Source organism: Rhipicephalus microplus, chromosome 5, assembly GCF_043290135.1.
Source record: "Rhipicephalus microplus isolate Deutch F79 chromosome 5, USDA_Rmic, whole genome shotgun sequence".
Classification (NCBI taxonomy): domain Eukaryota; kingdom Metazoa; phylum Arthropoda; class Arachnida; order Ixodida; family Ixodidae; genus Rhipicephalus; species Rhipicephalus microplus.
In genome coordinates, this window is record NC_134704.1 from 166416824 (window position 1) to 166561002 (window position 144179).

General features: G+C 45.1%; 1 protein-coding gene across 2 annotated transcripts; it reads right to left on the reverse strand.

Annotated features, from left to right (window-relative positions):
* Window positions 1-6279: 6279 nt before the first annotated feature.
* Window positions 6280-95713, reverse strand: LOC119173328 (uncharacterized). Of its 2 annotated transcripts, XM_037424195.2 has the most exons (5): window positions 95469-95711; window positions 69175-69326; window positions 68263-68330; window positions 36198-36278; window positions 6398-6536 (listed from the first exon to the last, which is right to left on the reverse strand). In XM_037424195.2, exons 1-4 carry the CDS (start codon window positions 95586-95588, stop codon window positions 36229-36231), a joined length of 390 nt encoding a protein of 129 aa, XP_037280092.2. In that variant the 5' UTR covers window positions 95589-95711; the 3' UTR covers window positions 6398-6536; window positions 36198-36228. The 2 variants fall into 2 exon arrangements, with proteins under 2 accessions (XP_037280093.2, XP_037280092.2); XM_037424196.2 differs by lacking the exon at window positions 36198-36278 and having other exon boundaries at window positions 6280-6536; window positions 95469-95713.
* Window positions 95714-144179: the final 48466 nt, after the last annotated feature.

Here is a 144179-nt window from a genome sequence, read left to right on the forward strand (position 1 = left end):
ACACTGTAATGATGTGAATAATTCGATAAGATGAAACGCGCTGCGTGACTCTGAGTGGCTTCGAGAGATTGAATGATAACGGCATGAGTTGGGTCCCATATGGCGCACGGATATTCTAATTTGGATTTGGCCAATGTTTGATACAATGTTAGCTTGAGTGACGATGGAACAAAGGAAAAATTATGGCGCAGATAACCAAGCATGCGGTTAGCGTTGTTAATCACACATTCCATGTGTTTATTCCAAAAAAGATTAGAGGATTCGTGAACACCAAGGTATTTTTAAGTGTGCACAGATGGTAATGGACTGTTTTTAAGTGAATAAGTACGCAGACAGCAGATGGTAGTGTGACGTAAAACTTGCATGCTCTTGCATTTCGATATATTAAGTGCCATAAACCATAATGATATGTCATAATAATATGTCATTAAGTTTCATATTCCTATGTTGGTTCTGAGACGTTCAACGCCATCTATGATTATTATCGATCCAGAGACAAACAGTTGGGCGATCGGGTTTTTCATTGGCTATACAATAACAAGAGCTCGCCCCGCAACTGACACATGAGACATGTGAGCAGCGGGGCTGGGCAGACACCACCGCCATCCGTGATCGAGCGCAAGCTAGTCTAGGGCGCTTAAATTTCCGCATATATATATATATATATATATATATATATATATATATATATATATATATATATCCAAAGCGAACTTCTCGGATTTCAAATTCTGCATAACTGAAAGCCTTAATTGTGACTCAAGTAACGTAATATACATGCTACATTGCAACATCTGCGGACAAGAATATATCGGCCAAACAGACACGCCATTTCGGCTGCGGTTCAATAATCACCGGTACCACGCCACTTCACTGCCGAAGCTACCTTTATCTAGACATCTGCGCCTGCCAAACCACAGTTTTGATAATATTAGCGTAACTCTTTTGCAATCCGGTTTTTCAAACAGACGCGAGCGCGAACAACGTGAGGCATATTTTATTTTCAAATTTCGTACATTAGTAGCCGGTATCAATGAGGACCCCGGAAAACTCAACTGCCTCCGAGAAGTAAGCTAGGAGAAAATTGGTGTCAAAGATTGATAGCTGGAGACCATGCTTTTTTCTGACTGACTCGTACGTGTACACTGTCCTTACTTTTTTTTTTTCACATGCACATACAAAGTGTTTACGTCCGCCTACCACTTCATGACCGTTGAAGGGAAACGGACGAAGATTAAAGGTAAATAGCCGACCGACCCATTAACGAGAAACCTTTCCTTTACACACACCGCCCGCCGCCCGCCGAACGACCAATTACGGGGAAACCCCTTTCTTTAGGCACGCCGTCCCGGACCCTCCCGGCACCGCGGCGACAATCTTGGGTGGCCCGACACACGCCAAGAACTGAACAGCACGTGATATGAACCGTGGGTGGATGTAGACGGACAGTTGGCTTCGTTGACAGTGGTTCTTCCTCTTTTTTACTTTCTTTCTTTTCTTTCTTTTTTCGTCTTTCCCCCCCCTTTTTTTGTTTTCTTCCTTTTTTTTTCCTTTTTTTCATTTTTTTTCCTTTTTTCCAGTTCCCTCTCACTCTCGCAAACGTCTTTCAAGGCGAGAGGGACGCGGCAGCAAGGAAGTTTGGAAGCCATGTCAGTATAACTCATCCCCTGATGAAGGGAGGTCCCCTCCCAAAACTGTTGGGAAATAAATATATTTATCCTTGTTGACGACGCTCCCGTTGTGCCATATCCCATACCTTCACGAAGACTAACTGGCCCATTGAATTATTACTCCCACTGACTATATATATATATATATATATATATATATATATATATATATATATATATATATATATATATATAGATATATATATATATGAATGTGTGTGTGTGTGTATTCCGGTCGTATTCCGGTCTGTGTATTCCGGTCTTAGTTACTCCAAAACATTAGTATGACGATTGAAGCAAAGTAAACCGTTTGTGCGAGATGGCCTGCAGTGTCGCATGTTTACCTGCGAAATGCGCAAGCACCGTGGTTCCCGATCTCACTCGTAGCTTGTAAGCCGGCGCTGTTTTGATTATGTGACATAGTGGAGCACATTTTTATTGGGTTAAGCACTAGTTTGTGTAATAAACAATTCTAACCCATCTTCGCTGGCATGAAACCGGTACCCTCGGTCAAAACAATTTGAGTGGTAAAGGAACGACCGGTAGTACAATCTGCCCTACGTCAACTGTCTCCTGTATTGTTTACCATTGTGGATATATGGCCACGCGATCGCCGGACCGAGTGGATTACAAACATTTGCCGAGTTTGACACACGCTAGATACCCGATCCGGCAAGGCAGTGTGACGGAACGCCACCGAACCGGCTGCTACACGAGCGCGTCGGACGTCGAGTCCGGTGAAAGGTCATAGTGCGTGTCCCACACTTTATGCACTCCAGCATGAGCTGCTTCCATCGTGGGAATTCAAACGCCACGGAAAATTATCCTAGCCGACAGTAGCGGCAACCACGCAGAGAGAAAACCTGCTACAAAGGCTCCGCGCAAACAGAGGATCACTGCATCGATAGCCATCTCGGTTATCTTGTGGCGCGCCCTATAGTCACTGAAAGTTGTGAATAGCAAGTCTGGAATCTTGTATTTGTCGCTCTTGTGGTGATGCGCATCCGTCCACTCAACGCACGTGCCCATCACTCGTACATCTAGTATGTGTGAGCTATTCCTCTTGGTAATCAATAATTATGAAATTTCGTTCCTTGGGACGTTTTAAAGTGCCGTTGCTGCTGCACATGCCACCCAAGATCCGTCAACCGACGTGACGAATACCTAAGAATGTTGTTGTGCCTCTTTATTCGCACGTGGATAGTCTTGTGGCATTTCTGGAGTATGTGCCCCAAAGATTCTTCTATTTTGGGCACCCCGCTCAGCATTGCATGGGTAGGTCATGACCTGTACGCAAACAAATAAAGTTGGAAACTGCGCCAGCGTGGAACTTCACGAGGTGAATTAACCCCAAAAGATAGTGGTTCCATTCACTAACCGCGAGGTCCACCTGCAGCCTCTTTGCATTGTTGTAGGTGTCTGGCATCAAAGGTCGGTGCAGTTCCTGAGCCCAGTTTTCCTCAACTATCTGCTGCTACCTATTCGTGAGCCTTTTAAAAAGTGAACTTTTCTGCTTGCTTTTTCAGGTTCACTGTGGTTGGTTTAGTAGTTGTAAACGCGCATGCCGGATTGTAGGACTCAGCTACTGCATTGAAGCGGCGTCAGAGCCTCATTGCCGGGACAACGGTCTTGAAGCACGGTACTCCTAGTCCTCCCTCCTCCACCGCTTCGTAGAAGAAACCAAACAGTCAGTCCATGGGCAGTGCGAGCCATCTTCATAATATAAATCGGACAACCCTGTCGATTGTCTGGAGCGCTTTAGCAGAAATGGGGCCCAGTACTAAGCGATAGTAAAGATGTGGTATTAGGTAAAGTAGAAGTACATTGAGACGCTCCTGCGTTTCCAGAGGCGCTTTCGATACCCGCTCAAGTAGTGTAGTAGCTCAAGTAGGATGCCTGGCGGCCATCTTTTCAGCCCGCCTCCCCATCTAATATCGGCCTTGCACACTGTGTCCTGTTACGCCACAAAAGTTGTTGCGTTAACGCCGATTCCCTTTTCTTTTTTCGGCGGCTCACTTCGTTTAGCAGACATGGCGGTAGACGTTATGGACAGAGGTCCACAGCAAACACATCTCCTAGGTGGGCATTGAGGGCAGGAGTTATGTCTTGTGTGCTCAGAAATCTTTTCATGGGCCCCCATAGATTAAACGCTTCATATGCCCTTGGCGGTGCTTTTGTTTTAAGTCATCTAATCTGAGCCTCGATCGCCTCTCGGTGGTTGACTTTGAGAGTGTCGAGGGCGTCATTTTCCGTTGCGTGTTTCTCGATGTCAGTAAGTGTCCTTTGAGTGTTACTTTGGAAATCCTATAATGCAAATCATCCACTAATTTCTTATAATTGTCTGCTATTCTGTGGGATTTGATGATATCCAGCGCACGATGCGTAAAAACTCTCAGCAACTGATCATTATTATCTCGGACATTTTGGGTGTGAAGCTGTACCTATTTAGTGGCTAGCAGGTACTCTCCTTCTTTCCTTTAGCGTGACTTAATTCTTGCGAGGTTCACATCCTCATCACAATTCTTCAAATGTCGATGCCGCTGCATCTGACTGAGGTAGATTTTGCTACCGAAAATAAAAGGGCATTCAGGGAATTTAATTGTCGGCGTCGTCCTAAGGATTATATCGTATTCAGCACGTTTGCCGGGGTGGCATTTTTGGAACAGCGGTTTGCTGTTTCTAAAATAAAAGGCTTTTCGGAATGGTCCCTAATGAGCTTGTCACTGGAAAGCACCGGCATGTTGCTTATTTGAGAGGCTTGTCTGGGAGGCAGCGCGCAGAACGCAGATCCGTCCTCCTCGTCATCATCGTCGGACGAGCGTTGGTCGTGTGCAAGTCTTAACTCCCTCCTGACCCCTGGTCTTCACCCCGTAGACACCAAGGCTGAACCTATATGAACACTGTCAGTGGAACCACGCGCATTCGATCTATCAGTGCTAAGGGAAGCCGGGTGACCGCGGGGGACCACAGAGGCTAAACCAAGAACTGATCCTCCTGAGTCAATTGAGGGAGCCACATGTAAGGGCAGAGGCTTCAGCTCATGTCCATTCTTAGGCCTTGCCCCTTTTACCACACAGGCTGACACCCCGTGGCTGTCGGATCACGCGCACGCCTTCATCGACACATCTACATGGGGAGCTGGGAAAGTAGAGACGACCATGTGAGAGTCGCATACTGAGCTGTCCATGCGTTTGACGAGTATTTCAGTCCTACTTGTTTGGCTTCATAGCATTGGACAGTGCTTTGACACGTTCACCTCCACGACCTGCACCATCATTGCCCTCGGATTCTCATTCCATCAATCACATCCGAGTTTCAGATCGCTCACTTCTCTGATTATTTGTATCGTTGCCTTCAAATCATTTGTCCACAACGAACTTTTTGTTATATACGCCGATGACACGAACATTTTTTTTAGAAATAGAGATGCAAAGAAATGGCTGAGGAATGCTAATAAAATGCTTCACATTCTAGAACGTTGGTCAAAGCTCAACGCTTTGCAAATAATGCAACTAAAACAAAAGTGATATTTTTTTCTGCACAAGGTAAAACAGCGCCAAGTACTCGATCCTCAGCTATAGGTCCTGAAGCATAAAAATTGTTCAAGCTTTCAAAGCAATTTCAAAGCAAAGTTTATTGAGAAGTTCCTGTGGGATCTTTATGTTGAGCACGTATCTGCTTTACGCTTTAGTGGTCATTTCTACTGCAATAATAGTGTCCTCTATACGAAAATCAAACTGCTGCTTTTATATCTCTCTTTATGTGCCAGAATAAATAATACAGAATCATCGGAGTCCGTCAATTACGCGTCATTACTTTCGTACGAGGTTTCTTGTCATTTGCCGCTCTCTCGAACTAGAAATATTTCGCTCCTTACCTTTGTATCCACTATTCTAGATTACTAGGCTAGGCGTAAGTTTAATGACAAGTATGTATATCTGAGTCCAAAATGCCAAGTTAATAGAATAGAGCCTTAAAGGCAGCGTCACTTCCTTTTTCAGTAGTTAGAAACTTTCCCGTTCATAATTCATGCACACCAACCGCTGGCGACGTGAACGCTTAGTAGCTCGCAGGTGACCGAAATGCTGGGGCTTTTGATGTGGCTGAAAATAAAATCCTATTACTACTGATACTACAACCCCACATGCATTTTCAGTGTAATGCTCATGTTCGTAATCACTTCATCAACGCTGTGATCACGTTCTCTGCAAGAATAAAAAAAAACTGCATACAGATGATGAGCTGTTCGTGGTCACCGCACTGCTTCGAAGTGCGGTATTTTTGGCGTTACTGACTGTAGCAGTATTTCTATTCTTGTTTTCTTTTGGATAATTATCTATATTGGTGGCAATATACCAAGCTTCATGCATTTTGCAGAGGGTAGATCAGCTATACTTGTCCACAAAGTACAGTATTCTACAAATACATAGAAGACGGCAAACCATTCGAACGACAGAACAAGAACACAAATGCGGAGTTTGTGTTAATTTTCCACCTATGTGCCGTTGCGTATTTTACAGTGTCACTTGTTTTTTCGCGTACATGTGGCAATCGGCCCATATAACCACTACACTATAAATAGAACTAACTCGAAGCACCAGCAACATTCTTCATACAAAACTGGCTTGTTTAATTCTCGCTTACAAACTCCACGTTGTTCATCAGAAGTTTCCCGGAAGTTTCACTTCATTGCTGCCCTTTGGGAATGGTAAATGAATTGTTCGTGTGGTTACTTTTTAATACCCTCGTCACCACAGTGTATTCTGCGGTTCTCAGGAACCACCACACCACAGGTGTCCTCAAACTGGCCGATGCATTCTTTCGACAGGGACTTGATGACGTCTCTCCGTACCCAGAGTGCGCATTCTAAAAAATGTCAAACCAAAAAGAAAGAACATGTTACCAGTGGTAAAAAGGAAGGCATCTTACCTTTAGGACTAATAATCGTGCATTGGGCACAAGATAGTTTTGTTAAAAAAGCACAGGAGCTATCACACGCTCATATATTGCGCATAAAACCACTCCGTTTCTCTCTGTCTGCACACACCAGAATGATTCTTCCTTCGATGCTCAACAAAATGCACTAATTAATTTGAGCCTTAGCAACCAGAACACGTGTGTCATAAAAAAACTGTGTTAAGCAGCTTAAGCAAAGTAAACAGCAACACAGTGGGTAGAAAAAGCCAGGCCTGCACGAAACACGCAGCACTATCATAGCGAGAGCTCGACGAGCGGCCTTTCAGAGACGTTTCTTAACACTCTTTCAGTAACTGCTACAAGCACACTTTCTGGCTACCCCCTCTACTTTCAATATTGATCATTTTTCTCTGGTAGGCTGGCACTCATTGTGCTATTTTGCATCCTTCTTCGCAGAAGCGTGGTTTCCGCTAAACACTTGCTGGGAATATTGTGCAATAGCTCTATGCGGTGGCTGACGACCATGAAGAATTATGTCTGAAGTGGGTATGCGCCACAGTTAATAGGTGAACTAGAACAAGCTTCTTTAATGCGTGGGATCATTGGACGACCCACATTTCAGGCAATTCGCATTGTGTGACACCTGGTTGTTCCGTTTAGGTTCTAAAACGCTTTATTACAGATATGGGCGCGATTCCCTTCCAGACATTGAGCCTGCCTAACACCAGATGTAGTTTTGAAATGAGATTCAAGCGCCGGCGTGGCTCAGTGGTAGAATACTAGGCTGGCACGCAACCAACTCGGGTGTCAAACACATTATGTCTTTGGGTTGTTTATCTTTTTTATTTATTGCAGTATTATGGTTCGAACAGCGAGGGTGTCAATGGAGAACTATGGCGGCACACGTGACCTGTGTTTTGATCTCATAACAGCTTTCGCTGTATTAAACGTTGCGTAGCAGTGTTTCAATATATCTGCTTCATTTGTGTTGTCAATATTCTCACCAATCAGCATAGCTTAAGCCTAACAATGAGACTGCATCGCTGGCACATGTTCTTTACCGCATGTGTATATTGTTAACGCAGACATCGCCTAAAGCGAAGTCGAAGTCAAACCATCGAAGTTGTGACTTAGAACAAAAAACTTGCATTGCTCCATCGATGCCTCAAAGTTATTTATTTATTTATTTGCACGAACAAAACTGCAGCGCTAATTGCACCATGGCAGCAGTGAATATAAAAGAATATACAGTGTATTTAATCTAAATAGGTTATGAGAGAGCTTGGGCAAAGCAAAATTTTCTTAGTGTTGTGAACACAAGCACTTGTACGTGAGCACCAGTACCAAGTAAAACGACCGAGTTTAAAAAAAGGACCATTAATGACCTTACAGGGTGCTCTTATTTTAGCCTGAAATATACGTGACTGGTTAAAGCACGCAAAAGGAGACAAAGGGTCAGTAAAAGAAAGAACGAAATCATTCTTCAGTGGAACGTGCCACCTGCTTGCCAATCTGAAAAAAACATACGAATTACAAATCAATGGACTTTGATTTCAATAAGCAATGCTAAATTTCATTAGATGAAAGCTGGAGTGCCTGAAACATGCTAGGTACGATGTAAAATTGCTTTTTTCTGCCCCAGAAAAGCTCGCTAGGATGTGCAAAGCCATGAATTCTGGTTCCAGGAGAGAGTGAGGCTGCAAAATGAAGCATCGGAACAAGGACGTTCCATGCATCGAACGGGTGATGTATTTTCTACCCATGCATTGTGACAAGTGGTACATCAGCCAAACAAGCTGGTGTTTAAACTAGCGGCTGAGAGAGCATGCTCACAATGTCTCTCCTACAGTATTGGGTCACCTTGGCATTCACTGCCGGGACTGCGATTGTGTCCCTAGCTTTCAGCGTTGTACGGTCATTAGGCGTCATCGGGATTAGATGATACGCGAAATTTATGAGGCCGCCAAAATGGAAAGGCTGGGCGATCTATGTGTCGGCAGGCCTTTGATTGCTCTATCGCAAAAAGGAATAGATTTTCTTCAGAGTGTTGGCTCACGTGATGTTCATGGCAATTTATCACGATCATTACTTGGTTGTTAGGTGAATTCTGTTTTTTTGTGGCTTGTAATTCTTCTTATTTGTCATATACTGCTCAAGTATATATTGCGCGGTTCCAGCAAAAAAAAAAATGTTGTAAGTCAGTGCTTCTGTCTGTGTCCTTTTTTCCTTGCCCCTGATTATTGGTGATTTTTTATGTGAATACTGTCATACCAACTCACCCGAGCAACCACATTATGCTAGTTTCACAACATGAGCGCTGAATTACAGGTTCCTATATATATTGCTACGCTGAAGCGGCAAGGCATCGACGAAGGAAGAGGAAAACAAAGTGGTCTGTCTGCCTTGGAGCTAACTCGGTGTCGGCGTGGCTAGCGTTTGCTACTCATTCCTAAATATCGCACCTTATTGTAACAGTTTAGATGAGTGTGCTGCGTTCATTAACAGAAAGTAAATGTGTTGATTCACACTTTCTGCTCTATCGAACCACAAGGAAGTTGCGGTAATGCTTGGCCTTACTGCGAGTAGTCGATGCGAATCACAGTTTGGCCGCAACCGAAGCTAATAACTCCTTCAACGTGGCCAGATTAATTATGCTCTGACTCATAACTATGTGAGAGATTTCATTAGTGTTTTAACAGGGAAAACTTCGGTTCCTGAAAGAACACATTGGGAAGCCCTTAATAATAACACCTAACTTTGTGACCACGTAAAATGAAATGATTGCTAATTTGTAAAAGAAAATATTACTAATAAGGCCATGTGATTACACAGAGCACTATGGCAATAACAAAATACGCAAGCGCTCATTTCTTCTTCATTTCAATTCATCGTAATCTCCCCTTTTGTTTATTTAGACCAAGGCTTTGTTGCCGGTGACATGAAAAAGAATGAACACATCGTTTCTGAATCTTTCACTCTGCAATATCGTCTATCTCGGGTGATGTTGTCGGGCATTGACCAGGTAATAATTTTTTCAGAAAGTAGGTTGCTTAGATTTATTAATCAATACTCAGCTCATGGTACTGGGTACCGGGTCCCTGCGCAACTATACATAGCCTTCATAGATTACGAGAAGGCGTTTGATTAAGTAGAAATATCAGCCGTCATGCAGACACTGTGGAATCAGGGCGTCGATGAAGTATATATAAACACCCTGGAAGAAATCTACAGGGGATCAACTGCTACCATAGCGATTCATAAAGAAAGCAACAGAATACCAATCAAGGAGGGTGTAAGGCAGAAAACACAATCTCCTCAATGCTATTTACCGCGTGCTTACAGGAGGTTTTCAGAAGCCTAGAATGGGAACAGTTAAGGATAAGAGCTAATGGATATTACCTTAGTAGCCTGCGCTTCGCCGATGACATTGCTTTGCTGAGTAACTCAGGGGACGAATTGCAACTCTTGATTGCGGAGTAAGACAAGGAGAACAGAAGGGTGGATCTTAAAATTAATCTGCAGAAAACGAAAGTAATGTACACCAACTTCGGAAAAGAGCAGCGCTTCGAGATAGGTAATAGTGCACTTCAAGCTGTAAAAGACTATGTCTACTTAGGGCAGGTAATAACAGCGGAGCTGAACCACGAGAGTGAAGTAACTAGAAAAATAAGAATTGAGTGGACCACATTTGGAAAGCACTCTCAACTTATGACAAGTAGATTGCCACTATGCCTCAAGAGGAAGATATATAACAGCTGTATCTTGCCGGTACTTAGCTACCGAGCAAAAACCTGGAGACTTACAAAGAGGTTTCAGCTTAAAATGAGGACGACGCCACGAGAAATGAAAAAAAAATGGTAGGTGTAACCTTAAGAGACAAAAAGAGAGCAGAGTGGATTAAGGAACAAACAGGGGTTAAGCATATTATAGCTGAAATCAAAAAGAAGAAATGGACATGGGCCGGGCATGTAGCGCGTAGACAGGATAACCGCTGGTCATTAAGGGTAACTAACTGCATTCCCAGAGAAGACAAGCGGGTTAGGAGGAGAGAAAAGCTTAGGTGGGCAGAAGAGATTAAGAAGTTTGCGGGTATAAATTGGCAGCAGCAAGCACAGGGCCGGGTTAACTGGTGGAACACGGGAGAGGCCTTTGTCCTGCAGTGGACGTAGTCATGCTGATGATGATGATTGAGCTCACTAGTTTGCCAACATTCACTTATGATCAATCACGTGTTGGAAAACTCGCACCCTCATCTAAGCCACCTGAAGAGATAACAATAATAATGATCTTATGTGGCACTTGATGCGCCAGAAGATTGTGAGGCACACACGAGTGCCGGGGCTTCGGCACCACGTGTTCGAAAGGGTTCGGTAATCGTTGACCATCTAGTGATCTCAAACCTGAGTATGAGTCAGTGTCATTATTCCAGACGTGCATCAAGAACACATTAGTGAGAAGCAGAGAAAAAATAAACGCGACTGATTCATTTTTTAAGGAATCGCTAAACCACGAAAATGAAACACATCTTCACTCAGGTACTTGAGGATTCCTTGAGCAATGTTTTGCCGCAACGGCGACAGAAATATTGCCACAACAATAAATTTAAATTTCATGCGAAAAACAGAAGGCAGCTCAAAACTTGCAGCGTGCACTTCAAACAGAAATCTCGCATAACATGAGCATACAAATTACGAGTGTGGAGAAACAAGCGTGACAGCTCGACACCTGAAGCACGCCCCGTCTTTGTGGTCTCGTGGCTAAGGTACTCGGCTGCTGACCAGGAGGTCGCGGGATCAAATACCGACTGCAGCGGCTGTATTTTCAATGGAGACAAAAATGCTATTGGCTCGTGTGCTCAGATTTTCGTTCACGTTAAAAAACTCCAGCTGGTCAAAATTTCCGCAGGCCTCCACTACGGCGTCTCTCATATTCATGTGGCAGTTTCGGGACGTTAAACCCCACATATTAATCACCTTAATCACGCTGCTCAAACAAAAGGACGTCGCATGAAACGAACGCACATGTATAGGCAGGATGAGTGGGAACAACAGTCACAATTCTTCGCGTGTGAGCAGCGCACTTTATTCGTAAACGCCACCGCAGCAGCGAGAGAAGTTACCTTCGTGCTTCCTTCGATGCGAAGCTCTTTAGGTTTGAGCTCAAATCGCTGTCCTGCCTGACCGCGCTTACTGCAACATTACTAAAATAAACTTTGTTTCAAGGCGCTATAGCTCCGCCAGCGGCGGAGAATGGGCCGAACGGTGGTCGCAAGAACTAGCGGCGCTGCAGTCTGATCTTGTGCTACTCTCGGCGCATCGTCTGCTACGGTGACGTACCGCAGCAATTCGCTGCGCTGATCCTCGCGCCTGCTTTCCTGTTGTACTGTTATCAAGCTTAACCATTAATCATGCGCTTCCAGTCGGCATTCTCGCGTCGCATTTGTGTACTGGACAAGGTTTCCTCAAAAGATTGACCCGGAAGTTTAGCTCATTGCAATTTGGGCAAGGATCGACGTCCCGCCCATATTTGCGCTTTCTGCATTCGGTTAACCATACAACTACGGAAATTGCTTTGGGAGTGACCATGTTTAGCGTAAACATTTTATGCCGACTGTTAGCATTTTAACCACAGTCGTCTTGCCTAGACGAAAAACGGCCCTATACGGTTGTAAAAGCCTCCATCAAGTTGACTTACTGAAATACAAAAATGCTCTTTAAAAATATCACTCATGCTTACTGGGAAGCAGAAAAAGCTGCGTGGTGGCTGTGCTGCTTCTTTCGTATTCGTGTAGTTTTTCTTATTTTATGTGCCCCGCTGCGCTTCCTCTTACACACTGAACTTCTGAGCGACGAACATCAACCCAGCAAGGGGTGCGGTGCCCCAAGGACCGCATCCGCCTGAGCCTCCTGAGCTTCAGCCTGGTACCACGCCGGACCAAGCGCATCAAATGGAAATGGCGGCAGCCAGCATCGGGACAACCCCTGGCGCAGGGCAGCAGCCTCTAATGGCTACAGGTCAGAGATAAATCCTTATTCTACAAATCTCTCTCTAAAACCTGGCCAAGGCCCTCCCGTAAAATGCGTCTCCTGCCTCAACATCAATCGGCCTGAGGGTCCAGATAATGACTTTTCTTATATGTATGAATCCTCTGCCACTATAACGTACATGAATGCTACCGCGCCTTTTTGCAGCGGCTCAGAAAAAAAAAACACGTCAATGTACCATTTACAAACGCTGCCGCGGATCAAAGAGGTCGCACATGACGCCTATCTCTGTGCCAGCAGAAAACACCCCTAAGCCGAACTTGACCATTATATTCAGACCAAAAAACCCGAGCATGTTATCACGCAATTAAATCCACTTGCGATGAAAGCAGCCTTCAAGCAGCTCCGGATGGAGTACTACAAGTACGGCCAAATGAACGTCTGAATCTTCTGGCTGTAGATACCAGTAATGCAAACGCCTCCGAAAGTCTACTGAAAATCTCAAGCATTGCAGAAGTACTTGTACAAGCCTATGAGCCACGAACGAACAACTGCGCAGTAGGCGTCATCAAGGGAGTCCCAGTACACCTTGATCAAGCAGACATCCTCTCTGCCCTTCTTCAAAGCGCTCCCGTCAGGTCTGTAAGGCGGCTAGGAGCGTCAGAAAACGTCCGCATTGTGTTTGTCATAAAACCACTCCTGAACACGTGATCTTAGGCTATACACGGTACCGAGTGTACAAGTACATTCAGCCTCTGAGACAGCGCACCAAGAGTCAGCGTTTCGGTCATGTTGCTGGTGCCTGCAAGTTACAGGCACAGTGTTCTCGCTGCCCTGGCAACCACAATCGATCTTCATGCGAAATGAAGAGCCACAGTGTCCTGACTGCAAAAATATCATCAATTTACGTTCATTCACTGCCCCATTCTGTGCAAAGGGAAGCGCATCCACAACTACAAAGTGAAAAACAACGTTGGGTACCTAACGGCAGACGATGCGGTACTCCATCGACAGAAACCTCGAAGTGATGGCCAAGCAATGATACCCACAGACAATTGAACAGCAGCAAATGCGCCACGGATCGACGACACAACTGAGCTCCCGTCTCTACCAACACGTCAATCAGATCCACCTCCTTCCACACGAAGTGCTCAGAAGCGTACGTCTAGCCAGTCGAACGAGTCACGGGCCCCAACTGCTTGGGGTGGACCACGCGAGTACAGCGCTCGACAAGACAATGGAAGCATATACTCATTGCATGCTATCTGCACTTGTTGGCGCTGTACGCAGCTTCCGCGCTCCGATGTCCTCCCCGGTAGCTAAGTCTATATTGGCACTGCTTGATTTTTTGTCTCCTGTTCTGGCACAATGCCGTTAACGGCCCAGCCACCCAGTCTAAAGAACATTGGAGAAAAGGCAACCATATTTAAATAAAATGCCTGAAGTCTCCGCCGTCGCCTTTCCCACTTCAGACAATTTGTATACAAGCACCGCTTTCCGGTGATCGCCATCTCACAGTCCCGAGTGCGCACCGGCATACGTCTTTCAGGATATAGCATCACAGCCTGATCGACAGGAACGGATGTCAGTAGAGTTACTTTAGCTTTCAGAATACACCATCACAGTCTGATTGACACGAACGGACGTCAGTAGAGTTATTTTAGCTGTTAGCAACAATTTAACTTTCAATGTTCACCACATATCAGCTGACGCATTTAATGAATATGCTGCAGTGACAGTGAAGAAGGACACTTTGATATTTACGGTTATTGCGGCATACATACCACCTCGAATCACATTCGATGTGTACAGGCTCTAGGACATAGTAGATGGAACACCTGGAGCTCACATACTAACCGGGGATTTCAATGCACATCACCTAGCCTGGAGTGGCAGGAGGACTTCAGTGCATGGTAGACGTCTTTTTGGCATCGCTCATCGAAACAAACTGGTGATTATTAATTATAGGCAGCCAACCTTCTTTAGGAACGACCGATAGAGCATGCTGGACGTCACCGTAATCTCCACCTGCTTCTTCCCTACGGCAATCTGGTTTGCTGATATCAAAAGACATAGGAGTGACCATGTGCCCACCTACATCTTATTGGGCTATCCTACGCCAAACACAAAGAGAAGGATGATTCGGTGCATTGACTGGAAAGAATATAACGTTGCATTCAGGGACGTTGCATTCATCTGAAATGACGTATGAGGGATTTGTGGCTGCTCTGAATCGAGCAAACCAAAGCATCACCAAGGATCTAGAACCACCTCAAACTCACTCAATGGTCAACGTGGAGTATGAAAGGCTGCGGGCTATTCGTCGCCGATTGGAAAGACGTGCTCGTAGGACATTGTCTTCAGATGACGTTCGGGAGGCCAGGCAAATACAAAAGAGATTTCAATGCCACTTGGACAAGTTAAATAAAAGGCAATGGCAGCTAATCTCTTCAAAACTAGACCCAAGAAAGCCACTGTCAAGAGTACGGAGTATTGTTTGTAGTTTGGAAATCCCACCGACGCAACTGCATCCGTTCAGCTCAGTTGCTTTGTCTCGTAACAGCAGCGAGTTGGACATGGTGGAGGCTTTCTGCTCTAAGATAACTGCAGCGGCTCTAGCAACGTTACCTTGTGCATTACGATAAGTTTCAACGCCGCCAAGCACTATTGAGGTAGATGAACCTTTTACTAACATGGAACTTCTTGGTGCTCTGGCACTGATGAACAAGACGTCATCTCCTGGACCTGATTGCGTCAGCCACGCTGAGTTAACTCATTTAGGCGACAAGGCAAAGATGCGTCGAATTGCCATATTCAATGCCAGCTGGGAGAGTGGCCACCTTACACCTTCCTGGAAACGAGCCCGCGTTATTCTTATTCTGAAGCCAGGCAAGCCTCCCACGAAACTCAACTCCTATCACCCCATTGCTATTCTCAGCAGCGTATTAAAGCTGATGGAGATATATGGTGTCAATATGCGTTGAGTGGTTGCTTATAAACAAGAATGCATACACCCAAGTAATGTCTGGACTTAGAAAAGGACGCAGCAGCATTGAAAACGTAATCAATTTAATGATGATGATGTTTGGTGTTTTGTGGCGCAAGGGCCATTTGATGACCAAAGAGTGCCAGTTCACGGAGCAAGAGATTTGAACAATGATTGTGATTAGCGGCTGTATAAGAGATTTAAAATTCCTCGCCCGAAAGCGGGCAAAAACATACACGTAATAAAATCATGAGCATGCCATGAAAAGTGTGTGGTGTTAATGAATGACGAAAGTTTGTGACAATAAAAACCATGGTGGGCACCTATGGCATAGGCACTAGTGCCTCCATCGTTCACACCCTTGCGTCCAAGGTCGGTGAGGCAAGTGCTTTGTTGAGTGGAGCCACAGCAGCAGAGACCTCTCTGGAGAGGTCGTGCTACGGAATGCCCAGGTATATGATATGAAAATACGAATTTATTTTAAAAACGCTAACACTGATTTATAACTAATAAGTGGTTCCCCACCGACGAAAATTGCAGGATGTAGTGGTATCTGTTGTTGGTAGGGTAACGAAAATTGTTGTCCTCTTAGCTTGCCTAATTTTTTGCACTGTCTTAAAATGTGAAGTAGGGTGAGTGCATCTCCACATCTGTCACACAAAGGTGGATCGCCCCCAGATAAAAGAAATGAATGTGTTGTGTGTGAATGGCCTGTTCTTAAGCTTGTAAGGATTACTTCTGTGTGACGTGATTTTGATACTGGCGGCCAATGACCAAGTTGCGGCTTGATGACAAGCAATTTATTCCTTGTGTCCAATGTGCTCTGCCAATGAACCCTGAGCCTTCACTTTAGAACAGCTTTCAAGTCGAGTGCAGGAATTGGTATCGAAGTGTTGATAGCGGTTTTGTTGGCGGATCCAGCTAGCTGGCCCACAAGAACATTGCCTTATTTTAAGCGGTGTCATAGTACCCAGCAGACTGTGACATGCCGCTTTGATGAGTAGGCTGTGCATAAAAGGTAATAAAGTGAAACAAGGACAGGGTTTTTGCCCTTTTTAGGTGTTTTCAGAGCTTTTACTATGCCAAGGAAATCTGTATACATTATTTCCTTCTGTAGTTTTCTTGTTTAATGTGTTTAACAACCAGAAGTATCGCATAAGCTTCGCTAGTAAAAATGCTTGTATCAGAGTGCAGAACGCCGGCTTCCGAAAAGGATGGACCGACAGCTGCGCACGAGACAGAAGTGTTAGTCTTTGAAGCATCCGTTAAGAACTCAGAACATGTGTATGTATGTTGTAGTTGAAGGAAGTATGTCTGGATGTGTGCAATTGGTGCATGCTTCGTAACCTCTAAGAAAGACAAGTCGCAATCTATCGCCTGCCACTGCCATGGCATACTGCGAGAGCCATTAAACGGTGTTCGAGTGGCACACCGGTTTCATTCGCTAGGCCCCTTATATGGAGTGAGTAGGGCTGTCTCATGGAAGGCCGTTTTTCAAACACAGCAAGGCTTGACATGTCATGAATTGTGGAATGTGATGGGTGATCCTTGCCTGCGTTTACTATAAAATAATATTTAAAAGACATGTAACATCTCTGTAGGTGGAGCGACCATTCGTTCGATTCCACGTACAGGCTCTCTACGGGGCTAGTGTGAAAACCACTCATAGAGAGGCGGATGCCTATATGATGAACAGGATCAAGCATTTTGAGGAAAGTAGGTGCCGCAGACTGATATGCCATTGCCCCATAGTCTAGGTGGGTACGTACGAGGCTTTTATACAAATTCATTAAACCCTTCTTGTCGCTTCCTCTGATAGTGCGAGACAACACTTTTAGAACGTTCATAGCTTTTATGCACTTGTTTTTTAAATATTTGATGTGTAGTATGAAGGTTAGCTTGGTGTCTAAGATTAGGCCTAAGAATTTGTGTTCGGTATGAACGGAAAGAAGTTGACCACGCAGTTGAATATCGGGTTCGGGATGAATGCCTCTTTCTTGGAGAACAAGACACACGTTCTTTCTGTGCATTTAGACGAAACCCTTTTTTTCAACCCAATTGGAGACTTTGTTTAAACCAAGCTGAACCTGGCGCTCACACACCGCAAGATTGCAAGATCTAAATCCAAGGTGGACGTCATCGACATATGTACAATAAAAGATATTGCGAGGGATGTACAAGCGGAAGGAATTCACTTTGATGAAAAAAGTGAGCAGCTATGTACACCACCTTGTGGTACGTCTGTTTCCTAGACGAATGTTTTGGAATGAACGCTGCCCACTCAGACACGGAATGTCCAGTTTGACAGATAACTCTCGATTATGTTGAACATTCTTCCGCGCACGCCAAGGTGGGACATTTCTTAGTATTCCAAAGCGCCATGTTGTATCGTAAGCCTTTTCGATATCAAGGAACACAGATAAAAAATATTGTGTATGGACGAAAGCGTCTATGATTTGTGCCTCGATACAAACAAGGTGGTCTGTGGTAGCTCTACCCTCTCGAAACCCAAATTTAAATAGGTCAAATAAATTGTTTGTTTCAAGGAAATGTACAAGTTGGCAATTTAGGTTTTTTCGATGACTTTGCACAAGCAGCTTGTAAGTGCAATATGCCTATAGTTCGGAGCTGTAGAAGGGTCCTTGCCCTCTTTCAAAATGGGAATAATAATAGCCTCTTTCCAGGAAGTAGGGATAGCGCTAAAAACCAGATAGCACTGGACAAACAAAGTAAGTTTTTTTTTTCGATTGGTAGGTTTTTAACATTTTATACACCACACCATCAGAACCTGGGGCAGATGTACTGCAGGAGTTTCATGATGTTTGGAGCTCAGCTAAACTGAAAGCTTGGCAACATGCATCGTATCTAGTGCTTTTGTGTTCGTGTTTCTCCTTTTCTATTCTTGTTCTGTATTTTTGGAAAGTGTCAATGTAGTGTGACAAGCTGGACACCCGTTCGAAGTGTGCACCGAAGAAGCTCGCCTGATCTTCCTGTGTGTTTACAAGTGGAAGTGTGTGTACTTGTTTTCCTGCTACCCTACCAACCATGTTCCAGACTTTAGCCTCCTGTGTGTATGAATCGATCCCAGACAGAAATTTCTGCCAACTTTCTCTTCTTGCCTGCCGACATGTTTTGCTGCCTTGAGATATTATTTTCTTGAAGGTGTCAAGATTTCGGCTGTCGGTGAGTTCCGAAGCAACCTCCAGGCTCTGTTTTGCTGTTTGCGCTCGTTTCGGCATTCAGAGTTCCACCATGGCACACGCTGTTTTCCAGGGTGTCCATTTGTTTGTGGAAAGCATTTTGTTGCAGCATCAATCAAAAAATCTGTGAAGTAGTTAACAGCAACATCAATGTTCAAAGTACATATGTCACTCTAACCTTATCGAGTGATGGTATAAAACTGTTCCCAGTCGGCTCTCTTTATGATCCTTTGGGAACACGTGGAAACACTTAGTTGCTGTGGTTGCGCTCAAAACTATGGGGAAGTGGTCACTTCCATATGGATTACTGATGACTTTTCACAGGAGTAGAGGCACAAGAGATGGAGATACTGTGCTTAGGGCTATGAAGGAAGAGGCATTATTAGCGAGATTAAAATAGGTTGCTTCTTTTCGGCTTCAAAGACACGTGCTTGAGGAGAGAACAAACTGTTCAATCAGTCGCTCTGTTCAGTCGAACTGTTCAATCAGTCATCCCATAGCCTGCTCATCGCATTAAAGTCTCCTAGGGGAACATAAGGCTCCGGCAGTTCGTCAATTAAAGAGTATAAATCACGTTTTTGCAGCTGATAGCTAGGAGGAAATTAAATAGTGCAAATTGTGATCAGTTTATCAAAAAGAACTGCTCGAACAGCTACTCCCTCAAGGGATGTTTGGAGTTGTAAGTGTGTGCATGCAATTCCTTGATTCACTATAATGGCAACACCTCCGGATGATGTCATGGCATCATCAAGGTCCTTTCGGAAAATAACATATTTACGGAGAAAGTTGGTGTGTTTTCAATTAAGGTGTGTTTCTCGTACGCCTAGTAATTTTGGTGGGTGGATGCGTAAAAGTTCTTGGATGTCATCGAGGTTTCTGAAAAGGCCCCTGACGTTTCATTGTATAATTTGAGCGTTCATGGTGAATGTAAAGTGTTGCTGTGTGTACGAAAAGGGAGTGGCCGTTTAGGCAGAGAGTTTGAGCTCACGTAACAGGGCCGTCACCAGGCCCTGTTATTGGCTTTTTTTGTTTTCTTGGCCCGCTCCAAGGAGCCACGCCACTCTTTCGGCACCAAGGGTACCGCCATATTCATTGCCTCCACGGAGGCACTGGATGCCCGCACGTGCGAGCTGTTAGTTCGAATGTTGGGCCTCACCTGGTGAGGTGAGGCCTTGAGACGTGGGGACTCTGGAGTCTCCGGTCTCTGTTTGGGAGTAGGCGGTGTAGCCTGTACTACAGCCGCTTTGGGGGCAGGTGCCACAACCGCCAGCTCGCTATGCGCGGGCCGAAAGAGTGATGAGGGCTGGTGTGGTGGTGCCCCTGATGCGCCGCATGAGCGTATGTAGGCCCGCAGAACGGTGCGACTTTTTGCCGTGCTTCCTTAAATTAAATGTTCTCCTTCACCTTTATTGTACTTATATCTTTTGCTTTTTTTCAGTATGTGCAGGAGCGTGAATATGTGGCATGGTTTTTTCACAGTTTACACAGTGTGGCGGTTGTTTGCAGTTCTCAGACACGTGGCCTAGGACTCCTCATTGTGCACAAGTCTGGCGACCATGACAGCTTTTAGAGCTATAGCCATATAGCCATACTTCTCGCATTGAAAGCAACGACGAGGGTTTGGTACGTACAGCCTAATAGATGTCTTCGTGTACCCTGTTTTAATAGATTTTGGTACACTGACAGCAAACGTGAGTATTAAGTCTTTTGTAGGTGTTTCCTTGTTATCTCTTTTGATAATGATTCTCTGTACATTAGTCAAATTTTGGCTCTTCCACCCCTCCAAAAGTTCAGTTTCAATCAGGTCAAGTAGGTCTACGTCAGATACTACTCCACGAGTTATGTTCATTGATCTGTGTGGTGTTATGGTGATTTGTACGTCACAAAAAGATGAGAGGCTGCCTAGCTTTTCAAATTGTTCTTTGTCGCGAATTTCCAGGAGGAGGTCTCCGCTAGCCATTTTGGTTACCTTGTATCCAGCCCCGAGAGTTTCTGTAAGGCACCTGGCAACCACGAAATGAAATACGGTCCTGGCTTGTTTTCCAGTTTTCTCACAGTGAATGGTGTGGAAGTGAGGAAATGTTTCTGTTGGATGGTTGAAAAAATTGATGTCGTCGGTGCGTACCCGCTTTAAGCTGGTACGATCAGTGAGTAGGGGAAATGCTCTATGCATGCCAGTCTTATATTGTTCAGCAGCGTTGGTGGCCAGTCACCACAGAGACCAACAAGGAGACGCTTCAAGTTTGCGGGTGCTGAACGCTTGCAGACGTCAGCCGTACAACAATGCCATAGCCCAATGCACCTAGGCCAAGGTAGGCTGTTTGCACAGGATTAACAATTGCCACCAGGAAAATGTGAAGTAAAGAGAAGAGAGAAGTAGACAGGACAGGCTAAAAGTGAGAGGTAAAGACGATGTTGTAGGAGAGAGAGAGGAAAAGGCGACAGCCAATTTCCCTTGGGTGGGTCAGCCCAGGGGTGCCATCTACGTGAAGCCGGGGCCAAAGAGGCGTGTTGCCTCTGCCGGGGGGCCTTAAAGGTCCAATCAACAAGCGTCGGCTCAACCCCCCAGGATCCCCTTTTCACCGGACCCGGCAAAGCCATGCACAGCTAGGCGTGGGAGGGAGTCGAAACTCCCCCATTAGGTCGGGTCTGTGGTGTCGCTACACGCCAAACGCCTACTTGCGCAGGTGCCCCTGCGGGGAATCAATCTAATCAACTGCATAATGTTGAAAAAAAAAACAACCGGCAACATCACTATCAATGTATTCTTCAACGTCGAAGGAGCGTTTAATAACCTGACATATGAGTCTATCTTTCACGCCCTGAGGTCATTAGGTGTAGAAGGTCGTATGTACCACTGGATCTCGGACTACCTCAGAGGCAAGACAGGCTACATGTCCACAAAAGAAGGTGACAAAACTCCGCACACAGTGCATCAAGGAGTTCCGTATGGCGGTGTCCTCAGGCCGACCTTATTTTACATCTTTCTCACGACCTTGTTTTACATCTTTCTCAATGGACTAATGAAGTGCATCCCAGCATCAGTAGAAATATCATTTTACGCAGACGACATTTGTATATGTAGCAGCGGTCGCAACAGACTTGTTCTACAAGCAAAATAGCAGAAAGCTCTCAATTATATCGAAAAACTCTGGCTTGAACGAGGTCTAACGATGCCACCAGAAAAGAGTCACGCCATTGCTTTTATGAGGCGTGATGTCTCACGCTACACTATAAAGATAGCCCATTCTACCATTCGGTACGTGACAAATCATTAGTTTCTGGGAGTGAAATTCGACCGGCTAATGCCCTGGACTCTCCACGTTTGGATAACAAAGGAAAAGGTAGCGTCATACTCGAGCATCTTTCGCTTACTAACAAGCGATGCTGGTGGCTGTGCTGTTAATGCTATGTTACTAATGTATACGGCTCTCTGCGAAGGTCTTCTACGTTTTCTCGAACGAACATACATTTCTCGAACGAACATACAGGCACTGACTGGAGTCCAGGCGCAAGCCCTGAGGGTGTGCCTTGGCCTACCAAAGAACACATCAAGCATCGGAACCCTCGATGAAAGTAGGCGCCTCTGAGCTCCTGTTCTTTTGCAGCAGGAGTTTCTTCGAGTCCAACTGCGTTATGCCACCAGAGCGCCGTATCATCCTCTTGCTTCAGGCAGTAGCCCTGCGCGGAGCCTCCTCCCGTTACATTATCAGAGAGCATCAATGCATGCAGAACCTTCGTGGAAGTCTCCTTCGTGGTCCATAGTCAACATTGTGCCTGGGTTCAAGAGCAAAAGACGCCCACCCAAACCAGCACTCAGACATTTCACTCCAGAGCATTTGGAAAACTGCTACAGAGCTACCCGTCATATATACACTGACGGCTCTGTTACGTCTACATCCTTCGCTATTGGCATCTGGATACCATCTGAAAATGTCACCATCTCTCTGTCACTGCACCTCATCTACAGCCACTGAAGAGGCTGAACTGCGGGCTGCCAATAATTACACAACATTGAGCAGACAGCCGAGTCCTGGGTCATCTTTACAGACTCAAGAGCCGCGCTGCAGTCGCTGAGCTTTTCATGCACATAGAACCAGCTCGTCATGGACATAAAACGCCTATGCAAGAAAGCCTGTGACCTTCATTATCACATTGTTCTGCAGTGGATACCTGCCCACTGCGGAACACAAGGCAACGTCCGGGCAAATGACGTTGCAAAAGCTGGACATGGCACTTCCGCGTAAATCGTCGAGACACCTTTCTCGAGGCCAGACGCAGCAACGCTAGTGTCCGTACACGCCTGGCGCTTCCTGCGATCCCTCTGGACAGACCCTAGCCAACAGTATGAGCCTCTGTACAAGATGGATTTATCGTGTGACTTCAGGATGCCGCGAAATCTCAACAGGCAAGATTATATATCTGCACGGGACCCGTTATATATCTGCACGGGACCCGTTATATATCTGCACCCTTGGAAGTAGCGCTGGTGAGAGATTTCTCGTGTGCGTTGTTGAAAAATGAAAATTCGCAGCCTGCGCATTAACTAAAAGCGGACTGCTGGTCTCTGGGTCCAATCTGAGGTTTCATTCTCTCAATTCCCGTTGGCAGCGATTGCCCTGTTTCAGCAGGAAAGACCGATTTAGCAATGCATGCTTTGCACCTCCCCAGGTTTCTCTCCTGCGAAGCGCCGCAATGAGCGTCAGCGTCAACGCCACCGCCAGTGTACGAGAACAGGGGCATGTTACACTTCGAAAGAGAAAAGAACACTTGATAAACAAATACGACAGCAAAACTTTCAGAATTAAGACAACTATACAAAAAAAGATTACATATGAACCCCATCAATAAAAACAACGAAGCAGTAGCGATAATTCCGGTAGTACATGTTCATGAACCAAACAAGAACAGTAACAAACCGAAAAAAAAGAAAGAAGACACGACATGAATACACATATATACCACGACGCATAAATCACGCAGTGCCAAACATGTTGTGTAAGATAACCTGCACTGAGGATAGTGATAACTCATTGTGGGAATGGATCATATTGCGATGCATTCTTTAGAATGAAAGAATGCGAATGAGTTGAGGTTCTGCAGTGAAAAACATGAACTCTTTGTTTATGGTCGATTCTGGGTGACCTGAATGAGGGGGGGGGCGTATCTAAATGTTCGCGAAGGTTATTGTTATAATAGTGAAGCTCATGAAAAAGACTGAGTCAGAATATTCTACACTGAGAGGCGAGTTCAGACAGGTTGATCTGAGACTTCATTAGTGTAACACAGGCCGTGCGGTTATAACTGGACGAAATGAAACGAACTAAACGATTCTGGACTGCTTCCAGTTCATGTATTAGTGCTGTGGTACCTAGATCGCAAACGAATTATGCGTATTTGGGTGTTGAACAAGTGTAGGTACTGTAAAAAAGCTTTTTTAAGGGATGAAAGTGCCATGAGCAAGGTTCTGCGAAAATACCTAACTAGATGGTTGGCCTTGGCGATGATGTATGTACTTCAGATCCAGGTTTCATGAGATGTTATAGCAAACATCAACACCTAGATAAATGCAAGATGAAACAGCCTCGAGGTAGCTGCCGTTAAGATAATACTGCGAATAAACAAGCAATGTTTGGCAGACAAGCATTGCTTCGACTTTCGTATTCCCTTTCATGTTCTATAATCGGCGCCAGATAAATATGCTATATATGTCATTCTGAAGCGAGGTAACATCGCCTTGGTTTGTTGTTTTCTGATAAACTGTGCAGTGATCTGCTGATATGCATACCTTTGATGAGATGTTAGTTGGCAAGTCATTCATGAAAGTGAAGAACAGCAGGGGTCCCAACACAGAGCCCTGGGGATCACCCGAGAGCACCAGTTGAACGGAGGAAATAACATCGTTATCAGAAAGAAACTGTGTTCAGTTAGAAAGAAAAGCTCGAATCTAGTTAAGCATGTTGGGATCTAGATTTGAATGTTTCAGCTGAAGAAGTAGTAACTGATCACTGACCTTGTCGAATGCCTTGGAATATTTTAAAAAATAGTCTATAGTAAATCCAGAATCGAGTAGAATCAACATGCAGGTCGTCAGCTAAGAAAAAATGCTATGCTTCGCAGAACAAACTTTTGCGAAACTGCTGGTAGTGAGGCGCGAAAAATTGGCTAGACTCGAGAGAGTTAACAAGGCGAGTGAAAATGGTATGCTCAAGTGTTTTGCATGAGACAGATGTGAGCAATACCAGACGGAAATTTAGTATACTGTGTGTTGCCCCTGACTTGTGAACTCGTATTACTTTGCCGGACAACCAGTTTTTCGGAAGGCTAGAGTGCTGCAAAGACTGTGAAAAACTGCAAAAGAGGACAATATAGCTGAGTGAAACAGCGTTTTTCAAGATTTTACTATTGATCCCGTCACCTTCGCATGATGATGAGTTTCCAAGTTTTTATTGATCACACGAATACCTTCGAAGGTAACGAAAATGTCCATCGGTACGTATATTGGGGGGATGGCAAAGCGGTTTGGTTACTGATGGTCACCTGGTGTAAGAAAGCTCTTATGACTGTGCTCTTTAGTATATATGCACATTCTACGTTGGGCATGGGATGCCCATCATCCGTCGGCAAGGCTACAGCGCGGGTCTCGGTGCCATGGTAGAAATTTCGCGAAGTAATTAATGGACTACCTAGCTAGCTAGCTAGCCTACAACATCGTGTTTTCGTGACTTTATATTTACCGCTGCTGAAATGGCCTGACAAGAGGGCATAACAAATATAACTGACTGGTTCTAACGTGCAAATGATGTCGTGTATGTCATATAGAACATTTTTTATATTTTTGTTTATTTATTCACCAATACTGTCAATCTCATCAGTCAATCTCATCTCACCAATACTGTCAATCTCATTATAGCAGGGAAGGCATATGAAAACGTATATTTGTTTGCACAGATTCAGAAAGCACAAAAAAAAGCCGGAATTACAGAACGACATGCAAATCCAAGGTTATACATTGCCACTAAACAACACGCAATCAAACAATTTTAGTAATAGCAAAATCATGAGCCAGGTTATCATTAAAACGACAACGAAAATATAATGCATGCATTTGTAATATGGGGTAGGGACAACAAGTAGGTATTATTACTGAACAACTTATTCGAAGAATTTCATGAACAATAAGCTAATCGAAAAACATGTCACTTGAAAATAACGATCATAAAAAACAAAACATTTGTATTAGTAATATGACACTGACTCGTTTATTGGGTTTATTGATGATGTGATGTTGTTAGTGCGATTTTCGAGGCAACCAATTAGCTTTCAATCGCAGCTGTAAACGAGTTTATGAATGATTCAATGCTTAAGGTGGGTTTCAGCGAGTTCCAATCTTTAATGAATAGAGGGAAAAATGAGCATTTGAAGCAATTCTTGTTAAAAGAGTATTTTACAAGAGTATGGGAATGATTATGACGGGTTGGTCTGCCGTGAAAAAGATAGATACGTTGAGGCATCTATTTTTATTATGTTGTGGAGTAGTGGAAACATTAGTTTCAGTCTTGTTAGCTTTATTCGGTTTTGTAGTGTTAAAATGCCAGCGTTATTGAGTAGGTGCGTCGGTGAGTCTGTCAGTATATACTTGCTAAAAATAAACCTTATTGCTTTTCTTTGAACCGCTTCTATTTAAGGTTGTTTGTAATCGTTATTCCTAGATATTTGTGGCTAGAGACTGTGGCTAAGGGACAGTTGTCAATAGTGTAAGAAAAGTTGGACCTGTGTTTTTGGCGAGTTATTGTCATGGAGACACATTTACCTATAATAAAAGACATTTGCCATTTTCGCACCACGTGTGTACATCTTCTAGTGCTCGGTTAAGAATTAGGTGAGCCGTAGCAGAATTAATTTCCTGGTAAAGTACGCAGTCATTTGCAAAAAAGCCTTAGTTTTACTTAAGTTGAGAGGGACAGATCAATAATGAATATGGTGAATAATATTGGTGCTAAGACGCTGCCCTGTGGCACGCCTGACGTGACTGATGCTATTATAGAGGTGCTGTCTTGTAACTGTACAATTTGGGAGCGATTGGCTAAGTTATCCTTATTCCAGTGAACAATCGTGGTATCGCCAAGAGTAGCTTTTAATTTACTAATTATTTTTAATGAGAAACACGATCAAATTTATTTGAATAGTCTAAGAAGATGAGGTCAATTTGTTTATGGTTATCAATGGACTTGGCTGCATCGTGCATTATTATAAATGTTGAGTAACCGTTGAATGACGTATTCTCGGATTTGTCGCGTTCATTAAATGAGATAAATATGTACCAAAATGAATGTGAAATGAGAAAATGATAGGTGGTACGATCAAATTTATTATTTGCATGTCATGTACGGCATCATTGACTTACATATTTCGCCGCGCAAGGCTTGCTGGCGTCTGGTCTACTGGCGCTATAGAAAAATTGCGTGACGCGACCACACGGCGAATAAAAATTACAGGTGTTCACGTCAAATCATATCATGTATTGCATGTACCGTATGATCTTAACGCCGCGCTCATAGTAAACCCGCAGCCAGTTCACTATCTGGATATTCACCGAAAATAGTACTCTGTCACGTGACTGTATGATGAACATTAAAACAGGTGGTAATATGAAAATAATAGCATGCATCACGTCTCTTGCATGGCCTAAATGCTACGCTCATAGTACGAAGCTGCCGTTTCGCCAACATGGTATGCACCGAGATTGGTTTATAGGGAGGTATTTGTATGACGAACATGAATGAGAGATTGGGACAAGAAACATGTCATATTTTCTTGTTAAAAGCTGTCATATATATTTATCATTTAGTAACGTTTCATCATACTGATTCTGGTCCTTATTATAACAGCAAACCGGACGTGATTGCACCGTAAGCGCGGCATGCAAATCATGAGTTACACAAGATGCATGCCATATTTTCTTCCAAAGACTGTCATTTATGTTGGTAATACAGTCACGTGATACATTGCCAATGCAATTGTATTTAAAGCTAACGAATTGGCCGCGAACCCGGCATGATTGTGGCATAAATCACGTCAAAACTCACCTGCTAGTAATAACTTTCATGTTAATAGTTGTCATTTGGATTAATCAAGCAGTCAACTAACGCAATACCAATTCTGGTGAATTTCAAGCAGGCCGAAAGGTTGTGAATAAACAATGACTGTGGCAGAAAAATCACCTGGTAATTTTATGCTTTCACTTTGCATTCATTATCGTCATGAAGTGAGGCAAACAGCCTTGAGCCCACCATAAGCGCGACATATAAATAATGCTGTACATGAAATATATACTACAATTTTCATGTTATCTCCAGTCATTGAAAGTCGTCTCCCATTTATATCTACTGGGAGAATTGTTTTCATATATCTATTCAACCAAACAGCCGTGAGTGCGCGGAGACACTACCAGCGAGGCCAGCGAGCGGGATCCTCCATAAGGCAAAGCCTACGAAGAGCGCGTGGTGGCGAGAGAGAACGAACGCGGTACATTGCCCATTTCAGTAACTTTAAGATGACGTTTGTTCGACACCTTACTACGGGTCTTTTTGTAATATTTTCTTTGAGATCTGTTATTATATAATTCACGAAGTCATATTCATGACGGGAATAGGCCAGAGGAGCAATGGTGAAATTCGGCATAAAACATTTTCGTGTTAAAGAAAGCAACTCAATCGCAGCTGCCCTGAAATCGCGCAGTACACTGGCCTATACCGTTGCGTTTCTATGAAAAATGACCACTGTAGATGTAACAGAGTGTACAGCCATCGGTCCATGCCCGAGCTCGCAACCACTGTTCCAATTCGAAGCACCAAGCAATTGCGCAATGATCAGTCTCTTCATGTCGTAAAAGAAATAAAAAGTCTGTTCAACGTGGATTTTGATGTTTGACAAAGACGATGACGCATCATTTTGGCACCAGTATTTATACACCTTCTCAAACATTCCTTCTAGCTTGGTGAAGGCTACAGGACTTCTGAGTCAATAGAAACGGCTATTAGCCCATCCACGCGTATTCATTCATGTCTCCCTGGCTTCTTTCTACTCGCGCGAACTCTCCCAAATATTGGTTTATCCCATGTTAAGGAGGTGACCACTATAAGAACCTGGCATAGGCAACTAGCTAGCTAGCTAGCTAGCTAGCTAGATAGATAGATAGATAGATAGATAGATAGATAGATAGATAGATAGATAGATAGATAAATAGATAGATAGACAGATAGATTTACAGACAGACAGCCAAACAGACAGTTGTACAGACAGACAGACAGACAGACAGACAGACAGACAGACAGGCAGACAGACAGACAGACAGACAGACAGACAGACAGACAGACGGACGGACTCTGCCTGGCTGTTCCTGATGTGCCTATCCGCCCAGCTGCTGGCTCACTCTACCCATACACGTACACTTCGCTTCACCAAAGACTTGAACACCAGTGCGCAGCTGCAACGCTATCGACAGTGCCTCTGACGGAACTGATAAATGCCGGCGCTGCAAAGTCACTCGTCAGGGGGCATGAAAGCATGTACGGAATGATGGGCTTACGCACTTTTCCGCTCTTCGTGCAGGTCGGTGGCCATTGTGGTATTGCCTACTCTAGTTTTAAGACTAATAATGTCTTCATTGTAGTGATTCCATGCCCAGAAGCCGTCATTACACCGTTTCGTTCATTATTGCTGATGAGTGGCAATGTTGAAAGTAACCCTGGCCCGACTAAAGAACAACCAGCAACCTTAAGTGAAATTCTAAGAACAATTGAGGATCCGAAGCAGCGGTCTATTAGAATAGAAGACGTAGAAAAAAGATTACTGACACAATTGAAGAACTTAAATTTAAACACAAAACAGTCGCTACTGTGATTTCTGACATGAGTGAAGGCTTAAAAAAGTTTAAATTCAAACGGTTAATACTGATCATTGGCAAAGCGCCGTGAATGAGATACGGAAAACAACGCAAAACTTTGCAAAAATTTCAAGTGATTTGCGTGTAAGGCTTGATAATGCGGAAGACCGCTCCCAACGCGATAATCTCGTCTTTTACGAAATACAAGATGATACCTCTGAGAATTCCCAGAAGTCTGAAAATAAAAGAATTGGAAATCATGACACGTTAATTCTTGACCTTACTAGCGAAAACGTTGCAAGAGCTCACAGGATCGGGTGTTTTTGCGCTGGAAAAAAGCGCCCGTTGATTGTTAAGTTGACCGCCTAGAAAAATAAAGAACAAATCCTTTGGATACGCTCAGAGTTGAAACAGTCAATGAGTGATTTCTGCCCTGTAACACGATTTGCTAGAAAGAAACTGACAGAGTTCGGCAAGAACCTTCATGTTCTTTATCAAGTACGACATAAAAAGCTTCTTGCAGGTGGTAAATCTTATTTATTTAGTGAAAATACCTTACAGGCCAGAAGGCATTGAGTAAGGGGGGTTACAGTGAAAAATCGCATGTAAATTTTAAAATAAAAACGGTACAATGTCGGTTAGTAATAACAAAAAAAATTAACAAAGCAATAAGTCAGCAATACGTAAACATGGCGATGAAGTATATAAGAACACTCCGTAACATAAAAACCCTCGGAAAAGAAGTAAAAGAACGTCAAGATGAAATATTAAGGAAATGCGTCTGAACTTTTTGCCGAAACGTGTTGGGGTTGCTATCAGAGGCGATATCGTCGGGAAGATCATTCCACATGCGGATGGCTTGTGGTAGTGCGGATGTGTTGAACGCGTTCGTGTTACCAAAAATGCGAGTGAAGCTGAGATGGTTATGTAATCTGCGTGACGTGTAGAGCGGGCGTTGAAGGTGCAACGACGATGTTTTGTTACTGTAGACGTACTTATGAAATAGGCATAACAAGGACACGTGACGACGAACATTTAATGCTTGGAGGGAATGATGGAGTTTAAGCTGAGTCACACTGGAATTGATGTCATAGTTTCTAGAAATGTAACGGGTGGCTCTGTTCTGGATTGTTTCCAGCATGTTAATTTGATACTGAGCGGAGGGGGACCAAACAGATGAGGCATATTCAGTTGCGGGCGGACGAAAGTTAGGTATGACATTTTGCGAATGTTAGTGGGACAACGACGAAGGTTTCGGCGTAAATAACCCAATGTTTTGGAGGCTTTTGCACAAACGTTAGTGATGTGATCAAACCAGGAAAGCCCTGGTGTAAGGTGGATGCCAAGATACTTGTAAGAAGTCGCCGTGGAGAGCCTGTCACATTGCATATGGTAAGTGAAGTTAGATATGACCTGTTTACGTCCAAAAGAAACAACTTTACACTTATTAGTATTCAACCTCATAAGCCAAGTGCTGCACCAGTTAGAAATAGTGTTCAGATCATCTTGAAGGATGGAGTGATCGTTAGGACAGTTTATAGGTCTGTAGAGCATGCAGTCATCAGCGAAGATTCTGATATGCGATGATATGTTAGTTGGGAGGTCGTTGATGTAGATAAGAAAAAGTAATGGGCCAAGAACGCTCCCCTGTGGGACGCCAGAAGAGACATACGAAGAGGGAGAGGAAGAATTATTAACGATTGTGAACTGCTTGCGAAGTGACAGAAAATTGCGTAGCCAAGATAAAGTGAGGGAGTCTAATCGGAGGGCAGATAATTTTGAAATAAGGCGACAATGGGCAACACGATCGAATGCTTTGGCGAAATCAAGAAATATGCAATCAGTCTGTAGGCCATTATTTATGTTGTAATGAATGTCTGTAGTGAATTCTAGTAACTGTGTTTCGCATGACATGCCCTTTCTGAATCCGTGCTGGTTTGAAAAGAAGAATTTGTTAGTCTCGAGGTGACTGTATACGTGGGAGGCGATTATGTGTTCGAGGAGTTTGCAACATATGCATGTGAGCGAGATTGGGCGATAATTTTTAGGTGAGTTCTTATCTCCGGATTTAAAAATGGGTACTACTTTGGCTATTTTCCAGTCGTCTGGAAGTTTCCCAGACGATAGCGACTGTCGAAAAATGTGGTATAATGTAATGCTAGATATGGAAACAGTTTTTTTAATTACCTTAGAGTTGATATCATCTATACCAGCTGATGAGGATGCCTTAATCTGTTTAATTCGACACGCGATACCCTCCACCGTAATTTCAATAGGCTGCATGTATTGGAAGTTGTAATCAGGGATATGTGGTACGTCAGAAGAATCTTCTTGGCTAAATACAGATGAAAAAAAGGTATTAAAAGTAGTGGAGCACTCGTAGTCTGAAAGCGGAATGTTGTTTTCATTAAGTAATGACAACTGGTTGGAACCGTGGTTAGGGGATATGAGGCGCCAGAATTTTTTTGGATTATTTTGCAGAAGAGAAGGTAGGTCGTTGTGAAAATATTTTTCTTTGGCGTTGCGTATTGCTTTACAGTAGTCAGTCAAGTACTGCTTGTATTTTTCCCAAGCGGAGGGCGTAGCACTGCGTTTGGCATTGCAGTACAGGCGTTTTTTTCTTGTTTCTTTGCTTACGGAGGGATTTAGTGAACCAGGGATTAGATAGATCATTAGAAACAGTGATAACAGGGATATATTGGTTTATCAATGAAGACATCTTGTCTCTAAAAAGCACCCAGTTTTCATTTACAGACCTGTTGTAGAATGACGGAAAGAGGACATTGCTAAAAAATTCTTCGAGCTGTGCACTTATTTTGTCAAACTCTGCTTTGCTGTAGTCCCGAATTTTCTTTTTGGATATTCCTGCAAATGGTACAGGTAAGTCCAACGTTACCTCGATTAAATTGTGATCACTGAAGCCCTTTAGGCAAGAGACTGTCCTCACTGAATCAGGAGCATTAGTTAGTAATAGGTCTAACGTATTTAAACCACGGGTTGGTTGATCAATGACTTGCGAGAGGTTAAAGTCCAAGACTAAGTTAATGAATTCTGTGGAAAGGCAGCATGGTGATGAGAAGTTTGTCCAATCAATCAGCGGGAGGTTGAAGTCACCGAATAGGGGATATGAGGCATCATTACAATGCGGACGACGATTACGTCCTTGAAAATGGTCTTACGAATAACCACGAAAGTGAAGACCCTACTCCTTCCTTTAGACCGAAACGAGTGGCGCAGAAAAAAAAGCGATATAGAAACTAGAGGGGTTGCGGCTCATAGAGTGCTGGGTGGACTAACTTAGCGGTGCTGTTTACAAATATACGTAGGCGTATGCAAAAAGAAATGAATTATGTAGCCTAATCGATGATTGCGACGCTGACATAGTAGCCAGTACTGAAACATGGTTATCCGCTAATGTACGCAACGCTGACATGCTGTACTGCAATAAAAAATATTAAATCTATCGCAATGACCGCACTGTATCTGTTGGTGGTGGTGTGCTACTTGCAATTACTGAAATCCTTAGCAGATTTGTAGTTCCCATTACTAGCGATATAAAATAAGTGCGGTGTTGTTTAACTACAAACTTTAAGAAAATGATTATTGGTGTTTGTTACCGCTCACGGACAACCAGAGCATCATTCATTGAAAACCTTCACGACTGTTAAAATCGAAATACTGTACAACATACTGGTGCTGAAATACTTCTTATGGGTGATTTTAACTTTCCCAACATTGTCTGGTCTGCCATATGCCCATTTTGAAGTCCATCATTATCCGAGTTCAACGATTTTATCTCGGTTTGTGCTGATTTATACTTAATGCAGTTAATTGTTTTGGCTACTTGTATCACACAAAATTCACCGTCACTTTTACACCTTATTCTAATGTCAGTTAAAGATGTCGCTTCTTCGATCACCCATTTGCCGGGCCTAAGCGACCATGACACTTTGACTTTCAGCCTAGTTACAACACATTCAAAAACATGCAAATGGTTCAAAACTGATAAAGATTACGGGAAAGGTAACTACTACGCTAATAATGAAGAACTTACATTATTTCTGGACGTTTTTCTACCTGGTGTATTCAAGCGTTCAGCACAGAGTAAATGGAATATGTTTAAATCCGTTGTTTCAAGAAGATGTACCTAGTCGTCGTATATTTCCAACAGTAAGCCACCCTGGTTCATTAGGTACCTCAACAGACTTGCCAATAAAAAGAAACGTTACTTCCGTAGAGCAAAACTTTCTTGAAAAGCGTCTCATTGGTTATCATATAGAACTACCACCTCGTCATACATTTCCACTTTGTAGTGCAGCAAATTTTTGTTCTTCAGTATTATTCTTCCAAAATTCTTCAAAATAGCCCACAAGGCTTTTGGAATGTACTGAAGGACAAAAATGACCATAAGTTTACGCTATCGTATCCACCTGGTGACGCCGTGCCGACAATGCTTACTGCCCATGTGTTGAATGACACCTTTTTTCGATCATTTTCATCTGCGAAAACCAAAGATATGCCCAACTTTCCACGATACAACGATCTTCCTATGGAGCCAATTGTTCTTGATTCTGTAGGAATTGCAAAGATAAATGACAAACTAAAACTAAGTTCCACTAGTGGTACAGATAAGATCAACTCGAAATTCCTCGAAAACACGAAAGAATGCTATTCAATTATTCTAAAGTGTATTTTTTAGCAATATTATGACTCCGGTTTTTTACCTGAAGACCGGAAAACAGATACAATTGTCCCATTTTCGAAATCCAGAAATTCGGAAAGAGGAGTTATTCCTGAAACATTCGTCCTATCTCACTTACGTCAGTTCCATGTAAAATATTTGATCACATAATCTTCACGCATATTGTCAACTATCTAAAGAATAACAGTTTCTTTTCAACCTCGCAACATGGTTTCCGGAAATCTTTCTCGTGTGAGTCTCAGCTAATCACATTCGCAAACAACCTACATGTATATGTTGAATCTGGCTTTATCGTAGATTGTATGTTTTAGACTTCGCGAAAGCTTTCGACAAAGTTAACCACTCCTTACTGTTCCATACACTAAGTGCTCTTAATATTGATCCCCAAGTACTCACTTGCATTTGAGAAGTCCTTTCCGGCCGTGTACAGTACGTCACAGCCAACGGCTTTGACTCTCTATTAGCAACAGTCAGTTCCGGTGTACCTCAAGGGTAAGTGCTTGGTCCGCTGTTATTTCTAATATACATTAATGACCTACCTACTATCATTTCATCACAAGCTTGTTTGTTTGCAGACGACTGTGTCATTTACCAGAAAATAACCAGCGATGCAGACGTGGAATCGCTACAAAATGAATTCGATACCGTATCACAGTGGTGTGGCATATGGAACTGAACGTCGCTAAATGCAAAAGCATGCGTGTAACTAGCCGCTACGTCACCTCTTCGACCTATTCTCTTAAGAATTCACCCCTGTAAACCACAGCTTTTTATCACTGCCTTGGCATTCGCATACCTAATAACTTGCCATAAAATTACCACGTCTTTTACATCTTATTCAAAGCAAACCAAACTTTAGGTTACTTGAAAAGAAAGTTCTATCTTGACCCACCGTCGCTAAAATTATTGCTTTATACCACCTACGTTCGCCCTCAACTAGAATACGCCTCATCTGTCTGGGACACGCACAGCTCTACATTATCACAAGGAATGGAGGCAGTAAAAAAATCGCTCGGTTCGCTTTATTTCATCTAAGATCGCAATACCAGTGTCACAAACATGAAAGCTGCTCTTGATCTACCATCCTTAGCAACACGTAGAAAACAATCACACATTTGTCTTTCTCATAAAATGTACTACCATAAACCTGCTCTTCGTTCCTTGTTCATACACCCAGCTCCATTTTGCTCACATCGACTTGATTATCATCACAAGGTAGACATACCCTATTTTTTATCTTCTGCAGGCTCGCAATCATTTGTCCCAAGAACAGTAGTTGATCGGAATCACTTACCAGACTACATAACCAATATAACTAATAGAACTGCATTTAAAAATGTCTTATGCAGCATACTGTAGCTCTACATGTTTATTTTTCCAACGTATTGCACTCTACTAGATTTCTGGGATTCTTTTGTATAATGTTTCTAGTTTTACTTTTTTGCTGTTATTGTTCATGCTCTTGTTTTTACGATGCACAGCCCCACCATCTCTGCAATGTATTTATACCTTTGAAGGTACGATAAATAAAGCAATAAATAAATAAATAAATAAATAGACGGACGGACAGACGGACACCCAGGCTAAAAGTACTTGCAAAACTCTAAAAGGCTTTGCATATAAAACCCAAATTTATCAGTGCTTCCACCCAGTGGCCATGGTCTCGCTGGCTGCCTTTGGCAGGGAACGATCTTTTTCATTGTCTCCTATCGCTACTTGTCGTACTAATTTCACAATGCACCACTTTTCAGCGTTTCAAGCTTCCCTGATATCCCTGAAAACAAGCTGACACGGGATGCGTCGCAGCCAGAAAAAAATTTAAACTGAAATGGTCAGACGCTACCACTTACGATGTCCATAAACTTCAAAGTCCAGAATAGCTCAGGTCTCGTAGTCAGTATAGTATATTTTTCCTTCCCTTGGTGTCTGATCTGAAATATCCACGAAATTGACAGTGTTGTTTGTAATGACGAAGAGCTTAAGTGGCACTTAGGATGCTAACTTTTTTCAAATAAAAGCATTTATTTATGCTATTGCTCACAAATATGAGTTCAGAGTGAAACTGATGAAATGAGTAGGTGACAATGAAAAAAAAGAGCACAGCTTCACATTCAGTGACACGTCAGTTTTGGAGAGTAAGGGGACGTAAATAACGAGAAGTACTGAAGTGCACCAGTCTCTGAATAACACGTCAGTGGTGTTGAACTGTTTTGTATATTTTGGGCCTAATGGATGCTGCCGCCTACCGACACACATACACACACCGATTAACTGTGAAGCATACCCCCTGTGAGGTATTGCCCGAGAATGGAGTGGATTTTGAAAGTATTAGGAAGTTTTTGTGTGATTAGGTATATATAACATAAAGATTAGAGATTGCATAAGAAATTTTGATGCTTTACATATTGTATATATTTATGTTGTTTGCATGGGAGTGGTCGGTGCTGGAGACCAGCTCAAAGGGCCTCTCATGGCCGATTTTGGCTGTTTGTTTGTTTCCTTTAAATTATGGCTTATACCCACTCAGGAGAATTGGCCAAGAAAGCCTAGGGTTCTTTTTTTGTAAGAATTACAACTTTGTGTAACATTAAATTTGCATGTTAATACAACTAATGTAAGGTAAATGAAAGAAGAAGAGAGAAAAGGGTAAAAAACTAGAAAATTGATTTTGAGAGATTTTCACATTTCCGGTGGGGAGATGACCATACAGATGCGTTTACTTCACCTATTTATTCAGAATAAACTTTTCTTGATAATACACTCTCGTTAACATTTAATTGAACATTACAATTGGATAGGTTAGAATGCCTGAATAAAATCGCAAACAGCCTTGAAAACAACCTTGTGGCAATTTAAAAAAACTGAGCATCAAAGCTCAGTGCAGTTTCTGCCGTCAATGTAACGCCTATTTCCAGAGCGGGAATAACTACAAGTCTTTTTCTAAGTATAGAGAATCAGCGACAAGATGAAAAATAGAGTTCAACTGATTCTATAGTTTCGCCGAATGCACAGAGGAATGATATCATCTGACCTGCTCTTTGTGGATAAAGGTTTAGAGAGGGGACATGGCATCAAAATCTAGTAATGAAAACTTCGACCTTTCTGTACTGACTCCACTGGGGTAGCCATAGAAACTATAGGTGGTTATATTTTGTCCATGAAGTTATTGTTTCTAGCATGTCAGGGTAGATTGTTGATTTTCATATCTCATAGCGGTAATAAATAAACTTGTGGCAGTATGCATATTATTGGGCCATCAAGCGTGGCTGGTGCTAAGGAATCGGCCAGTTCAAATAATTTCATCCGCAGTGTCCTGAAATCTGCAATAACCTAAGGTGTCTCAACTGCGATGGTTTTTCTTCTTATTCTTCTTAATCTCTTCTAATGGCTCATACCCTATTAGGCGATTGGCCGAGAAATAGGTGAAAGTTTTGTGTATTTTCTTGTGTGTACTACTCGCATAAGCTGAAAATAACTGACAAACCTAAATACAAAATATTGGTATTGAAATACTCAAATAATGAAAAATTCAGCTAACTATGTTTTTAGACTGACTCATCAATTATTAGATTGGGCATGGTCTATTCTGGTTCTCTTCCTGTTCTGCCTCAATCTAGCTGCCAGCCAGGTCGCGGGATCGAATCTCGGCTGCGGCAGCAGCATTTTTGATGGAGGCCAAAATGCTGTAGGCCTGTGCAAACAGATTTGGGTGGACGTTAAAGAACCACAGGAGGTTGAAATTTGTGGAGCCATTCCTTCACTACGGCATCTATCATAGTCATACGGTGGTTTTGGGACGTTAAACCACACATATAAATCAATTCTGCTGCCAGTGCTCAATTACTCTGGTGCTTCTTTTCGTCATCCCTCTTGGTCAAGGCTGCGACACTCGGAACCGACGTCAGTGTCGCCGGTGGGTGGTATTGGCTGCAACAAAGTGCTAGCCTGAACTGCACCCGGTTGGCGATCCCGACTGCATCAGAGTGCTGGGTCTTGGTAGATTTCTTAGAAGTGTCTCAAGGGGGTGACAGCGGGTGCCACGCAGTGGCCATCGCGTGCTGAATAGACACTTATGCTGTCTGAATATGGTGAAGCGGTCTTTATGCGTATTTGCATGTGTTTATTTAAAATACGTGCGCAACACAGAATTATTGTGAGCGTGAACGGCCCACGGTGCGTGATCATGGTCCGATGCGCTTGCAGCTCTGTTGCTACTATCAATCTGTGGTTTCTGAAGCTGCGCTGAAACATGACCTCTGCTGGCTTCGCGCTACATCTGAATGTATAAAATGAAACCGCTGCTAGATACCATACTGACATCACTGCAGATGTATGGAATGTCATTGTTTTGATCTAAGTGGCACCGGCCCGATTGATCGGTGGTGAGCTTGATAGTGACACCAACAACTTCGTGGGGGATCGCGGCGTTCAATTGGTACTCCGGAAGTCAAAATGTGTGCTTGTCGCCGAAATGAAGGTCGGATTCTATGTCGCCAGGATGTCTGATGCTGGCTTTGTCTGTCCCAGACTCATGAACTGAGCCCACATGCTCAGCCGACTACTGTAGATGTGGTAACGAGCACTTCGCGGTGGTCTCCCTGCTAAACATGAGTCGGCCCGATGGCGGTGATTGAAGGCTGACCTGGTTCACCGGAAGTGTGGTTTCTGCTATGGTATTTGGTCTCTCGAAGTCGGTAGGAGCTCCATGTCTCCATGAGAAGGCCACCTTTGGGTCTGCAATTACGACAGCTCCGACTTGGAAATGGTATCGGCTGCTGACAGAAAAGCTTGTAAGATGGGCCCTGACACGGAACCTGAGACCGGAAAAGCGGCACGCATATTGAAGCTTGTTTATGCGTTCCCTAAGGAGTATTCTTTAAGGAGGTTATCGATTGTATGACTGGGTACAGCTGCAAACAATCAGGATGACTCCGTCCAGTAACGTCGTTTGAGTGACGCCCTTCAAAAGGCCCATCTTTGATAGGTGTCGCTGGCTTTGATAAACTAGAATCTGATGCCGCAAATCATCCGAAAGTTCAAATAGTGAGCTGCAACGCATGCCTATAGCCTTGCGATGAAACAACTGTCGCTCTTCATTCTTGGTAATAGTCATGTTCTCACCTTCTTTGGTTTTGGTGAGGTTGAACTGGGATGGTGACAGGTGGGCGGTAGTCCGGCCAAACACAGCAATTGCCTTGAAGCTGCACTCTGGACAGGACTGCTGCTGAACTCTTTCGCAACTGTGTCATTAGACATTACCGTTTTGAAGGCAATGGCAACACTTCTGCTGTTCTGTCCAGGCCTTGCGAGCTCCGATGGCATTCGTAGTTGCCACCTAGTTGTCGGCGTTTTTTTTCAAGCCATCGAACTACGGTTGCCGGCGATCGTGAGACTGCAGCTGAAAGACTGGAAAGTGCGCACGCGAAGCAACCCAGCTCATGTTAAAGCGGCAAAAGTATACAGGGTGTTTCAGCTAAAAAGCACCAAGCAACGAAAATTAAAGGTGAGTGTTATAAGTCTCTAGCTTGTGAATTACGGCTTTTAACTCATTGTGTCACGTTAACATACTTCTTTTTTGATCCTCAACTCACGGTGTTTAACAAATATTGCTTAAACAACTTTTTAAATACTCACTTTAGAGAAAAAAATTCAAAACAAGACTCGTAGCCCTTATTCAGAAAGAACAAAATGTTGAAGTTACGGTAAGATAACAATGGTGAATCATTTTTTTCAGGGTTTCTTTGAAGTGCGCGAAATTAAAAAAAAACTACACATGAATGCAGCCTAACACGCGGCGCTTTGTGATACGAGACAGGAGGCATCATTTGGCGAAGCACAGACACTTTTTTTGCTCTTTGAGCCAACAATTTATTTTCGGGTCCTCTTCCTCGACATCGTGTTTACCATTAACCCGAAAATAAAAAAAAAGTCTGCACTGCGCCGAATGCTTCCTCTGGTCTTGTATCGCCATGCACGTGGCAGCTGCTTTTTTGTCGAAGTTTATTGTATTCGTTTATTTCTGCCGCCCCCCTTTTTTTCATGGTACCATCCAACCATCGCCTAATGTTCATCGTAGTCATCGATGCTCTGCTCAAGCGACCTTTGCGCGTGAGAAGCCTTCGCTAATTCATTAAACTTACATTTGAGGGCACCTAACTAAAGCGCCATGCGTTTGGGGACGATAACGTGTTTTTTTTTTTAATTTCGCACAGTTTAAATAAACCTTGAAAACAAATGAACCAGCGTTGTTGTCTTACCGTAACGTGAAAATTTTGTTAGTTCTTATTAAAAGCTACAAGTCTTGTATTGATTTTTTTCTTTAGAGTAGGTATTTAACAACGTTCGAAAAGCAATATTTATAATATACCCTGCTTGGCGGATCCAAAAATATTCTGGCGTGCGACATACAGCTAAGAACAATACCGCGCTAGCTGAAGACGCGTAGCACTCATTTTTATTTTTTATTGCTTGGTGCTTTTTAACTGAAACACCCTGTAGATTGCCGTTGCTCTCAGGGCTGCTCAGGAGAAGAGGCCACAAGATCGTGTGAGGCGCCTATCTTCAACATGGCATTGATGGCGGAGAATTCCGAGACAATCGCAAGAAGTAGCAAAGAGCTCGGATTGTCAAGGCGTCCACCATGACGTGGAGTGACGTGATGGTACACCGCTTGTCGGTGGCATTATCCCATGATCTGCAATCAAAGCCTGTGACAATTTTGGCCAGGAAAGACGTTGTGATTGGGCTCACTGTGGTGGGATAACTGTGCTAGGAGCTTGAACAGCACCCCTCATCAGCTCAGTTGTGGATAAAGTCCTGAGCGAGAGGTTGTATTCTCGGGATGAGTGAACAGTGTTCTGGGGCAGCAGGAGTCTGGGCACTCTATTGCCTACAGCGTGGTGCACCCGGCTTCGGCCACCAAAGAGGCTAGCAAGTCGTCATCGTATGACGGCGTAGGTCTTCACGGCAGTCTCATGGTCCTGGTTTCATTGAAAAAGGAAACATGAACGGCATTCTTGACATGAAGAGACCCGTTGCCGATGACCAAAGAAGGCATGCGGCTTCAGCCGAAGGCAGATGTTTCAGTTTTCATAGAACGCGCCATATTATTGAACGTGACACAGAGCCAGCAATCGATCTAATTTGTTTTGTTTCGTCACCTAAATACCTTGGCTCATACACACAAGGGGGATTCGCTACAATGTACCTTGGTCACGTCACCTGGTTGGCATCAGCAGAATTCCGTGCGATACTCTTGGCTCCGGTTGTCGTTGCTTAAGGGTGGGATATGGCCTAAGATTGTATAACCGATCTTGGGCCAGCTGCTCTATTTTGGTCCTCTTCACCTTCTGTGTTGGTGGAGCCTGCCCACGCGCCAGAGTTTTCTGCTGAATTTCGTGATCCCAGTGTATATATCGTTATGAAGGCGAGACGCCAACACGGTCCCGAAGGCACCACTGCTCCCAACTCCGCCGCCAAGGTTACCAGTCGTTTGGTAGCGTGTGTTACTCAGCTCGCGACTGCTTCTGCCCAGAGCTGATAGACGAGCAGACGAGACGACGTTGAGTTAAAGCAAGGTTTATGTACAGCATATAAATAGAGGCGTTACGAATTCGGCACTGGGGCGGACAGCTTAGGGACTCGAAGAGCCGAGATGTCTTCTCTCTGCCGCATACGTAAACTGCGTGCGACGTGCCGCCGGACCTTTTTTATAGGCACCGGGAGGATCCTTCGAGTCACCATCGTCCAACCATAGGCGCCACTGGCAATGATGTCAGAATCCGCCAATGGGGCCCGCCGCTGGGCCGCGTCATGCTCATCAAATGCGGAGGCGCTGCGCGTGGTTCCACCCAAAGATGAGTGACGTTGCGACGCATTGCGTAAGACTCGCCAGACCGGAAGGCGCCTATTGCTTCAACGGGCCCGTAGCCTGAGGGAGCTCGCTGTGCGTTGCGTGACAGAACGGCGTCGCCGCTTGATGACGTCGTTCAGTTGATCACGCGAGGTGGGCTCGATCGCTCGCCTTTACACAGATTGCCTTTGCAGAGGCATTGACGTTCAGTGTTGACTCCCAGGCGGAACAATATGTATATATTATCCCAAGGTCGCATGTTCTGTTCCTGCCCATGAGAAAATATTAGGTGTAATACTTTCCTCTATGCTTTCCTTGCATATTTATCTGTTAGATCTCAGTTATATTGTGTCCAACAAGAAGAAAAGGGGCCCTTAAGAAGCACTCTGGTTATACACACACACACACACACACCCACACACAAATATATATATATATATATATATATATATATATATATATATATATATATATATATATATATATATATATATATATATATATATATATATAAAGAGAGAGAGAGAGTATTAGGGGAAATTTACGCGACCTAGATAGAATAAAAAATTGACTTTCATTGGTTTGACACGGTATGTTTTTATAAACATTTCGTCAGGAGGACCAGGCGGAACATAGGTGAATCTTTAGTGCAAAACCGAAGAGTCCTTGTTCTATAGAATAAAATATATATATATGTGACGGATGAAACAAGCCACAATTCACCGGTGAACCATAACAAAATTCCCGCTCCTCCCAAGAGAGCTCCAACTTAATGTCATAATAGTATAGCTGTGCGTTTTGCTGATGTGCACAATGTAAGTAGCTCTGCTTGACAGCGTCTCGCATGGGTCGATCTCAGAGTTTGCCGGCAACACTCTATGAACAATTGTGTGAAGTCCTTCTGTAATTGATTTGAGCTTTCATTTGTATGGATGCCAAAGTATTTCGTCACAGTAGTTCACCTAGTCGAAAATCGGATGGCGGGAATTTTTCATCGTACATGATCATGTTGTTCGCATGGTAGGCAAGCGTGTTCTTTAAAACACTTTTCATTGCTTCTTGCACAAAATTCACTGGTGGGCATATATTTGTGTCGTATTGTCACAATGCAGAAACAGCAGCAGTCGAATCCAGGAAACTCACTTTAATTGTACCAGAACACTGGCAAACTGATCGGAAGAGAACCTCGTCTTCTTCTCTCGCTGCACGTGTTCTTCGTTGTTCTCTTGGCGCTGCTTACTCAATGTGGCATTTGCCCCCCTCCAGAGAGCAGCGTCCCGATGCTCTTCTACAAAAGACGGTGGAGTAGATGCATGGTGTAAATCAGTCCGAAAAGTAGGGCTTCATTCGCACAACGTGCACGATTTCTGGTTTTTGCTGGCGAGTTGTCGAGGGGCTGTCAGGAACGACCACGTAATTAACGTCGCTCAGGCGTTGTAAAACTGTGTAGGGGCCAAAATACTTCTTCAGCAATTTTTCGGACAGTCCCCGGCAGCGGATAGGACTCCATACCCAGACTTTGTCGCCGGCCCGATAAACGACATGTCGGTGTCGCAGATTATAACGTTGGGCGTCATAATTTTGCTGCTGGGTGATTCGGACGCGCGCAAGCTGCCTCGCTTCTTCTGCTCGTTGGGTAAAAGATGCAGCGTCCAAATTGATGTCATTGCAGTCGTGCAGTAACATGGCGTCAAGCATCGTCGTCACTTCACGGCCATGAAGCCATGAAGGAGACTGAACGGCGTTCTTCGTGTAGTTTCTTGCTGCGCTGTATTATAGGCGAACGTGATGTACGGTAGAATGTCGTCCCAGTTCTTGTGATCCACGTCAACGTACATACTCAACATGTCGGCAAGAGTCTTGTTGAGGCGTTCTGTTAAGCTGTTGATTTGTGGATGATAGGAAGTGGTTTTCCGATGAGCTGTTCCACTGAGCTCAAGCACTGTCTTCAGGAGCGCAGCCGTGAAAGCAGCACCTCGATCCGTTATTATGATTGTTGGAGCACCGTGCCTCAGGACGATATTTTCTACGAAAAATCGTGCGGTTTCAACGGCGGTGCCACTTGACAAAGCCTTTGTTGCCACATAGCGCGTAAGATAATCAGTGGCGACTATTACCCACTTGTTTCCAGCATGGGAAGTCGGATATGGTCCGAGGAGATCCATTCCAATTTGGGCAAAAGGTACCGTGGGCACTTGAATTGGTTGTAATAGTCCAGCTGGTTTTAACGGTGGCGATTTTCGTCGTTGGCAATCGAGGCACGTGCGCACGTAATGCTTCACAATAGCTGGAAGTCTTGGCCAGTAGTATTTCTGTTGGATTCTGGCCAATGTGCGTGTGTATCCGAGATGACCAGACGTTGACTCATCGTGGCAAGCACAAAGTATCTCCTCACGAAGTGACGTCGGAACGACAAGTAGGTGGGTGTTTCCTCTGGCGGAAAAGTTCTTCTTATAGAGAACACCACTACGTAAGCAGAATGACAGCAGGCGCCTTGCAAATCTTCTAGGGACGGTTGTTTTCCGGCCATTCAAAAATTCAATAAGAGGAAGCAACTCAATGTCTTCTTTCTGCTTGCACAAAATCGTAGTGGTGTCAACGACTCCTACAAACGCCATGCTCTCATCGTCTGTGTCATCGTCACGCTTTATCGGTGACCTTGATAAGCAATCGGCGTCGGCGTGTTGCCGTCCGGACTTATACACGACCGTCACATCAAACTCTTGAAGGCGTAAGCTCCACCGTGCGAGCCGACCAGACGGGTCTCTCAAGTTGGTCAGACAGCAGAGGGAATGATGGTCACTGACTACATGGAAGGAACGACCATAGAGGTACGGACGAAACTTCATAACCGCCCATACGACAGCAAGACACTCTTTTTCTGTTGGGGAGTAGTTGGACTCGGCGCGGAAAAGCGTCCTACTAGCATATGCGATCACACGCTCGGCTGAGTCTTGCCACTGGACGAGTACAGCGCCTAAACCCACGTTGCTGGCATATGTATAGACCATGGTAGGAGCATCCTCATCAAAGTGAGCAAGCACAGGCGGCGTCTGCAGGCGTTGTCGGAGATCGTCAAATGCCACCTGTTGATCGTCGCCCCATGTGAACTAAACGTCTTCTCTTGTGAGTCGTGTTAACGGTGAGGCTATGTGGGAGAAATCGGCAATAAACCTTCGGTAGTATACGCATAGGCCAAGGAAACGCCGGACTGCTTTCTTGTCTTTTGGTACCGGAAATTTTCTGATGGCTGCAATCTTATCGGGATCAGGTCGAACACCTTCATGGCTCACCACATGGCCTAAAAATTGAAGCTCCTTGAAACCGAAGTGACACTTCTCGGGTTTCAGTGTCAGACCGGCAGATCTTATTGCCCTGAATACCGATAGCATCCTGCTCAGGTGTTCCTCAAATGTTTTTGAAAAAACAACGACGTCGTCCAGATAGACCAGACATGTCTGCCACTTAAGGCCTGACAGAACGGTATCCATCAGTCTCTGAAATGTTGCGGGGGCTGAGCACAATCCAAATGGCAAGACTTTAAATTCATAAAGCCTGTCAGGCGTTACAAAAGCCGTTTTTTCTCTATCTCCCTCGTCGACCTCAATTTGCTAATACCCACTTTTGAGGTTCATTGACGAAAAGTAGCGTGCATACCTCAGCCTGTCGAGTGAATCATCGATGCGCGGTAATGGGTATACGTCTTTCTTTGTCACACGGTTCAGATTGCGGTAGTCGACACAAAATCGCAAGCTTCCATCTTTCTTTTTAACCAGCACTACCGGCGATGCCCAAGGACTTCTTGACGGCTGGATGACGTCATCGTCGAGCATTTTCTTCACTTGTTCCTGGATTGCTTCGCGCTCTTTCGGTGCTACGCGGTATGGGTTCTGTCCTATTGGCCTTGCCGTCTCCTTCGTTATTATCTGATGCTTCGTCAGTGGCATTTGACTGACCCTCGAGGTCGATGAAAAACAGTCTTTGAACTGGTGAAGAAGATCTACAAGACGCTGTCTCTGCGCTGGTGACAAATCCGAGCTTACGTCAATAGGTGGTGGGGCTGACGTGGTTTGCGGCTCGTCCTGATGTACTACACAACACTCGCGGATTTCGGTGATCTCGTCGAAGTAGGCAACTGTAGTGCCTTGTGTAATGTGTCGTCGCTCGTTGGTAAAATTCGTCAACAGAACCTCTGCTTCACCGCACACAACATTGACGATACTTCTGGCAATTGCAACACCGCGAGAGAGTAGGAGCGTCAATACTTGTTCAGCGATTCCTTCTCCAGTATTCTGCTCGCTGCAGGTGACTGAAACAAGGCGGCACGATAACGGAGGCACGGTCACATCGTCAATGACTCGTAGGGATTTTCGGTGTAGCGCTGCGCTTTGATCCGCTGAAAAGGTCAGTACACCGTCCGGAATATTGATGATGGCACCATATTCACGCAAGAAATCCATCCCCAAGATTGCCTGTTTGCAACACTCAGAAAGGATAACAAAAGTTGCGACAAAGGATGCATCCCCTATCTTCATTCTTGCGGTGCCCTTTCCCGTAGGTGTGAGTAGCTGCCCTCCAGCTCCCCTAATCTGCGGTCCTGTCCATTCCATTCTAACCTTCCTGAGCGTGTCTGCCAGACTTTCACTTGCCAGACTCTCACTCGTAATTGCAACTTCGGCAGTAACAACCCCATCTTTCGTCGATTCATTGAAAATGTGTCTCTCTTCGCTCGGCAATAATGGGGGATTTTCAGCACTTCGACGATTCGCAACCTTCCCCCCTGAGGTCGCTGCTTTTAGTTTCCCCGGCGTAGACTAGGAGATCTCCCTCTTGGCATGTCAGTGGTGCTCCGTCTAGAAGATGGAGAATAACGCCCTCGAGAGGGTGAGCGTGACCGAAACCCAGGAGGAACATCCCGTGCGGTCATGACATTCGTGTCGACGTCAGGTGTTCCGTTGAAATGGCGCCGAGGAACCGTAGAAGGAAACCCTTGGTACCGTGCGGCGCGATACGAGCAATACCGAACGATGTGGCCTGCTTCCCCACAGTGAAAGCACAGGGGCCTATGATCAGGGGTACGCAAGATGTCAGTTTTGCGAAGTGGTGGCCGCCTCGGCATCAAAGTTTCTCTGTACTACCAAGGCGCTGTCGTCGGATGTTGCTGGTGGTACTGATGTGGTGTCGGCACGTTCGCTGGCTGTCGGCGGACTACGTCTGCATAGCTTGCCCCGGGAGTGCTCGTGTTCGGCTCAGGAGGCGAGAGCGCTTGCCTGATCTCCTGGCGTACAACTTCCGTTACTGAGGCGATCGCGCAGTCATTCGGTTTGGCGACGAGTTTCTTCACCTCTTATTGTACGATTTCTCCTATTAGTTGGCGCAAAGAACCTTCGTCGGGTGTTGTTGCTGTGGCAGTGGCTGCCACGCTGATCGGTGCACTGTGGGTTGGGCGGTCATACTGGCGATAACGTAGATGCAGTGCGCGTTCGATAGATGTCGCCTCCTTGGAGAATTCATCCACACTTGTAGGTGGGTTTCGTACGCCCCGCATGAGGTGGCTAACCTTTTTCGCTTCGGGCATATTAGGATCTGCTCGACGAAATAGCCGCGCCATGTCCTCAACAAACATTGTAACGGATTCATTTGGTTTCTGAATCCGTGACTCGAGGAAACGCTGTGCGATTTTTCGTCTTTCAGTGCTCGCGAACGTATCGAGGAACTTCTGCTGGAACTCATCCCAAAACGACCACATGCGATTCGTGAACCATGTTCGGGCTCCGTCTTGAAGCGGAAAATAAACGTAGCCCAATTTCTGTGTGATGTTCTAACCGTTAACATTCGCTGTGTGCTCGAATTCCATGAGCCAGTCATGTGCATCCTCATATGCGTTTCCGTGGAAGTCAACCGGAAGTCGAGGGTTCAAAACAGTCACCTGTGTCGTGCTTGGGCTGGACATGTTGGGGCCAGTGCTTCCAAGCACCGTCATGCTTTCTGGCACAGTGATGCTTTCCGGCAATAGACCGAACTCCGGGCTGAGGCCTAACAGGCGCCGGCTTCTGCGGTGAACGGGGGTGTCGATGCGCGGAAGTCTTTCTTGACCAGATGCGGGGCTGTTGTCAGGCGTCCCGAACATGTACCCAGCACTTCCACCAGTGTCACAATGCAGAAACAGCAGCAGTCGAATCCAGGAAACTCACTTTAATTGTACCAGAACACTGGCAAACTGATCGGAAGAGAACCTCGTCTTCTCTCGCTGCGCGTGTTCTTCGTTGTTCTCTTGGCACTGCTTACTCAATGTGGCAGTATGAAGGTATTCCATACATTAGATATCACAGTGGGTACCGTGTTACTGCATGTGTGGCTCTGTTGAATGCCTGGACGATATCCGATGATGTTTGCCCTAAGGCTTCTGCGGCTGCTCATTCATTCCGCACTTTAGCCGCGTTACAATCGAAACAGGGGATGGTCATCCACTTTAGTGACTATGTCTCCGGTGAGGCTTTCACAATGTACCTTCTTATATTCCCCATTCACAACTGTATGTGTAGCTACCCGAAGATTTTGTGGTTGAATTGATTCATTGAACACTTATCCATGATTCTTTTTAGCAACTGCAGCTTGCGTTTCTGAACACAACGTCACTGATACAGGTAATAGTGGCTCTTGTGTCCAAAGTTGCGTTCACCAAGTGCCTGTTATCAAGTGCACGGAAACTTATTAGTGAACCTTTGAGCTGCCCTCTTCGTTTCCCTGGTCGTCAGCTAAAGCAAACTCTAGTTTACGACGAGAATACTCATGAAGCCAGTGAAAATGATTTGGAAAGCCAGCAGCTGCACACTACAGAGACTCACTGCGATATGGGAGAATCAATCCAGAAGGGTTCAATCATCGCACAGGATGAGGCTTACGTCGCACGAGCTGCCACTTCGAGGAGCATTGGGAAGCCACCTCTCAGGACATAGTCTTCGCCTTGGAGTGGAGGTGCAAGCCACTTGGCCTGGCGGTGAGCGTCAGTCCAGTGAGGCGCCTGCCAATCTCTCAGATACACCATCGGTCAAGCCTAATACTATGTGAACATCCTTCGAGTCTGTGAGGTGACCAAGGTGCGTCTTCTCTTTGTACTAAGGCCTGATATGCTGTTCTCGAGTCTGCAGTGTATGAATTGACGGAACCGGTTTGCTGACGGGTGCAGTAAATCATGCTATAATGCTTGTTTTGATACCTTCCCACGTATCTTCCGAGTCAAAAATCTTTGCGAGAAACCGGCGGAATTCCTAACCTTGCGGGTGCTCGCTGATACAATGGATGCGATTTTCTTCAAACGTTGCTCGAACGTTGAATGACGTTGCTCCCTATCAATCCGAAGAGACGCAAACACTTGTACACAGGGACGCTCTCTACAACTTCGGTGTTACTCGGCTGGTTGATCACATTGGGCAGTATCTTGATTGGGCAGACCTGCCAACCTGCTAGAACGGTTGAGACAGCGTATTTCTCTCATTCACCCATAAAGTGAAAGTGTTATATATATATATATATATATATATATATATATATAGTGGGAGTAATAATTCAATGGGCCAGTTAGTCTTCGTGAAGGTATGGGATATGGAACAACGGGAGCGTTGTCAACAAGGAAAAATATATTTATTTCCCAACAGTTTCGGGAGGGGTCCTCCCGGGAGTTATACTGACATGAGCTTCCAAACTTCGTTGCTGCCACGTCCCTCTCACCTTGAAAGACGTTTGCGAGAGTGAGAGGGAACTAGAAAAAGGAAAAAAAAGGGGGAGAAAAAAGACGAAAAAAAAGAAAGAAAAGAAAGAAAGTAAAAAAGAGGAAGAACCACTGTCAACACTGAGAACGAAGCCAACTGTCCGTCTACATCCACATACGGTTCATATCACGTGCTGTTCAGTCCTTGACGTGTGTCGGGCCACCCAAGATTGTCGCAGCGGTGCTGGGAAGGTCCGTGACGGCGCGCGTAAAGAAAGGGGTTTCCCCGTAATGGGTCATTCGGCGGGCGGCGGGCGGCGTGCGTAAAGGAAAGGTTTCTCGTTAATGGGTCGGTCGGCTATTTACCTTTAATCTTCGTCCATTTCCCTTCAATGGTCATGAAGTGGTAGGCGAACGTAAACACTTTGTATGTGCATGTGGAAAAAAAAAACAAGAAAGGACAGTGTACACGTACGAGTCAGTCAGAAAAAAGCATGGTCTCCAGCTATCAATCTTTGTCACCAATTTTCTCCTGGCTTACTTCTCGGAGGCAGTTGAGTTTTCCGGGGTAGTAGTAGTAGTAGTAGTAGTAGTAGTATATTTATTTACAGTAAGCCGGATACAGAGCTCACTGCAGGGGCAAAGGGCTGAAGGCGAACAGCCTGACAGAAGCCCTTGTCCCTCCGCAGTCCGTGACAGTGCATAGCTTAGACATCAGCACTGACAAACAATATATATAATAAATACATTGGTTTCAAGCAACCTGAAATTGTAAACACAAAATTCAATCATAAATAGCATAAGAAGTTTACATAACACATTTTAAGAATTAGAGGTCACTCTCGTTAAAATTCACAAGTAAACAATATCAATGAAACAACTCAAAAACATACACAAAATGCATGCGGATACAATGAATTCCGCTGTATACACTCGTATAATTGACATAGAAGTTTATGAACAATTTAAGCATTTGCAGAGGCATGAGACTCCATTACGTAGTTTCGATAGTGTAGACCGGTGGTTATGAATAAGTTCTTTATTTGTTTCTTGAAAGTCGCACTACTAGCCCTAAAGTTCAATTGGTCTGCAAGGGTATTTAAAACCTGAGGTACCTGGTAAGCAATACTTTGTTTTCCATACTGGGTTCTTGTTCTAGGAGCTCGTTTTTTTTGTTCTCGCAGACTGTAGTGTGGTCTTCCGGTGCAACTTTCTTCATATAGCTTAGTCTTTTGTATTAACTGAAGTAATTTAAAATGATATAATTGATCAATTCTGAGTATGGAATGTTTAATGAATAGTGGAGCAGTGCGCAAGTCTTGTAGATTCCCCCTGTAATTTTCAAAGTAGCGCAATATTTTCTTTTGTATAGTTATTACCTTTTGGTAATTCCCTTGTGATGTCGTTCCCCAGACTAACATCCCATAACTTACTTTAGAATGGAAGAGTGCATAGTACATACTTAATTTAACCTCAATGGGATTAGGTGCATTGTTCTAAAGAAACAAGCAACTATTCGCGCTAATGCGGTGATCAGATGATTTACATGTGTGTTCCAGTTTAATTCCTCCTGAAACCATACACCAAGAAACTTTTGTTCCCTAACATGTGCGATGCAATTTCCTTCGAATTTTACAGCTATGTTACTAATAGGTTTGTTTAAAGGTCGGAATATCATATAGGTTGTTTTTTTTGCATTCAAGCGCAGTCCATTTTGCCTTACCCAATTTGAAAGATTGCTTAGATAATTGTTTACACTGACCTCAAGTGATATTAGATTGTCTGATGAAAAGAAAACATTCGTATCGTCAGCGTACATTATAAGTTCAGGAGAATGAGGTATATCGACAATATCATTTATATAGGCAAGGAACAATAATGGCCCCTTGGGGGACTCCTTGGTTCAACTTTATCTTTGCAGAAATAGTGTTATTCAGTTTTACATATTGATAACGATCTTCTTGGTAACTTTTAAACAGTTGTAGTGCAACTCCACGCACCCTATAACTTGATAATTTATGAATCAATGATTTGAATTGTATGGAGTCAAATGCCTTTTGAAGATCGAGGAAGAGCCCAAGAGTATATTTTTTGTTTTCCATATTTTTGATTATCTTATCTTTGATATACAGTAGAGCTTGTTCTGTTGATTTATTTTTTGAAGACCATACTGACTTTTTGTTATTATTTGGTGCTTATCAAAAAAGGATGCAAGTCTATCATAAATAACCCCTTCAAATATTTTTGATATTGTTGGAAGCACGGATATAGGTCGATAGTTCGCTAAAGTATTGATATCACCACCTTTATGCACTGCAGTGACTTTTGCTACTTTTAGCTCCTCTGGAAATACACCGTTAGTGAGGGTGATGTTGATAATATAGGCCAAGACTTTAAATATCAGTGGTGACACCATTTTTTAATCAACAGAACCTATCTCATCAATCCCTGATGCAACATTGTTTTTAAGTTTTCTGATTAATCTTTCTACTTCAACCGGATCTGTGGGTGCGAGAAAAATAGAATACGGCAAAGGAGACTTATCAGGAGTTGGAGCATTATCTCGCTTTTCATCTGTTAAAATAAAGGAACCCGCATTTATGAAATGTTCATTCATGACATTGGCCAACCTTTCACCACTGAAAATCTGACCTATAATTGTTAGGTCCTGTGTCCTATTACAACCCTTATTTCTGTTCGTAAGCCCATTTATGACCTCCCATAGCTTCCTCTGGTCATTGTAAATGCTTTCAAATAATTTTTCATAGTAGTTCTGTTTAGCCTTCCGTATTTCTGAATTTAAAACGTTTCTGTATTTCTTGTACTCAGCTAAGGCGTCTGTGTTCCGCGAACAGATGAAATCATGATACAATTTATTCTTTATTTTTATGCGCCGGTAAAGATCACAATTTATCCAAGGCTTTCTGCATTTCTTATTTCTGCCACGTGAGCGCTTCTGAAGTGGAAATGCCGCATCATAGCTAGTACTCAATAACGTCATGAATTGGTTATAAGCATCATCAGGATTTTCTTGTCTATAAACAGTGGTCCAATCTATGTTCTGAACTAGCTGAAAAAAATGTTCCCGTATTTTGCTGTTTTTAATTCGGTGGAAAGATGTCTCTGTTTTCTGACCAATTTGAGAAGTAACTCGTGCAAGAAAGAAGAAGGGCATATGATCGCTTATGTCATACGCAAATACCCCGGATTTTCTATTCTGTGAACCTAAATTTGAGGCGCATATATCAAGGAGCGTAGCACTTGTTGATGTAATCCTAGTAGGTAAACGTATAAAATTTGTACTTCCACATGTAAGTAAGAGCGTTTCAAAATCTTTGGCATAAGGATCATTGGAAGAGAGGTCAATGTTTACGTCACCCATAACTATGCAAGGAGTATTCCCGCGAACAGTGGATAACACAACATAAAGAAACTCAATAAATTTCTTTTTGTGGCCATGTGGTGGCCTATATACGCCAAATACTATGAATGGGCCAACACACATTGTAATGCATTCAACATCATCGTTCATAACAGAATACTTATCAAGCAGTTCACTCGAAAGCGTATCGTTAAAATAAATAGCAAGACCTCCACCTTTTCGCTGGTTACGACAGAGAAGTTCATGACTATAGCCTGGAAAGAACGGCGCATCTTTTTTATAAGTAATCCATGTCTCGGAGAAAACTAGCACATCAAATCCGATAGCTATAGACCATATAAAATTAGCAATGTCTTCGAGCTTTCTTTTTATGCTTCTACAATTTATATGCAAGGCTTTAAACAAGCCTTTTCCGGATTTAAATGCCCTATTAAAGTCTTCAACACTGTAATACTTTTGATTATTTACAAGATCAGTCATATTGGAATGTTTTTCAATTTGTTATGACATATGCCACATCTAATTTCTAATTTTAGCCAGGCTTGTCTCATCCGCAATGTGTATCGCTCGCGATCCTTCATCTTTGCGTGCAAGGATTTTGCCACCGGATGTCCAGACAAATTTCCATGCGGCTTCTTTCTTTTTTTGTATTGCCGCTGCAAGCAATGCCTTGCCCTTCTGCGTCAAATGCTCATTTACAAAAATGGGCGTTTTTTTGTCATTCCCAAGCATAGAACTATCGAGCCTCTTCTTTCTACATTTCACCAATATATCGTCACGTTTTGTTCTTTTTGTGGTTTTTGGGTCCTCGTTGATGCCGGCTACTATTGTACGAAATTTGAAAATAAAATATGCCTCACGCTGTTCGCGCTCGCGTCTGTTTGAGAAACCGGACTGCAAAAGAGTTACGCTGATATTTTCAAAACTGTGGTTTTTGCAGGCGCAGATGTCTAGATAAAGGTAGCTTCGGCAGTGAAGTGGCGTGGTACCGGTGATTATTGAACCGCAGCCGAAATGGCGTGTCTGTTTGGCCGATATATTCTTGTCCGCAGATGTTGCAATGTAGCATGTATATTATGTTACTGGAGTCACAATTAAGGCTTTCAGTTATGCAGAATTTGAAATCCGAGAAGTTCGCTTTGGATTCACGTGTTGTGACCATCTGTGGGCATACCTTGCATCGAGCTTTTCCGCAGGGATGGCACCCTGATTGAATTTTGAGGGTGTTTGTTTTTGCTCTGACAAGAATGTCCTTCAGATTTTTATCCCGGCGGTACACCACGTGAGGTGGCTTCGCGAAAATAGAAGTTAGTCGTTTGCTTTGCCCGATTATGTTGAAATTGCGGGAAAGTATGTTGTTGATTCGCGGCGCTGATGAGGAGTAAGTAATAAATATATTTATCCTTGTTGACAACGCTCCCGTTGTGCCATATCCCATACCTAATTATGTATATTGCCGCGACAGTTTGGCCACGTTCAAGTAGCCGCCGCAATCATCATGGCAAGAGCACCAGCAAGACCCGGATGGCATGCGTCAGGCGTTCGTGCGCTCCAACAACGAGGAAGAGGAAGTTGGTTGACTCTGTGCCTCTCGGCTACTTGGACTCGACGACCATAGTCATTAGACTTGTGGGCACAAGTTCGCCCTAATAAAGTTGCTTGTTTTTTTGGCCTGTCTGCCTCAGCATCGCTACATTTCTGGTGGAGTTGCTGGGTTATGAATCGAAGCCCCGCGAGCTCAAGACAGCGTAGCCCCGACGACCAGCGTATCAACCCCGTGGAAGTGACTCCTGTACACCAGAGGGCAAGTCGCCGTCTTCGAGGTGACTCACCTGAGTCCGGTCCTCTTCACTCCACACCTAGGGGAATTCAAACTATGGATGCCACCACCTTGACTACCCAGGTAACACCGGCAGAAGTGTTCATAAGCCAACCGCACCAGCCGCCAGTATTCCACGGCGACTCGTACGAGGATGTTGAAGATTGGCTGGACCTGTTCGAGAGAGTGGCGCGCTTGAATGGTTGGGACGAAAGAGAGAAGCTCCGTCGCGTATACTTCGCCCTGGACGACTTCGCAAAGACATGGTTTGAGAACCATGAAACCTCGTTGTCTACCTGGGAGGTATTTCGACGACAAGCAGTGGCTATGTTCGTGAACGTAGACCGAAAGGAAAAAGCGGAAGCTGCTCTTCAATCCAGGAACCAGCTCACAAACGAGAGTGCTGCCATGTACATCGAGGACATGGTCCGTCTGTTCAAGCGTGCGGATCACAACATGGCTGAAGATAAGAAGGTGCGCCATATAATGCGCGGAGTGAAGCAAGAGCTGTTCGCCGTTCTCGTCCGCAACCCTCCAAGCACTGTTGCTGAGTTTTATTCGGAAGCGACGGCCATCGAAAAAACACTAGAACAGCGCGCTCGGCAGTACAACCGGAATGTTAACTGCGCATCTGCACAGCTATTCTCTGGAGGCGTGCGAAACGACGTTGACGCCCTGCGAGAGCTCATTAGATCAGTTATTCGGGAAGAACTGAGCAGACTGCAAATGCCCCAGACTTCAACTGCACTATCTGTTACAGACGTTGTTCGTGACGAACTGAGGCAGGTCATACGAGAACCAGAGCGTGAGCTGCAGCCAGTTCGACCTATCCGAACGTACTCTGAAGTTCTCCGACAACCAACGGTACACAGCAATGCAGCAGTTGCGATGGCGACGACTCCTCTCCCATCTACAGCACGCAGCGTACCTCGTCCACGGGAACCAACGGCTACCTATATGCCCCCAGGAGCACGTAGCACGCATCGCTATGCGGAGCCTAGGCCCAGGAAAAGTGACGTCTGGCGTGATCACGAGCGCAGGCCTCTTTGTTTCCATTGTGGCGAAGCGGGTCATTTGTACAGATTCTGCCCTTACCGACAGGCTGGATTAAGAGGCTTCCCGTCGTATGCACCGTGCCCCCGAAACGGCGAACGACCAGCGGAAATTGAGGAGTACTTGTCTACGCGCAAGAACTCGCCACCTCTACGCCAACGTCGGTCACGGTCACCATCGCCTATGCGCTACCGGTCATCCAGCCCACGTGCACCTTCAAGGCAGCCTGGTCATCGCTCTCCAAGCCCTCTCCCGGAAAACTGAAGCAAGCGACCTGTGGAGGTGAGGCCGCTGATAACATCAATTACGAAGATCCTCCAATATGGCTTGAGGGCGACGACGGTGTATTTCCGGTAAACGGGTGCAACCACGAAAGCGTTACTTCAGATTTGCGGTTGAGAATAGAAGGATGGGAGCTGAATGCCTTAGTCGACACCGGTGCTGATTATTCAGTGATAAGTCACAAGATGGTGAAGAAGCTAAAAAAAGTTGTGACACAGTGGAGTGGATCGCAGGTACGCACGGCAGGTGGTCACATTATTACGCCCCTTGGCAGATGCACCGCAAGACTTGAAATACGGGGCTTTATTTACGTTGCCGATTTCATTGTGCTACCAGAATGTTCAAGAGACCTCATTATAGGAATGGATTTTTTGCGAGCTAATGGCGCCGTAATTAACCTGCGTAGGTCCAGCGTGTCGTTTTCGACTGAACGAGCTATACCTGTAGAGGAATCTGAGGGACGCCTAACTGCTCTACGCGTTGTTCATGATGACGTAACTGTGCCACCACGCTGCAGCATAATGGTGCTCGTAGAGAATGACGCATCTTACAACCGCGAAGGCATAGCGGATACAAATGTAAGGCTGTTTTTGAAAAAAGGTGTCTGCGTAGCTCGGGGTCTTGTTCACTTGACGAATGGCCGTGCAGATGTCCTTACGAATTTCTCCAATGAACTTCAACACATCGCTCAAGGCACGGCTATTGCCTATTTACACGACTTCTGTATGGCGACAGAACTATGCAGCTTAACCACGTCAACCACTCGACCAGTGGCCTGCAACATCGACGCATCCGTGACCGTCAACCAGAGCCTTCTGGACAGTAAAAAAAACAGATTTACGCCTTAGTAAAAGAATTCTCTGATTGCTTTTCAATTGCCTCGAAGGTCCAGCGCACGTCAATTACGAAACACAGAATTATAACGCAAGACGACACGAGGCCTATATGCCAGCATCCATATCGAGTGTCACAGAAAGAACGGGAAATCATTAAGAAGCAAGTGGAGGAAATGCTTTCGGATGATGTCATCCAGCCTTCAAATAGTCCATGGGCGTCCCCCGTAGTGCTCGTTAAGAAGAAAGGCAACACGCTTAGATTCTGTGTCGACTACCGAAAACTCAACAGTGTAACTAAACGAGATGTATACCCCTTGCCACGTATTGACGATACACTAGATCGGCTGCGATCCGCAAAGTTTTTCTCCTCCTTGGATCTGAAAAGCGGATATTGGCAAATAGAGGTAGACGAGCGGGACCGTGAAAAAACGGCATTCGTAACACCAGATGGCCTCTACGAATTCAAAGCGCTTCCATTCGGCCTCTGTTCCGCGCCAGCGACGTTCCAGCGAATGATGGACACTGTCCTCGCGGGATTAAAATGGCAGTCATGCCTGGTGTATTTGGATGACGTGGTGGTATTCTCTGCAACGTTCGACAAACATCTAGAGCGGCTTCGCACTGTATTACAAGCCATCCGGTCAGCAAACTTGACAATCAAACCCGAAAAATGCCACTTCTGCTTCGAAGAGCTGAGATTCCTTGGACATGTCATTAGTTCTGACGGTGTTCGTCCAGATCCAGAAAAGACAGCCGCTGTTCAGAGGTTCCCTACACCCAAAGACAAAAAGTCAGTGCGCCGATTTTTGGGTTTATGTGCCTACTATAGGCGATTTGTGGAAAACTTTTCAACGATTGCGGAACCTCTTACAAAACTAACGAAAGACGACGTGCCCTTCACATGGAAAAATGAACAACAGAAAGCTTTTGATGAATTAAGAAAACGGCTACAGGGTTCACCAATACTTGCCCATTTTGATGAGACAGCCGACATTGAGGTCCACACCGATGCCAGCAATGTCGGCCTCGGCGCCATCCTGGTCCAGTGGCAAAATGGTCAAGAGAGAGTGTTAGCCTATGCCAGCCGCAAACTCTCAAAAGCTGAGTCAAACTACTCTGCTACTGAAAAAGGGTGCCTCGCAGTCATCTGGGCAATAAATAAGTTTCGACCCTACCTTTATGGTAGACCGTTCAGAGCTGTCAGTGACCACCATGCTCTATGCTGGCTAGCGAATCTCAAGGATCCGTCAGGTCGACTAGCCAGATGGAGCCTTAGGCTGCAGGAGTATGACATTACGGTCGTATACAAATCTGGAAGGAAACACAGTGATGCCGACTGCTTGTCACGCTCTCCCGTCGATCCAAGTGTACCTGAAGAGGAAGACTTCCCGTTTCTAGGCGTTGTCGACGCATCCGAAATCGCTCAACAACAACGAGATGACCCGAATTTGCTGGCGCTTATACAACACCTGCAGGGTCTCGACGTTCAAGTACCTCGCATATTCTCCAGAGGGCTCTCCACGTTCTGCCTTCGAGGAAGTGTCCTTTACAGGAGGAACTTTGAACCTAATGGCGAAACGTTTTTACTAGTCGTACCCACAGCCATGCGACAGGAAATTCTGCATGCATGCCACGATGAGCCACCGTCCGGCCACATGGGTGTGAGCCAAACATTTGCCAGGATTCGCCTGAAGTACTATTGGCCTAAGTTGCTCGCATCAGTGCAGCGCTATGTGAAAACGTGTCGCCAATGTCAACGGCGCAAAACTCCAGCCGTAAAACCAGCCGGCCTTCTCCATCCAATAGACCCTCCGGATGCCCCATTCCAACAAGTCGGCATGGACTTCCTAGGACCTTTCCCGACATCATGTGCAGGCAAGAAATGGATTGTCGTAGCTACAGACTATCTGACCCGTTATGCTGAGACTGACTCTCTGTACAGTGCGACAGCTGCCGAAGTCGCCAAGTTCTTTGTGAACAACATAGTGCTCAGACATGGTGCGCCCATCGTCGTTAATACGGATCGCGGCACAGCATTTACTGCAGACCTTATGCAATGTCTGATGCGCATGACAAATACCGATCACAGAAGAACAACGGCATATCACCCTCAGTCAAATGGCTTAACCGAACGCCTCAACAGAACTCTGACCGACATGCTATCAATGCATGTCGATGTTGAACATAAACAGTGGGATGAAATATTACCCTACGTAACATTCGCATATAATACAGCCGTTCAAGAAACAACCCACGTTGCCCCTTTCGAACTAGTATTCGGCCGAAGAGTGACCACCCCACTGGATGCCATGTTACCGCTACAGGACGAAAACAGCTATCCACCTGACTTAGATGACTTCTTGCAACGAGCCGAAGAAGCACGACAAATGGCAAGATACCGAATACGCCGTCAACAGCGCGTCGACTTTAGTCGGTACAACAAGCGACGCAGTGACGCACTTTATCATCCCGGTGACAAAGTGTGGATATGGATTCCAGTGCGCCACCGCGGACTCTCTGAAAAGCTTCTTTGTCGATACTTCGGCCCTTATGAAGTAGTCAACCGTATCAGCGACGTCACTTATGAAGTCAGATCCGCGGGACACGTGAGCTCAAGACGCCGCAATACCACGGAAGTGGTACACGTAGTCCGCATGAAGCCCTATCATGACAGATCGTCCGAAAACGAGTGAGAGGGCGCATGTATCTTTTTACTCTCTCAAGCATCGGGACGATGCGTCTGAGGGGGGGATAATGCCGCGACAGTTTGGCCACGTTCAAGTAGCCGCCGCAATCATCATGGCAAGAGCACCAGCAAGACCCGGCTGGCATGCGTCACGCGTTCGTGCGCGCCAACAACGAGGAAGAGGAAGTTGGTTGACTCTGTGCCTCTCGGCTACTTGGACTCGACGACCATAGTCATTAGACTTGTGGGCACAAGTTCGCCCTAATAAAGTTGCTTGTTTTTTTGGCCTGTCTGCCTCAGCATCGCTACAATATATATATATATATATATATATATATATATATATATATATATATATATATATAAAGCAACGAGCGAGTTAACGTATAAACACCTATTATTAAAAAAGCGTTAGCCGCAACAAGCTGGTTCAGGGGCAGGAAGCCGGAAAGCAACAGCCACATGAACGTCAACGTCTTCTTTGGCACTGGGACATAGCTGGCACCACTATGCTCCGGTACAATCACTCCCCACGCAAAAAAGAGCCAACCTGGCGATCTAAGGAAATTACACGACAGGGGATCAGGGTTTGAGGCGTGATAAGTTTACCGTTTCATGCCCACGGCAGCATTGGTCCGAAGGTGAACCAATGGGCTCAACTTCATAGTTGATTTGATTAATTGATTTGTGGGGTTTAACGTCCCAAAAGCACCATATGATTATGAGATACGCCGTAGTGGAGGGCTCCGGAAATTTCGACCACCTGGGGCTCTTTAATGTGCACCCAAATCTGAGCACACGGGCCTACAACATTTCCGCCTCCATCGGAAATGCAGAACTTCATAGTTGACGGGAGATGTTTGTCGCACCACACGGTATGGGGCCATGGTATTTCGACGAAAGCTTTGATGAAAGACCGAGAGGGGTAGACGGGACCCAGAACCAAGCCAAATTTCCTGGGTTATAATTGGCATTAACGCAGAAGCATCGTGGTCAGTTTTCCGGCGCCATTGGTATTGCGCCGTAAACGAGCAAGCGAGTTGACGACACTCTTCGGCATAAGCAGCTGCTTCAAAAACAGGCGTCGCTTCGGAAACAAAAGGTCTGTAAGGGAGAATGGTGCCCATGGAGCATGATGGTTCACGTTCGTACAGAAAAAAGAAAGGGGAGAAGCCAGTGGTTGTTTGTGGCGCAGAGTTATATGCGTATTTTACAAAAGGGAGCACATGGTCCCAATTATTGTGGTCGTCAGACGCGTACATGGCAAGCATATCTCCAAGGGTACGATTAAAGCGTTCTTTCTTGCCATTCATTTGAGCATGGTATGCCGAGGTTTTTTATTGGACAGTGCTACATTCCTCAAGCTGCTCGTCGATGGTGTTCGAGGGAAACACGCGTCCACGGTCACTCAGTAACTCACGAGGTGCACCATGTCACAAAATCAGATGGTGAAAAACAAAGGACGCAACGTCTTTCGCAGTGGTAGAAGGTAGCGAAGATGTTTAAGCGTAGCATTTCCAATGTTCAACGGTGACGATAATCCACTGGTTGCCTCAAGTAGTGTTGGATAGAGGACCATAAATGTGTATTCCGACGGAATCGAATGCTCTCGCTGAATAGGTTAAAGATTGCAAAGGTCCAGCAGTGCTGTGACAAGACGTCTTGCGGCGTTGAACGTGGTACATGACCGAACACACTGACGAACGTGCTCATATATGCCACGCCAGTAGTATCTTAGACGAAGGCGAGAGGAAGTCTTGAATACTCCAGCGTGGCCACATGGGGGGTCATCATGAAAGGCAGCGCAGATGTCTGAGTGCAAATGACAGGGGATAACAAGGAGCCACCTACGGCCTTCTGTCAGGTGATTGCGGCTTACAACAAGCCCTCACGAACAGCAGAGTGCCTTGCTTGTCGAGAGAGAGAGAGCGTGAAGTTGATTGTGACGATCAGTGAGAAAGCAGGTCGATCAGCGAATTGATCGAGGGATCCTTGCGCTGCTCTTGATGGCATGTCGGTGATGCTCAACGATGACGAATCACAGATGGCAGCTGGCAAGCAGGCAAAGGTCACGAGGCAGCGGAGAACGGGATAGGGCATCGGCATCTGAATGTCTGCGTCCTGAGCGATAGATAACACGGATGTCATATTCCTGAACGCGGAAAGCCCAGCGAGCGAGGCGGCCAGTACAATCTTTCATGGACGCTAACCAGCATAAGGCATGGTGATCTGTGACAACATCAAACTGGCGTCCGTAAAGGTAGGTGCGAAGTTTTCCTATAGCCCAAATGATAGCCAAGCACTGCTTTTTCATGACGGAATAGTTGGACTCTGCCTTCGTTAGTGTACGGCTGGCATAGGCGACAACGTACTCGTCGCAGCCATCCTTGCGTTGAGCGAGAATGGCACCGAGGCCGACACCGCTAGCATCCGTGTGAACTTCAGTAGGTGCATTGGTATCAAAGTGGCGGAGAACTGGCGGAGACGTGAGTAGCCGGCTCAGCGTCGTGAATGCGTCATCGCAATAGGAATTCCAGCCCGAGAGTTCCACGCTACTGGAAAAAAGCTGGGTCAGGGAGCGAATATAGAAGCGAAATTGCGGATGAAACGCAGAAAATACGAGCACAAGCCTACGACGCTACGGGACTTCTTTAGGGTAGTAGGCTTGGGGTACTCGGCAAAGACACGCAGTTTGGTAGGGTCTGACGATATTCCTTCTTTTGAGACGACGTGGCCGAGAATTGCGAGCTTGCGGCCACCGAAAGACATTTTTTAAAGTTCAGTTACAACCCGGCTGCCGTGAGGCACTGGAGAACTTGTTCTAGACAGGAAAGATGAGTTTCGAAATTTGCAGAGAATACATCTTGTCATCTAAATAGCAAAGGCAAATGTGCCATTTCAGTCCCCTGAGGACACTGTCCTTCATCCTTTTAAAAGTCACCGGCGCATTGCAAAGACCGAAGGGCATTACATTGAATTCATATAAGCCATCAGGGGTCACAAATGTCGTTTTTGAACGGTCTGGTTCGGCCATTGGCACTTGCCAATATCCAGAGCACAGATCCAATGAAGAGAAAAACTCCGCACCTTGAAGGCAATCCAAAGCGTCATCGATGCGTGGCAGAAGATAAACACCCTTGCGTGTGATCATGTTTAGTCGCCGATAATCCACACAAAACCTAATGAAGCCATCCTTTTTTCGCACGAAGACCACTGGCAGATCCCAACGACTGTGTGAGTGTTGCATGACACCACGTTGTAGCATCTCATCGGCCTGTTGAATGATGACGTCACGCTCAGCCTGCGAGACGCGGCAGGGGCGCTGACGCAGCGGATTATGATGGCCAGTGTTGATATGGTGAGCAACGACTGGCGTGCATTCCTAGGGAGTTTGTCCGAGGTCAAAAGTAGCGCGGAAACGGTCAAGTAGTTGAATGACCTGATTTCGCTGGTCTTGCGTAAGCCCGGTGTCCACGCTGCGCAACAGAACGTCTTCGTCAGGTAGTGAGGGTACAGTGGCAACCTTGACAGCATCTACGGACAGACATCGGCGTCGTATAGCAAGGGGCATCGAAAGGAAAGATGGCATCATAAGCGCCAAGACGCTCAATGCATTCGCCATGCAATAAGGTAGCGGGTGAAGGGAAAGGATCGCACACGTATGCGGCACTGGAACCATCGGCAAGCGTTGTGAGGGCAAACGGGACGACAAGGTTCCGGCGAAGAGCGCATTCTTGCGACGGCATAAAGAGGGCAATTGAATCAGGGACGGAGTTGCACAAAATAGACATCCCGGTGACCGAAAAAGCAGAGATGACGACGTCAACGACGACGATTACCTTTTTGGGTGAGCAAGCGAGATCTATGAATGTCGTGCTGAACGGAAACAAAACGAGTAGTGCACGAGCGCAGTCGACAACCGCATGATCAGCTGAAAGAAAGTTCCATGCCAGGAAGATTTCATAAGACGCCCGTGGAAGGACGACAAATTCAACAATGTAAAGTACCCTTTGAATTACAACACGAGCAGTGCATGTTGCAGAAGACTGGACGTGCTGCGAACTCGCTGTCCGTAAAAAATGTCAACCAGTGGAGTCGTTCACTTCGTTCAGTTTGTGGCATAACACTTCGTTGATTACACAAACAGCGGCACCAGTATCAACCAGAGCAGTTGTGGCAAAACCGTCTGCAAACACGGCAGTCTCGCCCAGGGGGCAAAAGATGTGGCCTTAAAAATTCTGTTGGTGGCACAGTTCTCGCCTCAGGAACTGCGACTGCTAGTTTTTCTCCTAGGCGTGGTTAGAATGGCGAAGCATGGGAGAAGGAGACCAAAGACGGGGTGAAGAAGATCGACGTGGGCTGAAAAGTCTGGTCGACGTGAGAGGGGGTCAGGTGCATCAGATGTAACATGTGATTCTGATTGCCGAGGAATGTTACCGAAATGCTAAGCGTCATTAAAATAGAATCGGTGGCGACGACAGTAGCGCGCGACATCCCCTGGAATACCGCAGTTGCAGCAGACGGGCTGATTATCCGGAGTAGGCCAAAAGTTTACAGATGCTCGAGGTGGTGAGAAAGGTCGATTTACCAGATAAACAGAAAGTGGCGACCTGTAGTGATTGGTGGCTGGACTGTATGAAGGGAGCGGTGGTTGGGCAGGTGGTTGGCGGACGACATCTGCATAAGTCAGCGGTGCAGTACCTGATATTCGGGACGTGGGATAAGGAAGAGCCTCGGCCATTTGCGTCTGAATAGCACGTCGAAGTGAGTGGTCCAGTGGTGTGGGGGTCTCATTCATGGTGGCCACAAGAGAGAGCTGTCGAGCAACTTCCTCCCGGATATACTGTTGAATTTGAGGCATCAATATGGTGTAGTCGGGGCCACTGCTTTTGCACTGTAAAGCCGAAATATCCGCTGTATACGTATTTGCGCGGTGTGTAAAAATTCGCTGCTTGCGCAGCTTATCAAAATTTGACAGAGGTGAATCACGGCCGTGACGGTCTGTGGGTCTTTAGCCACAAGCATATGAAAAGCGTCATCGTCACTGCTTTTTATTATACGCTTTATTCTGCCAGCCTCCATCATCTTCTCACTCACTCGCCTACAGAGTCCGATCACATCCTCAATGTAGCTCATGAAGCTCTCACCATTTCGCTGAAATTGTCCCCGCAGGCCAAGTTCGGCGCCAAGCTCACGCATAGCTAGACGACAGAAAAACGGCGTCACGGTCTGTTTGAAAAATGACTGGGTGGGGATGTCGGCTTGGTGGTTGGTGAACCGTAAGTTGGCCAAATCTGTCAAGTAGAAGATGACGTGAGTCAGCTTCGCAGGGTCATCCCACTTGTTAATCGCGCTAAAACGCTCGTAATCTGCGAGCCAGTCCTCGACATCGTGACCTTCGGTGCCGTTGTAGACTGGTGGGTCACGCAGACGAAGTACACCAGGGTACATGACAGGCGGTAACGTGAAAGATGCTTGTGGATGGTCGACGCGCTCGGTCATTGCGGAATCAGATGGCAGCTTACGGCTGCGGAGCTCCACGACGTTACCCAGCAAGTTTACACCAAATGCAACAAACGAGTTCACGTATAAGTACTTGTTATTATTCAAGAAGCGTTAGCCGCGACGAGCTGGTTCATGCAGGAGGCCGGCAAGCACGAGCCACCCGGACTTCAACGTCTTCTTTCACGCTGGCACAGAGCTGGCGCTGCTATGCTCCAGTAAATATATATATATATATATATATATATATATATATATATATATATATATATATATATATATATATATATATATATATATATATATATATATATATATATATATATATTTATTTATATATGTATATATATACATCATATATATATATATATATATATATATATACATAATGTTGGTTGCCGCCAGAATAGGAGTGTAAAAGGCCCGGCTGATCCCTCCTTCATAGGAATCCCTATAACACAAAAGTGAAACGTGCCTTATTAAACTAATGCTTATTGTACAGTGATATATGAAAGCTTGGGCAATTTTTGTGGAGTTTCACAGCTATAGTAGTGTTTCCCCGCCGTGGTGATCTAGTGGCTAAGATACTCGGCTGGTGACCCGCATATCACGGGATCGAATCCTGAGTGCGGCGGATGCATTTTTGGCGGCGGTGAGTATTCTGTAGGCCTGTGTACTCAGACTTGGGTGCACGTTAAAGAACCCCAGGTGGTCGAAAACGACGGAGCCCTCTACTACGGCATCTCTCATTATCAAATTTTGGTTTTGGGATGTTAAAACACACAAATCAATCATCAAGCTATAGAATGTTTGACGTAGATACAGCCACATTCACACCTAGCAGCACGTCTCTATCGCGACGGCTAGCCTGTATAATCATCATTCAACTGTTCTAGTAATTAAGGGCTTCAACATATACCGGAACGGAACATTTTGTCAATCGTGTACATAAGTGACATCAACAAGCACACACTAAAGGCTGCCACTCGGTATGCGTGTCCTCAAAAATCATCAATTATGAAGATTAACAGCATGGTGTGCAGCCCTGAAACCTATGCCAGCGCCCGTGCAAGCTGCGCTTCACCAGTGTGGGACGTAAGATTTGTAACTTGACCCTGTATGGTCGCTGACGTTCTTCGTCATGCTGGCCTTAGTTTTTCTTCACAAAGGAACGTCATTCACCCATTGCTATTTGTGCTTTGCAGCAGTTTTTTTTAATAAGCTAGTGCTATCACGTTCGAAGTAGTCGGTGATGAAATATTTTTAGTGCAAGTGGAAGCTGCACGACTTCAAGAACGAGTTCTTACGTGTTTACACGAAGGGAAAAGCAAACAACACAATTGCGTTGGCAACTCTCTAATGCTTGCTTGGTCAGGGTTTTTCACTGCTGTCAATAAGCTGACGACTGAGTAGGGAGGGGCGTTCGGGGTCTTTTAGTTATTTTATAGCTGACAGAGTGCTTGGGTGTTCATTTAAAGCATTTTTATTGTGTTGGATATATAGATAAAGTAAGATTGTCATCATATCCGTTCTTTGAGTGCTCAAAAATTGTTTTCTGAGAGCGCAATCTTGATATCATCACAGCTGTGATATTTCAGTGTGGGCTGATTAGAAAGTGGAAGGCCTTGCATAGAACGTACAAATGCCCGTTGGTTGCTGAATCTAATTCTAAACGACGTGTCTGTCTGCGCCATATGTCGCGAAAATCGGAAGTCTTATCGAAGGAATCTTGTGCGAGAGAGAACATGAATGGTTCAAAATAAGCATTGCGGCATGTGAGGGGAAATACTGCCGTTACGCCAACCATAACAACCACATGAATCTGAATGGTCTTAGCCTTTTACACCGAAAGCTGTTATGAGATCACAACTCCGGTCACGTGCAGTTGTCCGTCACCACCGCCAGTATTCGTAACCACATCACGCGAAATTAAAAACGGAAAACCTAGCACCAATGACCACTTGGGTCTGAACCCGCGTCCGCTGGGTGCCAGCTCAGTATCTAACCACTGAGTTACGCTGGTGCTTGTAACTTGCTGTAAATGTTGCCTTAGGCAGGCATAACCTGTCACGAATGACACAGTCGTGCTCGAGAACCCGGGTCCACAGGATGCCAGCCTAGCATTCTACCACTCAACTACGGGGGTGCTTGTGATTTGTTGTCAAACTTGCCTTAGGCAGGCATGACCTAGCACGAATGACACAGTGGGGCTTCAGAACCCGGGTCCACAGGATTTCAGCCCAGTATTCTACCACTCAGCGACACGGGTGCTTGTGATTTGTTGTCAAACTTGCCTTGGCAGGCTTGATGTCAGGCAAGCGATCGCTTAATACGACTTATAAAGCGTTTTAAATCAGTGAAATAACAACCACTCGTCGCACAGTGCGAATAGCAATAACGAGTGGGCCGTGTGATGCTCCAACCTACCACGTAAGCTTGTTTTTGTTCATCTATTAACTGTGGCGCATACCACTTCGGCCATATTCCCTCATCGTCGTCAGCCATTGCATGAACGATTGCCACACGATCACTTGCAAGTGTTCAGCGGAAACCACGCTTCTCAGAGAATGACGAAAAATAGCATAGCGAATGCCAGCCTAGTACCCAAATAAATTTGTTAATTATGACGTAGTGGATATCGAGCAAGTGTGCTTACAATAGTTACCCAATGAATGTTTCGAAAAGGTTCTGAAAGGCCGCTCTTCTAGCTTTCGCTGTGACGGTGCTGCGCCTTCCGCGCAGGCCTGGTATTTGTATTTTTTATACAGTTACTTTTGATGAACATTACTTACCAAAAGGGTCCAAAAATTCTACCGTTCCAGGCTCTTGTCCCGCCTTCTGTGGCAGTGGTACCTCGACTCTGTAATTATTGATGTGAAATCTTATCGTCACATCGTAGCCTTGCATTTGCAGCATATGTTAACTCATCATACAATACATGGCAAAAAGTTGGACGATATGCATCAACCTCTGCGGTTGCTTCGCGGATTGGGAATAGCGTTGTGATGCACAAGTGACAATTACATTCCGGTTACCATTTGTAAGCAGCACATTTCGTTTAACCAAAGTTGGTGCATGGCAATGAAAAATGTAGGGTACCAAGGGGACCAAAAACAGAAGGGTTACACCTAAAATCTTTCAAAAATCTTATTTTTACTAGAAACATTACAGTTATGCATCTATTCTCGAACTATGACATCCCTATCCATGGTTGCAACATTTCGATAACAATAAGTGTAAAAACATCCGCATTGCTGTATTTACTTGCTCGCTGGAGAACGCAAGCTTACTATACAGTTTATACTTGCAGTACCATGTGCAGCGCGGTGATGTCTTCGTTTTGGTGAGTGCAATCTTGAGATATGTTAATCGTTTAGAGGTACTGTGCTCGAGGTAACAGACAGAATTATTGACACATGATGAATAACAGCTTTAGCGAATTCTCTATGACTGCGAAGCATAAACAGAAAAAATCAACGTGGTTAACTTACATATTCATTCATGCCTCAACAAAATGGAAGCTTATATCAATCAAGAAGCTGAGCTTCACTTTCTGGCGTTACCTTGTGGCACCGGAAGGAAGGTATGACATATTACCACCTGAAATTTGGCTAACTTTCTTCGCAATATTTCATGCTTTAAATCTTTCTGAACATTTGAATGACGTGAATGTATGAACGCAATGACAAGCCCACGTGCCGCACCTGTCAGGGGAATCCGGGGCCTGAAATATCCATACGAATGTGGCTGTCTTTGCTACTGGATCAAACTCGGTTCTGTTCGCTTCCATGCATTCAAATATGGTATCATTGTTCGAGTCCGTGACAGACACAACATACGGAAAACTTTGAAACACCTGCAGGAAAAAAAGAAAGATAGTTGAAATTCACATGAATGACTAATCAAAAAAAGTAAACAGTACCGTGTTGGCTTAATTCTTCGCAGAAAGTTACGTGCTCACAGCAAGAACGAGTGGATCGATACTTAAGGTATGAAAGCATCGACAAAGTAATAAAGGGTTGAAATGGAAAACTTTGAAATACGGTTTTTGGATATTTGAGAATGTTGTGCTCAACATAAGCACTGCTTAGCCATGTCGCAAGGTCTATTCTAGTGACTTCCAATGAAACACTAATGGGCAGTAAATGCTCACAAAATACTCATTGTAGACAATTAAGTGGCGGTGCGTGTACAAGTATATCATATGTGATTAAACATCTTGTAATAAAGCTACCCGCAGGTCGCGGGATCGAATCCCAGCTGCGGCAGCTGCATTTCCGATGGAGGCAAAAATGTTGTAGGCTCGTGTGCTCAGATTTGGGCGCACGTTAAAGAACGCCACGTGGTCGAAATTTCTGGAGCCCTCCACTACGGCCTCTCTCTTAATTATATGGTGGTTGTGGGACGTTAAACCCCACATTTCAATCAATCAAATCAATCATTATAACAGAGCTAGACAGTGTTCAGTTATGCCTACTCTGCAATATTCCATGACCACAGCTGTCTGAAACAGAGAGTATATGTGTCTAGAATATCACCCCGTGACGAGACACCTCCACGCACGCAAAAAGTCACAGAGCTTTTCTGTGCGTTATCCTATTAAGTGACACCAAGAAGGCGCTTCTTCAGATGGGTTGTTGAAGAGGGAAGGTAATTATCGACTGGAGCATATTTGGTGGAAGGATGGACAGGACCACTTTTGGTTGAAGCATTCTTGGTTAAAAAAGGGAGGAGGATGTGTATACGAAGTGGCGTTTAGGTCATCCAGGCCACACTAATTGCTTCTCTGCCGAAATTTTGTGCAGATGTCACAGCTTTTCCTGCGCTAGCTTCACCAGCCCCTTCAGCATCTCAATACTCAGCACACTGATGTACATTTTTCAAGTCGACTCATAGGTACGTGTCCTGTCACTTCATCTCGAATATACCTGTGCGCAGGCTGGTTGAGCATTTTTTCAATCACAGATTGTTGCACCTACTTTTGCTGTCGCAATAGTTCTTGCCAGTAGCTACTGTGTTGTAGTAACGGAAGAGTTACTACAGCACAGTAAGTGTCTTGTGAAGTACGTCAACTTCGAGCCTAAATTCAGCAGCTTCATTAAAGTGTCTATGCTGTCAGCACTTTGTCAGTTAAATCAGCTGACATGGAACAGCGTTCGCAACTTAACAACATTGAAATAAAAGATTCGCGATCAATAAAGAAGGAGAATTTCGCCATCATTTTTCAGGTCCTTGCGGTATTTGATTAAAAAAAAAGCTTTACACATACGAACGGCATTAGTGTCTGTCGAACACGATGAACAAATAAGTGCGGAATTTCGCAATTCCACGGCCTATAGGTGGCGCACCGTACAGTCTAATACGGCTGTGGAAGAATGATCAACACGCGAATTCGCATAAGAAAAAATAGGACGCACGGACGTACACCCCGAGCCGCTTTTACTAGATGAACTCTTGATCGTCAAAACAATGTACATCAAACCAAAGTACTTTCCCAACCGACAGAAACTGCTGAATGTTCGCTACCTCATTTCTTGCGCAGTGCAAATAGTGGTAGTGTCAGCTGATCGACGGTGTAGCAACGATGCTTTGCGTAATCCTGTGCACTTTACAGTAAACTGCGCGAACTTGAATTTACGTAATAACTGAACGGCACTGCGAGAACATTAGTACCGAGGCTGTCTGTCGGATTGGCCACAGTATTAGGCCACCAGTGAGTAGCGCCGTCGCGGCTGCACAGGACCGAATGTTTACCGTAGCGATGGTTTGCAAACATATTTTTCCGTCGTCATTACTTGCGCTGTAGGCATCATGCAGCTGCTTCTTTAACGGAACACAAGCATTCAACTTCCCATTGGGAAGCGCTTGTGTGACAGCCACGACCAGACTCTAACAGTGTGCAATTCCCTGCACTCAGATGTTTCAGGTTCCATCAGCTCAATATAAAAAAGGAAATCGATACGCGTACGTCTTTCGCAACGTCAAAATTGCAAAAATTTGTCGAATAACGACGTCGTTTGGACGGCACCGGTGAAATGCAGGAGAAGGTAGCGTTAAATGTCGTTACTGCATGTTTCATTCCTCGAACCATTTCACTTCGCTGGTCGAGCTCGAGCGGGTTGGCGCCATGCGGCGCTTTATAATATCCACTGTAATTAGGAAAATTCATTGGACAAGAAAAACCATGCTTACATTTTGAGCTCACTGAATATTAGTATACAATAAATACACCCAAAGTGACTTACGAGCCTGAAATTACATTAACGCACGAAAGGGCGTGATGTGCAGCTCTCTGCTTGTGAGCTAGCAGCTGATTGTTCATCGTCGCTGTCACTCTCAGCGCGTTGACAACTACCTACGTCGAGTGAAAAAATCTTCGACGTCGAGACGGTTTCTTCGAACATCACTGCTGAAAGTAATCTGTGGCATTCGCTCCGCCAAATGACTTCGATTGCACCAACAACGCGTCATTCATCACGCACAGCGCCCACATTGCGAGATCACCAGGTTTATCTGAGCGTGCAAACATCATTTTGCTCCGATACTCGGCAAGAAAGGAATTGCTTGCAGGGTGCCGCCATCTATTAATGAGCGCATAAAAAACAAGCGGCACACTGTAGGCCAAGGTTTAGAAACGCAAATCGCAAGTCTGCGCTACTTTTCGTGTACAATGAATGTTATGAGATTCATGCACTTCAAAACACTGACGAATGCTACACGCACGTAAAAGAAAGCGAGTTATAACTGGAATGGCCAAACGTTAACATTTCGTTATGAAAAGTGGGTGCAGAAATCTTGCGAAGCTGATATGTGTACTGTGCGGGCTAAGATCGAAAGCGTGAGTTGCCACATGCTTTCACAAAAACTTCACGTCTCACAAGAACGAATCACATTTATCGTGTCACAGACGGTCCAGTATATTCACTGATGCTTGATACATACAAAGTGTTGGTTTGTTGCTAACGCAATAAAACTGCGTCTAGAATCGCTGAACAAAACAGAATTGGGGGCGTCTGCCTACTGATTATTCTTGACAGTACGCTCCTGAATCCCGCCAGGTGGCGCGACAGTGTATGAGCATTTCAGTTTCAGGATGCTAGTTTGGACTGGCACGGTGAATGGACTTGTTTTTTGAGCGCTGCCGATTTACTGCGCAGATAAGTGGTTTTGCATGTTTCGAGCTCGCCTTTATAATTATTAAGGCAGCAGTTAAAACTTTTGTAGCACTTATTACATTGTACAGCTTTTTCGGGGGTCAGTCACTAGGTATTCACTAGTTTGTGCGCGTGTGTGTTTCTATCTCTTGCCACACCATGGGGGAGGTGCACGCACATTGAACATGCAAAGTTTTGTTTGTAGAAGAGCTTAGACCTTCTTTTTTTCGTAGGGCAGGGATCGTGTTTTGTATTTATCGGGTGAGACAAGTCATAAGGACAATCGGTGTCAGAAAGACATGGTTAAAAAACCTGTAAAGTGTTCAGGATGCGTGGTGGGTTTGAAAATGAACCCACGTGCAGAACCGAATGGAGAGGAGGCTGACGCGAAGTGTAGGCATTGTGAGGTCGAGGAAAAAATGAAGAAAATGGTGGTTGCCCTGAGTGAAATGCTAATGAATCTCACCGAGCCGGAGACGGCATTGGCGACAGAGCAAGAGAAAACGGGGGCAATGGGAGAAAGACGGAAGTACGCCGAGGAAGCGCTAGTCGAGGAAAAAAAAGGGGCGGTCGACAGAGATAACAGTAGAAAACCGACAACCAGAATGGTAGAGAAGAAAGTGCAAGCAAGTTTGGAAAAAACAGGTTCAGTCGGTTCAATTGTCGCAAGGCCCAGCTTCAGCAAAGTAGTGGTGAGGCTGGGAGGGGACAAAGCAGCTGGCGTCACAGGTGCAAGTGACCCCCAGGTGCAGGATGCTCCAGCTGATTAGTCACAGCTTCTTATAATTGCCGGGGACTCGAACTTAAATCGTTACGCAGAAGCAATCAAAGAGAGGGTAAGAGGTGACAAGAGGGTTGCAATAGGGATGTTTCTAGGACGCAAGCTCGAAGCATTCAGGAAGCAAGTGAACGCAAAACTCACAGCTGATAGAAGACAGCTCGTGATAATTTCAGGTGGTTGAAACGTCTTAAATGAAGATACGGCAAGAGTAGCGACCGCACTGGCGAAAGGGGTCGAAGACATGCGCACCGCTTCTCCTCACATACAGGAAGTGATATGCACGATACCGGAGGTATTGGTGTGTGACGGCAACCTGCAAAGAGTGGTTGTCAAGGCAAACCAAGAGATATGGCGGATGAGTTAAGAGAAAGGCTTTGAGGTTGTGGAAATAAACAGAGTGGTGCATAGGTGGGGTAGTTTTCAACGAGACAGAATTCACTTCAATGTGCGGCTACATTGTAAGGCAAAATTACCCGAAAAAGAGCAACGGAGCCCAATAGGCGCACGCGATGCACGAATAGACCACTGAGGGAAGCGTGCTGCGCCAAACCACTTACTCTCCAAACACCCTCTACTAAGGATGAACCACCCGGGCTTTGCAGGCAGCGCGAAAAGTGTTTCCAAGGTGACCATACCCCCTTCTGCACAGAACACTAGTCCTTCTCCTCTTCGGCTGGCTCAGTCTTTTCCCGTATTTAGCCGGCGACGGTTCACGCTGCGTCGCGCTCGGAGTGCTCGACCACGTTCGGCGGAATTCAACGATCCAAGAATTACGACGTGGTGCTTGTGTGTACGCTTGGATGAGCATGGGCTGCTGCTTTTGCGTTTCGCTGCACCCATGAAGTATGGAGCAAGTCTCGACAGGACACCACGCCACACTGTATATCTCTGGCTTCAAGATAGTCACGACCAACACACGACAGCAACAGTTGGGAAGGCCAATATGGCGGCCGAGAAGACAACAGCCCTACGGATATATACTTCAGTCTGACTCAGGGCAGAAAACAGCGCTGGATTCTAAGGCAAGCAGGTTATCATTCTTTATTCTACTCTACTTGTCGCGTGTGTGATACGGTTCGCACTTGCCGGCAAAGGGCTCGATCGTGTTGTATATCGCATGCATAAAATGCATCGCGAAGGTCATCTTCGGCGTCTGAAGTTCGACTGTGCTTTGCGACCACCTGGAAATAGGCCGCCATTGCCGTCGGCCTCCCGTACGCTCGCTCATCGAGTGCTCGCTTGTTTTCGCCGCCGCGATAAGCTCCGGGCTGACGATATTTGGCTAAGACCCCATCGCTGTGTTGGTAGTCGTCGAAAACACGTTGCGGGTTCTCGTAAAGAGCTTGGTTGTAGTATGTCGCGGGCTATAAGTGCACCAGCTCAGGTTGGCGGGGCTTTCACTAGCGTCGGAACTAACTGAATATTCGTCGCCATTACAGCTTGCTTTCCCACGGCGGCGGACTCGCGTTTGCGCGCTGCACTAGCTCGAGTTCGTGGAAAAGGGCCGCATTACCGCCGATTTCTTCGACGCTAGATCCAAATCAGCTCGGCGCTGTTCGTGGCGGCGGCCAAACGCACACTCGCTCTCCTGCTCGAAGTTTGCTGACGGCAGACACTCCGCGTGCAGCGCCGTGTTTGGTGTCGCGTTCGCTTGCTCGAGCTGAACGACGTCACTTAAGAGTGACCGACTTGTTAGCGGCACGGTGGTTTGCGGAGTTGTGGCTGCGGCCGCCGCTCCTAAGCTGTGGCGCTACGGGAATCAAAATGGGTTTTCGACGATTTGTGACATCACGCTGAAATTATTAGCATGTCTTATCTCATATATGTTTTCATTTCACTTTGCACGTAATTCTCATATGTGTTTGCATTAATCTTCTTTCACGTGTGACTCATTATTTTACATACTTATTGTGCAGCCATGGGCGCACACCGTGCTGAAGACTGTGTGCGCAGTCGTCTGCGATGCCTGTCACCCATCTCTTTCGTTAGAGCAGCTTCAGAAGGACTGTGCGAGATGTGAAGGTAAAGTTAGTTGTGTGTCATATTTTAACGCCTTTTTATAATAACGTGCACGTACTTGTCATATGTGCGCATCTTCATCTTCAATCAAGTGTGTATAACTATTTTACTATAATATTGTACGTGCAGCAGTGGGAACACAACAGGCATAAGGCTGCATGCGCTGGCGCCTGCTATTCCTGTCGTCTATCGCTTCCGTCGGAGGAGCTCCCGAATGAGTGAGCAAGATTTGACAACGAGACTGGACTTGTACACATCACCAATAATTCGCTAAAAAGAATGGAGAAACTTCATGTGTATGTATAAAAATAAATGGTTTTGATGCCTCACTTTTGTCGTTCGTTAATGCCTTGACTGCGAAAGCAGTTACACATAGGTGGCTAACTACTTTTTCGCATTTTCTTTTCTGCACAATGTGTTGCTCACGGCGCAGAAAATGAAGCGAAAAAAGCATTGTTCCTTGCGGAAAATAAACAAAAAACAATGTTTGAACGGAGGAGAAAAAGTTCATCCAATTGGAGTATTTGAGTGGATCAACCGTTCGTCCGGCAAGGTGCGACAGTGAGGACTAACAGTTGCCTGGTAAGGTGTAAATGTGGGGATTAACAGTTTCTGTTTAAGGTGCAAATATGAGGACTAAATGTTAGTGCTTTGAGGTGATTTGTGGGACTAACCATTTCTCACTAAGATGGAAATGTGAGGAATATATGTTTGTCTCTAGAGCTCATCTGTGGGGACTGACTGTTAGACCCGGTGCCGTTAGTCCTTAAAGGAAAATGGTGGTGCCAGCACCCTTGGTTCTCAAAAGGACGAACCACACACGCTTTTAACACCCTTTTGCCTTAGAGTGTAGGTCATGAGGTGGGTTGGCGACTTGCGGGACTGGCAGTAGCTTTTTGGCGGGGCACGCGGGTCCTTCGGGGTACAGGATAGCTAGTAACGAGCAAAACAACCAAAGAGACCCTTTGACAGGTGGTATGGACAGATACGATTACAAAGTAGCACCAGTATTTGATAGGTAGAGTCCGGGGAAAAATAAACGTAGCCTCGAGGGCCGAGCCAATCCGACATAGGGTATATTAACATGCAGGGTGGTAGGAACAGGCTGAAGTGGGAAACGATAGAATAACAGCAAAGGGAGGAGGCCGATGGTATATGATTTTGTAGAAAGACATCTTAGGGACATGGAACAACCTCGTAATAATCCGGATTACGCGTGGGAATATTGTAATATACCAGAGGGCAGCAGAAAGGGGGTGGTATTAGGGCATTCATTCCTAAAAGTACAGACTCGCAAAAGGTCAAGCAGGAGTGCAAGGAACATTCGTGGCTAAAAGGGAAAGTGGATGGGCTAATGACACTCCTTAGTTTGGCGTACTTGTGGAAGGGGGCAAAGGCCAGAGAGGAAAACAAGGCGATGGTAGAGTGTATATCAAATGACATTGAAGAATTAGGAGGAGAGTGAAAGATAATTATGCTAGGAGATATGAATGCGAACATAGAAGATATTAGTGGGTATACCGACACAACAGGCAAAATAATTATGGATTTGTGTAAAAGGCACGATTTCATCATTTGAAACAGTACCGAGAAGTGTGAAGGGCAAATAAAATGGGAGATGGGAAGGCTTCAGTCGACGATAGATTATGCACTGAAGCCACAAAGGATGTATGATAGGCTCAGGGGAATGCACATAGCTGATTGTGGCCCCAAAAGTCTGCGTAGTGATCACAAACGTATGAAGCTAAGTTTTCGAAGAGCAGTGAAAGTGGGAAAGGAGACAAGAGGAGTAACTACAGGAAAATTTTTATTCAGAAAGACAGATTGAAATAACTCTTAAGCAAATTGAGAAAGTAGTCACTGAGGATAATAAAACATTGTGGACATACACGAATTTAATTAGGCTCTTTGAGCTCGAGCTTCTTAGGGCACATGACAGGTTACTCCAAAAAAAGAGGACACAAACCGACCAATTGGCGGAATGAGGAAGCTGAGAGAGCCATAGCAAAACGCCAGGAAGCCTCTAGGAAACACAGACATGCTAAGCAGCGGGTTGAACGAACAGATGGTGTTGAAAGAAAATGAGAAACCTTTCTAAGCTGTGGAAGGGATGCATCTCTTCTAATCAATGAAAAAAAGCACAAGAAAGGGAGCTCAGCGGCTGGCAGAAGTGGACGAAAAAGATAAAAAACAGCTGCGAAATTTTATAACCTTCTAAACGAGCCTAGAGCAGAGGTTTGTAACTACAGCTCAAGGTGCTAGGTTAGAAGGGGACGAAGCTGTTGAGTATATAAGAGCAAGGGTGACAGAAAAATTTTAAGAAAAAAGTGCTTTAAGCACCACAATAGACAAGTATGAATCAAGTGGTGCAGTGGCTTCGTTTTCACAACGAGAGTTAGAAAGAGCTGAGAAGTGGGTTCCTAGTAGTACATCAACAGGCACAGATGACATTCCAATTACGCTGATAAATACATTATGTCCGAGGTGTAAGCATGCTTTGAGGGAGGCAGTGAGCAAAGTAATATTCTATTGTGAAGTTCACGATGGATGGAAACTTAGCAGGATGAGCAGGGTCTATATAGCAAAGGGGGGCAAAACTGACATAAACAACTATTGTCCTATACCTGTGACATCAGGGGTCTACAGGCTGGCGATGCAGATTATTAAAGAAAGACTGCAGGCATAAATAGAGGATGAGGGGGTGCTGGGGGAACTGCAGAATGGGTTTCGGAAACACAGGAGGTTGTAAGACAATCTGTTCTCACTGGCGCAGTGCATCGAAAAAGCAGAAAAGGAACACAGGCCCCTGTGGCTAGCATTTTTTGGATATCAAGGCAGCGCACGATAGCGTGGTTCAAGAGAACTCTTGGAAAATACTGGACACACTAGGTGTGAAAGATGGAGCCATTAATATTTTAAAGAATATCTATAAAGGTAACAAGGCAGCCTAAAGTGGAAAAAATAGGTATCCAAGCCCGCAAAGGTTAAACGGGGGCTTAGGCAGGGGTGTCCTCTGTCACCAATATTATTCATGATGTACCTGCAAGGATTAGAAGCCAAATTAGAGAAAGTGGACGGAGCTTCAACCTCTCTTTCATCAAACAAGGAAAACTCATTGACCAGACACTACCAGCATTGATGTACGCCGATTATATATTTCTAAAGGCCGATAACAAGGAAGATTTGCAGATATTGATGGACATCTGCGGTAATGAGGGAGATAAGTTAGATTTCAGATTCAGTAGGGAAAATACAGAAGTCATAATTTTTAATGATAATGAAAGTAGTGAGCTTAGAATACAGGAAGGCACGCTAGAGATAACAGATAAATACAAATATCTGGGCGTATGGATAAGCATTGAAACCGAGTACCTAAGGGAACACGGAATATACGTGACGACTAAAGGTAAAAAGAATGCAGCGGTGATGATAAACAGGGTATTGTGGAATTACTAAAGGTATGATGTTGCGATAGGAATATGGAAAGGGGTCATGGCTCCTGGTCTGACGTCCATCATTGCGGTCTTGTGCATGAGATCAGAAGTTCAGGCAAGATTAGAAGTTAAGCAACGTGAAATAGGTACGCTTGCCTTAAGAGCTAATCCATCCATCCATTCATCCATCCATCCATCCATCCATCCATCCATCCATCCATCCATCCGTCCGTCCGTCCGTCCGTCCGTCCATCCGTCCATCCATCATCCATCCATCCATCCATCCATACATCCCTCCATTCATCCATCCATTCATCCATCCATCCATCCATCCATCCATCCATCCATCCATCCATCCATCCATCCATCCATCCATCCATCCATCCATCCATCCATCCATCCATCCATTCATCCATCCATCCATCCATCCATTCGTTGCGGATAGCGCGAGGTACTTGGCGCCGTGACTCTCGTTTCATCAGTGAAGTGTTGCAGATGCTCGCGTATCATGCACGGCTGATAGAATGCGAGTATGAGCCACAGGGGAGTGATTTTTTGTATGAGATGAGGAACGGGAATGGCTTTCAAAAACTGTTGCGGGGTCGATTGTGCCGCATGTGTCACAGAAAGTCCGGGCAGGCATCGGTGGAATTCTCAGTGAGTGGCAGCCTAGAGCAAAGCAAAATGTGAAAATAGAGGTTAGAAACGCATTTGAAACGAGGTGTTTCGCATGACAATCATGCATTTTACAGCAGAGCAAGGTCAGTGCGTTGAAGCTTTTCAATAAATAGCCAAGGGTTTCAACAAGTGACTCTCCCTGAGAAAATTGCGTCACTACGGGCTTGCCACGGTATACTCACAAATACTGAAAAATAGAGGCTGCTTCAGCTTCGCAATCATGTGTACAACTTGACAGTGTAATCGAGCCCCTTGTGCATCGCCTTCCTAATTGCTAGCTTTCTCCTTCCTAAAATACTTTGAGCAGGTGTTTGAGCTTATAACAGCAGTTTGTAAGCTCAAAAGAGAGATTTATTTTGGGATAATCTGGTGCTGTAATATCTTCGTTAGCTCCAGAGATGGTGTGTTGTCCAGAGATGTGTGCTGTACTTAACGGTACCTGTGAGTGCTCTGCCCTATATGCCATTTGAGTGTAGGTGAGGTGTGTCGGCAGACCTTAATGTGCTAGACAGTATTTTCATGATATCGTACGCGTACCAACCGGAAGTTTATCGATGTTGACAACTTTCTGAAAGGGTGCCTTATGTCACGTTTGATGCACACTGAAAGTATGCGCCATTTAAGTAGCCGAAACGAAGACGACGACGTCAAAGTTATGTCGAGCACGAGACCAGGTGGCGCAACGAATGGACGTGGAAGTAGCCCATAATGAATTCAGCACGGTGATTCTAGGGTCTATTAGCTGGGCACCATAATTGTTCAGCATCTCCGATTGGGACAGGCCAAATAGGACGGAGTGTGAGGAAGTAGACGCGAAAACAAAAACCGAGCAGTCAACCCGAGAAGTGCCGGCACTCGGAATGAACTCTTCGTTTGTTAAGTAAGAAGGGGGGTGGAGGAACTTCACCGGCATCCATGTCGTGGTTTGCACTGAGTGTCTAACAGAAGTCAAGAGTCGGAGCAGCCTGCTTCACTTGACCTGAAGCTTTGATGGTCCACGGAGCCAACTGGAAGTTACCGCAGCCACAAGCTCCATTGTCGGGCGTTAGCGCGAGTGCTTCGTGGTGGTCCTAGTCTGTGTGTCATAGGAGAAGACAACCAGACTTCGTCTACCCTGCTTTTGGCACCTGCCCGCTCCGCCGTGCCTTTTTGTAAATAATTGTACATAAGGAGAGGTTGGTGCCAATGCGTGGCGCTGGCTACTCCTCTTGCGCTAAAGTAGACATCGCATATTTTGTAGCAATTAAAAGGCTATACATATATACATAGAACAATGTCTACGCATTGAGTCCACGTTTTTCAATATTGAGTGTCCACACGCCACACAGTTTGTAAATACACAAGTAATCACGCCAATTTTGGGGTTCCCACAAAACTTAGAAATTCAATAAAATGTCTGAGGTGATCTTGTCTTTTAAGTACTGAACTGTTTTCAGAAAGGGTTTCCCAAAAATATCGCAGCGCAACACAAAAATACTGTTTTGAAACATACCGGTTAACAGTGACGAAGTACATTTTTTGTTTAGTACTTTTGAGTTATTTCTGACTCCTCCAGAAAGTGAACGACTGCACGCGCTACACTGGCTTGTAGCTTTTCTTTCGGCCATGGACCCAAGATGTTTGCAATTGATGGAGGTCGCTTGTCGAAGGTATTGAGTTTTTGTAAAAAGTTCTTTTGAGGCACGTCATGACTTTTACCATGCAGAAGAATGAGCTCCATATCTTCTGCAATGCCTTTGCCGGGATCAATGTTAAATAACAGAGACTTTTGCGCACCATTTTCGAACCAGGCTTCCATAGACAGTTGACAGCTCAGCTTATTTATTAGACAATGTGCATCGCCCATCGATAGAGGTAGCAGTGATATATTATTTTCTTGATGTACTACATGTGCAAAGTGGTCAGCTATGTCATTTTCTGGAATTACACAGTGGCTTACTAGCTTTGTTTCATATGCGGGCTTACTAGCTTTGTTGCCCAAGCTGATTCCTATTAGGAAAAATAATGATTACCGTGAACCACAAATAACTATCTATTGAAGTGGGCTTGGTTGTAAACATAAGAAGTGTAAAGCACATAGTATTGCATAGAGTTCTGCCATTGTGGATGTTGCGAAATGACTAAGCTTAAAAGCTTTTCTCGCTTGGTATGCACGTTCAAACAATGCCGACGCAGAGCTTTGATTCAGACGTGATCCATTGGTGTGCACGTGAATATAGTCTTTCTAATTGGCATAAAGATGTGTTAAAGTTAATTGCTTTATTACAAATATAGGCATATTATTCTTACAATTTATCGCTGGCATCTAAGCTGTAATATCTGAAATAGAGAGTCGCCATGGTGGGTGGGATGCACATAGAGGCCCGTATTTGTGCGTAGGCAGTAAAACCTTGAGTTATACTATTGTTTTATATATTCTTGAAGCTGATCTCTCCTGAATAGTTCGGTATAGGGGATGATTATAGTGTTAAGGCTAGTGCCTTTATCTGAGCGTCGTCCTGCTCTTTGTCGGATTTCTCTGACGACAGCCTACCCGTGCACGTTTGTCTTCACTGTAGACGTCTGCGACACATTTTTATACTAGCAGTCACAGGTAAGCGTTTGGGTACGGATGAACCAGGCTTAATTTTGCGACTTTTTAGTGCTCTGTAGATATGTGTAAGATGTTTGGAGTCCATCAGTGTGTATTGCGTGTCATATGTTTGTGCGTTTTGACATAGTAACAGAAACAGAAACTAGCCTCGCCGTTTTTTCTAAGAGGTTTGCTATCCACAATGCTAGATGCTCGTATTGGTCTATTCATTCTTGAGAACCCCATCCGAATGTGATATAGGTTGGAAAAAAGAAAACCGGAACTGTGCGATTGCCGTAGAAGAGGACAACGCGCACGCACTGACAGGGAAGGAGCGCGTGATTGGTGGAGATTGGCCACACTTATCACCTTTGGTTCTTTATCTGCGGTAGAATTTCTTTTTGCTGATTTTTCAGGGGCCATCAATGCCAGTCTCCGCTCTTGGCCAGAGCTCGCCCTGGTCGGCCAGTCACCCTGCTGAGTTGCTACCACCGGCGTGTTTCCTCAAGAGCGACGTAAGCAGTTTGCATGTCGCGCTTGTACCCACTGATAGTTAAACCTTTCGGTTGAGTGAAACGGAGGTGTTTAAAGAAGAGCTTCGCAACATAACCGGGCACTTTCTGGACATCTCGGAAGTGAGGCGTTTCGGAAAGGCTGGCATACTATGCAGGTCTTCTAATATTCAATGCTTAACTGACTTACTGGCCTCCACGAGATTTGCAATCATTGCTGTTCGCGCTTTTATTCCCCCCTCATCTTGCTTACAGGAAGGGCATTGTTCACTGTGTACCAACTAACGTTAGTCTTGAAGCATTCTTAAAGATGTTCTCTCCGGCTGTCGTGATATCTTCCTACAGATGCTCCAGACCTGTAGCTGATACGCGAGTCCCTACTGAGAGCGTCATCTTTAACTTTGCCGGTCTCGCACGCCCCTCCGAGCTGAAGGCCTGACCTTATCTATTCCGTGTAGAGGCATTTACACCTCGCTCGATGCGATTTCGTAACTACTGGTGATTTGCACATAGCGCTAATGCTTGCGAGTCCTCATTGAGATGTGCGAAATACGGAGGGGCACACGCCGCATCAGAATGTTAGGTAGACAAGTGTAGGTGTTGCCTTGTGATGGAGCACACACAGCCACCGAATAGCTGCCCTGCTCGTGAACGTGAAACACAAATTCTGGATATAGTGGAGAAACGCCGTTGTTCTCGGTCTGAGGCAACATTCTTCATTAAAGTGCGCGACTGCTATGTCACGCCAGTGTGAGTCCATAGAAGCGACGGTCGCTTCCGCACTGTTGGCAGCGATAGATAAGGCCATGCCGATGACTATGGAACGGCTTTTCAACACTTTTGCTGAAGGTCTGACCGAGATGATCACCACTAGGTTAAACATCTTTATTTCCCCCTTCGCTGCACACACTGTCGCGGTTTAGGGTGAAGCTGGGCACCTCGAAAAAGAACAAAACAATCGGTGTCAAAACGATGTTCCCCTAGTAAAGCGCGTCAGCTCTCAGTCGCCGACCCCTGTGGGGCCCTATGGGTCATTAGGTGACTTGAGGCTTGGTAATATCATTCATAAACGACACAGTGCTAAATTTTTTCTAACCAGTTTGCCAATGACAAACCCTAAAAAAAGGTACTACTGATAGCAACAACGAGCAGGAGGAAGTTTCGCGATCTGCGGTCGAGTCAGTTATATTAAGTCCATCATTGCGCCTGTAAAAGTTCTCTAGTGGAATTGTCGTTTCGCATCCTTCTCTTACACAGATCTTATTTATCTCATAGAGCAAACGAATCCTAATATATTTTACTTTCAGAGTCTTGGCTTTCAGTACACAAAAAAATACTGGGAATGCTTTTCAATCTTTTAGATTGGATTGATCAGGTAGAGGAGGTGAATTATGAGCACTAATCTATTCAAAAGTATATCATCATGTTACTTTACCTTTTGATCATAATTGTCCGGATTGTGAACTGGTAGGAACAGACTGTTTGTAACCCGACTTTTACAGGAGTACAGTGATTAATGCGTCGCTTCTAAATGGAGTAAGACGCACAGATCACCTAGATTGTGTCATCAAAAATTTTTCTTCGAAATAAGTTTTATTGGAAGAATATTTTCACTGGCATCACACTTCTTTGTGGTTTGAAACAAATCGCCCTGGCAAAAAATTGCGGAATTGATTGCAGGGTAATACTTTTAGTTGTCGTAACTGTGTACAAGTTACCTTTCTACGCGGAAAAAGCTGATCAACATTAGACCTTAATTTTTTGTGTGGCCAGTTTATATTTTGTTCATGGGAAGCGTTTGATAATAGGACAAGCAATGATCAAGTAACAATTACCTATAAAATAATGCTACCACAGCTCACCTTTGGTATCAGGCAGCATTGCTTCATCAACTCTAAAATTTGCACAACTGTTTTAAATTCTGCGCTTTCATCATTGATAGGGCGTGTCGGACAGTGAAGAGCTGCTTCAGTAGAAGCTTGTCTAAGTGACTCTGTTGAGCAGGCAGTTTTCTGTTCAGTATGACAGTCCACCCTAAAATGCGGCTTGGTGGAATGAAAATTGCACGCTTGCGTATAGGCAAAGTACAGCTGCTTGAAAACGTTTACGCCAACACCATACTCCGAAAAAATGGGTTGACTATAAATTTCATGCAGCTCTTTTTAACTGTACAGTAGCTATAGTTAAAGATAATCATAAATCTGAATTACATTTGTGTTTATCAAATCCTGATTCAAGATCTGCTCTGTACAGGTTTCTAAGAAACATAACGCGACACAGGTGCAAGCATATTCGCATTCAGTAGTGCCGTCTCCTAGAGAGGCAACCTATTCGTTAGAGGGCATCACGAAAGGACTTGAAGCGCGTTTCGTTTCGTCATGCTTGAGACCTATGACATTGAAAAGCTCAACCTTGGCTTTTCGGGAAGTCACTATGGCGGAACTGGCAGATGTCATGCTAATTGTAAATCAAGCGGCTCCCGGTCCGGATCAGATTACAAACTTTATGATTAAATGAATATTTACTTCCTATCCCGATGAGCTTTTGAGTATTGTTACCGGCTCCTTACAGCACACATCAATTCCAAGCGCATGAAAAATTGCTAAAGTTGTATTGCTGTGAAAAAACAAAAGGCTCCAATATATCCTGCATAATATTCGGCCAACTCGCTTACTTCAAGCTTAGTTAACTTATTTAAAAAAATTCATAGCAGGTTCAGTGAATTCATTGCTCGTCACGGTATCCTTTCGCGAAGGCAAGTAGAATTTAGAGAGGGGTGCTCTATATGGTCGGTTCATGTTGAGTTGAAAAGCAGAATTTGCCTTGCAAAAGTATTTGCTGAGCTCTCGGCATTGGTCAAATTAGATATTGCAAAAGCCTATGATAGTGTAGAACACAGTATATTGATTTCAAGATTGGTGAACTGTGATCTGGCCAAGTACTAATATATTGTGCTCAGGAGTTTGTCTTTACGAGACAATTCTTTTGATGCCACGAGAGAATTGCTTCTGCCTCATATAAGCAAACAAATAAGAGGTGTTCAGCAAGGATCAGTTCAATCACCGATTTTATTTATTATATATTATCTTCTATTCTAGTTCATAAAAATGTTCCTCTTCACGTCTACCCCAATGATATTGGTTTTGTCTCGTCATCTTGAGATATCAATACATTGTATTAAATTTTAAAGTCGTACTAGAGTGTGGTATGGCTTGGCGGACTGTTGTTTTTCTTTCATTATTGGCAAATGTGCTATACTTATATTTCCTCCTTCCGTTCCCGTATTTCTTTCCCTGCATTGTCAAAATGATCCGATTCCACAAGCAACGGCACTAAAATATCTAACCATTGTTTACGTGGACAAATAAAATTAGCAGCAACAAATAGAATAAAACACCCATAAACAGAAAGTGCTTTCAGATTGCTAAGCTGGTTTTGAAATAAGAATGCAGAGATGCGCAGGGAGACGTTACTTATAATTCAGAAACTTTACGTATGCCCAATTTTGTAGCTTGGCTGCGTTCTGTTTTCCGGAAGTGCTGAGTCTAAATTAAGACCCCTTATATTGCTAGAAAGGCAAGCTCTGCAGCTGTGTCTCGGGCTACATAGGTGTGTTGCGATGAGCGTGCTTTCTTTGGAAGCTCGAATCATTCAACCTGACGCAAGATTTCGAGAGCTTACCGTGCAAACATTTTAAAAACCCTACGAAGCGCCCCTCTCTCATTTATAGAGAGCTCTTATCAAATCTCCTGTTTCTTTAAGGGCCCATGGCGTTGTAGTCAAAGACACGAAGTAATTTTCATCGAGTCTCTGTTATCAAATCTTCACGTTTCTCTTCAGCATTTATCTCCCCAAACCCGATGCTCGATGCCAGTTGACGTAGTTCTGAATGGCAGTTTTCCAAAAATGCTAAGTTACTTCCAAAGCATTTTCTGAAGAGCCTCCTTCAAGACCATCTCAGTGATTTTGACGGATGCAACGCGAAATCTTCAAAAAGGCGGGAGTTGGTGTTCTTTTTCATTCGCCTAATTGGTCTTTTGTGCTCCAATTGCCTAACTACACGCTAATTTATCTTGTAGAAATCCTCGCTATTACAATGACTCTTTTAAAACTAAGTTCTCAGCAATCAAAAGCTGTTATTATTTCGGATACTTTTTCTGTTTGTACACATTTAACGTCCGCAAAGCAGTCTCCTCTTGTCAAGATGTTTTTGTCTTTCGCACCGCGTAGCCTGTCAGATGTTCGGTTTCTTCGGGTCTCCGGGCCGACTGGAATTGCACTGAATCAAACTGCTGACTCACTCGCTTCGGCATCTTGAAATTTCTCAGTGGTACTGGTAGCTACACAGCTTTTGTTATTACTGCTGAACGATTCAAACGCTTCTTAATTTTTAACATCAAGAAACGTTACTGCTACAATCTGAAGAATTTTGGCACTTACAATTCACATGGAACACCGCAAAATTCCTTTCCCGTCAGTGGAAAATGACCATCACAAGCTTTCGCTGTAGAGTTCCTCAGTTAATTTATTATCTGTACAAATCAGAATCTTCATTATTTACTGAACGTGCAGTTTGCAATTACCCGGAAACAATCGATCACTTTTTTCTCACATGCCGCCGCTTCACCTCACTGCACCGAATACTTCTTAACAGGCCGATTGGTATGCTCAGATTGGCAGGTAATACATCCACCCTTTTATCGTTTGGAGTCAGTCAGCAGGGTGCGGACCACAGTTCTATTCTCTCAGCGCTACATAAATTCATCCAGACAACCGGGAGGGTGCGCTGCTAGTGATACCACCAGATATATCCGAACCTTTGGTCCTCTTCTTCATTTTTGCTAATTTGCTTTATATATTCCGGTTTATCAAATTTTCTTCCCTTTTCCGTTTTTTGTTTTTTCTAAAAAACGTTATTATCGTGCCTATCTAATTTCTCTCTTTTTAGCAAGCGTTGACCAATCGAAAATTCTGGGTTGGTGGATGCTGGAATCGTTGCTAAATATGGTGGAAAGAATTGTAGATATCGCGGAAATATTAGTGGATATGGTGGAAACTGCAGTAGGCATAATGGCTGATGACGGCGACAGTGCAAAAAATGATGGCAGATGGTGGTGGTGGTGGCGAGCCAATGGGGGCGACGCTGGGAAATGCCGGCTGATGACGGTTAGAGTAGAAAAAATAGTGGCGGATGGTGGTGGTTAGGAGGTGGGGTAGGCGAGCCACTGGTGGTGACGGTGGAAAATGCCGTCTGATAGTGGCGAGGCAAAATGTGTTTGGTGGAAGGCTTGGTGAGCAAGGTGGATGACGGTGGCATGATGAAAAAGCACACGACACCATGTGAAATCACCTATTTGTAGTGTTCTATTTTTGAATGCGCAATGATATATGTTTACGGTGAAAAAAAAAGCATCTTGGTAGGAAGCGCAGCCACTATTACAAAGAACACACAATACAAGCGCTAGTAGTGGCAGCACTTCCTACCAACATGGATTCATACCAACTGGCCCAATACCAATGTTTATTGAAACGTAATCAATGCTCCTCATTACGCTTTCTAGCTCGTTTATTATTTTATCTTGTGGAGTCAGCAAAGCTTCAATTTTTGTGGAGCGTAGAATATGCGGCCGTGAATGCGTTTACATTTCCCTTACGTACTTGCATCTGTTTGACATCCGCAATGTGTTTATTTGTTGCGATGTTTAGAAGACCATGTCACAGTTAACAGCCACAATAAATCTTTTACATAGGCGCGCAGTTGTCGAGAAATAAATGAGCTCCAGTTCGCGATTACCCCTTTCAATGTTAGATCAGAACACAGCGGTAACTTGTTGTAGCCATGCTAGAAACACAACCCTAGCTATTCTTGCATACTCTAATGCCTGAGCCGTACTTTTAAGATAACAAAGTGCATGCGAATATGCATGAACTAAAGCTTTCGACATGCGTCGAGACAAGCCCTAGCAAATTTGACTTTCTTCCTTTTATTCTACCACCGCCACTTCCACGAATGGTTAGTATTACCGACCAAGTCCGTGCAAGTGTTATCGGCGCTTTTAGATTTCAGAATACACAATATTGACGAGTGAAAATGAGAATACAGCACAGCTGTGGCATCATTTACCGAAATAAAGCCTTTTATTGTTGTGTACGGTGTCCGCGCAAGAAGCGACAAACATTGTTAAGACGGGCTTGCCGCACTTCCACTAAATTTACGCCTCCCCTCACCGCCAACCTCCGGTCGCACTCGCCGGCAATTTACTGGCCTTTATATGAGGACACAGACCTGTCCAATCGTATACGTACTGAAGCATTATGATAGCATAATGTTTCTGGTGCACTGAATTTGTTTTGGCCAAGCCGTTAGGTAGTTGTTCTTAACGACAGAGCGACCGTGGTGCGCTGGCACGACTGCGTTGCGCGGAAAACATCACAATCAATTGTGTGGGCGTTTCTGTCGAATGAGCATAGAAGCTTAATAAAGCCTCAACTAATATCGCCCTTTGGAAGTAGCGGGAAATGGATGTCAAACTTGGCAGTAACCACTGATAAACTCTACCTGCTCCTCAGTCCACTGAGGTGCTTTTTTTCTTGCAGTTGTAAATTGTAACAAAAACATAGTGCTGTTGCCATTATCGCAGTGGCCATTGTTACAGGCAGCAGTTGCTCGTGTTAATCGAATATGCAAATTTCTGTAGCAGGTGCACAACACGTCCATCTCGAGTAAACGACAAACAGAACTGAAGTTAAACAGTAAGTTTGTGTGTTGACTACTTTTTTAACACCACAGTTGCTATCTGTCAGTGGGTCAGCTGATCGCGGCTGTGTTCGAAAACGCTCTCTGCTGGGAACAGCGTATCAGCCAATGGCCGAGGATCATCGACTTCATTTTATGTTGAAGACTCAAGCTATAAAGTCGTCCTGCCACGTCTTCCAACAACGTTTTAAATTCCGTTTTCCTTCTTGCCGACTTGAGTAGTAGGCTGTACAATGCCCCAGGCTTCCGTGACGCGCTGTCTAAAATGGTGAGCACAGCGGACATCAGAGGAGTCAGCCAGCATCAAATAAGCCAAGTATGGATGGTTACGTGTGCAAGCAGCATGGCGAAACAGAAACTCGTCACTTGTGGTGAGCTACGTGTAAAAGGACTGAATTGCACGGTGCTAGATCCGGAGACCAAAACTATTAGACTGAAACTTCTTTGGCTTCGGCCTCATATTGAATCGCAACGTGTTTAAAAGGCAGTCCAAGCTTACAGCATTCTGAAATCCTTTGAGAGATTGGCATGGAGATGTGCAGGAATAGAACAATGAATGACAACAAATAGGGATGCCTTGAAGCTCTAGGACACCATCACTGTGAGCTCAATACCACACCTTATGTCAATCAACGGCCACCGATGCCTCGTACTTATTCCTGGTAGGCCTTTACTTTGCCATCGATGCAAGCGAGTGGGGCATGTCCGTTGATAGTGCAAAACACCAAGGTGCGTGCAGTGCCATTGATTTGAGCACTCGTCGGATGCCTGCGTGCCGACTTATGCCACAAAACTCTAATCTGGCCAAGGCACAGAAGAGCAAAATCTGTGTCATCTTATGAATGCCACTGAGGTAGTTGATGCGACTGAAGAAGCAGCGGGAGGAGCAAAAGGTGCCCTAAAGGAAGCTAAAAACTTGTTCTTGAATACCCTCGGCACGAAAATAACAATGCTAACGATGTCAGTGAAAGCATAAATGAACGCAATGCTAATGCTCCAGAACACCAATTAGAAGACCTTAAAGACAAGCCCCCTGACAAAGAGGAACAAGAAGCAATGGATAGCGATCACTTAAGGAAGCGGCCGGCACCAGTCACCGATGAAGCAACGAGTGCGGCAGACACGACAGGGCAAGTGTCTTCGTGTGGTCAACGTGTCACCTCTTTTGGGGACCGAGGGGCGCGCCGCCTATGCCAGCGTCCTCAGGGAGGTGCTCCCAAAAGTGCAAAAAGAGGTAAAGCCACAGGTTGCCCTGTGGCTGAAGGTGACCTACAAAAGTTTTAGGATAGCGAAATGGCTACTGCGCTAACGTTTCCGGTGTGTGTAGCGACACTCAACGCACGTGGATTGAGGAATGTAAGGTGTCAGTGGCAGTTGCGCCACGTGCTTGAGCAGTACAACATTGATGTAGTTGCAGTGCACGAGACTAAGGTTTCGGCTGCTCGTGACACCAATCTCGCCCTACAAGTTTTTCGAGATTACAATTTATACAACAGCCCAACACGTGGTGCATCTGCTGGATGCTTTTTATTAGTTAGAAAGCACATGAATCATACTTTGACGTCACTACTTGTTGATGAGGAAGGACGCCTCCTTTGTTGTGACTTATCATTTCATTCCCATAATGGAAGGTTTATCTGTGTCTATGCTCCTTCTAAAGTGAAAGACAAAAACGCTTTTTTCCTCTCTTCAATTTCGCTGCTAAACAATATTAGAACTTTGATAGCTTTTGGAGACTTTAATTGTGTTTGCGACGTGCGATATAATTCTTATATAACAAATCTTTATCATGAAAGTGCAACTTTACTGCAGAGATTATTGAATGACCACAATTTAATAGATGTTGGAGCGCATGCACCTTCCTGGGGAGGTTTACGCACTTTCAAGGCATCTCTCATGCTGGGCTTGACCATGCGTATGTATCTCTAAGCCTATGGTATCACATTTACAGTTACGCTGTAAAGCCTATATTCTTACAGACCATTGCACGGTCACCGTTTCTTGGGGTCCTGAAAATTTTCGTGAAACCATTCTATACTTGGACCTATGGAAGCCTAACGTACAGTTGTTGCGCAAAAATTGTTTTGTTAAAATAGTAGAAGAATCAGTACAAGAGGTAACAAAGCGTCGACAGCTGCCAATTTTAGCTCAATGGGAAAGGTTAAAAAAAGAGTTAAGTATCAGGCAATTAGTACTTTATGAGGAATAGCGCAAAAAAAAAACTGAAAACTCTATCTTTATGATTTACTTCATAAGCTCCATACTTTTGAAAGTCAACAGCCAGGATTGTACGCGGATGAGATAACTGTGATTCGAGAACAGATATAAAAACACGATACAGATTCATACAAAAGAGAAAATATTCGTTACCATGTTACCCATTTCACTTAAAAAGAACTTACTAAAACATCCCTAGGGGATGAACAGAGATATGCACTTTCTAAACAGATACTGCAAATGGAGTCGCCGGGTTCTCTTTGGTCAGAGACAAGTGAAATAAGAACCGCATTTGAGGATTATTACAAAAGTTTGTTCACCGCGGCTGAGCCGCAGAAGAATTCCGAGGGAGAACCTGACCACTTCATTGCCCTTGTGCTTCAGTTACAAGATGATGATAGACTCACTGTATAAATCCCCATAACCAGAGAGTAGATTAGATTTGCAATAACAACGTTGCAGATGAACAAAACTCCTGGCCGAGATAGCCTTAATGGCGAATTTTACATAGCATTTCAGGAGCTTCTGATATCTTTCATTGAGCAAATTTTTAAAGAGGCTTATGAACTTGGTGAACATTCTCCTTCTTTCTATTAGGGTCGATAAACATTTTTCTCAAAAATTGCTGATCTTGAAGTTTTAAAGAGAGTTGACGAATAAATGCCTATATCGTGATGTAACGTTGACTACAAGAGATTTGCTAAATTTTTGACAAATCAGCTACAGACAGTGATTACTAAATGTGTAAGTGACCACAAAACATTTGGAATTCGTGGTCGCTCTATACAGACAAACGTTCATATTGCACGTTAAGTTCTAGAGTGTATTGATGGGAGCATGGACCAAGTAGCCCTCCTTCAAATAGACCTTGCTAAAGCTTTTGATAAGGAACAGCATGCTTTTTTGGTTGCGGCTCCTAAGACACCTGCAGCTGGGTGGTGTACTGTACAATGTTATTTCACTCTGCTATAAGAAGTGCACAACCAGGCTATTGGTGAATCGCACACTTTCCAAAATAATATATTTAAATTCATCTGTACGTCAGGGATGTCCGCTCTCGCCTTTGCTTTTTGCAATTTATGTGGAACCATTATGTTTAAGCTTGCTTCTAAAGTCAAGCATAAGAAGCTACCGATATGATGCTGAGGAAGTTAAAGTTCTAGCTTATGCAGACGATTTTGCCTTCTTTTGCGCTGATAAATCCAGCGTTCAAGAAGCAGTCAACACTACTTTACGTTTCTTTGGAGTCGCTGGCGCCAGCAAAAGTTTTTATAGAAGTAGTGGATTCTGGCTAGGCATGTGGGCCCAAACTCTTTCGGGTTTCGCAAATATTTATTGAACTGCGACTCCTATGAAGTACTTCAGTGTGCCTCTTGATAACTATCGTGACAGAGGCCCACACTGGACCGCTGCGATAACTACGATCCGCCGAAAGGTGGAACATGGCACGGACTGGAGCTTTTATTTTTTGCAAGAGTGAAAGCGTGCAATATATTTCTACCATAAAAGCCTCTTTATCTTCTGCAGGTGTTGCACTGCTCGTGTTTGCACATTTAGGCGTTTCATAGGATAGTTGCCTGGTTTATTTGGAGCTCTTCCTGGGAACCCGTGAGAACAGACAATCTTGTTCTTCGGATTGAAAAGGGTGGCCTTAGCCTTGTGCATTTGTTCGTGCGACAGTTGGTGTTGCGATTTGTTTTTACCTCAGGATGTGTGCCACCCCTTTCTTTTAGCGGCTCTTCGTAATCGTCTATGTTAGCACCTTCCTTTTATTGATGTCACAACAATTGTCGCAAAGAAATTGCTGTTGCGGGGATTCCTAAAATGAAGTGTTGATACTGCCAATTTTTTGAAAGCCACGTTTAGCTTAGAATATTTGTATACTATTGACAGAGCAAGTTTAACCACTGCACGTCTGAATAACCTTTTCCCCGAACCCGTTGATCGAAAGCCATATTCACTTTTGTCTGGTCATGATGTATTTATCTGTGTACGTCAAATGTGGATATCACCTTCAGCGAAAACATTTTTCTTGAAACTGCACACCTCCACGCTGCCAGTGAAAATGTGGCTGAAAGGAAAATGAATATAGGTACCCTGGACAGTGAATCTTAGACGCCGTAACCAACCTGAGACTATAGAGCACTGTTTTATTCATTGTCGTTAGGTTTTAAATTACTTTCCAAAAAGAACAATAAGAACTTCCAATCACAACTCATGGTAATGGGTTACTCCCATTCAAAAAGAGTCTTACTGATAATGCTCCTTACGACCTCTTTATGCTGTTGGGACTTTATTCACTATGGAAAAGTTGCATGATTGATAGACACGCCATTTCACCACGGTCGGCGAGATCCTTCTCCCGAGAAGCAGCTGCTCAAGGGCGTAGTGTTGTTGAGACTTTCGACCTCGTCCCGGAGTGGTTTCCGCTTCTTGACGCTTGTGTGGGTTTGCCTGACTTCTGTTGAAGTATGTTGTGTGTACTTCATTCGTTCACTGGTGATGATTTCATGCATTAAAAAAAGTCGGCGTGGCGGAGTGGTAAGTGTGCTCAGTTGAAAATCTGAAGGTGGCAGGTTCGATTCCGCGCTGTCACGTCTTCTTTTTACGGGTGCTTTCTACATTGTTTTTATTCAATTACTTTTATAATTTCTTTTGTGGCAGCTCGTCACGATGGTTCTGACGCTGCTTCGCGCTCCAAATATGCCGGCTGAAGCGAGCCATCCACCATCTGCTCCAACATACGCCACCATACACCATGTGCCACCAACATTTCCAGCACCATAATCCGCCAAAATGGCGATGGTGGAGTCCACCATTCCTATGATGGACATTTTTTCAATAGAATGTGCAAAACATTTACACTATAAGGTACAGTGGGGCCGATTCCCCTTGTGGGCAGAAGCCAAGATCTTCTATCTTCTAGGCGACAAGACAAGACAAGAGCGCATGCCTGTGTTCGCCAGCGTTAGAGGCAGAGCAGCGATCGAGGCAGTTCTCGGCTGGACGTTAAATTCAGAGAACTCGTGGGCGTCCTTAGCATGCTGTTCTGTTCCTGGAATTCGGCTGCGTGACTGACCCAAGGACCAGGTGCTGCGCTGCTGATCTGGCTGCCGTTACTGACAGCTGGGAAACCGACGGACAAAGCCTGCAGCTTGACTGAGTCAGTGGCACAGGGTTCAAACAAGGTGCCACGGCTCCCGCCGCCACCCAGATTGGTTGCCACTTCTGGTCAGCTGTGGGCCGCTGCTCCGGCCATCGTTCGAGGTGCCTGTCAGGACGCTGGTGTGCTGCTGGAACGAGCGCGGTGACTAGGGAGCTACCGCTACCGTACTATCACGGGAGAGGAATAAGACAGCTGTGCCCTGGCGTGGACCGACTCACGCTGAGGACACCAGTGAGCCTGAGGTGCACCGTCCCAATTGAGCGGTGACCAAGAAGCCATGGGCAAACACGGCGAGAGAGTTTTAATTCACACGCGCGTTTAGAAAAGGACTGCACAGGACAGCCTTACATTAACTTTAGCTAAGCGTTATTACCATTTCTATATTATCCTGTAAATATATTTGTGTTTGTATGTGTGTGTGCACTCGTGAATTCATTTAATTGCTTGGCTGGTGGTCCTGGATCCAACAGCAACTATGATATTTTGTGACACCCAGTATGACGTCAACTCCAAGAGTGAATGGGGTGTGCCTAAATATTTTTTTGCAAGCAGTACTGAAGATTTCAGGCAAGTTTGACAGAATGTAGAAACAAACTGTTAAGGGATCTTTTAAGGGTGAAATAGTCTCGACTGGGATATCAAGGGTGCACAGTTTCACAGTTTCACTATGATCAATGCAAATTCGACACGTATACTTCTTTCGCTCACCTTCACGGTATCAGCAGTGTCATGAGTTAGCTTCTGAGGACCGCCAGGGAGTCCAAGTTTTGTCAGCACTATCATGTTCAAAGAGAGAGAAATAAGAGCAAACAAGAATACCCTCGCCATGTTAGGTATGCGATGATGAAAACTTGAAACACCGCTCTGGTTCTAGCCTAAATTATTAGCTTGCGATTTTTACTGAAAGAGGAGAGAATGCCCAAGTAGTGCATGAAACCTGTGCAGCAGCAGAATAATATTCTTCGAAGCATTTTCTGTCAACTGGCATTCATTCTATTCATGGATCTGAAAGTGGCACGATGTAACTTCATTTTGACGTGACAGGTGTAATTATTCTGCCTAATTTTTTTGCAAAAGCCACAAGCTTTATGTCATTCGCACTGACGCGGAACGTAACTCTAGCTTGACGTGTCTGTGCACAACAAATGATGACTGCACAAAAGGATGACAGGAGTGGCAGCCAAATAATACCTATGTAATACTGAAGTGAGGCTGTTTGAAGAGGGAGCAAGTGAAATCCTCATCTGACGAGTGTATTTCTGGAGTGGTTTGAACTGCTGTGGCAAGAGTAATTGCATAACGTGACTCTTACTTATTTTGTGAGGGCGAAGTATTTGATGAAGCTGAACCTATTGAGTACACTTATTGTTGTGTATGTAATTAGTGCCGCGAGTTGTCGGGGTTTACGAAATAAACCTGACGATATACAGTGAGTGATGCGAACATATCTTTACTTTTGTACGAAGTTTCATGTCTTTCGCTGCTCTCTAGAGCTACGAATGCTTTACTCCTTACCTCTTCATCTACTGTGCTATGCTGTTAGACTAACCGTAGATGTATTTACTAGTGCTTCAACCTACTCCCGAATACGAACTACTAATATATTTTTTAGCATAAATTCATTTACTATTGAAACACCAACAAAATAGAATACATCCTAAATGGAGCGACAACCTGTTGTTTAGCAGTTAGAAAGTTTTCGCGTTTACTTTTTATGCCCTTCAATCACCCACGACTATATGCTCAATGTGGCACGCACATAGAAGCAGCCTATTAGTTCGCAAAACAGGAGCACGCAACCTGTCAGTTAAAAAGAAACATAAAAGGAGAAGTGGGATCACTCGAAATTAACAAAACTCCGGCACTATGGGCACTTTGAAGGCAGAATGCAAAAATTGAGTGATACCAGAAGAAGTTAGAAGAAAATATAGGTGTTACAAGCATTGTCATTTAGAGCACTAAGCCGGCCTAAGCTGTCGAAGGTAACTGTTTGAAACAGCGCTCTTTTTTGCTAATTTAAATATGTACTTTCAAACTGTTAAGAGAAAGCCATGTGAGCTACGGTTCATGTAAACTTGAGAGCTGATAGGCTCTCAGGTGGTATTTTCTCTGCCCAAAATGTGCAACAAAATCTTCTATTTAGAGACAGCGCAGCACCATACCATGCAATGACAAATTTGTTTCAAATGTATCTGCCAGACCATTCCCAACTGTATATTTCCAAGAACGCACAATAAATGAATCATTGAAAAAGAGATCTTGGGTGCAGACCAGCTGCCGACCACCTGCTGGTAGTCCCATTCCTCACCAGAGCACGATTGCCCACCCTGGTGTGGTACTTTGCCACTTCCTCCGTTGTGAATTCACCGATAACCCTTGACCCTCAGTTACAAGCAGTGGCGAAGCAACCGTCCAAGCCGGTGGTCAGACCACCGACACAGTAGAGGGTGCCAAGAATCTGAGGGGCCAGACAGGTCGCCACAGTATTCAGAACTTGGCTACATTCAACGCTAGAACGCTATCTATTGAGTTTAGTCTAGCTGTGCAATTTTAGGAATTAGAGGTTGTTAAATAGCATTTATATAGCTCAACGAGAAAAGGTAGACAAAGGAGGCTACACAGCGCTAAAGAACGAACACAACCTACGCTACAATGAATACTTGACAGAAAAATGAACTATGGACGGCGTTTCTTCTACAACGGAATATCGTGGGCAACATAAAAGAATATTATATAATCTGTGAGAGGGTGGCAAGTATTATAGGTATGTTCAATGAAAGGTACAAGATCAAGGTAGTACAGGGCTATGCGCCTACGTCGAGCCTTGATAATCATTAGGTTGAACACTTCTGTTAAGAATAAAGTCCCTTATCATTAAAGGAAAGAGAGTTACTATTCTGATGGCCGACTTCATTGGGAAAGTAGGCGAAAAACAGGCCGGAGACCGTGCGGTGGGGGAATATGGCATCAGCTTTCAAATGCCAGAAAGCAGTTTTTGGTGGAGTTCACAGAATGTTTTACTTCACGGATATTTCATATGTTCTGAAGAAAACTGGCTAAGCGCAAATAGACGTGGCGAAGTCTTAATGGCGAAACAAAATATGAAATAGACTTCATTATGTGTGCACACACAGACATTGTAAAACATGTAGAAGTAGGTGACTAGATCGATGCAGTGACCATAAAATGGTAAGAGCTCATATTCACCGACATTGAAAGAAGCAAAGACAAAACTGATATGCAAGAGGCTAATTAATGAACCAGCTGTGAGACTGAAAGTACACGAATTGAGAATTTCACTTCCGAATAGATTGAAGACACTAAACTTGGTAACTGACGTTATCTTTGGCAAAATGAACGATAATCTTACTTGTGCTATCATCAGAGTGTGCACACGGTCACCGTGTTGGTATGCCACGAAGCTTCGTCGAAGGTTGCAGCGGCGGCTTTCCGTCATCTGCTGATCTTTTATGCGCAGGCGGGTAAGTTGACGAGCTTCTTAAGCGCGCTGAAGGTAGACGCTGACGTCGAGTTTCTCCCTCAGCGAGATGTGATAGCATGGCGTCGAGCGTTGGTGCTAGGTTCCTGCCGTACACAAGCTTTTCTGGCGTCATCTGCGTAGCCTTCTGCATGGCTGTGTTGTATGCGATTGTCACGTACGGAAAGATGGCATCCCAAGTTTTCAAATCATCGTGCAGAGCCTGCGGTAGATTTTGTCCCAGACACGAAGGCACTGCAAGAAATTATTTGGCTTCAAGAGGTAAAAAGTTCCACTTTTGAAGAAGGCAGTTTCGCAGCGAAAGCGTTAGTAAGTTTTCGTTTGCATACCTTCGGAACAACCGAAGTCCTGCACTCGAGGTACTTGATTAGGCCCTTAAGCTCCGTGTACGCCTCCTGTCGTTGAGCGAAGTCGTCGGCAGTGATTGTCCTGAAGAAACAGTCGTGGTTCAAGTTGTCGGGCGGTGGGGGGTCGACAGAGCTCGAGACAGGCAGTCAGCATCAGACTGTTTTCAGCTAGACTTAATAATGATGGTGATTTTGTATTCTTGAAGTCTCGGGCTCCGTTGCGCAAGGTGGTTAGAAGGGTCCTTCATTTAGCTAGCCAGCGCAAGGCGTGGTGGTCGCTCACAAATTTGAAGGCTCTGCCGTAGAGGTAAGGACTGAACTTTAACATCACCCAATACATGGTAAAGCACTCCTTTTTTGTTGTGGAATCGTTGCTTTCTGTCTTATACAGTGACCGGCTAGCGTAACCTATTAAGATTTCCAGTCCATCAGCCCTCTGCACAAGAACAGCCCGAGTACTACGCTGCTTGCGGCAGAGCTAACTTCTGTTTCGGCGTTTTTGTCAGAATGGGTAAGTAACACAGGCATCTGCAGGCGTCGTTTTAGTTCCTAAAGTGCTTCTTCCTGTGGCGTTTCGCACTTGAACTCAACGTTGCTACTCGTTAGTTAGGGAGTGACTCGGTAACGCGGGCAAAGTTTTTGACGAACCACCTGGACAGGCGCACCGGCTGGAAAATCGACGCAGGTCTTTGTACCGGTGGGTGGCTATAATTGAGCAACGGTGGTTGTTATTTGCGGATCTTGTCTTACTCCATGACAATAGTTAGAGCGCGAGAACAGAACAACGACACAGAGACAAAAAGGACACAAAGGACAAGAGCGCAAACTTTCAACTGAGTTTATTGCGCAGAGAGCAAAAACACATACAGGAGACAGTAAATCACGTGACAAAAACTATGTGGCAGAAAGCGTATTACATGAGTGGGGGGAAAAACAGAAGCACAGAAAAAGGCAAGAAAAAATCTAGAAGAAAACGAAACATATAAGCAAAAGTAATATAAATGCTTGTGCGTACGGGAACCTTCAAGGAACCTTAGTTCTTTCTCGGCCAGAGACACGGATGACTTCCTAATGCATGACACCTGTTCGCGTTTTCAAAAAAAAAGAACGTAAACAAATGTTCTTCGTATGCGAAGCAGTGCTTTTCTGGAATCAGGGTGAGTCCGAATGTCTTGAAGGCCTGAAATAGAGCTCCAAGGCGCCGAAAAGGCTCGTCGAAGCTTGAGGTGAACCCGACGACATCATCCAAGTTAACGAGACAAGTTTGCCACTTTAATCCTGCTAGCACTGTGTCCATAACACGTGAAAAAGTCGCAGATGCTGAGCAAAGATACAAGGGCAAACTTTGAACTAAAAAAGACCGTCTGGTTTTATAAACGCTATTTTCGCTCGGTCCCTCTCGTCGACATTTGTTTGCCAGTATACCCAGTATTGAGGTGCATCGAAGAAAAATGCTTTGTGTTTCAGAATCAATTCAGGACGTCTTCTATTTATGGGAGAGGGCAAATAACTTTTTTGTGATTTAGTTGAGGCGTCACTAAACAACACAGAGAGAGAGAGAGAGAAAAAGATGCAAGAAAAGGCAGCGAGGTTAACCAGACGCACATCCGGTTTGCTACCCTTCACTGGGGAAGGGTTGTAGGGGAGAAGAGGTTGCAGAGATGTAAAAAGGTACCCACAATCACGAGCATACTCGGGGGAGCGCACACAGTCTACAGGCAGTCGCTCAGGTTTGTTGACTTTAAGTAAAGTAGGAGTGCTTTAGTCACTCTCTGCGCAACTGAGGCAGGCGCACAAGATCCTAGAATCTTGTGCACACAAAGTGGTCTGAGGTCAAGTTGATTCAAAACCATCAGGAGCTGGCATCACTGTGTGTCGTAGCAAGCGCAGCTGCACAGAACGTGTTCAATGGTCTCTTCAGCTCCGCAGTAGTCGCATGTAGAGGTGTCTGCTATACCAATGCGAAAGGAGTACACCTTTGTGAATGCAACACCCAACCAAAGGTGACATAACAGTGTCGCATCGGAGCGGGAAAGTTGTGATGGTAGCTGTGCCTTAAGCAAAGGATCCAGTTCATATAATTGACACCTTTGAAAGCTGGTAGATGACCAAAACATGCGTGTAAGATCTTGAGCCAGCAGGTAAAGTTGTCTTGCTGCATCATTCCTTGATAGAGGAATCGAGACCACACGGGATCCTTCAGGAGCTGAGCAGGCTGCATCATCGGCTAATTGATTTCCGGTAATACCGATATGTCCAGGCAGCCATTGATATATAATATCATGCTCTCGTGCTAGAGCTTCATGATGGCAATGTTTTATTTCATGTACCAATTGCTCATCATTCCTCCTACGCATGGCAGACTGCAAACTCTGAAGCGCTGCCTTCGAATGACAGAATATGACCCATTTTTCTTGACGCTCTTGAACGAGATATTGTAAAGCAGGCCTTATAGCAGCAAGCTTTGATGCCATAGATGTAGTCATATGTGACAACTTAAACGACACAGAAATGTAGCGTTCCATCCTTCTTCTTCCATAACATCATGGGTGACGCCCACAGACTCTTGGGCGGACAGACACAGACAGAGACACAAGAGACTTGCTAATGCATGACACCTGTGCGTGTGGCCCAAGAACAATGATGAATTATGTCGTCACGTAGCATTTTGTTGACTTGTCTTTTTATGGCCTCGGGTTCTCGAGTGCAAACTCTGAAGGGGCTCTGTCATTGTGTTCTAGCACTTTCCTCTTTAATGATGCGGCGTTTCGTGACTGGGGTCAGGCGAATTTTCTACGACAACGAGCAGCAGTCCTTGTATTGCAGGAACACGGCTTTAGCTGTTCTTGAATATGCTTCGGAAGACTCAAATCAGCGTCTAAAGCTGGGTGAGCAGCTTCGTTCCTCGGAGTAGTTTCTGCAGAATTGGCGAGCGCGAAAGCCATTGGTGGATACCAAGTTTTCGTCGATGAAGGCGACTGTTGTATCTTTGTTTGCGTGTGTGCACTAGTTGCTAAAATTTCTGAGCAAAACTGTTGCTTTTTGCTGCCCACTGCTTAGTAATTCTTCTTGTAACGCAAATATCACGGTAGACCAACAGGTACTGATTGCCTTTAACGATTTGTTAAAAGTATTCTAGTTTCAGAGTGCTGACGGAACTGATGACGCTTGAACGGGAAGGAATGACGACTTGTTCCTCCAGCGCATTCTGGGCACGGCTTTCTGATTGCGTGCGTGGTGGTAGTGCTTTTTCTGTGTATAGTGTTATCGAATTTATTTTCAGGTCGATCACCAAACCTTGGGCGCTCGAGAAGTATAGGTTAAGAATAAGAACTCTCGAGCAATTTTGTATTACAATGAAGCTTGTGGGATAAATGCAGCTTATAATAGCTACTCTGGTTGCGCTGGTTCTTGCCAGTTTGACTAGGTGACCTCCAACTGTTCAAATTTCTGGGCCTCTCCAAGTGGTCCTAACTTTCTTCAACTTCGCGACGAAAGTTTCACTTGTGACGGAACGGTCGGCTCTGGTGTCGACGAGAGCTGTGACACAGTGGCCGTTAATGAGAATGTCGAGATCACTAGCTCGTCACCTGCTGTTGTGGTTGGGTAGTTGTGTCGGATCACGTCTACGATAGTTTATACCACTGTTTTGACGTTAAGTCATTAGGCCTTCTTCTGGCCGCAATATTTTGTCATCGTGACTACGTTGAGGTTGCGGTGGGTTTTAAATGCGAAGAATTTCTTAGCGAACTTCGGCGACATTTAGAGTATCTATCTATCTATTCATCTAGCCACCTACGACTTTCCGCTCTCCTGGCCGCTTCAATATATGTACCGCTTCAACTAGTCACTTCAACTAGTCATAACATGAAAATGAGACATGTTTCTCATAAGTGTCATAGTTTACATTTTGTGGTCCTGCAGCTCTTGCGGTGGTTTCGCTTACATGGTTTGTTGAAAAACTGGTATGGTATGGCATGATTGCATGGCGAACACAAGTGACAGACGCCAACTTGAAAATCATTACGTGTCATGTAACAACAAGACTACTTACCACGCTCATGATGCGCTCGCGACCATTTCGCTAGCGTCACATATACCAAATTTGGTATTACAGTGCGTGAATGGATGATCAAAGTATGTGACTGGTGCGAACATGATAATCATGAGACTCGTGTCATATAACAAAATCATTACATGCTACGCTCATGATGCGCTCGCGGCCATTACGCTAGCTTCACATGTACCAAACTCGGTATTACGCAACATAAACGGACGATATAGTCAATTGACACATCCAAACATGATAATCACGACATGCGTGTCCACGTCATGCGTGTCATGTAACAACATGACTACATGCCACACTGATGGCACACTCCTGGTCGTTTTAATAGCTTTATATATGCGAAATATGGTATTGGGTGACGCCAATGAATCACGAAGGTATGTGACTGTTGCGAACATGATAACCAAGAGATGCGTGTCATGTGAGAACATGACTATATGTCACAGGCAAGACCCCATTACACTTTAACGTGACGCGGTGCGTGGACTCGCCGGCATTCATTTCGTCGCGTCATGCCGGCGTTGCTACGCCAGGCGCCGGTCCTGCCAGTCCGCAGCTTCAGCGTCTTCTCAATTATAGGCAGTTCTGAGAGGAATTTGTAAATGGTCTTCGGTGGGTTTCTCATCAATCCCACGAAGAGCTCTTGTTCGATCCCTCGCGTAAGGAAACGAATGTTTTTCTCGTCAGGCGTGTATGGGTAAGTGTGACGGAACAGGCGGGTCATTTCTTCTGTTAAAATGGTGACATTTTCATTTGGCAGCTGCACACGGGTCTCAATCAAGGCAGCGGCCCTCTTTTGCGAGCAACGCTCGTGATTGTTTGCAGGAATGTGCCGCAGAAGAGATCAGAAGTTCGAAGCGCAGGCTTCTGTTTTCGAGCCAAGTCCTCACGGTCTCTTCCAAGTAGGAGTGCACGCGACTGAGCTGCTCTTCGCTGCCCCAGTGATTGAGGGTGCCCATGTGGTCGTAGGTCTCCAGCCAGGTCACCGGGTCTTCAATCGACGACTGACGAAGAGTCAGTGGCTCCCTTGGCTGCTTCATGACAATCGCGGGCTGTGACGCAACGGTTGTCATTTTTGCCGCTGTCGACATCAAGGCCTTGTTTTCCGAGCCTTTTCTTGTAGAGGCTCGTTTTCCGGTGGTAGACCTTGCTGCCTGTGGCTTGTTCACTGCTCGTGGCTTGCGTCGGCGTCTTTTCAGCGACGTGGCCTGGGTACACGGCTTGACGGGGGTGTCCGGTACATAAATGGAGCAGCACCTCCACTAGATGTCACGAGGCCATGACGTGGATGAAGGGAGGAGCATACTTCAAGTCGAACTATAAACTGCTTATTTGGGCCGATATTTTGGCCACGTGAAACGAAAGACAGATTAATGCAAGACACTGACACTGATAGCGGCGAGCAGGGCGTTGGTCATCTATCAACTGATAAGAGACGAAGCGCATCGGCATATTCACTCGACATCGAATATTCTAGCATTATCGCTAGCGGTGACGTAGGTTCCTGAATAATCTGTGGCATTCATGAAGTGGGCGTTACTTTAGAAAAATAATCTACTGCAGTTATGAAGCTTCTAAAAACTGTAAGCGCAATGTGCGCCTAGAATTACTGACAGTGAAATGGGGGGATAGCAAAACCTGAGGAAGGAATGTGGCTATACGAATGCGAGCTTACAACTCAGGTTGAAGGCTTTCTACTCTTTATGCATTTGTATTTTGTGTTACAAAAGTGCTGTCAGTGTTGTGTCAGTGTTAAGCTTTTGTGTAGCTTCATATCTATTTGTTATAACTGAAGAAATCTCCAAAACGTACGACATATAGAGTATAAGTTGTTTAAATGAATATACCACCTAAAAATGTTTTCGCTATTCTTTATCTTAATCTCATGCCCGCAACTTGCTGCTACTGTGAATTAGTAGTTATTCTGAGCAATGTCCTCGCATTTAGGTATGTCCTTAGAAGCAAACAGTTCTCCACTTTGAAGGAGTCATGCAACACTTTTTCTGCATGGTCAAAAAGTCTACTCAACTATAGCCGATCTTGAGAACATGTGAGCCAGACAATATATCGCCGTTCGTGTACTGGAATTTGCAATGAGTTCTTACTAAGCTAGAAATTACCCTGTTTTGACGGAAGATGTCATAATACTCATCGCAGCCTTCAAATGATGGAGCGGCTGCCACGTGCTCGCAAATACAAAACAAAAAGGAAGTGGTAGGGGTCTTTATTAATGACGCACACTGATGAACAAGCTGCATCTAGCAGGAAAGGCAAGAGAAAGCACTTATTGTGTGCTACAATTTTCTGCAACTCTGCTTATTGTCCCTCACAAATACTAAATAGTTTTTGTGAGGTATAACTGAGTGTATAACCTTCCTAAATGAAGCCGTTCCATGATTACTTGAATTATTGCAGGGCGTCTGTAAGACAGGTTTTTGTAATCAAATGTTTTTTCTGTGTGGAGAATTCACTACTTGGCAGAGATATGAATTTGGCAAAGACGATAAAATTGTGTGGCATTGCTTTGTGTAGATTCCCCGTCAGCACTTTCTCAAATATATGCAGGACGTTTGTCCACGAAGCCACCTCAATCTATCACAAGGCTACCACGGTTCATTCTAGAGAGAAGCTATTGGAAGACATTGAAATGCATACACTGGCTCTTTTTCTATTGCCTGACATGCCTCTGTGTCGTTCTCGATGAAGAATACTAGAAACACATCTTCAAACTTTCCGAAGGTGTATATATCCTTCTTCAGGAAGAACTCACCGCTCCAGAAATTGACAAAGCCGGATAAGTCACCAAAACAACATGAAACCTAATGTCAGCTTTTGCCATTACGGTAATAATTTCGGCATTGCACATATACCACATGCAGTGCATGAAAAGAACTGTATACTGCTCGAAACGTTCTGCCTGGTTAAAATGAAATCTTTCAACGCCTAGGCAGACACAAGCGCGCTTTTGTTCCGCAAAAAAGAAAAAATGTATTCTTAATCTGATGCTGAAAAAAGAAAGAAGAACCACTAGTGAAGTGAAATAAACTTTATTTGGTCCTAGATAACTGGTCAGACACCCCCCTAAGAGGGACCCGCCGCAGTTGCTGGCCACGTTCACGCCGGGACTGGAAGACCGTGGCCCTCCGGCAGTTTGCAGGCTTCTTGGACTGCCGAGTATTGGACGGAGAGCTCGGAGCTTTTAAGAGCCCTCTTCCAGCCTTCTGCTGTGCTGAACTTTGCGCCATGTAACGCCGGGCACTGCCAAAGCATGTGAGCGAGTGTGCGGTGATGTGCCTCACAACTAGGGCATCCTGGAGTTATGCCATCAGCAAAGTGGTTGAATGTGTTACGAGATGGGAAGGAGCGTCCCTGTATCATCCGAAGAACCAACGAATTGTCACGCAACAGCAAGGTGGTCATGATATGCGTGACAAACCATGCTCACAGGTATGTTCATTTTGCTTGAAAACCAACGTGTAGAACTTGGGAGTGTGTTTTTCGCTCCTAAAACAGATTTCCATTGCGTAAAAAAGTACATTTTGTTTTTCACACACGCCTAAAAGACATCTGGCAACGTTACCGGCGAAGAGCTCCTCGCTGGTTTGCGCTGGGACAGCGACACACTTTTTCAGCTGTGTTGTTATGCCCCGCTCACGCTAGCGGTACGGGGATCGCTGTTTGCCGTTTGACGTAGTGAAGCAAAGGTAAATGTAAACAGGTAGCGTTACTTCCATAGGAGCCCGTGGATCCAGTGGTTGGCGGCTCGCTGCTACCGTTGCCATGTACGTGAGGAGGGGATGACTGACAGCAAGAAAAAATAAATGTATAACGTCACAACCGGACAGGTAGCTAGGTCGCCGATTTGCCCTACATGACACAAAACTGAAATTTATCTACATTGCTTACCTTCTCCGTGCCTTTACTTTTGCGCGATTTCATTTCACCTTATTGGGGTTTCGCTTAAGGCATGCGAGCGAGAAAACAAAGAAGAATACCAAAGATTGGGGTTGGAAAGTTGTTTCATTAGCCACATAACGTACTTGCAATCTGCACAAGAAACTTTGCAGAGGCAATTGTGAAACAACTGTTTACGAGCACAATGGCATAACAGTTAGAAAACTCACGTTATGTAATCGCAGAAAAGCGTAGCAGAGAGACAGCACCTTCGATAATATAGCTTTGGAAAGCGTAGAAACAGCGTCTCGTTGCTTAGCGTGTCGCATTCACCATCACCAAAAGCGGGGGCACGCCAGTCTTGCGCCAGCGAACGCAGTCGGCAATCACAGGAGCAGCTAACTACACAATCTGTGAGCTAGTTCAGCTCTGCAATGCACATACAAAATAAGTAAACTTTTGAAGGTACGCACAAAACCACAACAAAAACGTGAGCGGAGGCTGAGGCGGAAATGAAATGTTGTAGGCCCGTGTGCCCAGATTTGGGTGCACGTTAAAGAACCCCAGGTGGTCGAAATTTCCGGAGCCCTCCACTACGGCGTCTCTCATAATCATATGGTGGTTTTGGGACGTTAAACCCCACAAATCAATCAAAAAACGTGAGCAATGGCTCGTTGTTCTAGTTATGCACCGAACTAAACACAAGCTTTGATAGCAAGTTGCCTGGGTACGCCCCAAAATTTGTGGGCCCAAGAGGGGGCCGAACTGCACACAAGCTTTGAGAGCATATTACCTGGGTACATCTGTTGGCCCATGTTACCAGACTGCCTGCATGTGCCCGCTGGTTTTGAAGCTACACGAGAAAAAAAGGCGCTCAAACACATACCAAAGACCAAACTTTTATTAAAGTGATCTACTAATTTTTGGTAACAAGTAAAATTGAAGCTATTGATAATAAACGTTTAATTATTATTTGATATCGGTATTCCCCCTCGCGCATAGCCGTGCTTCAATCGTCACGTGGTTGTTGATGTGTGACGCAATGGATTGCAAACACTTTTGGTTCTGACTTTCGTGACCTTTTTAGATTGACCCTGGTCAAGCCACTGTGATCGAGCAGTTTTGGTCACGCACGTGAGCTGTTTTTTTGCCGCTCAGAAATTACGTCTGAGTTCTATGTTTGCGATGAACTTCTTAGCGTACGCTGGCTGCCTGCGAGTGATGTGGCCGCTTGTTGGTGCTTGCTTCTTGTTCCGCGGTTTTTACGCTAGAATAGCAGTTGTCATCTGATTCATTGCTAGGCGTTGTTCTAGACGTCAACAGGGCTATTTAGTCAGTGCGATATTCAAAAGCTCTTGGCGTAAAACAAATTATTGTGTCGAAAACTCGCGTGTGGACAAGTTGCGTCAGCTATGGAGAATTGGAAGTGACTAGCTAACACGTATTCTAGCTCCTTCGAGATTTTCATCACCTCTCATTTCACTACTATTTCAGTAGGGCTCTCAAAAAGGTTGCCGAGTTGATTGGATTATTGCGCTGGCAAAACTTAAGGGTATCATTATAAGCAAATGAAAGCCTTAATTTGGAACTTAAAGACTACAAAGCGCGAACCGGCTGCTCAATAGATTCAAGGTAGACGGCAGCTGCTCTTGGCAGTGCGGCCATGTTTTTGGGAGGCTCCGCGGTGAAGCTACCCGAGTAGCATAGACCGTGCAGTGGATGAAGTGTTGCCATGCGTTTTCCGCTAGCGTGAGCAGGCCATAAGGATGCCTCACGTGTGTTGCGCTGTGAAGGCGTGCGTCTATCATCGCGAGATCAGTACAGACATTTCGTTACATTGTGTGCCTTTAAGAGAGTCACAGAAACGTCTGTGGAAAGATTCCCTCGGGTACAGTTTGTACTGTTACAGCCAAATGTGTTCCAAGCAGTTTCTCGCTTCGGACTATTACATTCATTCCATTAATCTTTAGTGAAAACAAAGTAGTCCTATTGAAATCGCGCATGCTTTCACTTTCAATTTCTTTTCGGCACTACCATCATCGTTGCTTCCACCAAACAGTGTTGGGCGTTTTCATGGCACTGAAAAAATGCTGAACGCCGATTGAAAAGCTCCGTTTTGAAAGTTTGTGCTCGCTTTCCAGAGAAACTACTGCAGGGGGGTCGGACACTTCAGGTTGTACGCTTTCGATTGTGGTACAACACAGAAAAGCCATGAACGACGGTTCCTTTAACTACGAGGTCATAATTTGCACAACACTGAGCATCAGCAATGTGTCGGTTACACGATGTTGCACATCGTAAAGATCTGGTGATGAACAGGACAGACAAAATAAGGCACAGATTTAATCAACAAGGATTTTCGAGCATGCTCTCGGCTTTACAAAGAAATGGTCCCACCTCCCCGAACATAATCGTGAGGAAATGCGAATGGGTTGCGTAGCCTTCCTAACGGCGTTTCGCGCACCTGAGAGCCCAGCGTTAGAATAATAATGTTTTTTTTTCTTACGGCATGCAGCAGACAGTGTCGTTCGCCACATGTGGCGTTTTTCTGTCGCTAGAAACGTGGTAGGTGTTTCCAGCTCCAGTAGCCAGCGCGCAAGGCTAAATATTCACAGCATATCCTTGGAGTGATAGATGATGAGGGGTGCAAAGCATCGGTCAGCTCGTGCGTGCTTCCGTTAGTTTATTTATTCTTGCTCCGTCCGTTCATGCGGCCGCCTGTCCATATCCATCCATGCTTCCATCCGCCCGCGCATCCACCCGTGCGTTCGTCCATCCGTACATGCGTTCGTCCGTCTGTGCGTTCATTATTCCGTCCATGCATCCGAGCATCTGTCTGTCCATCCATTCTTCCATCTAGTGAGCATTTCAAGCACCACCATCTCGCATATTATCATAATATATTCATGATAAAGAAGTGCCGTCATCCAGCGGACATTCCAAGGAGTGAACGAGAGGTGGCTACTCACTACAGTGACGACTACGGCTTTTACTCCACTCTTAAAAAAAGTAGTCCTACTTACTATCTTTGACGTTTCAAATTGCTGCCACAGCATTCACTATTTAGGTCGTATTTGCAGGTAGTGGACCAGAGACATTTACTACCTATGGTTGCTTCTAAGGTAGTAAACGTCTGTAGTCTACTACCTGAAGTTACCATTTAGGTAGTGAATGATGCGACAACAATTTATTACCTCAAAGTTAGTAAGTAGCACTGCCTTTTTTTGAGAGTGTACTACTATATACAATGCGAACGCACGAGCCTCTGCTTGAGGAGCTTCGCCACTAAAAATACTTTGAAGTGAAGAAAACAAACAGCATTCTCGGCTCGGAATTGGCGTTTCACAACGGCGTCTCGAGCACACATATCTGGTTGTTCTTAAGAGGTGCCCAGCGAGCGAATGGTCGAGAGTCAGGCGAGAGTGGAGGAGCAAGTGGGGCGCAGGAAAGATAGAGAGTGAACGGCTAGAAAAGGAGCGGAAAAGCACGGCACCTGTCATTGTACCTTGCGGCCATAACGTCAGCGCCTCATGAACGCATACGCTACACAAATGCTTTCAGCAGAAACGCAAAAACGCGTTTCAAACGCAGTGCAGTGAGGCGGTAGCAAGTCACGTTCAAGCCAAGGAGGTGAGAGCTTTGGTTGTTAGAAGTGAGGATAAACGCGCGCGTTCACAGCTGTTGACAGCTTCCGACGCCGAAGTGGGACATGAGGGGCTCTGGTTGCTAAGGGCGTGCGCACCCGCATCTGTTGCTATGACATAGGGTGGTGGACGGATCCCGACTGGTGCCTGACATGGCCCAACTAGGAAATGCATTCGCAAAAAAAAAACCTACAGCATGTGTCATACCCTCGCCTGCTGTCTTTCTTAATGGGACTATGTACCAAAATTTTGCCGCCGGAGTTTTGCATTAAGGCACATCTTTCGTATTTCCCTGAAAATAATGCCAATTACAAGCAGTAAAAACTTGCCTACCCTTTCTAACGTCACACTCACCCAGAACATGACATCCTGGTTCCATTCAAAACACCGCTAACATTGCGTGATACCAAAACCTTGCCGCATGCTGTAGCTTTCTTGCTGTCCTTGTTGTAAAAGCCTTAATACCACCACTAAGGCTAAAGCGACAAACTCTGAGTATGTGTGTGACAGCTAAGCAAAGCTTGAACTGTATATTTTTATTCCCAGTGAATATATAGCTCTCGCCTATTATACTTTAGGCACTTATGATCCACTTCGTCAATTAGCATAATTTAGAATGCTGCCGAATTCTTGGTACGCAGTTGTTGCTGGCGCGTGGCCAACCAGGTCTGTACTTGTGCTACGACTGCAGTCTCGGTTGGGCAAATAAGAAATTTTGCACGATTCCGCTGTCAAGGGTATTTCTCGAAAGTTGTCTGATTTTTGATTTCATACGATCTGTGGTCTATTCTTGTAATAAATTGTAAGTTGAAACTAATACATGGGAGCTCTGTGGCACGACTGTTGTGGAATAAATGACGTCGCTGACAGCGCAGCTGATAGCGTGTGCTTGGGTACGTCATAGAATGAGACGTCACTGACAGCACAGCCAAAGACATGTGCACTTGATTACGATGTGGAGAGTATTATAACTGATGGGGCCGCTAATGTAGTTTAGTTTTACGAGATTAAACAAATTTTATCTTTGCCTTATAATACACAGCTTTCGCTGTAAAGGTCTGGGAGGCCGGCGCATTATAAAAATCAATCTCATGTCAAATTAACAGCAAATAGCAGGCTGTGTAAAGTACTTATCTTTGAGTCATGTGTTGCAAGGTGCATTGATGTCATAGTGCAAATTGTGTAGCTACACGGAAATTCTGTTCGTATCGGGCCCATCACCTGCACTGTTATGTAAAAAGTCGCTCATAGTACCGTGTAACCTCTGCGTTCACATAGGTTTTACCTCAACAAAGTGAACGAAGCAATTTGATGTGCATGTCAATAGTATGAGTTGTTGGCACACTTGAGCAGCGCTCGACATCACCTTGTGTAGTCATAGGTTGGCATAATAAAATACCTTTTGGTCCATCAATGCGTTATTTTTGAAGAAGCGTAACAAATTGCAGTGTTTGCTGGATTGAGTGCACATTCATTTGAAGAAGTTCTTGATGTTTGCCTGGTGGGTGCAGATTATCTGCTGCAAGTCATTCGCATTTCCACATGGGGGCTATTTCACCATTGTCGTCACTCTCATGGAACTCGTTGCTGTTGCCATGACCAGAAGAAACGGTGTTGATGATTTAATCAGTTGGGAGTTAAACCAACCCGAATACTTCATTTTAGCTCTGCATGCAGTCTTGAAACATTACTGAAGCATTCGTAACAAACCTTTCCGCAACTTTGTCCAAGAATTCTCTCGTATCATGTTTGTGAGAGATTCTTTTGTGTCTGCCACACTTTATAGTTCTCGCCTCGCCGCGGTGTTCTTGTGGCTAAGGTACTCGGCAGCTGACCCGCAGGTCGCAGGATCGAATCCCGGTTGCGGCTGCTGCATTTTCAATGGAAACGGAAACGTTGTAGGCCCATGTGCTCAAATTTTGGTGCACGTTAAAGAACCCCAGGTGGTCTAAATTTCCGTAGCCCCTCACTACGGCGTCTCTCATAATCACATCGTAGTTTTGGGACGTTAAACCCCACAAATACACAAAAAGCTTTCTAGTTCTGATGCCGTCAGAAGCACGCCTATTTTGTTCTATGAGTTTAGAGTGGTTGTTTATATTATTTCTCTACTGGGCCCTCGTGAACGCTTCTGTGATACGTTTGTTGTGGTTGAGAATTGAAATGTTATTCAGCAGTTGCTGAAGGTAGAGTTTTAAAGTACCTGCAATTACTTGAGGTAACATTTTTGAGCTCGTTTCATTGCTCCCGGTACCTTACGGCTACTTCAATCACGCGCCTACCTCGAAGACGAAGATCCACCTCCCGTATATCTCATCAGAGTCCCGGCGCACGCGGGGAACCCGGGGAATGAGGCCACCCACCGACAATTAAGCTCGAGAATTCGTAAACCCAGAGAACATCAGCGAGCCCCTCGTATCCTATCACGAATTTGCTCAGCACTATCGCCTCGCGCGTCGAACCACACCACCGCCGCATCCCAAATTCACGAAGCCACAAGAAGTAACACGGGGCGCCTCCAAACGAACTCATTCCCATGCCCGCGTGTAGGAGCACATATTTGATCCAATATGTTCAGTCTGCATAGCCCAAAATGTGGCTCCGTCACCTCCCGCACTCTAATACTATGGGACTGCAGTGAGGATGAACGCCCGCCTGATCTCCTGACCACTCCCTCGTCCGAGGCGTGGGAAAGTGTACTCCGCGATACGAGCCTAGAAGTACAGTTCCGGGTCATACAGTGAGCTGAGGAGGTGTTGGCCAGGCACGGCCTTACCGCCATTCTTCTGTGAGTTTTAGAGGCGAAGCTCTATATAGCGGCACCCGTTCGTCTCTCATAGCCGTTGTAGTGTGTAACAAATATAACATTTTGACCTCCAAGGTCGTGCCGGTGAGAGATTTCTACTGTGCGTTGTTGAACAATAAAAAAGTAGTGCTCAATGTACATGTCAATGGCTGTTAAGGGGAATGAGAGACAGGAGCATTTGGTTTTAGTTAACGCGCACGCTGTGATCCCTATTAGCAGTCATTGGCTTGTACATTGAGCACTATCTGACAAGAAAGAGTTGCTACGTTATACTCGCTGGGTGTAACCTCCTTAGTTTTAAAAAGGTTTAGCTAGCGTTGAGCCGCAGTGCCATGAATACAATGAACTAGTATATACCGTGAACTCGAGGTGGTTAAAGGTGGGAAGTAGATGCGAAGCACAAGCTGTAAGAAAGTAAAAGCCGAATTATCCTGTCTCTCATTTCCCATTAGCAGCCATTGGCATGTACATTGAGCACTATCTGAGAGGAAGAGATTGCTTCATTATACTCGCTGGGCTTAACCTCCTTGGTTTTAGAAAGGTTTAGCGAGCGTTGGGCCGCAGTGCCATGAATACAGTGAACTAGTATATACCATGAACTCGAGGTTGTTAAAGGTGGGAAGTAGACCCGAAGCGCAAGCCGTAAGAAAGTGTGCGTGTGTCACCTCTCATTCAGTTTTTGGAATGTCCGCTAGATGGCAGTGCTTCTATGTGGGGAATATATGACGAAAAGACGTGAGATGGTGGTACTTGGAGTGTTGAATAGATGGACGAACGGACACACAGACAGATGCATGGATGGACGCATGAGCGGACGCAGGGGCGAATGCATGGACAAACACAGAGACGGACGCACGAACAGACGCACGCACGGACGGGCGGACGGATGCATGAACGGTGACACAGACGAACGCGTGGATGGACGGAAGCAAGAACGAATGCACAGACGAATGCTTCGCTCCACTCTCCATCTTTCACTCCGTGGATATGCTGCCAATTTTTTTAAGACGATCTGTCTTGGTTACCTGAAACGCAAAAAATTTAGTCTGTCTGCCTGTACAATTGCCTATTTGTTCTCCTTTAACGATACCTTAAAAGGCACCAGAATGACCAGACAATACCTCAAACGCCCGACTCCATCATCAGCGCCCACCAATGTTTCTCAAGATTCAGCGTTCATACTTGTGAAATTGTCAATCAAAATAAATTATTGCGCATATCTGAGGCACCATACCAACACGTATATATTCTGTATGTGCGTTTTTCACTAGAAAAGGCATACATAAGTAATTTAAGGAACGTAGCGTTTATCACGCTGCGCTTACCACGGAACGCTTGCACGAAAAGGCGAGTGTTTCCAACGCTTTGCTAAGACGACTCGGTGGTGGCACCTACTCGTCGCCCTGTGCTCTACACCTTATCACCTCAGAGACGGGCGCGCTCGCCAGTCTCAGAGCCACGCGCTTCGTTTTCCAAGAAAACTGCCAGATAGCGCTCATGTCTCACGTGTGACGTGACCTTATGCGCTCGTTCGCCTCCACTGCACGCTCGAGGCACTATAACGCAGCGCCTTCAGAATACCATTGGCCAATTTTCTTGCGCAAAACATCAAATAAATGTTTTGTTGACTCTCTCCACGTGGAAGACTATCGTCTTTCGACAACATTTGCAGATTAACAAGCAGATACAGTGCCATTTTTTTTTACTTCATTAAAGTTGTTTCTCTCTCTTTCTCTTTCTCTGCTGACGCCATTCGCGCCACCGCCGAGGCTTCGAGAGACACCACTATACCGCCGCCGCCACCGCACATCTTGCGGCATGCCACCATTCGCCTCATTTTTAACCGAACGGAGAATCTGGCCATAAAATACATCACTTCACCCTATTTTCTGCGGCTTTAGGATTTCTTAGAGCGGCATTTGTGGTCTCGGGGTGGCTGTCTTGTTTCCGTGTTTGCATGCGCTCTCAATATAAGAGCTCTAAGACAGCAGTTGAAGATACACAGTCGAGCGTGTTTTCTCTCTTGGCGTTTCTCGTTATTTTGTTGCCCTTTGGGACACCCGAGCAGTAATACACGTGTCGTGACTAGGGCACGTGCTTTAGAATGCATGGTCAATATACGAGAAATATCAGTTGCAAATTGCTTTCTACCCTGCTTTGCCATGCATTCGCCACAAGCCACCCACGTTCTTTCTCGCGTTTCACAGAACTATCATGCGTGATGAACTTGTGGTTTCGCTGCATTCTCTGTTTTTTATGGCCCAAGTGGACATAAGAGTGTACCCGAGAAGTTTAAAATCGTGATAGGCTTACCGTTTATCGGTTACATTGCACACACGCTTTATGAAGACATAAATGTAGAAGAATTTGTAAGAACTGTGGTAAAAAGTGTAGTGCAGTATATTTTATACGGACACCAAAGAAAAAAGCTCTGAATGATTTCCTTGGTCTAACGGACAAATTATTTACAGCGAAGACAATGCAATAACAAAGGCCCGCCTGCTTCGACAATATCTTTAAAATTTTGCATAGCGAGAAAAACAAGCTTCCATCATTCCTGTAATGTTCCGTATAAAGCCCAAATAAATAACTTTTGTTGGCACACTGTACCCGTTCCCCCTGATACAATCCCATGAGCGCTATATACAGCGAGGAACACTGCTGAAGCATGGATGAAACAAGATGCCCATCTCTATCGCACGGAGGCCGCATGCGATAACATCCCTCCACGTGCGATGCCTATAAATTGCTTCTCAACTGGACGAAGCAGCATTAAGGGATACTCAGGTACAAGGCTCTGCCACTCAATCCACATTTCCTAAATGTCAATTTAAGAGCGTGGTTCCAAATGCTACCATGTGCTAGCGTGATATTTTAGCAGGCATCAGCGAATGGCTCAATTACACTTCTACACACTGTTATGTCACTGTACCAACCCTTCTTTTTTTTCACGGCAGAAGCCGTACTTCCTTGCACTGTAGTGTTTTACAGTTTCGTGAGATCAGATGAAAAAGAGATAGCTGCAGCCAAAGTTCATAATGTGGCTGCGAGCTGCTATCGAACGGTGTAAAATGTGATATCATCAAAGGGTTCTCTGACTATAATGCTGTTTAAGCCGTCTCAAACTTAGCGTGTTCTCCTCACAGACCTGATAACAAAACTGTTTTGAACTGTCATAAAGTCGATGACACTTCTGTATGGGACAATTTAGCCTCATGTTTTGAGAAATTTGAATGTTGTAGTGAATTTCGTAATGTATACGCGCTCCTCCTCAGGTTTTGTGATAATGCCTACCAAAGTACGTGCCACAAAAATATGTTAAACGGAACTTAGTACACCCATGCTACCATAGTAATTTTTTCCTTCCAACTCGTCGCGTAAAGCGGTTACGTAAGAATTGTCATTCTAAGTGCAATGATAATGCTTTTTAAGGCAATGCATTGAAAAGGTAATAGAAGATAAAATGAAGAGACTAAGAACTAGTACTTTAGCAATGTCTTCACTACACTTACAAAAAAATCTATTCATGTTGTTTGATATGCTGGGTTTACCATCCCAAAACTACCATATGAATATAAGAGACGCCATTGTGGACAGCACCGGAAATTTCTACCACCTAGGGTAATTTAAAGGACCCCTGATACCAAATTTGGAACTCGAGATGCATGTGTTCTTTGAGAGTCCCATATGCTTCTTACAGGTGATTATTCATGAGTGTTGCTTATAGGATAATTTATTTTTCTAATTGTGTGCGCTCATCTGAGCATTCAATTGGTATTGACGTTTTCTGTGGTTTAACGTAAGTAGGGGAGCCTCTTGGGTCGTGGCAAAGGTCAAGCAACTGTTGCTGACGTCAGAGAACATTTGTGGGGTGCGCAATACCTCGACTGGCTACCAGCGAGGAATATTACTCGTCACCCCTCTCGCAAGGTTGTCGGGCTGGTCTCAAGGGGAAACGCTCAAAGCATCCATATCGTTTCCGTCATCCCCGCTCGAATATCTTCCTATTTGAAAATAGCGCGTTCAGCATTACCAAAACTTGAGCAGACGTAGTCTGAAGCATTGCACCGCTGTGGAGCGCTAGTTTTTTATGGTATTTACACGGGCGTTTCAAACTGACACTAAACCATTTGAAAATAATGTCGCTACCATAAGTTATACGATGCATTACAACGATAACGATTCACTTTCAGCACTACCATACGCAAAGCTAAAAACTAATGTAAAAAACTTTAGGTGTTAGGTGTTCTTTAACGTGCACCCTAATCTGAGCCTATGGACTTACAGCATTTTTGCCATCGAAAATGCAGCCACCGCAGCCGCGATTTAATCCCGCACCCTGCAGGGCAGCAGGCGAGTGCCTTAGCCACCAGACCACTGCGGTGGGGTAGAAAAATCCATTCATGTTCAAGAGAGTTATTAGTTCTTCATCGTGTGTGCCCGCCTGGTTTATTCTTGATGGCCAATTCTCCTGAAATCCGGAAGCTATAGGAAATGACCTAAATATTCACTCGAAATCTGCTTTTTACTGATAACGGCATCATTTCATTTTCCCGCGAAGCTAACTGCCTACTTTTCTTAATCATGAATAGAGCTCTTCTGAAGCGCATAACCTAATACTAACTTTGATAAGACGATACGATGTGGCCTAGATGGTATGCCTAATAGAATTTTAAAGTAATACTTTGTGTGGTGTGCTAATTCTTTTGCTGTAATATTTTAAAAACTAATTCTCCGCAACAGTTCTCCAACAGCAGAAATTACCAAAGGTCGTGCACTTAAGTCCGGAAACAAGGGAATATCAGGTTATAGGCCCATAACTTTGGTTTCTATACCATCTCTGCCCTTTTGGGGCGTTTAATCACCAAATATTATGTAGAATACCTCCTTCCGCGATGGCTACAAGATGGTTGAATTTGCGCAAGACATTTTTGCGTCCTTAACGACCGAATAAAGATTCATTACATGTTTATTGAATATAATAAGGATATTTACGCGGTTTGTTATGCCAAGCTTCGAGCTTCTTAAAAGTTTTGGTGACAACACGATTGATTGGATAGCAAATGACGCGCGATCGTGCTCAGAATTCAATACGTTTAACCACCAGAAGTCTTCTGACGTACATATCACATCAGGGGTGCCACGAGTCTGAGTGGTTGGGCCACTTTTGTTTATTATTTATATAATTGACACAGCCTAGATAATCAGTAGCACCCAAATGAACCTGGAGATGTATGGTATATTGTCTCTAATACTCAAGAATAAGACGTGCTGATTACTGTTTCTTTTCGTCATTTTGTAGCAGGAGTGAAACGTTGCAATTGTATAGTAACGGCAGATATGGTGTAGTCATGACCTTTTCGAAAAAGGAATAGCCGCTTCATTTCACATATACAATGGTGCAAGTCTAGCAAGTCCCACGGAGTTTAAACACATTGGTGCAATTCTCTCAAGAAATTTATATTGGCACACACAATTCAGAACAGTACAAGTTCTTAGAAAAAATTGGTATTTACGACACAATTTAAGCAACAAGACAAAAGGATGCGGACTGACAGCGCATAGGAATTTTGTCATACTCGAATAAGAGTTGGCTATTTGATCACCTAACCACTCAATTGGCTTAGCTATGTGAGAATAAAAAAACATAAAATTTATGTTTTGTTGCTATGACCAGTGTTTCTTGTATGCAATTCGAATGCACATGTTTTATTGGTGCAGCCCTCCTCGAGTATCGGTGCACTTGCAACCGTGTCATCCTCGCGTATAAATATGATGATTCACACTGGTTCCTGTGTTATATTATAGTGCCCATAACCTTCATTTCTTATTCGAACGCCATACTCGGTGATTTCATTTTCTAAAGGCGGTACCCCTTAGATAAACAAGAAACTGCTTTTGTTTGATTTTTATGTTGTTTATTTTTCTGTGGAACGTGCATTTTTGGAATGAGCTTGATGGCTGCCTGCGCCGACCCGGTTTGAGCAATCAGAAAAAAGAATCGTATGAACATGTATTTTGGTAAATGTATTTTGAAGGTGCTGAACATTTGTACTTACACCTGCTATGTCTCACAAAACTTAAATAGCAGTGTTCGTAAATAAATAACACTAAAACATGCTGTTGTCTCTTCAACTGGTTCACCCTTTCGGGAAAACAGATTTTTTGTTCATCACTCAGGGGAGAAGTTGCTATCCCCAACAACTCTTAAATCGTGATTCTATACCCCCCGCCCTCCTTTTACCCGCACCACCGCCGTTCCGATGGACCCGGCGCCGTTGGCACGCGACCACCGAAGGTAGAAACACCAGCGCGCCGACGCAGGCAATTTAGGTACTGGCGCACAGGCCTATAGTTGCCTATCTAAATATGACGGGCAGACAGAAAAATCAGCCGGTGGTCGTTAGATGCTAAATTGATCATTTTGATACGCTTTGTTAAAAGAGGTGTTCTGAAATTTGTAGAAGTAAAATATTCTTACTATAGAGAACTGGAAAAAGTCATTCAAAATCTCTATACAGGAATTATTCGCTGCCGAAAGACTTAGTTCTTTTTGTTCCTTTGTATTCTTCCCTCCTATGTAGTGTCCCCGGCTGCGGCGGCTGCATTTTCCATAGAGGGGGAAATGCTGTTTGCCCATGTGCTCAGATTGGGGCGCAAGTTAAAGAACCCCAGGTGGTCAAAATTTCCGCAGCGTTCCACTACGGCATCTCTCGTAATCATTTGGTGGTTTTGGGACGTTAAACTCCACATATCAATCAATCAAATCTCTTGTGTAGTGTTGTGAATTGAAATATGTATTTTAAATCATTTAAAACCAACAAGTTGGGTTGTTACTAATCGTTAATGTGTATTTTTTCAGAGTTACTTCCGAATAAGTTCGTGTCGGGCTGCGAAGTCCTATATTGTTTGTAATTTATGACATAAAACGTCCATGCTTTGCTCCACCATGCAAGCTCTGCTAGTTCCCTTGGGCCTCTTTCGGCACACGCTGCCTTCATGCTTGAAGGGAGAAATGGCACCATTGTGGGTTAGGTTTAACAGTAAAGGGCATCCCTGACCAAAATATGGAAAGGGTTGTGATAATTCAGCAACTGCAGCGTGTTCTTTAAAGCCCAGCTCTACCATCAGAAGAAGAGAGACTGTGCAAGCGCTTCTTTGCATATTTACTTGTGCGAAAGGTTTTTATGGTGTGCCTCATAGGTAACGGCAAGGTTATAACTGCCGAAGAGCAGGAGGCAGTGCATTTTCGATGTGGAGTAGACACAACTACTCCTGCGGAGTACGAGTGGTAAGTGAGAAACCACTTTCACAGCACTATAGCTTTAGAGAGCCATCTAAATGTGACACTACATTTGTGAGGACTGATGGCGGAACTATGCACGAATTTAAAAGATACTTGTGCTCAAGCAGACTGGCAGCTGCGTTGTCATCTACCGGCATGTGATAATACTGGACGTTCGGGCCACTCCTCCTTACTTAAAGGAAAATTTTCGTTCGTATGATAAAACACTAAATTGCTTTTTGTGTTATGGAATTCTTGACAGCTGCTTATGCTTAGATTTTGGACAGGAAGACAAGATGTTCATTTGCGATTTCTCAAACAAGATTGAAAAATAATAATTGGAGAGAAAGAAGAATATTCATGCTTTCTATGTTAGTATGGTAGTTTCAGCGATTCCATCTATGAAAAACTGAAAGAAGGAAGGGACAGACAAACTTTTATAAACTCAACAGCGGGCACCTTTGGGACTCGGGGCACTAATTTGATTGAGGTGTTAGTTGGAAGTTCGCTCCTTTTCGTTTTTCGCCTTTGCTTCTTCTTGTGCGTACCTTCCTCCTCCCTTCTAGTAAAGTTTGCCTCAGAATCTCTTTGTAGTGCTCCATGAATGATAGTGACTGGAGAACGTTTATCATTAGAAGTATGAGCTGTCTTTACAAAAGGAGCAATTTGGCCAAGTTGGTGATTCATAACTGGAGTACGACTGTGCTACAAAAAAGACACAAGCAGTGAACACTGGGTGTTGCTTTGGGTGTGTCTCCATTCCTTTTTTTGTGTCTTTGTTGTTGTTCAATCATACTGCTGCTATCGTGCGCGTTAATACATCAGTGATGTAGTAGTGTTTGTATTAGCGGAGCATGTACCACAACATATCTTTATACCAACCATCTTGTCATCGTATCAGCAGCTGCGTTTCGCATCACATACCCTTCTTTGAATGATAATTCTACTTCGCGAAGAAGTTCTTTACAAAGAAGTTTTATTATCTTTTTATTGTACACTACTTCGATAACGCTTGCCGAATGTGCTCTACCATTCTTATTTTTATAGTTACTCCAATCTCGCGGTTCAGCTCCACGTTTACTGCCTGTCCTAGGTAGACGTACTCTTTTAGAACTCGGAGTGCACTGCCACCTCATTTTTATTCTTCAAGTCGTTTAAGTTTCGCGGTTTAGCTGCATAGTTACTACCTGTCCTAGGTAGGCGTACTGCTTTCAAACTTGAAATGCACATCTAATTATCGTAAAAGGCTGTTCGCTTCCGAATTTGTTGTACATTACTTTAGATTTCAGCAGATAAATTTGAGACCTAAATTTCTACTCTATTTGTCTTGTTCAGTGATCAAGAATTTCAATTTAATCCTTCAGTTACTCACTAATTCAATGTCTTCAGAGAAGCACAGGTTGCTGTAGTGCTCACCATTATTTCGTATCCCTAACTATTCCCATTCTGGGCCTTTGAAAACCTTTGTAAGCACGCAGTAAAGAGCATTAGGGCGATCGAATCACTTGCCTAACATGATTATTTATCGGTATTTATTCGGTTTCCTATAGGAGATTGTGGTGGCACTTGATTGGCCATAGATTTCTTTCAGGATGTTGATATAAGCTTCGTCAACGCCCATATTCCACAGTGTTTTTATCTCTGCTGATTTTTCTACGGAATCAAATTTATTCTCGTAATCTATGAATGCTATGTATTGGGATTGGGTGTATTCTGTGCCTTTCTCTGTCACTTTACTGATAGTATATTTGTGGTTGATTGCGGAGTAGCTTGTACGAAATGCTGATTTATCCGCTGGTTGATTTAATTCTAATTTGTTTTAGATATATTAGCTATTATCTTTGTAAATGGCTTGTATACGACGAAGAGCAAGCTGATCAGCCTGTAGTTCTTGAAGTCCTTGACGTTCCCTTTATTATGAATTAGGATGCTGTTAGCATTTCCCCAAGATTTTAGTACCTCCTGGTCAAGACGCACTTTGAAAACAAAGTCGGCAGTTTTTTCAATACAGTCAGTCCTATGTTTGTCAACAGATCTGATATTACCTGATCCTCACCATCAGCTTTGCCTCTATGCATGTCCTCTAATACTAATTTTTTTATTTCTTCTAATATTACTGGTGGGACGTGTACCTCCTGTGGGTTACTGTTCGTTCATACGTTGTCGTCGTTGTTGCCCCGGCTGATGTACAGGTTTGTAAAACTCCTCTGCTACTTTCACAATCCTATTCATAATGACAGTTAGTTTGCAATTCTTGTTCCTCACTGTATAGATATTATTTTTGCCTTTCCCAAGTTTCCTCTTCACCTCTTTGACGCTTCCTCCGCTCTTGAGTGTATGATTCATTCTCTCCATGCTTTACCTTTGTACGTCGGATACCTTACTCTTGTGAATCAACAAGAAACGGTTCCTCCAAATACCCGGTGCCTGAAGAGTGACTGTGCAGCGCGAGCGTCAAGCTGTGGTCAGAGAGAGTATTGTAATAATACTCAAACGTTGTGTGCATGCTTGTGATCATGCGATAAATGTTGTGTTATTTGAAGATAATTCATTTAAATATTCTTTTACGCTTGGTATGGGTGAGGAAAAATTATTTTCAGTAAATCTAAAAGTTTATTCCAATACTTACCTGAAAAAGCATCTAGATAGATGTAGCTACATATTCCTCTAAACTATATAAAAAATGTTGTCCTTTCGAGGAGTAAAATTTCAACGTCGTATGTGCGGAGTACATAAAACCACCATATGAGGTGCGCGAGAGGACAAGTCATTTACTACAAGCTTGCCTTCATTTTCCTTACTGCACTATTACGCAAAATGAATATGAAGGTTGACGTATACGTTTCCTTATTAAAAGTAGTGTAAAAATAATACTTAATGTATAATCAGTTTTGTAGAAAATGTTGCAATACTACATAAAAGTGTGATAAATGCGACAACAACGTAGCTGTAGCTTCCTACAGAGTATCATGTATAATACCATCTGTGACTCTAGCCCACTCTTGTAGTTTTTTGGCGAATGACTGAAGCCATCACAACTACCTGCAGACTCTGGGATCTCACAAAAGAACAGATCAGCTGGAGGAGAGAGTGGAGGAGTACTACGACTGTATCCTAAAATACCATGAATATATTCTTTCTCCACTCTCTCCCGAATGTTTATTGCAAAGTTGGAATCGGCAACCTCTCAGAAAATGCCTCCGAAGGTGTTAATTTACGCTCTAACTAGAACATTACTGGTGACTCAACAACAATACAGGATGCCCTGTTGCGAACAAGATGGTGGTACTATGGGCCCACTTATGCCGCGAAGATTGTTATGCCACAAAAAACATTACGAGAGTCAACCGCACTATACGAATTGATGTTTTGATTTCAGCACATAGGGAACGGAAGCAGAGGAAAATATTTTTAACCCACTTCTGCTAAACGAAATGTTTGTGCCGTGACTCAGTGGCACCAGCGGCGACCGCCAGGGTGTTACTTGTATGAATTGAGCGCAAAGATTGACACAACGAACAGGCGTAAACACACAGGCGCTTTTGTGGGCTGAACCGTCCATGTATGTTAAACCGACAAGCCCGCATCACCACCTTCGCGATGCGAGGCATTAGCGCCACCGCCAAGTGACATAGTTGTGCTGCGAACGGAACCTTGGGGTTCACGTCGCCGCGACATATAAAAATCGCTGTAAAACTTTTTCGCATTAATGCCTTAACTGCTCTCGTGTTTTGCTTACGGGGTCCCGTAATGACCAATAAGCCTCTTGTGAATTAATAGTGACCGATTGCAAGCGTTTAAACACTGCTCTAGACTTGCCGCTTTTTCGCTGGTGGTGAAATGAAAAAGCAGTTACTCTGATGAGCTTCGAAAATAGTCGCTACAAAATTCTTTCAGTTACAATTCACTGTAGTACGTGCTTCCATGTTTTCGTCAAGATGCAGTATATCCGCTGTCTTTAGGAAACAAAATGTTTGTTTTTGTAAAATAGCATGGCTTCCTATTCCGTGCTTTCACGTACAATATTTCGCTAGTTGCATCTCATACTTTTTGCTAGCACTGTAGCACAGAAGATTTTTTACCTTTTCTGCTCTCTTAAACGGTCAGTATCATATGTATAAGCTGTCTATCATACCATGCAATGTTCTCTTATTGTATACGTGAAAGAAAAAAAAAAGTGGTTTGTCATAGCCAGAGCAAATATAAATATAAAAAATTCACAGGACTCTTGCAAAATGCACTACGCTTGAGAGTAGTAGTTGCTAATGATTATGAGAATCTAGTGACAAATAAATAATGGTGCAGCAGCTGCTATATGGTACAGTTTGCGTGAAGTCCACGCAGCCTTCTGTGCGGCTCATACTTGCCACAGGCGGTCTCCTGCTTGTGCTATTCAGTTCCACTGAAGCAGCTTGAGTTTACATGTTTATTGCAAATTAGGTATCGGCAATATCTCAGAAAATGTCTCCGACGGTGTTAATTTTGCAATTTTCTGATAAAGAACGGCATTATAAGCGAGAGAAACTGTAATAGAGTTGCAGCCGGAACCAGCTTTTGCGGAGTGCAGGGAAGAAAGATTGCAGAAAGAAAAACGTGGAGAGGTGACATTCTCAGCAGGGTCGAGCAGGGCCGCTAAGCCTGTTAATAAAGAGGATAGTATTTCTTGGGGACCTTCGACGGAAATTTTTTGATCTGTCTGTCTGTCTGTTTATTTGTCTGTTTGTCCGCTCTAACGGTACCTCAAACGGCATCAAACGGCCAACATCATCCACAGCACCCACCAATATTGCTCAAGGTTTAGCGTTCATAGTTGTGCGATTGTCAGGCGCAACAACAACGCTTCGATGTTTTGTATGTCTGCCTTTATACTAGAAGAGGCACACACAAGTAACTCTAATGTAGCGTTTAATTGCACTGCGCTGACAGTGCAACGCGATGCTCAAAAAGGTGTTTTCAACACTTTGCTATGATGGTCGCACCTGCCCGTCGCTTTGCGTTCTACACCTTATCACCTCCGAGACTGGCGCGCATACTTCTTCGCGGGCTGCACGCCTTCGTTTTCGAAGATAACTGACAGATGACACTTGTGTCTAACGTGCCTAGATGCGCTAGATCGCCTCCACCACACGCTCGAGACACTCTATAACGCAGCGCCTGCAGAACACCACCAATTTTTTGCGCAGAACATCAAATAAACGTTTTGTTCACTCTCTACACACGCAAGACTATTGTCTTTCGACGACATTACCAGTGTAACAAGTAGATTCGGGCCAAATGTTTTTGTGTGTTAGCTCTATGTTTATGCGTCGATCTGCTGCATAACGACGCACCATTGTGCCAGCTCTGACGGATTTCATACAATCACACCGTCTTTTTTTACAGCGAAGTTTGTTATGAGATCACAAATCACGCGCAGCTTTCCGCCGCCGCCGTCGCCCCCGGCGTACGTAACCACGTCGCACAAAATAAAAAAAAAACAAAAAAACAGCACCGATCACACAGAGGAGCTTGAACCCGGGCGCCAGCTCAGTATTCTACCACTGAGATACGCCGGTTCTTGCAGTTGTTGTCAAACTTGCGTTAAGCAGGGTTGACCTAGCACCAATTAGACAGTAGGACTCGAAGCAGGGTCCACTGGGGGCCAGCCGATTATTCTACCACTGAGATACGCTGAAGCTGGGCCTTTGTTGGCAAACTTGCCAACAAGGTTTGATGTCGGGAAAGCAATCCCATTATTACGACCTCTAAAGCGCATTAAAACAGCGAAAGAACAAGTAGTCGTCGCACATTGCGAATGACGTAACGAGTGGGCCGTTCAATGCACCAACCAATTAAAAAAGCTTGTTCTGGTTACCCTATTAACTGTGGCACATACCTATTTCAGCCGTAATTCCTCATCGTCGTGGGCCACTGCATGAATAAATGGCACAAAATTTCTCGCAAGTTTTAGCGGAAACCACGCTTATCAGAAGAAGGACGAAAAATAGCAAAATGAATGCCGGCCTGCTACTCAAAGAAATTTATTAATAATGACCTAGTGGGCATCAAGCAAGTGTCCTTGCAGTAGTGACCTATTGAGTGTTTCGAAAAGGCTCAGAAAGGCCACGCTTCTAGCTTTCGCTGTAATGCGCTGTGCCTTCTGCGCAGGCCTGGCGATTTCTTTATTAGAGGTATTTGCTGTCGGGTGAAGCGAATACCTGTCGGGCTGTCGGGCGCAGCGCTGTCGGGCACAGCGAATATTTGGTGCTGTGTGGGCGTGAAGCGGACTCGCGATGGCACAGTAAGGCACGGCAAATGGCTGCTGCGGCACTTTCGGCAGTGATGAGCTCTCTTTACATACGTGTTCTCGGGTTCAGAAGATGGCGGCCAAATAAAAAATTTCAAACCTACCAGAGAAAGTTCGCTATGATTCAAGCATATCTACGGCATGACAACGTACGTATGCAGTCACTATGGTGCAACCGCCGGGATAGATGATCAAGTTTTTGCGTCTTAACAGCAACGTGTTTTAGCGTCTGTTTACATATCTAAATTTGCCCTCGCTGCCGCCACGCCTTGCTACACGAAAATTGAAAAAAATAACCACTTTGATATGGCTTTTAATGAGATCTCAAAATATTGTGCTGTGTACCACAAAGGCACCCCTTTGATGAAGCTAATTTAGCAATTTTCTTTTAACACACCATCATTGCAGTACTGGCCAGACTTTAGAGAAAGCTTAGATATCGTGAACAGAAACTGAAGTATAACAGCCAAACTATTTATGCACCAGAATGCCGTACCAATCAGAGCACACGTCACCACCGTGGCGAAGCAGATAACGTATAACTTTTTTTTAAACATAAATGTGTTCTGATTGATTTGTGGGGTTTAACGTCCCAAAACAACCGTATGATTATGACATACGCCGTAGTGGAAGGCTACTGAAATTTCTATGAACTGGGTTTCTTTAACGTGCACAAAAATTTGAGCACACGGGCCAACAGCATTTTCACCTCTATCGAAAATGCAGCTGCCGCAGCCAGGATTCGATCCCGTGACCTGCGGGTCAGCAGCCGAGTACCTTAGTCACTTGACCACCGCGTCGGTGCAACACAAATGTGTTTTAATTGGTGCTGTTGCGTTCGACGAGCCCTCTCCATTTACGCAGGCATCGCGATCGAAGAAAAGCAGCCGGTTCACATTGTGAAAATAAAAAGGAGCGCGAACACGCCCGGCTGGTTTTCATCTACTGGGAGGCAAGGCCCCAACTCTGCCTTCACGCCGAAGATGGAAGTTCGACCGCCACTCCGGGCGTCTCTGACTGTTGGGCCGCCGAAGATCAAATCAACACCAGATGTCTAAGCATTGACCCTCGGAGACGTCGAGCCCGCACCCGCCGTCCGACAAAGCACGGGTGGTCGACCCGAGCACCCCGCTCGCCGGAAGCAACCTTCGCCGCAGGAGACAGTATCACCGGGGCCATATGCGTCTTTGTGTTGTGTATGTGTGTATCTTGAGGGCGTTGCCGGCATGGTCATGCTAGGAAGGACTGTAGGACCTGTTATTGCACGGGGTTCTCTCGCACGGGGTTTCCGGCAGAACTCCAAAGTGATCAAGGCAGTGTCTTCACAAGCACTTTTTAACGACAACTTTTCTGGAGCGATGTGGATTAAAAGTAATACACAGCTCTATACATAGTCCCCAGACAAACACTGTAGAGGCCGTCTTTGCGCATCGTCAGCGCCACTGGCCAAAAATGCGGTCATGAGGTCGGGCGATGGAGATGCCTGGGATCTGCGCAACTGCCTGCAGTCCGGCGCCTTCGTGAGTGCAGGTCGCAACTGGTAGACGTGTCGGCGCTAGCGACGGTTCGTCGCGCCGACGGCAAGGTTGATGTTTCGGGGCCGGTACTGAGGTAAAGTCGAGCCGGAAAGTGCAGCAGTGTCGACCTGGGGCGGTGTCATGATGCAAGGACATTATGGACATGTAATGTCATTTTTTTTTGAAGCTTGTGTAGCTTATCTTTTTGTTTCGGGATGTGGTTTGATTTAAGGTTGGGAAAACTTGGGGGTGCTGACACCCTCTGTAAAGTTGTTTGCGCCGTGCGGCGCAGATGTCTCGCCCCAAAGCCGCCTTTCGAGTGACGACCACCGGGCGATAGTTGGCGTTGTATTCGCGTTGAGCACCACTATTGTCATCATCAACATGGGGTAACGCCGGCAGTGACCCTTGGCGGAAGCGAGCCTTGGTGGCAGGCGAGAGTTGAGCGTGTCTCTTCGGCGCGTGGCAGTTGCTGTGGACAGTTGTCTCTAGCGTGGGTCCTAAGCGCGTGGCACCGCGGGCCTGCGCGCCGTCGGGCCGACGTGGTAAGTCAAGCGTTGGTGACGCTGCCTTCGGTGTGTTATTGTGTGTTTGTCATGCCATGGAGTGTATGGTAATGTTGTGTACGGATGTCCTAGCATGTTAACGATTGATGTATCGATTCGGCGGCCGATATCGTCGTTGTAAGTTAGTTAAATAAATGTATTTGTATTGTCTGGTTTGTACCGACCGTGTCAACGGTGTCCATTTCACTCCAAGAGCGCGGCGTAGCGCTCGCTCGCCATTTCGAGACCCCACAAAAAGAAGTTCAAAGGATGCTCGAGTTCGGAGTAATAGAGGAGAGTGATAGCGACTACGTTTCTTCCATGATCATGATGGAAGTTCCTGGTAAGGAGCAGCGTCCATGCATACATTATCGGCGGCTCAACTCCAAGAAGAGAGATCAGCCCTATCCTATCCCAAACATCGAGGAAAGGATAGAGACCGTCAGTTAGGTGCGGTTCGTTTCTACTCTTGATCTCATTCCCGGGTATTGGCAGGTGCCGTTGACGGCGCGAGCAAGTCGCTACGCTGCATTCGTAACCCCCTGTGGATCCTTCCGTCGACTGAGAGAGAGAGAAAGAAACAACTTCATTGACACTATCGGTAAACTATCACTATCGGTAAACTAAGTTTACCGATAGTGATAGCACTATCGATAAACTTAATTTGCCGGTGGCTCAAAGGGTGGCGGCCAAAACCCTGCAACGACCGTTTCGGTCCAGTTAACCACTTCTGTCAGAAGACGGTGGTCAGCTGGCGACAGGAGTGACTCCCACGCCTCGAGGGAGGAAGCTGACAGTATTGTTCTTGGGGGGGGGGGGTTCCCTCTAATTAACAAAGATTATGATGTGGGGTAGCTTTCACGCATCTGCAATGTCGGCACTTTAGTCTAATCTCCACTGGATGAATTTTAGACAGCCGGCAAAGAATCTGTTTGGAGTAGCTTCCAGTTCGTGGCCTGTTTCCTTGAAATATCTGCCTGCGGGGCAGCGTATGTCTTGTGGTTTTTTCGGTAATACGCTGTAATTTCGTTATACGTGGTGATTTCTTCCTGCGGGAAGTGCAGGGCGGAGGGGTCCACATCCCGGTTGTATAAACCACGGGCTACGCGGTTGGTCGCCTTATTCCCTGGAATCCACGCGTGAGCGGGCACCCATGTAAGTTGTATTTTATTGTCCCATTCCTTACTTTTGATATTGTTGCCATGATCGGCCCAACACAGCCCATCATATAATTCATGAGCGCTCTTTCCTATTCACGAGAAGGAAGATATTAGGGAGTGCAATGCAGTTGTGAGCAGCTCTCTAGAATGCGAGCTTGCTTCTTCGCAAGAAAACACTATGGGACGTATTAAGCGAACCACCAGTATGCAGAGAGAGGGAGAAGATGATTTGTGCGCAAATCAGTCAGACTGTGCAGGAAAGACAGCCAACGAAACCAGCCCGAGTGCTGGAGAGCAGGAGAGGCGAGTGAAAGGGTCAGAAGTGGACCCCAAGAAGACGCGTAGGTGAAGACAGCGTCGTAAAGGCAGGAGTGCGACAAAGAGCACAACCCGCTTGAAGAAAGCCGGTAAGCATTTTAGCGTAGTAAGCCAAACGAGGCATTTCTTATACGCGCCAAAGTTGGGTTGCATGCGTTCGAGCCGCCGGACGAGGAAAAAAGGAAGGGTGCGTCGGTTGAAATTGCAGGCAAAAGCAATGGGATGGTCGGCCTCCCATCATCCTGTTCACAAGTTTGAAGAAACATGCAAGCGTGAAATAGCTGGTTCACTAGAAATAATTGAATGAGAGGAGGAACGCTGGTTGACAGCGAAAATCTCGGCGGGATTCGGAGGTGAAGCGAATGGGTTATGTTACTGCTCCTATCCCCGTTCGCCAAGTAAGGCCCACAGGGAGCGACCACCACGCGTTCGTCTCAAATATAACTGACAGCGGTAAGCGTTTAGAAAGGCTCGTTATCGAATTTTCTTGTGTTTTTCTTTTGAAGTTCTGTTTTGACTGTTTAGGTTGATTTTGATTTCGAAAAGCGTTTTTTAAGTATTTCGGCTACGAACTAGCGTTTAGGTAACAAGTGCTAGGTTGTTTATGTTTTATGCTTTGTACGTTTTGTTTTACAGGTAAGCGCTGTAGAGTTGCATAACGACGCACCTGAAGCGTTTGTAGAGTAAGAGCGACGTCAGAGACAGATTTGGAGCGAGCACGAAGACGCTAGGTTATTCCTTGTGAGTTTTTTCAGGATTCATGCAAAAGTTTTTTGTTGTTTTTTTGTTTTGTTCATATGTGTCCGGCGTGGACGCAGAGAAAGTAAGAATGTTAGTTCATGACGTTACGTGTATGTTTTAGAAGAGTGGTAACCACGAGGGAAAGTTGATTAGCAGTTCATCCACGCAGGAGGACTACAGCCTGCGTTTGCGGACGTGTAATGAGGTCGTCCTGATGTAGGTGCAGCACGACTGTTATTCTTTCGCCAGCTCAAAGGAAACTTGCGACTAGCTATGGCGACACAAAGCTTTGGGAACTAAAAGACTGCACGAAGCAAGATGCTTTATTTTAGGAGTTTGAGACATGGAGGGTTACGGCGGACTACTAGCGCTGGCACATAAGTATTCCGCGGAGAGCGCATCAATTGGGAGTATTCTTGAGAGCAGTTTATTAGGACGATTATTCTCGTGTAGAAATTGGGAGCCTCAGGAGAAGCTCAAAGAAACGTTTCGATTGGTGCTTTGTGTTTGATTATAAGGCTAAGAAAGGTTGTTCTTTGGAATATTTTCAAACTCGATGTGTCCCAAGGGCGGGTAGGGTGCTCTACCATGTCTGTGGTTGTGTGTATGTCTGTGTAATCTCAGGAAGAAAAGGCGCATGAATGAATGAAGATTGTCGTATTGCGTCATCGGCAGTGGCCTGGATGACGCCACCAAACAACAACGCTTCGGACAACCTTACAGCTGATCACCCTTAGGTCAATTTTCCCTCCGGTGGACGAGCTGTTGCGTTTGGCTGGCCACCCTTTTGCCGCGGCCTTCAAAACGTAAAAAGGCAGCCGTTTCATTTCGTTAAAACAAAGAGCAGCCCCAAGACGCCCTGCTGTTTCCATGTACTAAGTGCTGCGGAGCTGAAATTACTCTACCGAGCACCGCTGTCATTCGGGTCCGCGCAGAGATGTGACACGTGGCGTCTTCGTGCCCCGGTAAAAGTCACAATGCCGAGCTTTCACCGACTTCGGACGTCGGACAATCACGCTGTGCGTTACTAATCAGCACCAAATGTTCAGGCATGGCCCCTCGGAGGCCCCTAGACCACAACTGCCGTTCTACTGAGCATAGGGTGGTCTGCCCGAGCGGCGAGATGACAGACTCGTTTCATCCCGCTTAAGCAAGATTTGCCGAAGGAGGCAGCATCGCCGGGACCATACACGTGTATTCGTGTATGTGTATGTTGAGGGTGGTGCCGCCATATTGACACTCATGTGTGCTGCGGGACATGTTATTGGACTGTACCGTATGGATCTATTCCCTGATCTAGGGATCTGGGCAGATGAGACTGTATTTAATCAGCCCTCGCGGGCTGCTTAGAATGGTTCATGGAGCTTTTTCAATAAACAGCCTTTTTCAATGCAGAGCTTTCAACGTATAGTTTCGGGCCAGAGAGACCGTGCCATGTAAATAATGTAAATAAACCCTTTCTACGAAGTTCAACCTTCTCCTGTATCGACATCTTGATCCCAGAACTGTGGTGTCGCAAACCCTGGTCGCAACAGCCTGCAGAATACGTCACGACGCCACGTGGAAGCAGCGGAGCAAATAAACGTAGCTGTGACACGACGCCACGACCCAACCGCATCGCGCGACGACGAACCAGCGACCTCGACGTAATATTCGACGGCCAGCTTATTACTGCTTTGGTCGACACTGGAGCCGACTATTCCGTTATAGGTGGGTCTTTCGCAACGAAGTTGAAAAAAGTAAGAACTGCATGGCAAGGCCCTAAAATCCGGACCACTAGAGGTCACCTAATAATACCGACTGGGCTCTGCACATCAAGAATCACCATCAATAACCACACTTATCCTGTTAGCTTTGCATCTTACAAAATTGCTCCAGGTATGTGATATTTGAACTGGACTTCCTAAGTTTAAATGGCGCAGTCATCGACCTGAAGTCTAATTCAATCACACTTAGCTCAGAAAACACGCTGCTGACCCTTATAATGCCAAAGAATCATGCATTTCATGTGCTAGAAGAGCAGCGTCGTTGTTTCTATTGGCACACAAAAAACGGGAAATTTCGAAGGCGTCGTCGAGAGCGATCAGCACCTTCTTCTGAACCGCCCGTGATGGCAAAGCAAAGGAGGTGCTGACAAACTTAAGCCACGAATATGGGCACCTCCAGCGTGATACGGTGGTCGCCCACAACGACTAATTCGTAGATGCCAGCAGTTCCTTCGCCTTCTTCGATGCTGCCGATGCTGCTTCGACGAATCTAGGTGCCAAACCAGGTTTCGATGTTAACCTAAGCCTTTACAAGTGCAAACAAGAGCAGCTCAAGTCCCTGCTCTTGAAATTCAAGGACTGCTTCTCGTCGTCATTGTGAATTCGACAAACCCCACTCGCGAAACATTGCATCATATTAGAAGAAATTGCCCGACCAGTTCGACAAAGCCCATACCGAGTCTCGACGCGTGAACGCGACGCTGCGAAGAAACAAGTTGACGAAACGTACGCGACAATATCATTCAGCCATTCAAGCGTTCATGGCCGTCACCCGTGGAAGAAGAAGGGTGGGACCCTACGTTTTTTCGTCGATTACTGCCACCTGAACAAAATCACAAGAAGGATGTGTACCCTCTCCCACGTATAGAAGACGCACTGAACCATCTCCACAAAACGAATTACATTTCTTTGATAGACCTCAAAACGGGCTATTGGCAAATTGAGGTTGATGAGAGAAATCGACAGAAGAAGGCTTTTATCACACCAGATGGCTTCTTCGAGATTAAGGTCACGAAAATTGGTTTTTGCTCGGCGCCCGAGACGTTCCAGTGCGTTATGGACACCGTGGTGGCTCGATGGAAATGGCAGACTTACCTCCTGTACTTGGATGACGTTGTCGTGTTTTTCTCCAGCTTCGATGAGCACCTCCAGCACCTTGAAGCAGTACTTCAAGCTATCAACACCTCTGGGCTAGCCATGAAGCCAGAAAAGTGCCGCTTCACGGACGAGGAGGCGTTGTTTCCAGGAAACGCGATTAGCAAGTCTGGAGTCCGCCCTGACCCGCGGAAAACATCTGCTGTCTCTGATTTCCTACAGCCACTGACAAGAAGGTTGTACGCCGATCTTTTGGATTGTGCGCCTATTACAGATATTTTGTCAAACGTTTATCACAGATCGCCAAGCCGCTAACTCACCTCTCGAAAAGCATTGTGGGATTGACGTGGGAAGCGGCACAAGAGGAAGCATTTCAGGCACCAAACGACGCCTCCAAATACCATCTATACTTGTGCAGTTGGACGAATTTGCGGAAACAGAAGTACACACCGACGCAAGCAGCATAGGACTCGGCGCCGTCCTTCTGCGAACAACTGGCGGCATGGAAAAGGTCATCGGTTATGCTAGCTGGTCGCTATCGAAGGCCGAGGCCAACTATTCCAGAACAAAAAATCAGTGCCTTTTCATTAGTTGGGCCGCATCGAAGTTCCACCCCTACCTTTACGGCAGGCCTTTGGAAGTTGTGAGTGACACCATGCCTTGTGTTGGCTAGCTAATTAAAGACCCTTCTAGTCGCGTCACACGAAGGAGCCTCAGACTTCAAGAATTTGACGTAACCGTCGGTTACAAGTCTTGAAGAGCACAATGTGACGCCGACTGGTTGTCTGGTGCCCCCGTCGAACCGTCGCTGCCCGACAGCCTGGATGAGGATAGCTTCTTAGTTATTGTGCCAAAGGCACAATAACTGCCGAAGACTTTGCTGAGCAACAGCGAGCTGAGGCGGAACTCAGAAGCCTTGTGGAAAACCTCGAGGGCAGCAGCACAATTGTTCCAAATGTTTTCGAGAAAGGACTGGAGTAGTTTTTTTGCGAAACGCAGTTCTCTTGAAGAACTTCTTGCTTCTTCGAGCCGACCACTTTCTTGTGGTCCCCTCAGCAGTAAGACCAGAAATACCGGAGGCCCTACACGATGAGCCGACGGCTGGACACCTCGGTGTTTCCCGAATGCTCGCAAGAATACAAGAAAAGTACTACTTGCCACGACGTTCCGCCGACTTCTCTCGCTACTGCAGGACCTGCCGTGATCATCAGTGATAAGACACACCGTCGATTAAGCAAGTTTGACTTCTCCAGCCCATCAAGCCACCTCACCAGCTGCTCTAGCAAATCGGCGTGTACATGCTGGGGCCGTTCCCGATGTCGAATTTTGGGAACAAATGAATCGCCGTAAATAGTGACTACCTCACAAACTACGCCGAAAAAATGACCCTGCCCAAATGCGGGGACTCTGAAGTGGCAGGCTTTTTGTCAGGAACATCGTTCTGCGTCATGGAGCTCCGCAGGTCCTCTTACTGATTGAGGTACAGCATTTACAGCGGATCTAACTCAGGCGATCCTGAGGTACAGCCATACAAGTCACCGCCGCACCACCGCCTACCATCCACAGACGAACGACTTCACCGAACGTCTAAATAAAACTATCGTTGATAGGCTGGCTATGTAAGTCGACGTGCAGCACAAGACGTGAGATGAAATTCTTCAGTACGTGACCTTGGCGTACAATACGGCCGTCCAAGAAACGACGCAGATGACGCCGTACAAGTTGGTCTAAGGAAGAAGCCCGGTAACGATGCTCGACGCTTTGCTTCCAAACGTAGCTCACAAAGAAAACCTCGGCGTCACCGCCTTCCTTCAGCGCACGGAAAAAGCTCGTCAACTCGTTCGCCTGCGCATCACAAATCAGCAGATGACACACATCCACCGCTACAATCTTCAACGAATCTGCGTTAAGTGCCAGCCCGGAAACCATGTCAGGGTATGAACGCCGATACGCCGAAGTGGGCTCAGTGAAAAACTTCTGCGACGGAACTTCGGACCATACAGAGCAGATCCAGGTGTCGGCCCAGTAGACTACAAGGTTCTTCGCGATGACATTTTGAACTCTCAACGGTGGCGTGCTCGACATGAAGTCGATTGATATGATAATTGATTGATACGTGGGGTTTAACGTCCCGAAACCACTATATGATTATGAGAGACGCCGTAGTGGAGGGCTCCGGAAATTTAGACCACCTGGGGTTCTTTAACGTGCACCCAAATCTGAGCACACGGGCCTACAACATTTCCACCTCCATCGGAAATGCAGCTGCCGCAGCCGGGATTCGAACCCGCGCCCTGCGCGTCAGCAGCCGAGTACCTTAGCCACTAGATCACCGCAGCGGGGCCAACTGTTTTTTAAAGAGTATGGGTCTACGTGACGACCCGAGCGCAACATGTATCAGCAAGACTATCTTACGAAATGACAGAGTGAAGCTTACAGACACGAGCGTACAACAGTGAACAACGTTTATTGGGAGTATGCGTTTGCAACGTGCGCAGTAGAAGTGACATGTGCCAATGAAGATGCATCAGCCTTTTTTCCCCTTAAGGCTGGTTGCGATCCAGTGAGCATCGTTTTCTGGTGGACCGCCGTAACACATTTTCACCCGGATTGAACTCTTTATTGCTGTGAGATCGTGCGCCGCTGACGCAATTTCCAAATTGGTTGTCATCTATATCCGGTCGGGTGTGCGTGTCTGGTGCACCTAGGCTGTGTGGTTCTTCTCTTGAGGTCTCAGGTGCCTCTTGCTTGATTTCTGTTCACCGGTGGCGTATTCAGCGCTGTTGGTTCGCCTTGCTTTCAGCTGTTTCCAATGCCTGTTATGATGGTCACTGTCTGTGGCCTTGATGGTTTTCATGCGGTGGCCTTCATGGGCCTTTGCAAAGCAAGCCTTCCACCTGTCTTCTGTCCCATAGTTCCTGTACAAAACCATCTAGCACTTGTCGAGTGGTTCCGGGGTGCTCAGTATCTGCGTGAGAAAAATTGTGACAATACACAAGTTTATCCAATTTGCATCGAGGCTCGAAACCAAGCAGCTTCAACACTGGCATTTTGCGCTGGGCAAAGGGGGGGGGGTGCAGCGATACTGCGAGAAAATTCGGTCTAATCAGCCTTGCAGTGTGACACGTGCGTTCTTGCACAGTCCCAATTTAATCATTCGCACTGCCATATCTGCTAAATTGTTGGACTGCAGATGGTAAGGCGTGGTGGGAAAATGACGAAATTCGTTTTCATATATGAACGTCTGAAACTGCGTGCTAGTGAACTGTGGTCCATTATCAGAAACCACGGTTCGGGATAGGCGAACCTTACTAATTATCTATTGTAATTTTTCAACAGTCCATTCCACGCTTGCTATTTTCACAGGGCTTTCCTCTATCTACTTCATGTGTGAGTCACCCGCAATGACGACCATATGTCCATCCATCGGGCACGCATAATCCACGTGCATCCTTCACAACTTCTCCTTGGTTTCCGGTCATGGCACAGTCTCCGTGGCAAGTGGCATGCTGCAACGCTACGCACATTCAGGGCAAGTGTTGAGTACACGTTCATTATCTCGTTAGAGCCCAAGATACCAAAACATTGAGTGGGCCAACTTTATTCGCGTTATGTCTTGATGAGTCTCATGCAGAATGCATAGTATGGCATTACGGGCGGTGGCCGGAATGATGACTTGGTGGCCCCAGTAGACAATGTGAATACTGTACACCAGTTCGTGCCTTTTGAAAAAGAATCAGTGTAAGTCTGGATCTGACCTCGGCAGTTTCCTAGGCCAGCGCTCCCGAAAATAGACAGCGTCGTGCTTGAGAGTGCTATCTCTTTTGAAGCCCGCACTAAATCACTGGAAAGCATGAGAGTGGTGTCGAGCTAATCAGCGATAAGTACGTACTCACGAACGTCGTTACTGAAGAACTCCATGGTCTGGTATCGTGCTGGTCGCTTGCCGGAAGGCGGCTCAGGGCGTGAACTACCGGGAGGGTTTTGCTGTCTCCTATTCTAACTTGTACATAAAGACGCTCAGTAATAAAGACCAATGTTGGATTCATGCCACCGCCAGAACAGGTACCGGCTTGTCTGGGCTGAGCAGTCGAAGCAGTGGCTTGCGATCTGTAATTAGCGTTAAACTGTTGCCGAGAAGGTACTCACAAAATTGGTCACTCCAAGCAACTTTCAGTGCTTCACGCTTTATTTGTGCGAAATTTCGTTCGGCGGCAGTAAGACTGAGCGACCTCAATGCAACTGGCTTCTCTCCGTCGACCCCGTGGTGTAAAACTGCGCAAATATTGTAAGACAACGGGTCTGTTTTTAACACGAGGAGCTTTCGCGGATTGTAGTGCGTGAGAAACTTGGCATCTTTGACGATGTTTTTCGTCACTTCAAAAGCGGCTTCTTGTGTTGTTCTCTACTGATAACGGCCATTCTCTAACTATACGACGGTGAGAGAACTGTGGAGAAGTTTACAAGGAATGCATGATACTAAGTCAAAAAGACGATGAATGCCCGCAGCTCTGATACACGTCGGCCTCGGCGTTCATGATACTGCTTTAATGTTCTCAGTTCTTGGCAGAATTGATCTGCACATATTCGGTGCCGAAGACACTCAACTTCTACTTTCGTCTTTTGAATTTGCTTCAAAGATGATTTTCACCGTAGTCTCCAAACCTCTGGAAGTCTTAGCGAAACTTTACGCAGTTGTTTTGCTTCTCCGCCACTACCACGTCATGCAAGTCAACTTCAACGCCTGGTAGTCCTTGAAAAATGCCTTCCATTCGTCTCTGAAAAAGTGCTGGGGCGGATGCCACAACGAAAGGGAGCCGATTGAAGCAGAATAGTTCTAGTAGCGTGTTAATGACTAGAAGGTTCTTTGCGTTGTAATCTAAAGAAAAGATAAGTGAGTGTAAGCGTCCTTCATCACAATATTAGTGAAAACTTCACCGCATCTCAAGTTGGCAATAATAGCTACAATTTTAGGCAACGGATATTTTTCGGCGGGGCAAGCAGAATTCACAGTTACGTTTCAGTCACCGCAAAGTCTTATGGAGCCATTTTTTTCACTACCGGAAGAAGAGACGTCGCCTAGTCAGCACAAGCAGCTGCTGTCAATATTCCTGTGTAAACCAGGTGATCTACTTCGCTAATGACTTATCTCATCGGGTCTGGTACAAAACACGTCTTAAAGACACAAGGTACGACCCCTTCGCGCAAGCGCAACCCAACGGGCGGCCTTTTTATTAATCCTAGCTCTTCGGGAACAAATTCCGAAACTTCTCAAATAACTGCTGAACTTATGGCCCATGATCCGTAGAGGATAGATTACTGTGGGCAGCCTTGATAGCTTTGCTGACGTTCCGCCCACAAATCCGGTCCAGAGCATCTTAGCACGATCGAGGTAGCTTTCACTGTAGTCCCACCGCATGTTACCGACATGTTGAGCTGAGCCTTGACGGGTAGTTGACGAAGAAAACAAGTTAATTGCAACGTATTCTTCTTGAACCGAGGCCAGTGATGTTGGTATTTGGCTTTGGTGGGCCATGTGATGATTCTTATGGGGAGCCTGTGTTTACTTGCATTCGGAGAGCCAAGTCATCTCAGTTCATTGTGCAACAAATTGGCTGGATCTTGTTAACTGATGCCATCGGCATATTGAGCAGAAACTGTTCGTAGTCATTATCAAACAGCTGGCCTTGGCAGTGGAATAGTTTGCTTTGACGATACTGGGGCTGCTGGCACAAAAGGGCTCCCTGCTCTTGCTTTTTACATGTAAAGCCATTAACAAAACGGAACTTGAGTTTCAGCACTATATGCACACTTTTTCCGCAGCATGGGCACGCATTCTTGTGGTGCCGGAAGCCTGGATGGTTGGCCTTTATGTTTCATAATCTTAGCGTGCACGATCTCCGTGTTTTGCACGCTAGTCACGTGGTCTACGTTTGCCGCTGCCATCTCTGTGGTGCACGATGCCTCTTCCGCCTCCTTCAGCGTAAGTTTCGTCATTGACAACAGATGCCGGCGAACACTCGCGTCACACAGTCCACAAACAATGCGGTTCCTTACCATCTTGTCGAGGGCATTATCAAAAGTACACCTGCTTGCAATCTTTAGTTTTTCCACTATAAATTCGTATGTCGGCTTTCCTGCAAGCTCAATTGTGAAGAATTCATACAATTCTGTGATTTTGTTGCAAGGCGGAGCAAATTGCTCTCCCAGGAACTTCATGCCGTCAGAGTATTCCAGGTCCTGCATTGTCGATGGCGCGCCGCGTGTAACCGATAAATCCACTGTCTTGGTGCTTAATGCCGTGACCTAACTTCCCCCGCGTTTCTTCTCGTCCGCGACGTTGTGAACCTTAAAGTATGCTTCCAAGCACAGCTGGTAATACCCCTGTCACAAGTGGCAACATAAGTGCACTTTGAGTGAGTGCACTGACGCTCACAAAATGTCGTTTTGGTGGCTCGCTACCACAAGAGAAAGCGAAGTGTATTTCCGAAATGACGGCAGTGGCAATTACCGAATTTCCAGCACAACGTATATTTGTGATTTTCGTGCCTGTGTCTCATCGTCAGGCTACGCTGTTTGCGTGGAAGTGGCACCTAGGGCATATGTTATCTTAATGACTGGCAAACAACTCACACATGCGAAATTGTGCCTGGAAGTAAACAACGCGACGGATGCAGCCATTGCCCAGCATCTGCTGCCGCATCCCCCTAGCGGACATGGCCGCAAACTGCCCGACAGTGAGAGTAGAAAGTTTTTAAAAGACGATAATCTTTCTTGGGGACCTTCGGCGTAACAATTTTGGTCTGTCTGTTTGTACATTTGTCTGTTTTTCCGCCCTAACGACGCCTCAAACAGCATCGAACGGCCAACCCCGTTAGCAGCGCCCACCAATAGTGCTCAATGTTTAGCGTTCATAGTTGTGCGATTGTCAATAAAAAAAAACAAATGTTGCGCATATCTTAGGCGCCATAACAACATGTCTATGTTTTGTATGTCTGGCTTTATACTAGAAGAGGACACACAGAAGTAACTCTAAGGACTGTAGCGTTCAACGCGCTGCGCTGGCAGTGCAACGCGATGCTCAAGAAGGTGTTTCCGACGCTTTGCTACAATGGCACGGTGGTGGCCCTGCCCGTCGCTTTGCATTCTGCATCTTATCACCTCCATGACTGGCGCGCTTCTTTATGCGCGGCCGCGCATGCCTTCGTTTTCGAAGTTAACTGCCAGATGGCGCTCGTGTTTATTGTGCCGAGACGCGCTTGTTCGCTTCCGTTACACGCTCGAGCCATTTTGATTTGATATGTAGGGTTTAACGTCCCAAAACCACCATATGGTTATGAGAGACGCCGTAGTAGAGGGCTCCGGAAATTTCGACCACCTGGGGTTCTTTAACGTGCACCCAAATCTGAGCACATGGGCGTCCAACATTTCCGCCTCCATCAGAAATGCTGCCACCGCAGCCGGGATTCGAACCCGCGACGTGCGGGCCAGCAGCCGAGTACCTTAGCCACTAGACCACCGCGGCAGGGCTACACGCTCGAGGCACTCTAATGCCTAGTTCACACTGAAACACCCGCTTTCTACAGCAACCAAAATTCCCCTGCCGACGAAACGCAGTGTCGTTTGCACTGGACGCGCCCCGCGCCACCGAATATGCCATCTACTACGGGGCGAACGAGGGATGGATGCACTGTCACCCGGTTGTTGTCGCGGCTTGCAAACGCCACTATGCTATCCGGTGGTGTATACTTCGACGATTCTCGTACGCAAGAAGCAATAAAAGACAGTACTGCTTACTTTGCTGGCAAGTGGCGGTCTTGTAATGCACGAAGAGCAGAAAAACCACCGACGCCAGCGGCGTTGGTGGGTTCGTTTTGCTCTGCAAGACCACAACAAACTCGGTCACCTCTTTCACGAAATACGGAGGCGAGTATAGCACAGAGTAGGTTAAACTCCCGTTGGTTTCAACATTCAGTTACGTGCACTGCGGCATAACAAGTGAGGAGGGCTTGGCCGCCATTTTTCAAAATTCCTTGACTAGCGCTCCTATTGGTTCGTGACCGATTCGGCGGCAGACACCGCAAAAGTCGGTCCGAGAGCAATCGTCGCGGAGAGGGCCCTTTCTGCGGATCTCGCCACCGCCGAACCAGATTCGGAGCACTTTCGGCGGCCGGAATGCTCAGTGTGAACGCGGGCTTAACGCAGCAGCGCCTTCAAAATATCATTCACCGATTTTCTTGCGCAGAACATTAAAAAAAAACGTTTTGTTCACTCTCTTCTGACGCAAGAGTATTGTCTTTCGGCGACATTTACAGTGCGACTGGTAGATTCGGGCTAAATCTTTTTCTGTATTTCTTGACTTGTTTTATTTGAAAGCAGTAATTCTGATAACAAAAACAATGGTATCAAAATAGAATAAGCACCGCTTAAGGCAACACCGTATTTCTGCACATGGTGCACATGCCACTGGTGCACGTGTTCTCCAACCCCACTTCATGAAGTGGGGTTGGGGAACACATTTGGCGGAAAGTTTACTTTGCAGCGAGTAACACCTAACTTTATCGTTTGGCAGCGTGCAAATTACCCTCGCGACTAAGTGTACTCGCTCGAAAAACACTTAAGTTGTCATGTGTAACAGGGGTGTAAGCCTCCTGGTTTTCCGCCTCCTTATGAAAAGCTGATGGCGGTGCGTTCGCAGCCATGGTCGCAGTGCGACCAATGGGTCGACTTCCTTGTGGCCACTTAAGCGTAGACACGAGCGTAAGACAGTGAACAACATTTATTGGAAGGGGGGCTTTTTGTAGCCTTGGAGGGTATGCGCATACGTGTGCAGTGGCAATGACAAGTGCTAATGACGATGCATCACAGAGCACCTGCAATTTTGACAGATTAAGGAAGGTTACCTATTTTTCGACTAAATCAGGCAGAGCAATTACTCTATTACCACGCGAAATTTTGCCAGGGAGAATTCGCTCTTTTAGTCACGCTCACTGTTAACACATGCAAGCACATACGAAATTACGATGTCGCTCAGCTAAGCGCTGGGGTGCGGGCTAAAATCATAGCCGCAGTGCTCACATTTCAAAGGGGGCGAAATACCCTGCACTAAGGTTTCGGTGCGTTTTGAAGGAATCCAGGTGGTCATAATAATATGGTGTCCCTTACTAAGGTATATTCGATAATTCCACCCTAACCCGTACACGTAAAAAACCACAGAAAATTTACTATTGTTGTTTCGTTTCATTTGAAACCGCCTTGTGTCAAAAAGGTAGCACAATTAAAAACCCAGATGTATTGAGGCTCTAGCGTTCTTGGGAACATGAAAATCAAGTAATTCCCAATTTCTTCTTCGTCGATGTCTAACCATTCATCAATTGAACCTCTAACTTTTGATCGATAGCTAATTTATGCAATGTCTTTCATATTGAAAATTGAATATATATCTGTGATTACCGCTGGAAGTAGGCAGAAGGCACTGGGGAGACGTGCATTCGCCACTTAGCTAAAACTAGTAATATTAGAGATTATGTGCGGTCTTACTTCATTTTTTTTAGGCTCTGGCATTAGATGTTGTTCAGAGAGCCTCACGTATGTATACCTACCTTTATTAGATGCTGTTATTCAAAACATTTTGCCGCAGCCAAGTAATTGGAGGGACCACCTTCCAGAAGAGACGACTGAACTTAGCTAAAACTAGTAATATTAGAGATTATGTACGGTCTTATTTCATTTTTTTAGGCTCTGGCATTAGATGTAGTTCAGAGAGCCTCCCGTATGTATAGCTACCTTTATTAGATGCTGTTATTTGAAAAATTTTGCCGCAGCCAAGTAAGAGGAGCGACCGCCTTCCAGAAGAGACGACTGAACTTAGCTAAAACTAGTAATATTAGAGATTATGTGCGGTCTTATTTCATTTTTTAGGCTCTGGCATTAGATGTTGTTCAGAGAGCCTCACGTATGTATACCTACCTTTATTAGATGCTGTTATTCAAAACATTTTGCAGCAGCCAAGTAAGTGGAGGGACCGCCTTCCAGAAGAGACGACTGAATGCCTAATTTTCGCTTATTTCAAATCGAATGCAACGTAACTATTGCAAAGAATTGCAAGAGCATTCATACCAGTTCATTAGTTTTTCTTTGCAGTTGACGCTACACCGGAGGAAGGCACATTTTACTACAGTGACTACAAAAACTGTGGAATCCTTGAAATGCCATACAACGGAGGCCGTAAGTACAAATAAAAATATGCAACATGTTCCGTCTGGTGTAATATCTCGTCTTTTCTCATCGCATCTCAGCCAAATGCACCCTGTCCTCGGAAGTTTGGACATTTACATTTCGACCAATGCCATTTAACGCAAGTAAAAACCTAATCAAAAACTGGTAATGCTGTAAACGCTGCAGCGAACTTTTATACCAGCGGGGTTCTCCTGTTCCGCGACGTTCT

Coding starts and splice junctions, on each gene's coding strand:
- LOC119173328 (XM_037424196.2), bottom strand. CDS start 95,588: ATGGCGAGGGTATTCTTGTTTGCTCTTATTTCTCTCTCTTTGAACATG. Junction 69,327..95,468: donor ACACTGCTGATACCGTGAAG/GTGAGCGAAAGA, acceptor TTTTTCCTGCAG/GTGTTTCAAAGTTTTCCGTA. Junction 6,537..68,262: donor AGAATTTTTGGACCCTTTTG/GTAAGTAATGTT, acceptor GACATTTTTTAG/AATGCGCACTCTGGGTACGG.